At 38.4% G+C, this 126,164-nt stretch overlaps 1 protein-coding gene, 2 non-coding genes and 1 pseudogene across 4 annotated transcripts; all 4 read left to right on the top strand.

Annotated features, from left to right (window-relative positions):
• Positions 1–14,863: 14,863 nt before the first annotated feature.
• Positions 14,864–125,600, top strand: SMURF2 (SMAD specific E3 ubiquitin protein ligase 2). Of its 2 annotated transcripts, none has more exons than XM_061144406.1 (19): positions 14,864–14,968; positions 82,349–82,387; positions 87,880–87,988; positions 91,805–91,938; positions 92,837–92,902; positions 94,587–94,671; positions 97,008–97,091; positions 99,361–99,563; positions 101,838–101,922; positions 105,952–106,110; positions 110,939–111,131; positions 112,377–112,480; positions 114,758–114,872; positions 116,611–116,789; positions 117,617–117,754; positions 120,740–120,860; positions 123,064–123,265; positions 124,609–124,684; positions 125,021–125,600. In XM_061144406.1, the coding sequence occupies exons 1-19, from the start codon at positions 14,917–14,919 to the stop codon at positions 125,118–125,120; spliced, it is 2,244 nt and encodes a 747-aa protein (XP_061000389.1). In that variant the 5' UTR covers positions 14,864–14,916; the 3' UTR covers positions 125,121–125,600. The 2 variants fall into 2 exon arrangements, with proteins under 2 accessions (XP_061000389.1, XP_061000388.1); XM_061144405.1 differs by lacking the exon at positions 14,864–14,968 and adding an exon at positions 73,764–73,794.
• Positions 46,089–52,798, top strand: LOC133057644 (low molecular weight phosphotyrosine protein phosphatase-like; annotated as a pseudogene).
• On the top strand, positions 46,522–46,647 carry LOC133058208 (U6atac minor spliceosomal RNA). The gene has a single exon (XR_009693311.1). It is a non-coding gene; the product is annotated as a U6atac minor spliceosomal RNA (small nuclear RNA).
• LOC133058019 (U6 spliceosomal RNA) lies at positions 103,136–103,242 on the top strand. The gene has a single exon (XR_009693145.1). It is a non-coding gene; the product is annotated as a U6 spliceosomal RNA (small nuclear RNA).
• Positions 125,601–126,164: the final 564 nt, after the last annotated feature.

Raw genomic sequence — 126,164 nt, 5'->3', positions numbered from 1 at the left:
TATGTTTATGCATGAAAACACAAGCTGGGGGATTTCTCTGACAGTCCAGTGGTTAAGACTTCAACTTCCAATGCATGGGGTGCAGGTTCAATCCTTGGTTAGGGAGCTAAGATCCCCCATGCCACACAGACCAAAAAACTAAAACATAAACAACACAAGCAGTATTGTAACAAATTCAAGAGAGACTTAAATATTTTAAAAACACAACTGGGATTGAAATATTAATAGTGATTAAATATAAATATACATAATTTTCTCCTTTGTATTTCTCTGATTTTCCAAATCTTCTGCATTAAACTTGTATAAACTTGCATAAATTTTATAATCAGAAAAATATTATTTAAAATACATAAATTTCTGTAGAATAAGCAATAAAATGAAATATACAGTGGTTATCTTTGACTCATAGATATAATAAGTCATTTTTAGTTCCTCCTTTATAGTTTTTGCCATTTTCCAAATTTTACAATGAGCAATTATTCTTTTCTATAATAAACATTAAAAAAATCAGTCTTCATAGGCTAGATAAACTTTTTTAAGGTTTTCATAATTACTTTTAAGTGAATGTTAAATACACATGGTAAATATCACACTGAACATATTATTTTGTAATTCATTTTCCCTAAATGTATTATGAACACTTCTAATGAACCTGTTAATGCCTTTAAACATTCATCTAAGACATAATTTTTAATGGCTATACATTTTCTTCTTATAGTTTTTACCAGATATTTATTTTCTTTTTCTAATTCAAACTCTTCTTCAATGAACTTTTTTTATTTTTAATCTTTTGGCCACAGGGCTCAGCCTGTGTGATCTTAGTTCCCTGACCAGGGATCAAACCCAATTCCCCTGCATTGGCAGTGTGATCAAATCTTAACCACTGGATCACCAGGGAAGTTCCTTCAATGAACATTCTTATTCAGAAGTCTTTCTGAGATAGCCTTCCAGTTTTTCAGTTCTCTACACACTCCTGAATGAGTGTAGTCCCACCTCTGATTTCTCTCCAGAGCAACAGGGCACTTATCCCCTCCCCAAGTGGGCAGTCCAAACCAGTGCCCGTCCAATTTGAATATGCATTGTGTCACCTGGGCATCTTTTTGAACTGCAGGTTCTGATTCAATATGTCTGGGCTGGCCTTGAGACCCAGCACTGTTTTTCTCATGGTCTTCCCCTGAGGTCCATGCTTTAGTTCTGCAGACCACACTTTCAGGAGCAGGTTCAAAGCCGGTGTATCTTCTGCCAATTCAAATGACTCAAAAAGCCTTCCTCCTGTCTCAAGGTCTGTCTCAGTAGAATTCCAACCCCAGGTCCGCCACACTGGTCATGGTTCCTCCCTGAAAAACTGCGTGGCAGGATGTTAATTCACCTGAACGTGATCTCTTTTATTTTAAGGCAGCTGATATGTCCCTCTGAGTTTTCTTTGTCAGCTTTTCCTTCTGCATGGGACATGGCTTGATGTCCTTCAGAATCTTGTTTCCTTTCTCCCTGGTCCTTTTTACAGTATTGCACTCAGAACTGAAAGTATTACTCATGGTGTGGGCTGATGGGCTGCAGGTAGAGGGCAACCATCGTGACCCTCCCCCCAATAGAATCGTGCTGTGAATTCAGCTAAAGAGCCCATGACCCTGAATGACTCATGCTGAGCCCACTGTCGGCTGAATCCAAGTGACCCCAGGGATCCCTGTTAAGCTCCAGTTTTCTCACTTGAATTTGGCACAGGGCTGTCCTTACCTCAGAGAAAAATGCTGGGATCACAGGAAGGGGGCGGTGTTGAGTCAGGGAATCCCACCACCATTTGGACCAATACAAAGGTGTTGCCAGTATTTGCAAATCACACCGTTGTTGGCTTCATTTAGGAATCTTGCCATGACAATCACCTTTCTTTTTAACTTTTTATTTTATATTGGCATATAGCCAATTAACATTGTTGTGGACAGTCACATTTCTGAAGAAGGAATCTATAGCAATTGATAATAACTGCAACCATTTTTCTTCCCCTGCTCACTTACCCAATGTGGGGTAAAATATTAATATTATTAATATGTAATGTTGCTAAGGGGACTTCCCTGGTGGCTCAGACGGTAAAGAATCTGCCTGCAATGCAGGAGACCTGGGTTACATCCCTGGGTGGGAAAGATCTCCTGGAGAAGGGAATGGCTACCCATTCCAGTTTTTTTGTCTGGAGAATTTCATGGTCAGAGGAGCCTGGTGGGCTACAGTCCATGGGGTTGCAAAGAGTTGGACACGACTGAGCGACTAACACTTTCACTTTCTTTCTTCATGTTACTAACATAGGTAATATGATTTTAATATATGCTCATTGTGGAAAAATCAGAAAAACATCAGAATTAGAGAGGAAAATAAAAGTCCTATATGATGCCATCATCTAGTTGATACACCATTGTTGATGAATGACATTCATGTATGTCAATCTTTCATTTTTTCATTTGTCTACTTTCATCTTACTAAAAACTTAATATTTTAAACTGTTTTCTTACAAGAGTAGTAGATGTTCATTATAGAAAAAGGTGGAAAATATGAATATGTAAAAGAAGAAATAGAAATCCCATTATCTAGAAATGACTTGTTACATTTGGATATATTTCTTTCAAGATATTTAAATCTGCATATATATTTCTGTTAATAAATTTATATAGTAATGCTACATTATAAAGTTTTTTTCACTTGACAGCATGCTAGAAGCATTTCCCCACATAAAGAAATATACATATTAATAATATTTAATATTTATGCATTATATGTGTGCTATGTATCTTTATTTTAAAAACTTATTTTTATAATATTATTTTAATGGCTGGATGTATTCCATAATATTAATGTTGCTGTTATTTAGTCACCAAGTCATATCCAACTCTTTGTGACCCTTTGGACCGTAGTCCACCAGGCTCCTCTGTCCATGGGATTTCCCAGGCAAGAATACTGCATTGGGTAGTCATTCCCTTCTCCAGGGGATCTACCCAACCCAGAGATCGAACCTGAATATCCTGAATTGGCAGGCAAAGTTTTTACCACTAAGCCACCAGGAAAGTCCATGTAATATGAATGTGCCGTAATTTATTTGACTGTGCCTCTATGGTTTGATATTAAGATAGTTTGCAACTTCTTGCTGGGATATAAAGTTTTTATTCTAAACAAAATCTTTCACTAGGTCATGTGTTCTCAACTTCTTGTTAGTGATATTTAACTCAATTTTCTTCAATAAACTTAACTTTATTATAAATATATATTTCAGTATGTTAATATAGTTTACCTATTTAGCATTTTTAATGGACAATATGGCATTCTATTAGTTGCATATATTATAGATTATTTAGCTATAATATTCTCACAAATGGTACGTTCAAAATTCCTATTTCAACAAGAAAATTCACAATAAGCGTTAAACAATAAGTAGATAGCTTTTGTTTTTATTTTCCATGTGTTTTTATATTCATATTCATGAACATTTTCTCTTTCTGTCCTCATTCAGTCATGTCCAATTCTTTGTGACTCTGTAGACTGTAGCCCACAGGCTCCTCTGTCCATGGGATTCTCCAGGCAAGAATACTGGAGTGGGTTGCCATGCCCGTCTCCAGGAGTTCTTCCTGACCCAGGGACTGAACCCGAGTCTCATATCTCCTGCATTGGCAGATGAATTCTTTGCCAATAGGACCACCTGGGAAGCCCAAAAACTGAGATAACTGAAACCAAAAGAATTTCTCCTTTCAGGCTGCTTTACCATGAGGGTAGACAGGTTTCACTTTGGTTTACTCAGAGTTCTTTCTTGTGTCTCCTGCATGATGACGCAGGAGAGGAATTCCCTCTGTGGTCTTGACTGGCTGAATTGCTTTTCATGGCTTCGATTCTATGGAAAACTGTTCTAGAGAATGCTTAGTGAACTGACTCTGTATGGTTTCACAGTGTGAGGATTTACTTTGTAAGAATATTATTTCACCTGTAGTTGAAGAAAGTTGCTAGTTTTGGCAATCCCTCTTTTGTTATGAGAATTCACAGGAGACAAATTACCCTTTCAGAAATGCTGTGGGCCAAGCTTCACGCTGTGTAAGTTCATACCTACAGACTGCAAATTTCTGAATGGGTTCATAAGATGAAACACAATGTACTTGTGCTCCCTGCCTTTCCTTAGAAATTAATTCCAGAAAGTTTTAAATGCCTACATATAATCATAGATTTAAACTGTTAATGATAGTAGTGAATGAATTCAGAAACAAGGCATATCAATATTTTCAAGTGGTTACACCACATATTTTAACAGTTTTGCAAATAAGGAAATTCTGATATTGAAGGGAAACCCTCTTGGTTCCTATAAAGATAATACAAGTCATTCTGAAGACTATTTTTAAAGGCAGGAACTTGAAAACTAAGAATTCAAGTTTGAAAACTAAGAATTCAAATGTTTTGATGAAAGAATGTATAGTTTATATTTATTCTACCAGGATAGTAAAAAATATGACTTTAGTCTTTTTTTGGCTGTGCCATGCAGCATGTGGAATCTTAAGTTCCCCAACCAGGGATTGAACCCTGGCTCCCTGCATTGGAAGCTTGGAATCCTAACCATTGGACTGCCAGGGAAGTCCCTCTAGTCTTTTGATTGCCATATGAAATATCTTTTGGTAGGGGCACAAATTGATTGGGTATCATTTTGTCTTTGGGTTAAAATATTTGGTTTTCAGATGCTCTCCTCGTGTTGTCTTATCCCAGTCTCAATCCATTGACCACAGTGCTACTTTTCCAAGTCTCTGTACTAAATCCATGTTCCACTCCTTGGCATCATCTGCCAGCTCTGGTTAAGAGTCCTTGTCCTCTGGAAGCCTAGGTGATGTTGGCCATGAAATAGTCCAACCTACTGATCACTTCCTGAACTATAAACATGGGTATGGGGCATAATGTTGCACGGAAGTGTTTATAGCATTGATCTTTCTGTGGAATGAGAAAAGAGAATCCTTTTTCAGCTCAGTCCCTAATCAAGAAGTAACTTTTCCTTGAGCTGAGCTACAACTCAATAGGCCTTATATAGCTTCACTTCCCTCTTGGCACTCAGCCCATCCTCCCTGTGAACAAGCCCAAGCCAGCCTGTGGAGGATGAGTGGCCACGTAGAACAAAGGCAAACCATCCCACCTGAGGCCACTTAGAGCCGCCAGTCCCCAGCTTATCTGTTAGCTGACCAGCAGCTGACTAAAGATGCATGAGTGAGTCCAGCTGAGCCAGGAAGCCCAGTCCAAATTGCTGACCCATATAATTGTGAGCTAAATAAATAACTGTGGCTTTACACTCGGAATTATGAGGTGGTTTGTTACACAGCAGAAGTTGAATTGTTCACCCTGCTAGGGAGGTCTGGTTACATCACAGGTTTAATAACTGGCTCAATTTTACGTGACTTTAAGGCAATCTTCAGAGCTATCCTGTTCTTCTCTATCATTCTCAGCTCTACTATAACACTTTAGTGTGGAGGTCTTGGGCACTGTAGTCCAAGACTTGGATCTGAATCCAGTCTCTTGAGGTGTATGACCCTGAGCTAGTCACTTTCCTCTCACTGAACCTTATTTTCTCATCTGTAAAATGTGGAAAGGTTTATCACCCAATAACATCACTTGTCGTTGCCTATCCAGTATCCATTTCTGGTCTCTATATTTCCTTCCCAACAGAACTCTGATTTTGTTCAGTAGTCATACATCCTCTGTAGTATCTTCTGAGTTCTCTAGTAGCCTAGATCAGGAGTGATTCTTGATGATTCTCTACTAATCATGGAAATTCCATTCCCTTGGCCAATGGTTAGTTTAAGTGTGGGCTAGGATAAAATTCTGACCAATGAGAGCCTAGAGGGAAAGATGCTAGCATGCAGGGGCTTCTGGGAAAGATTTCTTCACTCCTAAGAAGCAGACAGAGAAAGAGATGATCTGTCTCTTTTGAAGATTGTTTGGTCTGGACATGAAGCCTGGGGCTGTTGTAGCCATCTTGTGGTCATGGTTACTTGAAGGTAAAACCAAAACCCCGAGGAAGGCAGAAGCATCAGATGGAAAGAACCTGGGTCCTTGAACATATCACTAAACCACTGAAACTCCAATTACCAAGTCAACCCTATCTCAGAACTACTTTTTATAAGAAATAAAAGATCTTCTCTTTTATTTAAGTTTGTTTGAGCTAGGCTTTCTGTTTCTTGCTAACCCAAACCTCCTAAGTGATATATCCTTTAGGGAAGTATCTGACACGTAGTGAGACTTCAGGAACCATAAGTTCTGGTTAGAATTGTACTGGCTCCCTTCCCTCAACCATTAAACGGTTTCAGGTTTCACAGATCTTGGAAAAACACTTTGCAGAATTCTACTGACTCTGACACTGTCCTCTTTGCTTATGGCCTTAGTTCTAGAGCAGGGGTTAGTGCTATGGACAGTGCGCCAAATCTAGCCCACTGCTTGTTTTTGTAAATAAAGTTTTATTACATAGCTACACCCATTCATCCAACGATGCTCTTGCGTTATGACACCAGAGTTGGGTGTTGATAGTTGCAAAGGAGGCTCTATGGCTGGCAAAGCCTGAAATAGTTACTCTCTGGCCCTCTATAGAAAACGTTTGTTGGGCCTGTGTTTTGGAACCAATTCTTTACCTCCTCAACGATTATTCACTTGGGGACCTTATTGCAGTTTTCACCCCAGAGATTTTGCTTCCGTCAGTGTATCAGCTAGGACTCTTGTGAGCAAGTGACTGAACATGTGACCCAAACTACGTGATGGCTTTAGGAATGGCTGGATCCAGGGGCTCAGTGGGATAGTTAAGATCATATTCCACTCTCTCCATTCCTTGGCCCCTCTTCCTCTGTGTTGATTCCAACCTCTAATGACAGTGTCTGCCATTGAGGGCCATAATATGACCCCACAGTGCCTGTCCTTCCTAGCTAATGTTTAGTGAGAAAGGTAAAATCTTTCTCAACATGTTCAGTAAAACTCTGGAGAATCGCTGTGGTTGATTTGACTCAAACATTGAAAGTGCATTTTAGAGAGCAACAGATAATTCTCTTCTTATTCTTTTATTTTACATATTGTTTACTTGTTGACTGTCTTTCTCCGCTAGATTATGAGCTCTAAGAACAGTGCTCAGCAGCTACTATATGCTTAGTACATACCATTTGTAATGAATGAGTGTATTTATGAATATATTTATTTAAAAGTTAGAATTGGGATTATTCTACACAGATAGTCTTGTTTTCTGCTTTTAAAAAATTTACGAATTTACATCAGGAGCATTCCTTTTGTGCCACTAAAGCTGTTTGGATCGGATTCCAAAGGCAATGAGCAGCCATTGAAGGTTTTTAAGCAATGGTTGACATTGACCCATTGGCTTATGAGCCATGTTGATCTCATTCTGGCCCATATTCTCTGCATTACCCATAAAGACTGCATCATACAAATATTTCCACATCTCCTCCCATCCCGCCCTTAGAGAATCATGTTGTAGCTACTACAGTTTTTATGTTGAAGATGATTGGATATGACTCTTTGGTCGAGCCTGCTTGTGTTGCTCAGTTGTCCAAGTAGTTGCAGTTGAGTGATGCGCCCGCTCCCTTTCCCCCGGGGCTGGGGCTGCTACCTCATCCCGAAAAGATGTGTTGCTTCATGATATCAGCTTACAGCAAACCATGCACAGATAACTTTTCAAACATTTCATTGTAATACTTCCACGCTTAAATCACCAAATTGGCTTTGGAAAATATGCAATGCCTTCAAATTACATTCTCTTTTAACTCAGAATTCACAGTATCAAGAGGGCAGTCTGTGTACTTAAGACATTTGAAAATGGGGGCATTAAAAATGGGCTAGATATACATGATTTAAATTAAAAAAAAAAACCACACTATTGTAAAAGCAACAAATGATGAAAAACAGTCACACTGTGTGTCTTTTTACCTGTATTGTATATAATACAATTGGGTGTGGAAGGGACAGAGGTTGTTTTAATTTCCTAGGGCTCTCGTGACAAAGTATCACAAACTGGGTGGCAGAAAACAACAGAAATTTATTTTCCCATGGTTATGAAGGTGAGAAGTCCAAAATTAAGTTGCGGGCAAGGCCATGCTCTCTCTGTCACTCTGGGTAGAATCCTTCCTTGCCTCTTCCTAGCATCTTTTTAAAAGAAAATATTTATTTGGCTGCATTAAGTCTTAGTTGCGGCACACAGGACCTTTTGCATCGGTGCTTGTACTTCCTAGTTGTGGTCCAGGGGCTTAGTAACTCCTTGGTATGTAAGATCTCAATTCCCAGACCAGTGATCAAACTGGCGTCTCCGGCATTGCAAAGTGGATTCTTAACCACTGGACCATCAGGGAAGTCGCTCTTCCTAGCATCTGATGGTGGGGCCAACAATCTTTGACATTCCTTGGCTGGCATCTACACACTCCAGTCTCTGCCTCTGTCACCATATGGCATACTTTTTGTGTGTCTCCGACTTCAAACAGCATTTTCTTTTTCGTTAAGGATACCAGTCATATGGAATTCGAACCCACCCTAATGGCCTCATCTTAAATGAAGAACTTATTTCCAAATAAGATTATATTTACAGGTACCGGGAGTGGAGTTTAGGACTGCAACTTATTTTTTGGAGGGGAGGTCAAAAATTCAATCCATAACTTAGGTCATCTAGTTCATTTCTCTACTAGATGTAGGAATCTGTTATATAAGATCTATCCAATTGCAAGACTTAGGCACAAAGTATGATAGTCAATTTAAGTCAAACCCAAGGAGGTGGAGAAGTGGCAGAAAGAGGGTCCTGACATAAAATTGTCCCATACTCACTAGTGTGAGATAGTTGCTGCTGAACTGACCTAGTTTTAGAGTTGGTGGCAGGGACTTCCCTGGTGGTCTCATGGTTAAGATTCCGTGCTTTCAACGCAGTGGGCTCGAGTTTGATCACGGTCAAACTAAATCATGGTCAGGGAACTAGATCACACATGCCCTCTGGCCAAAAAAAAAAAAGAAAGAAATTGGTTGCAGAGCTGGGTGGGTAGGATAAGGTCCTAAGAGTGCTGCAGGGAAAGTCTGCTGGTGGGCAGACCACAGAGCCCACTGATGGGGAATCCAGCTGACTGGTGGCAAAACTTCTGGAGGTAGATGGGTGGGGTAGTCATCATCCTCTAGATCACCAGTGTTCAATAGAAATATAAAGTGAGTCATGGGAATTCCCTGGTGGTGCAGTGGTTAGGACTCTGAGCTCTTACTGCTGAGGGCCTGGGTTTGATCCCTTGTTGGGGAATCAAGACCATCCCTCAAGCTGGGCAGTGTGGCCTAAATAAATAAATAGATAAAAGTGAGCCACACTTGTAGTTTTAAACTTTTCAGTAGTCATATCAGAAAGAGTAAAAAGAAATGGGGAAATTAAGACCTTATTTTGGGACTTCCCCGGTGGTCCAGTGGTTAAGACTGTGCTTCCAGTGCAGGGGATGTGAGTTTGACTCCTGGTTGGGGAACCAAGATCCCATAGGTTATGCAGCAAAACAAACAAACAAAAAAGACTTTATTTAACTCAATATATCCAAAGTATTATCATTTCAATATGGCATTAATATAAAAAAGGTTAAGATATTTGTTTTTGCCTTCCTTTCCCCCCCCATACTAAGTCCTTTTTAAAAAAGCTTTTGAAACATTTCTTTATTTCTGGCTGTTCTGGTTCTTCATTGCTACATGGGCTTTTCTCTAGTTGTAGAGAGCAACTCTCTAGTTGCTGTGTTTGGGCTTTTCATTGTGGTGGCTTCTCTAGTTGTGGAGCACGGGCTCTAGGCGTGAGCTTCAGTAGTTGTGGCTCCTGGGCTCTGAGCACAGGCTAAATAATTGTGGCACACTGGCTTAACTGCTCCTGGGCATGTGGGATCTTCTGGGATCAGGGATCGAACCCTTGTCTCCTGCATTGGCAAGCAAATTCTTGACCACTGAGCCACCAGGGAAGCCCTCCCCATGCCAAATCTTTCAAATCCAATGTGCATTTTATACTTGCAGGACATCACTAGCCATATGTCAAGAGCAGCATAGCCACATGTATTAGACTGCAGTAGATTCTAGATATGCTGACTCTGCTAGGATCCAAGCCACAGACGGGGTTGCAAGTGAGACTCAGTTCTGGGGAAGAACACGGGCAGGAGCACTGCAGAACCTAAGGGTGTCTAGGGAAGAGTTTAGGACAGCCTGAAGAGGAAACGGTGTTCCAAGTAGAGGCAAAGTGAATGAATGGGAAAGGATCCACTTAAATTTGCTTTACTAAGAGATGGGTTGGTTATTCTGTACAGTGAGATCCTTTGGAAACTAGTTGTAAGAAGTCACACCTGGGCTGGGAGTACCGGCAGGAAATTGGTCAGACAATCACTCTCTTTGTTTCCCTCTTTAGTTATGAAACCTCTTATCTCCACTTCTCTCTGCTTGTCTGTTTTGTTAGTCTCTTTTCTACACACTCATTTCCTCTTTTATTTATTTAATTGAGCCTTAAAGTGGCTTCCTTAGCAGCTACCTCTAGGATTTCTCCACTCAACTCGCCACTTCTAACTCAGTGGCCCTATGGCCCATTTCATGTTCCAAGGAGAGAAAATCTGGCCACTTAGTCACTCACCCACCTTTGGCTCAGTTAGCTGAGGCCAAGCCCACCTAGTGCAACTGGGGCCACCCAGGCTCATCCCTGGTCTAAAGCAGTGGTTTTCAAAGTGGGTTCTCTCCACCAGCAGCCTTAGAAATGTAAACTCATGGGCCCCATCCAACCTGCTGAATCAGTGTCTCTGGGGATGGAGCCTGGGGGTACTGTGTTAGAGAGAGCCAAGGGTGAGGACAGATTCCTTCAGAAGAGGATGTGGTTAAGGACTACCATCTTAGTATACCACCTCAGAGGCCAGAGCTGAGGTGAGGAGCATGGGGCCCAGACCAGGAAAGAGAGAGGTCCTAGATGGGGCCTCAGCTTCTACCATTGGGGACCAGGTCTGCTGGGAGGGGTTGAGGGACGGGGTCACAGAGAACAGCTCAGAATGTGACCTAATCGTAAATCATGTCAGGACAGGACTATATGTGAGTGTTTTTAGTGAACCTTATTTTGAGGACCTGGGACAGGCAGAGGCAGAGAGGAAATGAGTGGAGGTGGCGGGGGGTGGGGAGAATCAGGTTGACAAGGTATATGGTGGCTGTGCTTGGCTGCTTCATCGGTTATAAACTGATTTGGAGGAAGCCAGAACTAAATATTAAATAACTGTTGTTGTTCAGTTGCCCAGTCATGTCTGACTCTTTGCGACTCCATGGACTGCAGCACGCCAGGCCTCTCTCTCTCACCATCTCCTGGAGTTTGCCAAAGTTCATGTCTGTTGCGTTGGTGATGATATCCAGCCATCTCATCCTCTGACGCCCTCTTCTCTTTCTGCCCTCAATCTTTCCCAGCATCAGAAAATTAAATTAATAATATTTAAACAGTGAAGAAAGTTGAATTTTAAAGCAGTGGTCGAAACTGCTGAGTGCTTGATGTTTGCTTTTTCCATGGCACGTAAACTGTATTAAAATTGAAATTTACACTACAAAAATAGCTTCACAGGAGTACCATTATTAACATAACCTTACCTCAGACAGATTTTTTATTACTGGAGACAGCCCTTCTAGGTACAAAATATATTAATGGCTGAAGCAGAAGAAAAATACCAACTACAGATGGTAAGCATTTTCTTGCAAAGTCACATCAAATTTAACATTAGCCTTGGAAAACAGAAACATATTTAAACAAAAGGTTTTAAATATTCTTAGAACCGTGTGTAGATTTTCACCTCTGGTCTAGGATACTATCCTAAAGAGTGCAACTTGAGGTGATTAAAATAAGTTAATGAAAAAAGTTTAGAACTTTTGCTCAAAAACGGTATGCAATGAGTTCTTAAACCATTTTCATTGGAAGGTTCTATTAAGTGGCATTCATGGAAAAAGACATATTTTATTGATATGAAATAGGTGGAGTTAGTATACTTAAGACAGATGCCTAGGACAATGATTTGATAAAAGGTACACAATTCCACTGAGAGCAAATTAGAAGTCACAAGGGAATAAAAAGTCTTTGAAAAGATTTTCTGCAATTCCCGTACCCATTAGAGTCATATGCAGGTATGATTTACATTAGAAGTAGATTTCTATTTTAGGAAGGAAGAAAAGAGTGAATTCCTTAGAGTTATTGTTCCTCCCCTTTTTTCTCAAAAATATGTCTAAAAACACTGCCATGATGAAGCAATGCATGCATGCTCAGTCACTCAGTCGTGTCCAACTCCTTGTGACCCCATGGACTGTAGCCCACCAGCCTCCACTGTCCATGGGATATTCCAGGCAAGAATACTGGAGTGGGTTGCCATTTCCTTCTCCAGGGATGAAGAAATGCTGTGCATCTAAGGCTGAAATAAAATCTAATGAAAGTTTAGCTCTCCTCAATAGTATGGTTTTAAGGTATTCTTATCCGAATCTTTTTTTAAAAAAAAACAAGATTTAAACTTATATGCAAGCAAGCCTAAACAGAATCCTTCTCTGCATATTAAGCATGTATGCATTTTTCCCTGAATTGTCACTTACATATTTGAGTGTGTTGCTTTAAACTTCACAACAGGCAATCTCCACAACTCCTCCATTGTTTTCTGAGGTCGTAACTTCTGTTACCTAATACAAACCTGCAAACTGTGTTAGTAGGTGGTTGGGAACAGTGTGTGCCATTAGAATAAGGCAAATGGTAATGTATACATCCGTTTGCTAAGTTTTATTGCCATTATTCGTCTAGTCCTAAACTGTAATGGTAGCCATTGTTGAAATTGTTTAGTGTATTTTCAGAGCTTGTGTAGCACAAAGAAGAGTTACTTCACATAGTAGGCACTCAGCATTTGTTGAATGAATTTCTAGCACTGCCTCCTGAATTTCTGACTTCCGGAACTTTATATAATTTTTGCATCAGTTTAATTGTAGGACTGTGTCCAGATTGATGAGCTTCCCTGATAGCTCTCAGTCTGTCAAGAATCCGTGTGCAATGCGGTAGACCCCGGTTTGATTCCTGGATCCCTAAGATACGCTGGAGAAGGGATAGGCTACCCACTCCAGTATTCTTGGGCTTCCCTTGTGGCTCAGATGATAAAGAATCCACCTGCAATGCGGGAGACTTGGGTTTGATCCCTGGGTTGGGAAGACGCCCTGGAGAAGGGAACAGCTACCTACTCCAGTATTCTGGCCTGGAGACCTATTCCATGGATTGTATAGTCCATGGGGTTGCAGAGTTGGACAGGACTGAGCGACTTTCACTTCACTTCACTTCATCCAGATTGATGAGAAGTTCTTGTAGGCAACTTGATCTGGAGAATGAAATGACATTATTGATGAATTAAAAGAAACAACTGACACGGGATTAAAATATATCAGATTTTATTAAACATTTAAAATCGCAATAGTAGTAGTCTCAAGCAAAACAGCACAAAAAATCCTCCACGTATACTTTTGCATGCATACATACAATTTTTTATTCTGCTTTTAAACTTTGATTATTTGTAAACTCTTCCATATTATATGATCTTCATAACTGTCACTTAAATGCGGGCATTAAAACCCATTGATGTAATGAAATTCGCCATTAGGCTGTCAGCTCGTCTCCCTTTTGTTATTAACCGAATTTTGCAAGAACATCTTCTGTACTATTATACCAAGAATAAATTCCTGAGTGCAATTACAGGGTCAAAGGGTAAGGTACATTTATTTTTATTTCATTTTCTATTTTTTTCCTTCTGAGATAACAAAACACAGTACTGTATGAAGAGGTTTCATACATTGCTCTCGAAGGCTTATCTTTTTAATTATCCTTTAAAGCATTATCATCCGCCTATCCCAGCGCTACAGTTGAAAAAAGAGCCCAAGCAGGCTGGTAACCTGATCTCGTTCACCAGGTGAGTCCTGGATGGAGGCGGCAACTACGATACCAGGAGCAAAACACCCTTGGGGATTTGCGGGAACCCTCGGTGTGGGAAGAGCGTCTGCTGCCTCACCCTAGCCGAGGCTCAATCCGGACCGCAGCAGGTTCGGTTCTAACCGCCGGCCCCTTCCTCTCAGAGAAGCGCCCTGCACGCGGTGGGCGTCTAATAAAGGCAGCCTGTATTGCGCGGACAAAAGCGCTCCCTTAAGCGGGTTGAACTCCAGGCCCTCCGGGCACCACAGAGCTCGGCGCCGCCACCCAGATCCTTTGCCCGCTCCTTCCTCAAGTTCTGCGTGGGACAGCAGGGCACACCAGCCCGGACCGCCGCGCCCAGGCCGAAGCCAGGCCTGGCGCCTCCGCACCCCCTGGTGCTCCGCGCGCGGCCGCCCAGGCCCCGCCTACGGGCCCCGCCCCGCCGCGTCGGCCCCGCCCCGTCTCCACCCCGCCCCCCGGAGCCGCTGAGTGGCGGCGGCGGCCCCAGGACCGGGTTTCCTCAGACAAGAGGGCGGGTGGAGGAGGAAGCGGCCGAGCCCAGAATCCTGCTCCGGCGCCGCCGAGCACCGCCCGCCTCAACCGCCCGGCCCCGTCGGCTCCTGGGCCTCACCGAGCCGAGAAGAGGGGAAGGCAGAGGCGGCTGCGTGGAGGCGGCGGGGACGCGGGCGGAGGCGGCGCGGCCGGCCGCGGCTGCCGCTTTGTTGTGCGGCCCGGGCCAAGGAAAGAGAAGTGGGAGGAGGGGGGAGTTCGGCGTCCCGCTGCCTCCGCGGCTCATGGCGACGACGCTCGGCACATCCGGGACCCTCCGGCCGTGGCGGCCGCGGCGCCGGCTGCTCGGGCCCCAGCCCCGGCCGCTGTGGTGACTGCGCCGCGCCTCGCCGTCGCCCTCGCCCCGCCCGCCGCCCGCCGGCCCCGGGCCCCGCGCCCCGCGCCCCGCCGCCGCCGCCGCCCCCGCCGCCGGGGACATGTCTAACCCCGGGGGCCGGAGGAACGGGCCCGTCAAGCTGCGCCTGACAGGTGAGGGGGTTGGGCGGGCGGCGGGAGCCAGGCCCGGGCGGCCGCGGGGTGGGCGAGCCGGCGGGGGGTGCCTGTGGCCTTGAGAAGGGCCAGGGTCGCGATCAATGGTGAGTGGGAGGTCGGGGACGTGGGAAGGCCTAGTTCAGGGAGAGTAATTGCAAAACCGCTCTCCCTCGTTGGGAAATTCTTAGAAAAGCCAAGCGTGACTCGGGGGTCTTTTGTTGTTGGGGGGGGGGGGTCCCCCGGTTGGAATTCCGGGCGGATTTGAGGTCCAGAAGCCTTGGCCGACGACTTTCTCCCGGGGCGTCGGGGAGCAGCCCTTGGGCTGCTGCCCAGGTGGGGTCGTGGAGGGGATGAGGAGCTCCTGTGGCGGGGATTATTGAATCCGGCTGCTGACTGCGCGCAGTAAACACTCCTTAAAGATGGAGCGCTTAACGGGAGGGTGTGTGTGTGTGTGTGTGTTCCCCGGTTGTTAACTTGTTCGCCCACTTACGCCCGCGTGCAAAACCTTCCCTCTCGGCTGCCAGGCGCAGCAGCCGGTGCCACACACCTGAAACGCACGACTTTGGAGGGAAGGAGACCGAGGTTGACTTTTCCGGTGTGTCTGCCTGATCCGACGACTCGGGCTCATTGTACCCTGTGTGTTTTGGAAGTGTTTGATTGTAGGGTTAGTATGTTTGGGGTTGTTCCTTGTAGGCCGCAGAACTTGTGTCTCACTTTTAACTCTAGACCTGCTTTAAAAATACACTTTTTTTGAGTCCCTTTCTAAGTTTGTGCTCAGACGGACTTTGAAGCAAAGTTTTTCTCTCTCTTCCCACTCTCCTCCCCTTCCTTTTTCTAAATGGAAAAGAATGTCTGGAGGGGTTGCTGGATAGCAGGCTTTTCTTACAAAGTGTTTATGATCCCCAGTGTGTTAGATCTTTGTTACAGGTACGTTTTTGATATTCTTACTTGGTCGTGTTACCCCATTTTAGGGAAAAATTATTTGGAGTTTGAAACGTGTAAATGAAACCATTGTAGTAATTCTGGCTTCATTATTCTCTATTAATAAATTATGCACGTTGATATTCGGATTGTGATGAGAAAGATGACTTTCCTTAGAGAATCTGTGTGTGTGTGTGTGTGTGTGTGGGTGCGCGTGTAAGAATAAACTGTAATTATGTTTGTCTCCACTAGACTTTGAGATTTATATGGACTAATTTTGTAATTGAATGCTTGTATGTCACATCCCAGTCCACTGGCTGAACTTTCGAGATAAAAACTTGCAGTGAATTAGGTATTCGAGAATTTAGCCTGACTGTATGTTGGCTGTAATTTTTAAAATGTATTACTTTCATGACAGTTTTACTCTATCTAGGGAATATTGCAAAGTATCATTAGCTGAGTGGTTCTTAATGGAAAACCTGGATTGGGGGATGCCTGTCTGCCCTACTTCCCCCCATTCAGTTTCCTTATTTTCTTATGAATCAATGGAAACCTTTATAAGGGATCTTTGTTGTTTTAGTTTATCTACTGCTGTTCCTATCTGGAGTCAGTCCTGTGTCAGTGGTCATGGAAAGAACCTGTGATTCCAGGTGTGCAAAAGGCATCAGAAATAGGCTGGTGGGCTACTTAATTCCTTCTAGGTTATATACACGATGGGAACATGAGGGAGAAAACAGGGCTTTTGACTTTCTGCAGATAAAATGAGTTTGAGGTTTTTCGTGTGATTCAGTAGATCTTAAAATGTTTTATCTGTGGTTTTCTTACTGCATATGATACATTATAAAAATTCATGAGTAAAGTTAGGAGAAAAGATTACACTTATTTTTTGGAGGGATAGGGAATACTGGGTTAAATCTATAGAGTAATTTTGTATTTTTAGATTTTTCTGAGGAATTTTAAATACACTTTGTCCCTTTAATTGTAAAAACAGTTTTAGATACTCTCGGTTTCTTAAAACCATTGGGAATTTGTCTCTGTCATATTTTAAGAGAAGACTATTTAAATATTAAAAACTTCTCTCTCTTCCTTTTGGTTACAAATGGTAGAGTCCCTTCTGTTTTGCCAGGAAGGTTAATAGGTATTTTTTCATTTTTGTCCACTTACAAATTAGATGGTATAGATTTTAACAAATAGATTTTAAGAGCTGGATTCAATTAGCAGCTTTTTAGGACATAAACATTAAAGAGTTAGATGGAAAAGATTGTTTTGACTGACTGGATAAATGACAGGGCTGTGTTTGATGTGCGTCCAGGAATTGGTCTGGAGCTGGTGCCCAAGTTTTCAGTCCATCTTGAGAAGCCAAATAAAATATTTAACCTAGGCCTCATTTTGTTTAAAAAAAAAAAAAAAAACGGTTGATTCTTTGTTAAGACCTTAAGAAATGTTTGGCATACCTTTAGACTAAGTGTTTAACAGTTCATTTAGATCTGGGTTCCATAATAGGGGAAAATTACTTAAAAAAAAATGGGGGGGGGGGAGCAAATCCCATAGTGAATGTTTATTTGGATTACAGTATACTTGAACTGTAACATGATGTAAAATAATTGCTCTTTGCTTCAAGTTAATACCATATTAGTATTTTAACTTTATAGACTGTCTTTGATTCCAGGGTGCTTCCTGAATTGTAGTTATTCAGTTCTGTCCTTCACGTAGAGCTGCTCCTTTACTGAAAGATGTAAACAGCTTTTGCGTGGTGTTTGTCACGGACACACACACACACACACACACCCCTCCCCCCATATATACATTCTCACACGTACACACAAACTGAAGGAAAAAGGAAAAATTGAACCATGAGATCTCTGCACACAACAGATATTAGACTTTTCCACGTGTTATTCCTAAGACTACAGTCAACTAGCAAACTGATATTTGTTGATGCAAAGAAGGCAGTGCTAATTTAATACGAAATTTGAAATTCCTCAGGTCATTGATGGCTAAGATCTGATTTGGTCCATCAAACTACTACTATTTTTTTTATGACACATTAACACTTGATCATTAAAATGGGCTATATAGTAAAGCTATCAATTTCAGCTAGTATTTGTACAGAAAATTAATTATAAAATGTAAGTTTTTATACATTAGACTTATGCATAGGCTTTTCTTATGACGGTTTGGATAGAAGATATTCTTTGAGGTAAAAAATTGAGGGTAATTTTTTATATTATTACTGTTTTGGAAAACCAAAGGCTGGAAAAAGCAGTTTACTATAGTTTCTAATATTTAAAATTCTTAGATATGGAGAAATAACAGGTTACTTCTCCAAAACATTTATTGCAGACCTGTTCGTAATTTAAATGTTTTTGTACACTGTTCCTTGTTATTAATTTATAAAATCCTAAGCAGTAATGTGGTTAACCTTGTCTATAGCTAAAGCAAAATTAACTTTTTTTTTCTTCATTTATTTTTATTAGTTGGAGGCTAATTACTTTACAATATTGTAGTGGTTTTTGTCATACATTGACATGAGTCAGCCGTGGATTTACATGTATTCCCCATCCCGATCCCCCCTCCCACCTCCCTCTCCACCCGATTCCTCTGGGTCTTCCCAGTGCACCAGGCCCGAGCACTTGTCTCATGCATCCAGCTTGGGCTGGTGATCTGTTTAATCCTAGATAATATACATGTTTCGATGCTGTTCTCTCGAAACATCCCACCCTCGCCTTCTCCCACAGAGTCCAAAATTCTGTTATGTACATCTGTGTCTCTTTTTCTGTTTTGCATATAGGGTTATTGTTACCATCTTTCTAAATTCCATATGTATGCATTAGTATACTGTATTGGTCTTTATCTTTCTGGCTTACTTCACATAATGGGCTCCAGTTTCATCAGTCTCATTAGAACTGATTCAATTGAATTCTTTCTAATGGCTGAGTAATATTCCATGGTGTATATGTACCACAGCTTCCTTATCCATTCGTCTGCTGATGGGCATCTAGGTTGCTTCCATGTCCTGGCTATTGTAAACAGTGCTGCGATGAACATTGGGGTGCACGTGTCTCTTTCAGATCTGGTTTCCTCGGTGTGTATGCCCAGAAGTGGGATTGCTGGGTCATATGGCAGTTCTAATTCCAGTTTTTTAAGAAATCTCCACACTGTTCTCCATAGCGGCTGTACTAGTTTGCATTCCCACCAACAGTGTAAGAGGGTTCCCTTTTCTCCACACCCTCTCCAGCAAAATTAACTTTTAAAAAGTCTCATTTCACATATGCTGGTATCTTAGTATTGTCTTATTGCATACTTTGTTGATTCAAAAATTTTAAAAATTACAACTTGATTCCCATAGTTTTCTAAGTGGGAATGTGCCTGTACACCATAATGATTTGTTCAATGGGTGTTAGTAATTTGAATGTCCCCAATTCATTTTTTTTTTCCCCTTGGTGTCTGAGGATGAAGCCAGTGTGACTTAGCTCCTTCCTTTTCTCTTAAGTTTATCTCTTCTAGCCTAACCTTCAGGCAGGGACTGAAACTGCCTTGGTGCTTAATGTAGTTAGGTTTTCATTGGTGACTAAAGTGTGGATGTGTGTGTGTGTGTATTTAAACATGGACTCTGCTTTTTGCTTATTGGTTGAACTGTAACTATCACAACATACCGACATTTATTTAGCATATAATTTAGCATATTTAGTATATGCTAAATAGCATATTAGTTCCATTTTCAAGGTAAATGAAAGTCCATGCTTTAGCCCTGCAAGGTCTTTATTTTAGCCATTTTTGGTATCTTCCAACATTTTGAAGGCTTTCAGAGATGTACTATGCCTTTCTCTTCGAATAGTCTGTCCTTAACAGAACTCAATGTTTTATTTATGATTCTCTGCCAGGTGGCTCAGTGGTAAAGAATCCACCTGCCATGCAGGAGATATGGGTTCGATCCCTGGGTCAGGACAATCCCCTGGAGGAGGGAAATGGCAACCAATTCCAGTATTCTTGCCTGGGAAATCCCATCGACAGAGGATCCTGGCGGGCTACAGTCCATGGAGTTGCAAAAGAGTCAGACATGACTTAGCAATGGAACAGTAACAGCGATCATTATGAATATGTTATTGTGCTGTTGTGATGTGTAGTATGAGGATGTCATCATAGTGTGTGGGGAGAACTGTTTGATTCTGGCTGTATGTTGTTAAACATGTTAAGCATGTTTAACCCTGTTCTTGTAGCTTTTTCTCTTCGCTCTCATTTTTGTTTATTGGTATTTTGTTTGTTCTAAGAATGCTAAACCTTTGAAATATATTGTTGTAATCAGCATTGTTATGTGTTTCTATATAAGGGACATGTATTGAATGCTTATTAAGCGCCACATACCATATTAAGTTTACATCTATTATTACTTTTAATTCTCATACTACAAGAGGTAGGAGAAACTTGGAGAGGTTAAGTACATGTCCGAGCCCAAGTTGTCTGTTACAAACTTCTAAGATCTTGTGTAGAAAATAAAACCGTTTCATTTATTTTGACTTACCCTTGTCCCTCGAAATCCTTGCTCATCTTTTAAGGCTCAACTCAAGGTACCCTTGTCCTTAAATTTCTCCTTGACTGGTGTTGACCTTTCCTCTGTGACTAAGAGTCTTCTTCTAGCATCAGACCTAACTCACAGAAGGCAGTGAGTTGTCTCAAGTGATCTATGCTTAGTGAGTGTTGTTAATGCTGTAAACTCATATGAAGGCAGAATCCTGTTTCAACATGGATTGAGAGCTTTCTGGCATTTTATTTTGAACGAATGCTGGAGACAGAGAAGTAATTCTGTGTATTTTTACATGTGTTCTTTATGGCCATTTCACTGGGTGTGAGTGGCAAGAGATGAGGCTGTAGATAGGACCAACCCATTTTAGGACCTTGTTATATAGAAATTTTGCCAAGAAGTTTGATTTTTTTAATTTTTTACAGTGGTGGGAACCATTGAAGGATTTTAAGCTTCGATACATTCGATGTTTAGAAACTTTAATCTTCAGGCAATATGGATGGACTGGAATGGAAACTGTGAAGACTGATTTTAGGATAACCAGTTAAGAGAATGCTATACAATCACCGTTGTTCATGTTTTTTTTCTTGTTTTAACTTTTATTTCTAAATTTTGTTTCTATAGATAGTTGCTGTAAACATCTTGGTGTAGATAAATTTTTTTAAAGGGTTGTTTTCTTAGAATATTTCCATAGAGTGCTATTGGATTAAAGGGTGTGGATCTTTTTAGGTTCTTGATGAATTTTTTTCCTAAGGCTATTTCCTAAAAGAATTGTGCCTGTTTAGAGCGGCATTGAATAAGTATATCCCTCTTAATATTCTTTTACAAGAATTGGCTCTTGTTTTTTTTAAATGTTTGCTAAGTTCATGACAAAGAGTATTTAACAGTTTCTTGTGAAGTTGAGTATTTTCCTGTCAACTAATTATTTCTCTTTGTTGACTTGGTCTTGTCCTAGATATCGGTTAGGCTCTTTGTGTTTTTCTTGGGTGATCTGCTTGAGAATTAGAAAAGGTATTAATCTGTTGTCATACTTGTTACAGACATTTTCCCTAGTCTGTTATTTGACTTTTAATTTTGATCATTTTTGGAAGAAAAGTGATTTTGAATAAATTTGTTACTTAAGGAATCAAATCTGTCCAACTTTCCCTTTGTTCTTTCTGTCTTTTATACTTATGGAAGCCCTTTTCTTCAAGAGGCTTAGTAAATATTAAGTACGTTTTATTTTAATGTTTTTAAAAATGATTTAGGAAGATATTGCCCCCCCCAAATTGTTATTCAGTCATCTCATCATTGTTTGTTAACCAATTCTTCCTTTCCATAGTGATGTGATTACCTTTTTGTTATGTTAATACGTTAGTTACAATAGGTGAGCTCTTGTTCAGTGCCATACTCTTTTCATTATTATAGCTTATAATTTAGTTTAATATTCTCATTGTACCAGAAAAATATTTTTGCTCTTTTTATTTGCTCTTCCAAGTTAACTCCAATTAAATGGTTAAATTTAAAAACAAATTCATTGATTGTAATTAGAATCCATTAATTTGGGAAAAGGAGGCATTTAAGTGTATTTCATTTTTCCACCTAGAAACTTGCAGTGTTTTTATGTTTATTTGAACTTTTGTTTATATTGCCTAGACTAGCTTAATAGTTTTCTTCCTATGTTTTAATGTAATTCCAGCTAATCTATATTTGTGGCATAGTCATTGTGTTTTCTAACCTTAGTTATTGGTTTGTATTTAGGATTGTAGTCATATCTATCTTTGCTTGATTAGAGTGACTTTGCTGAACACTGAGCCTACTAATATTTCACTAGTGCTAGTTTTCCAGATATCAGTATTTGGCATTAAAAAAAATATTTAATTGGTTGTACCAGGTCTTGGTTGTAACATGTGGTATCTAGTTCCCTGACCAAGGATCAAACACGGACCCCCTGCATTGGGAGCATGGAATCTTAGCCCCTGGACCACTAGGGAAATCCCGAGTATATGGCATTTTTTACAGTTGAGTGTTAACACTAAATTTTTTTTCTTTTCGTTTGGAGTTTTGCACTAATATATAATGAATTGAACAAAGTGAAGAATTTTATATTAGTTATTTTAGAATCACTTCTAAAGGCATTGACTTTTAAAAATTGCATTTGATAAGAATTTAGAAATTTCAGCATGTGTCTTAAGTTTGGCAGTTTGGTCTGGTTTCTTATTAAAAATCCACAGCAGACATAAAACTTAGTTTTAAAATAAATGCTGATTTTAGGTAGGAATTCCTACATCAATGATTGCACAAATCTCATTTCTTTCTTCCCCAAAAGTTTCCTCCTGCCCTTTCACAGCCAGTCTCCTACCATCCCCAGTCCTTGATAGCCGCTGCTTCCCTTTCTGGGGCTGTGGTTTCGCCTCTCCTCCAGTTTTGTGTGAATGGAACCAAACAGTCTGTAGTGTTCTGAGTCAGGCTTCTGTCACTTAGTGTAGTGCTTTTGAGGTCCATCCAAGTTGTGTATCAGTTGTTTGTTCCTTTTATTCCAGAAAAATTTTGCATTGTGCACACATACCCCATTTTATTTCAGTTCAGTCACTCAGTCGTGTCCGACTGTGTGACCCCATGAACCGCAGCACACCAGGCCTCCCTGTCCATCACCATCCCCCGGAATCCCCCCAAACCCATGTCCATCGAGTCGATGATGCCATCCAACCATCTCATCCTCTGTCGTCCCCTTCTCCTCTTGCCCTCAATCTTTCCCAGCATCAGGTTCTTTTCCAGTGAGTCAGCTCTTCGCATCAGGTGGCCAAAGTATTGGAGTTTCAGCTTCAACATCAGTCCTTCCAAAGAACATATGCATTCACAAATATCCAGACATCGGTTTCCAGTTTTTTGCCATCATAAGTAAAGCCATCATAAAGGAAATTTGTGTACACTTCTCTTTCTGATCATGTTTTTATTTCTCTTGGGTAAATATTTAGGATTGTTGGATCATATGGTAGGTATGTATTTAACTTAAACATCAAACTGCTAAACTGTTTTTTAAAGTTGTACCATTTTTGTTTTTCTACCAGAAACGTCTGAGAGTTCCAGTTGCTCCCAACCCTGGCCAGAACTTTAGCACTTGCTGTTGTCAGTCTTTGATTTTAGCCATTCTAATTGATGTGTAGAGATAACTTAAGTATAGTTTTAGTTTTAATTCCTTTACTGACCTACAGTGTTAGGCATCTTTTAATAGATTTATTTGTCATCTGTGTATCTTTGGTGAATATCTTTTCAAATCTTTTGCTCGTAGTTTTAAAATTGGATTGTTTCTTACTGAGTTTTGAGAATTCTTTTTGTATTCTGGATATAGGTTCTTTATCAGATAAGTGTTTTGCAGATATTTTCTCCTAATATGTATGTGGCTTTTTCCTCCCCTTAATAGTGTCTCAAAGAGCAGAAGTTTTGAATTTTGAATAAGCCCTATTCATCAGTTTTTTTCTTTATGGTTTATGCTTTTTATGTTGAATATAAGAAATCTTTTCCTAATCCACAGTTCGAAAGATTTTCTGTGTTTTCTTCTGCTATATTTATATTAGCTCTTACATTTTGGTCTGTTGCTGCTGCTAAGTCGCTTCAGTTGTGTCCAACCCTGTGCGACCCCATAGGCGGCAGCCCACCAGGCTCCCCCGTCCCTGGGATTCTCCAGGCAAGAACACTGGAGTGGGTTGCCATTTCCTTCTCCAATGCATGAAAGTGAAAAGGGAAGGTGAAGTCGCTCAGTCGTGTCCGACTCCTAGCAACCTCATGGACTGCAGCCTACCAGGCTCCTCCGTTCATGGGATTTTCCAGGCAAGAGTACTGGAGTGGGTTGCCATTGCCTTCTCCCTACATTTTGGTCTAGGACCTTCCTAAAGTTCATTTTTTAATTTGCTGTGATAAGTAAGGGTCAAGTTCTTTTTCTTTTTTCTCATGGATAGCCGATTTTCCTCGCACCAGTTGTTAAAATGCTTTTGTTTCCTCCATTGAATTGTCTTGGCACCTTGGCTAAAAATCAGTTGACAACATATATGTTCTCTTCCTGGACTCTGTTCTGTTCCTTTTATCTAGCATTCTTTTCTTTGTAAGTTTATTGTTTATAATTAACACTTTCTTATTACTGTAGCTTTAACATAAGTCTTCTGATTTCACACATTGATTAAACTTTTTGCAAACATCTTGAAAAGAGTTTAATAAGCATAATTGAGTCTTCAATGTAGGATCCCATAATGATTTAGAATCTTGTAATGGTCTGGAGCCATTATTTCATTTATTTAGTCAACAAATACTTGTCAGTTTCTTGACATGTGTCAGACATTAATTTTTTAAATTCTGTAATACCATGAATGGAAGTATTAAGAAATCAGAACAAACCTAGGTTAGGCTCACTGTTTTTCTTTTTAAAATTCTATTATGAATCTTTAAGAAGTTTATTATTTTTGTCTCTTACTGATGAAAGTAAATAACAATAAGCATGACTTAATAAAGTTTGCTATTTACAGCTCCTAGTCCCTTCAAATAATTTTTGGAAAAAGGTGGGATAAAAGATAAATATGTCTAAAATGTGGCAGTAGCAAAGAAAGGATATAATTATAATTGTTTTGTTAAATGTGAGTTGAATTACATTTTTTTAAAACTTATTCTATGAGCATTTTTCTATAAGACAAAAAATTTTTTATTGCAGTATAGTTGATTTGTCATGTTAATTTCTGCTCTACAGCAAAGTGATTCTGTTTTATATATATATATTTGTGTGTGTGTATATATTCTTTTCTCCCCTGTTCTTTTCATTGTGGCTTGTCATATACAGAGTTATGACTGTGTTATACAGTTGGACCTTGTTTATTCATTCAATACATCTGCTAACTCCAACTTCCCACTCCTTCCCTCCCTCAGCCCCCTCCCCCCCTGGCAACTGTGTGCCTGTTTCTGTTTGGTAGATTAGGTTCACTTGTATCATATTTTAGATTCCACAAGTGAGTGATATGGTATTTGTCTTTACTGATAATCTCTAGGTCCATCCATGTGGCTGCAAATGGCATTATTTCATTCTATTTTAATGGCTGAGTTGTAGTCAACTGTATATATGTACCACATCTTCTTTATCCATTCATCTGTTGATAGATATTTAGATTATTTCTGTGTATTGACTACTGTGAAGAGCACTGCTATGAACATTGGAGTGAGTGTGTGTATCTTTTTGGATTAGGGTTGTAACTGGCTGTATGCCCAAGAAAATGGGATTGCTGGATCATACGGTAATTGTATAATTTTATTTATTTATTGGCTGTGCTGAGTTTTTAAAAGACTCAGTAGTTGTGGCACATGGGCTTAGTTGCTCTGTGGCATGCGGGATCTTCCGGGATCAGGGATCAAACCTGTGTCTCCTGCACTGGCAGGCGGATTCTTTAGTGCTGAGGTACCAGGGAAGCCCTCATGTGGTAATTTTATTTTTAGCTTTCTGGGGAAGCTTTGTACTGTTTTCCATAGTGACCGTACCAATTCACATTCCTACAAGTGGCGTAGGAGGATTCTCTCTTCTCCACATCCTCTCCAGCATTTGTTTGTAAAGTTTTTAATGATGACTGTTCTGACTGTTATGAGGGTGGTATCTCATTGTAGTTTTGATTTGCATTTCTCTAATAATTAGCGATGTTAAGCATCTTTTCATGTGCCTCTTGGCCATCTGAATATGGAAGAAAATTTTATTAAAATCTGAGCAGAGTTTTTAATTTGACCACAATGTATTCCTGGAAACTGTCGTAAAGCAGACATTTGCAACATGGACCTATTTACTGTTACTGTTGGAGGCAGTTGGGATGTTGTGCAAAGTATAGAGCTTGGAGCTAGGAAATTTGGGTTCAGATCTTAGTTACGCCACTGATAAACTTTGTATCTTTGAGCAAATCACTTATTCTCTTGGTGCCTATGCTTTTTAGTTATAAATACACGTTTAAAATGACAGTGTTATTTATTTTAGGATCCTGCTAGATAAGAAATAATGTATGTGAAAAATACTATTCAAGCTGTATTCAAGTATTATGTTAATGTATTTTGACATTTTAATGCAAATAGTGTGTTTTATTTTGTTTTTAATTAATTCTTGTTGGAGTATAATTGATTTACAATGTTGTGTTACTTTCTGCTGTGCAGCAGAGTGAGTCATTTATAGGTGTACATATATCCACTCTTCTTAAGATTCTTTTCCCATTTAGGTCATTACAGAGTATCGAGTAGAGTTCCCTGTGTTATACAGCAGGTTCTTACTGTTTATCTATTTTTTATATATAAAAAATATATATATAATTATATTTATATATATATATATAATTGGTTCCATCCACATCATCTTCAATAACTTTTTGCTGATACTTTCAAAAATTGCCTGTAGTTTCATCTCTTGCCAGTAGGTGGAGATATTTCTGCACAGGTAGATATCAACAGAGAGTAAAAGAAACTTGTAAAACTGAAACTCAAAGTTGTAAATAAGAGTTCTTAAAGAGAGTTGGAGAATTAGAAACTATCAAAGGTGATGCTGGCTTCTAGTGAAAATCCTTGCTTTAGGATAAACTTCCTTATATAAACTGTATGTTATTAATACATGTATAGGAAGAATGCGTGCATGTGTGCGAAGTCGCTTCCGCCGTGTTCCACTCTTTGCGACCCCGTGGACTATAGCCCTCCAGGCTCGTCTGTCCTGGATTCCCCAGGCAAGAATACTGGAGTGGGTTGCCATGCCTTCTTCCAGGGGATCTTCTGACCCAGGGATCGAACCTGCGGCTCTTAACACCTCTTTCATTGGCAGGTGGGTTCTTTTCCACTGGCACCACCTGGGAAGCCCCCCAAATTATTTTCGTTATATTAGAATTGCAAACATTGGTAGTTAATTCATTTTTTAATTTTTGTATGATCTTATGTCTTCAGGCTTTAACTTTTTCTTGTGAAGTAGAAAACTTATTGATTGGTTATTCAGAATCATATGAAGTTAATTCTATAAATAAGGTTGAAAGAACTTTTTTAAAAATTGAGTTTTGTAAAGGAAGAATCATGAAAAAGATTTTTTTAAAGTAAAATGGTATTTGATATATTCAAAATACCATGTCTGACACAGTACTTGATACATAGTGTATCTTCGGTAAATATTTGTGAATTCAAGAATGGTGAAATTGAAAAAAAAAATGCTTACATGATTTAAGAGGACTTCATTTGAAACAAATAGTCTCTCTTTGTGATGTTATTACTGAATTAACAGATGTCTGTGCCTTAGTAAATTTTGACAATGTTACGTTATAGAGGACTGAAGTACTCACTTAGGTTAGTATTTGACTTAATGAATAGTAATCTTTTACCATCCTCTGCAAAGTTTACTTCTCTACAAAGTGAAGATCAGTCTGATATTCAATGCAAAAGATTTGTTTTTGCAGTGTCACCTAAGAAATTCACATATGTAACAAGTCTGTCAGTGTTAGGAAGATAATATTTTTTCAGAGCTCTATAGTTTTAACTTGTTTAACTTGTTCTCATTTGTTATCTAATTTAATTGCTATTCAGATCCTGACTATAGATATTCTAAACCAGTGAAAGTGAAATATTTATCTGATGAAATTTTTTTTCTTGAATCTTTCAAAGATAATAGTAATAGATTTTTTTGAGGAAACAATTGGTACAACTTTTTAAGTTCCATAGAGGTAAGGCTGGTTGTACCAAAGGTCTTTCATAATGAAATATGAATCCTTATACATTATAGTTTTTTATTTCCTGTATATGTGTATGTGTGTGTTAGTTGCTTAGTCATGTCCAACTCTCTGAAACCCCATGGACTACATGTGACCTGCCAGGCTCCTCTGTCCACGGGATTCTCCAGGCAAGAATACTGGAGTGGGTTGCCTTTCCTTCTCCAGGGGGTCTTCCTGACCCAGGAATTGAACCTGGGTCTCCTGCATTGCAGGCAGATTCTTTACCATCTGAGCTATAGGGCAGTCCCTTCTATTTCTTAGTTTGAAATTTTTAAAATTTAGGTAGATATGAAAACTTAGGTAGTGAACTACTCTTTTTATTATTTTAAAATAGGTTGGTGATGTTATTTCAAGTTTTTCTGATTTCCAGTTTAGTTATCTTAAATCTTTTTTCTCTAACTAGAGAGAGGACTTGGAATGGTGATGAAATATTTATGTATTCATTCCGTGATCATTTTTGAGAGTCTTACATGCACCTTACTTACCCTTAGGGGTAGGTTTTGGGATTTCAGGAAGAGTTTGGATCCTCATCTTGCTTTCAGGGAATCTGCAGTGTAAACAAGCAGAGACAAGACTTGATGGATGAAGTAACTGAACAGTCAATGCTAGAGTTAATGGTACATGCAGTGAGGGTAAAATAAAAGAATGAAAGCCTGTGGTTATTTTTGAGGGAGTTCAAGGAAGCCTAATTTTTAGATTCTAAAGTTGATTAGTTTTTTTATATTTTCTTCCTTTCTCTTTATAAAAGAAAGGCACATCTCTTGACCATCCCAAATGATATCATCCTGGGTTAAGAGGCTTTCCAGGCCACCTAAGAGACAAGTCGGTATATTGATGAGGTTGTTGAGAAGGCAGTGACTCCAATGAGTGACACCTTTTCACAAGTCATATAGTTTCAACCACTTTAATTTAGGAACTCGATCAAGTTGCTAGTTGGTCATTAAAAAATTTTTTCATAAAAATAAGCTTTCTTAGCACTTGAATTTATAAAAATGAGAAATTGAAATAAAATATTTTCAATAAACATTTATTGATAGACACATGAATGAATTAAAAATAAAACTTCATCCATCTTATGAAATGATGCATTTCTGATTCTTTTCCTCATCTCCTCCCCCGCCTTTTGAATAAGTGTGTGTGTGTTAGTCTCTCAGTTGTGTCCGACTCTTGGTGACCCCATGGATGTAGCCCACCAGGCTACTCTGTCCAAGGGATTCTCCGGGTAAGAATACTGGAGTGGGTTGCCATTTTCTTCTCCAGGGGAACTTCCCGACCCAAGGATCAAACCTGGGTCTTCTGCATTGCAGACAGATTCTTGACTATCTGAGCCACCAGAAATAATTGGTTTGTTCTAATTAGGATGCAGGAAAGGTCTATACATTGTATTTGGTTGCATGTCTAAAGTCCCTTTAAAGTATAGGCCATTGACCCCTGCTCACCTTTCTGTTTTGAATTTGCTTATTATAGAAACCAGGTCTGTTAAATACCTGCATCTGAGAACTCTGTATGATTTGCTTCTAGCCTTGTTTCCCGTCATGCCTGTGTTCCATCATATGCCTGTATTCCACCTTCTGAATTCCTCTTCTTTTCCTGTTCTTCACATTTTCTCATATCTCCCAAATTTTGATGGTACTGTTTCCTGAGACACTATTACAATTACAATATTTTCATCCTAACCTAGTTGCTCTGCCCAGTCTACTAGGCTTTTAAGACAGCTGAAGCATTATCTCCTCTGAGAAGTCATCCCAGACTTTCCCAGTTTGAGTTAGGTGCCCCTCTCTAACAGGTAGGGTCCTAATAGAGACAGATAACATTCTCACAAAAGATGAAGGAGAATGTCCTTAAGAGATTACTTAGAATGAATGGGCAGGATTAAAGGAATCCAACTAGGAATGGTGCAGCACCTTGGGACTAGCAGTGATAGGAAGTTGCATCATCTTTGAGCAAGAAAGGGAAAGGGAGAGAGTAGTCATGGGAACCCAGAGAGACCCTTGCTGTTGCTTCTCATTTACTGAACCCACTTTGAAGGTGAAGGGTAAGCGAGGCCAGTTAATATAGTCCATAAATGTCAGCCTCCTAGGATACTATGTGCTAATTAAAGGATGGAGAATGATCTGAAGGAGCAAATAGAAATACACAGAACACCCTTATATTCCTAGAATACGTTAGCATACTCCATTGCATCATTTATTATATTGACTTAAAATTCATTGGTTGTATTGATGTTTTCCTTATAGCACTGTGAACTCCTCTCTGTAGCTATGAACTAGCTCTTACTTGTATTTGCCTACCCACAGTGCTTATTAGATATTTGTTAAGTTTAAAGAAAGTGATGAATAAAATACATAATTTAAAAGATCTGTTCTACATAGTGGTAATGTGTTGTCGATTCTTAGTTCAGAAGAGTAAGTCTATAATTTTTGCTTTGTTTGGCAGTTTTGATGCTTCTGCAGTAATTGACTTACTCATTTTGATTGAAGAAAGGCCAGGGATTAATTTAGGCCATAATAGATAACTTCTGTATTTAGGATTATAACAGAAGACTGATTTGTCTGAGCTCAGTGGCATGGTAAGTGTATTTATGTACTTTCTTTTGCTATAGGAGAATTATGATGCAGGGAAAGAATCTGTAGAGGCTGTAAGACCATAAAATTATATTGATTTCAGGTAGACTATGCCTTACTTATTATTAGACTTTCTCTGGGTTATTACATAGCTTTTTCAAGTCTCTTAAATGAAAGCTGGTCTCTATATAGAAAGCACACCCTTGTTGCTAGCCAGATTCTTTCCCTCCCCCCAGTTAGTTGAACCAGTTATCATCTGTTTGCTGTAAAGGCTTGTTAGAATTGCTGCATAAAAAATTACTCCAAAACTTAAGGGCCTAAAACAAGCAGTAATTTTTTTCTCTCTCGTGATTTCTGTGGGTTACAAGTTTGGAAAGGGCTCTGTTGGGTGGTGTTGGCGCAGGGTCTGTCATGTATTTTTATTCAGATGGTGGCTGGCTGGGCATTTCTCTCTCTTCAGGTCATCTGCGAGCCTTTCCATGTGGTTTTCAGTGTAACTGCTAACATGACTGGCTCAGGGTACCGGGAGGAATTGTCAGGAAAGAAGGCGGAAAGCTCCATCTTCTTTTCTGACTCAGCCTTAGAAAGTCCTTGTTGCATTTTATTGGCTACAAGCAAGTTACTTACAAGCTCTTCTAGATTCAAGGGGAAAGAGCATTGACTGTATCTCTTGATGAAAAAAGTAGAAGAAAAGAATTTACAGTCATTTAAAAAGTTATTATAGGTGACAGTGGTCGCAACCTCTGCTGCTGCTACTTTTGGTTTTTGGATTGGACTCCATGCTCTTTGGTATCCTCAGTTCAGTTCAGTCGTTCAGTCGTGTCCGACTCTTTGTGACCCCATGAATCGCGGCATGCCAGGCCTCCCTGTCCATCATCAACTCCCGGAGTTTACTCAAACTCATGTCTGTCGAGTCGGTGATGCCATCCAGCCATCTCATCCTCTGTCGTCCCCTTCTCCTCCTGCCCCCAATCCCTCCCAGCATCAGGGTTTTTTCCAATGAGTCAACTCTTCGCATGAGGCGGCCAAAGTATTGGAGTTTCAGCTTCAGCATCAGTCCTTCCAGTGAACACCCAGGACTGATCTTCAGGATGGACTGGTTGAATCTCCTTGCAGTCCAAGGGACTCTCAAGTGTCTTCTCCAACACCACAGTTTGAAAAGCATCAATTTTTCGGCGCTCAGCTTTCTTCACAGTCCAACTCTCACATCCATACATGTCTGCTGGAAAAACCATAGCCTTGACTAGATCTGATACTATTTTCCAGCATTTATAATTGAGTTATGTTCTGCCTTTGAAGTTTCCAGGAATTTTATTACAGAGAACTTAACAAATGGCATAGAAATTTTCAACAATTTCTAAAAGAGCTGATGATAATTTGCTATGGTAATTTGTTATTAATATCCAAAGGTAAAATTTCTATAAAGGATGCAGATACTCAGTGGAAACAGAAGCAGACTGGTGAGAAGTAAGAAGGCAGACACTACTTGAATAAAATAAATTGATGAAAATATGTGAATTAAATTATTTAATTCTCTGGAATGAGTTTTATATTGAAAAAATATTGTAATTCAGGACTAATAATCAAAGAGTTTTAGTGCTCCCTCATCAGGTCTGCATTGTTTTTCTTTAAACCTTTTATAATCAATTCTCCATGGAGGAGTTTCATTTAAAAAAAAAAATGTAAATTGGATTATTTTACTCTACTGCTTAAACATTCCAGTGGTTTTCCATTATGCATTGAATGAAATAGACATTATTTGCACAAGATCCTGTATAATCTGGCCCTGTCTCTCCTTGGCTCATTATGCTTTAGTGACTTTGTGTTTTGATTTCTTGAAAAGACCAATCTCTTTCCCACCTGAAGCAAACCCCCCCCCTTTTTTTTTTAGTAATCTTCTTTCTCTAGTTACTTACGATTTTTTTCTGTCAGTTTATCATTTCAGAGTTCCTAAATACTGTCTAAAGTAATTTCTACCTTCATTATTCTCTATCACAGTATCCTGTTAACTTCAGAGCACTTGCTGTAATTTATTTTCATATTTACTTCTTTTTTGTATTTATTCATATTTAAATATTTATTGTCTTTGTAAAAACGTTAAATTTTAGATTAGTTTTATTTTTTTAAATTTTAGATTAGTTTTAGATTTACAGAAAAAATTGTGAAGATTTTTCACTTTCTATATATTCCCTATCCAGTTTCTTGTATTACTAAGTAATCTTAAGTTAGTATGTTACATTTGTCACAGTTAATCAGTAATGAGACATTATTTGTAACTAAAATCGATATTTTATTTAGATTTCCTCCGGTTTTATCAGTACTGGGTTGGAAGCTTCTGCAGGGCAGAGACTGTGTGTGTTTCATTCAGCTAGAATAATACTAAACACTTAGGAGTTACTCTGTATTTCCTGGAAGACCTACTACCCCAAAGATGTTTTCGAGTTTATAGTCTAACCTCTTTTCCATTTTATGTGAATAACTCGCTCAGGGAAGTCATGTGTGTCTTCTCTAAGTCTATGGCTAGTTGGCAGTACCAAAGTCTCCAGGGTCATCCTAGAAACCACATCTTGTGATGTCTAGTTTGCTATATTTAGATGTGAGTTTACGATCCCCTGGAGAAGGGAAAGGCTGCCCACTTCAGTATTCTGGCCTGGAGAATTCCATGGACTGTATATAGTCCATGGGATCACAAAGAGTCAGACACAATTGAGTGACTTGCACTTACTGTGAAACCAGTGATGCTTAACTTTCAGGATTCTATCCGAGGGCGTGGGAGAGATGCTGGCAGTGAGTTCACATGATCACTTTAAAAAATTGTTTTATTAGTATATATACAGAAAAAGTGCCAAAAATTTTAAGTTTGCAACTTAAGACTTTTCACAAGCCTAACACTCCTATATAAGCAGTGCCCAGATCAAGAAACAGTATTTCCTGTACATTGTCACATATGAAGTTGCGAAGATGTCTTAACCACAAGCAATTAAGATTGCAGTCTCTCTTTACACTGATTTGCCTTCTATCATGCTGCTTTCTCCTTATGTTAGTGGCATTGGAATGGCTGTAGGCAGTTTGGGCATCTGGCTTTGGGGAGACTGACCCGGGGATACACTTAGTTGGGTTTTAGCGGGATATGTTTATGGGTAGTCTCTCAGTCTCTTCATGTATAGTCAAGGTGTTGCTAGCCAAACTAGTACAGGTTAGTGTCTAGGAGTTCTGCACGTTGTGTTAGCTCATCTGACACTGTGACATAAATGTGCAGTCCTGGAGGTGGTGTGGTGACCTGAGTGTATCCCATGGCATCTGGCACCTGAAATACTTAGTTAGTGGAGGAAAAATAGGATTTGATGCCAAAAGGCCAGTTCGTGAAAAATTCTTCTGAATCTTAAATCTTCATATGAAAAAGAATAGTTAATCGTTTCCCCAAGTTTGGCCACAGTCCTAAAAGTTTACATAACATTACCAATAATGGCCCTGTGCTAAAAGAAACTCAGTTTCTAAGTTTTATAACAGCAAAAAAATGTGCTCAGCTATGCTAGAGACAGGATTGAATTATTTTTCTGTTATCTCTATAGAAAATGACATTATAAAACTCATGGGAAAGTGTGGTATTGGCATAAGGATTGACATAATAGGTCCATGGATAGAATTGAGAGTCTATAAATAAACATACGTCTGTGGTTGGAGATCAGACTTGTGGTTGCCAAGGCAGGGTGGGGAGGGATAGGGGTGGACTGTGAGTTTAGGGTTGGTAGGTGCAAACTTTTAACATTTAGCGTGGATGAACAGCAGGGTCCTACTGTATAGCACAGGGAACTACATCCGGTCTTTCTGGATAAACCATAATGGAAAAGAATATTAAAAGAATATATGTGTAACATTGAGTCAGTTTGCCGTACAGCGGAGGTTGGTACAAGAATGCAAGTCAGCTATACTTCAATAAAAAACACATAAACACAAAATGGGAAAAGGACGTGATAGACATTTCTCCAAGAAGATAGACCAGTGAACAATAAGCCTGTGGAGAGTTGCTCAATACTGTGAGTCACTAGAGGAGATGCAAATCACAATGAGATACCATTTCACACCCATTAGGGGGACTGTAATAAAAAGTGGGAAGAGGACAAGCTTTGGCAGGGATTTTCGTACATTGTTGGTGGGAATGTAAAATGGTTGAGCCACTGTGGCAAAATTTTGGCAGTTCCTCAAAAAATTGAACATGGAATTACCATGTGACTCAACAATTCCATTCCTAGCTGTATAACTAAGAAAATTGAAAGCATGTGTTCACACAAAAACTTGTACACAAATGTTCATTGTAACATTATTCGTAATAGGCAAAGTAGTTGGGTGGGAATAAACCAAATGTTCATTAACTGATGAATAGATAAAATGTGGTATATCTATATAATGGAGTATTATTCAGTTCTAAAAGGGAATGAAGCACTGATACATGTGCCACCATGGATGAACCTCAGAGATGATGTGCTGAGTGAAAGAAGCTTAGACACAAAGGGTCACACATTGTATGACTCTAGTTGGAAGATCTGTGAAGGCAGGAAGTGGATGGGTGGTTGCCCGGCGACGGGGGAGGGCAGAATTGGGAGTGGCTTCCCTGGTGTGGGGTTTCCTTCTGGAGTTAGATCGGGGTGGTGGTTGTACAGCATTGGGAACATCGCGCAGTTTAAAATGGTGAATTTTATATTATGTGACAGCTATCTCAAAACAAATTGTAGAAAGTCCCCTGTCACAGGGGAAGAGGCACTCAGTGAGTATGCAGCCAAAAAACTAGGAAAAAGAGATTTTATAGGGTTGTCAGTTAGCAAAAGTATTCTTTTCTGGCTTTTATAATGTTTGATATTTATCAGCTTGTTCAAATTTATGATTTCTCATTCAAAATTGAATACTTTCATACGTAATTTTGTATTCTTACTCTAAAATGGGGCCCCCAAACTGTATGAACTCCAGGCTCCACAAAACCTGGATGATCCTGGGATGTATATTAGCATCAAATAAAAGTGATTCAAGTACTGTGCTGTCTTTTTAAGCATGGGGGATTGAACAAACATTTATTTCTGTTCTTTCCCAAACCCCATTCAGTGATAGTAAATGGGTAAAAATAGCATATACACCTATAAGAGCAAAAAAAAAAAAAACAGAAGAGGAGACGGCAAATAAGTGATGTCAGAAAATCTGGGGGAGAAGGAAGAGGGTTGGAGCAGGTGATTTAGCAGAGAATGTAGAATATAAAGTAGTTGCAGAGGGCATGCCAAATCGTTGCTGTATTCCAGCTACCTTATATCTGAGATCTCATGAAAAGACTCAGGGATTGGAGTCACCAGGTTTCTTTGGGGGGTGCAGATGAGATGTGAGGCTGAAAACGAGAAATGATTTAAAATCTGTCAAAGGTTCTATATTTCTGTACATTATTCCAGGCAACCTGGTGACTGTTCTTCCTCAATCCTCAGAGAAAGTTAAAGACATTTTGTGGAGAAAGTTAACCAGATTGACTCCAAGCGCCAGGGATACCTGGTAGTGTGGAAGATAGGGAGGGGAGAAATGCTCCCCTGAAAATGAGGGGACCGGCAACACTTTTCCCCAGCCTCCCTGTACTGCTCAGCTCCACCAACACTAGCACCCAGTTAAATCTGTTCCCCTTTATGAAGAAGTCTTCTCTGGAAAATATTGGACAGCTCCCGAGAAAGCCCTGATAAATGCTGGTATTCAGTGTCTAATGAAGCAGCTTAGTCTCCCTGCTAGACACCTTCCAGTGAAAGGTACCAGTTGCTTGGTGGGGGAGACGGGCCTCACCACTCCTTAAACTGTCACTTGAACATGGAAAATTAGAGGGGGCACTGACTCTCAATGGCAGTATCAGAACTGAGAAGACAGTTGAGCAGTGCCTTTGGAATTCTGAGGAAAGAGGACTTCTAGCCTAGAACCATTTGCTCATCAAGTATGAAGGCAGAATAAAGCTGCATGATGAGGCATGCCAGATCCCCCCCACGGCCCCCCCCCCCCCCCCCGCCAATTTTTTCTACTTAACCTTTTTTAGGAAGCTACTGAAGGATATGTCCATCAAAATGAGGGAACATACTATTAAAGAGTGATACATGGGTGGTTGTATATGCCCTTGCACACAAAGGGAAAGGCAGAGAGAGAAAGGGAAGTCTTGTACACCTAAAGTCCAGGGAAGAAGACTCTGGAAGCTATCCAGCATTTGTGTATTTTTTCTTGGAAGAGGGTCTGTGTTGGGACTCTTATTTATAAACAAAAGCCAAACTTGCAAAAAAAAAAAAAAAAAAGTTGCCAATGACAGACATTATCAATTTTTTTAGTGTCTGACAGTTTTGCAGGTAAGAGACACGGCACGTTTAAAGAATTTTGAGCTTGATAGTCTTTTGTTAGTCCCATTGATCACTTTTATTTGTCAGATTCTTTTTTCTTTACTTTTGTCAATTACCTTATGGCTTTATTGCTAAAATACTTGCTGATAGAAAACACCCAAGTTTCAGAGCTGGCTGAGAACCAAGCTCTAAAATTACCTTTAACCTGGGATATGTAGACCTTTAAGAAGTTTGTTTAGGTATAAAATAGGCGACAAGGATATTTTGTATAACATGGGGAGTGTAGCCCATATTTTATAATAGCTATAAGTGGAGTTTAACCTTTAAAAATTGTGAATCACTGAACTGTAAACCTGTAACTTACATAACGCTTCCCTGATGATTTAGCTGGTAAAGAATATGCCTGCAGTTCAGGAGATGCAGGATACTTGGGTTCAATCCCTGGGTCAGGAAGAGCCCCTGGAGGAGGAAATCGCACCCTACTCCAGTATTCTTGTCTGGGAAATCCCGTGGATATTGGAGCCTGCCGGGATGCAGTGCAAAGAGTTGGACATGACTGAGCATCTGAGTACAGCAACTATACGGCAATAAAAAAAATGACTAACTTAAAATGAGACATTTCAAATAGTCCTCATCATTATGAAGAATAAAATGATGTACTTTTGTACTTCTCTGTTTGTAAAGGGAAAAACAGAAAAATAGAAATTCTAGAAACATTTTTAAAAGATTAAAGGGTGCATCTCACACACATTTTATATTTTTTTGAGGTGGGGCAGTTGTTGAATGAATGTTTAGGGAGACAACTTGGGTTGTTTAATTTACTGTGTTGAATTTTTTCTGGAATGTAAATCTCCTTTTCTGTCCTGGTTAGTAATATCTTAATGATTGTTTCGGAGTCTTGTATTCTTGTAGTTTGAATTTCAGTTTAAATGCATTTTAGCATTGAAGCCTTAAATAAGTGTAGGGTAGAACATACATTCCTAAGTGTGTGTTAGTCTCTCAGTCGTCTCCGACTCTTTTCGACCCCAGGCAAGAATACTGAAGTGGGTAGCCTATATAGTCTGTGGGGTTACAAATAGTTGGACTTAGCTGAGCAACTAACACATTCCTAAGCTTTTAGTTGATTTTGGAAATAAAACTTAAGGACTAGTGTATCTTTCTGTGACTTCTCTCTTGAGCAACTACTGAATTTTAGGCTATATTTTGTCTCTTACTAGGCTGAAACCCCCTTGGGGGCAGGGACTTACTTTGTATAATCTGCATCAAGCAAAAAAGGAGAAATCTAAGCTTATTTATTAAATAATCAGTCCTCAGTTTAAGTCCATTAGGATGTATTGTTAAGGTTGAGATTATTGTCAGTTTGTAACATTGTTTAAGAAAAACTGATTATAAAATAATACAGAAACATTTTAGAAATTTAGAAAATCACTGTTTAGAAAAATAAATCATTACTCACATTATCTTACATTTTGGAATTATATTGAAACATTTTCTTTTTTTAATAGTATGTGGCCCAGAAATGTGTTTTAGTGGGAATGTTACTTTCTTTTTCCAAAATTAAAAAAAAAAATTATTAAAAAAATTATATTGACATGCAGTCAAGGACTTTCTTTGCCCTTTTTCTCTATTTAAAGGTTTCAAACTTTGCTACACAGTAAGGAGGAGAAAGATGAGTGTTGCCTTGGGGTAGTTCTTTGGCTTGAACCTTGAAGAAGCAAGACTCAGGACGCGGGAGTTCCTTGGTGGTCTGGTGGTGGTGGTGCTCTCCCTGCAGTGGCTGGGTTCCCTGCTCAGTCAGCAGAGATCCTGTAAGCTCTGCTGTGAGGCCAAAATTTGGAGGGGGGGAAAGAAAAAGGCTTAAGATTTGGTCTGATACTGTGATTGATTTTGAGGTGTCTTGAAGAAACAGGTTGTTACTCAGTTTTGTTTTTTTTTTATCTCTTATGCATGATTTTTAGAAGTTGAAAACATTGAGTAAGCTAAATGTATATGTATGGCAAATTGTACAAAAGACTGTACAGGGAAATGATTAATTTCCATCTACTCCCTAAACAGTTTCTTTTTAAAAAAATTGAACTATAGTTGATTTACAGTGTTGTGTTAGTTTCAGGTGTAGAGCAGAGTGATTGAGTTTTATATATTGTGTACATACACACACACACTTTTCCAGATTCTTTCCATTCTAGGTTATTATAAGATACTGACTATAGCTGCTTTTGCTATGCAACAGGTCCTTGTTGCTTATCTGTTTTATATGTAGTAGTGTGTGTCTGTTAATTCCAAACTCCTCATTTATCCTTTTCTCCCCTTTCTCTTCGTTAACCATGAGTTTGTTTTCTGTGTCTGTGAGTCTGTTTCTGTTTTGTTTCTGGCTGTGTTATGTGACTTGTGGAAATCTTAGTTCCCCAAGAAGGGATCAAACGCAGGCCGGGCAGTGAAAGCAGCGAATCTGGACTGCCAGGGAATTCCCTGTCTCTGTTCTGTAAATAAGTTCATTTGAATCATTTACGATTCCACACATACTTGATATATGATATTTGTCTTTCTCTGATTTACTCCACTTAGTATGATCATCAAAAGCTCATCCATGTTGCTGCAAATGAATCTTTCATTCTTCTCTTACAGCTGAGCAGTGTCACGCTGTGTCTGTGTGCCACGTCTTCTGTGTCCAGTCTGCTCTCAGTGGACATTTCGGTGCTTCTGTGTTTCGGTTGTTGTAAATAGTGTTGCTGTGAACATGTTTCTTTTTGAATTAGTTTCTTTTCCTTTCTGGATGTATGCCAGAGTAGGATTGCTGGAATAGATGGTAACTCTTGTTTTCGGTTTTTTAAGGAATCTCCCTGTGTGTGTGCCCAGTTGTGTCCGACTCTTTGTGGCCACATGGGTGGTAGCCTGCCAGGCTCCTCCGCATCCACAGGGTCTACCGTACAGGAATACTGGAGTGGGCTGCCTTGTCCTTCCCCAGGGGCTCTTCCTGATCCAGGGATTGAACCTGTGTGTCCTGGATTGGCAGGTGGATTCCTTACTGCTGAGCCACCAGGGACGCCAGTACAATAGAGTAGGGAGGGGAAGAAAGGGGAGTACCTGAGGTGTGATTGTACAGTGACTTAAATGACAGGCTAAGGAGTCTGGATTTTATCCGATAGGGAGTCGGATAAACAGTTTTAATGTTTACTACATAGTAGTAAACATTTTTAAATAAGGAATTTTAGATTTACAGTAAGTTCCCTACATGCAAATCTTCAAGTTGTGAACTTTCAAAGATACAAACGTGCATTCCCTCAGTGTCAGGTGTGAGTGAAATTGCAGCTTCTCCTCCGTCCCCTGTGGCTGACGGTCCTTCAACTCTGCTCTCTCCCCTTTCCTTTCCCTCCTCCAGTCCGTAACTCTTCTTGCCTGTTCACTCAATGTCAGTCCCTGTATGCCTGCTGTTCCACTCTACTATAGTTTTCAAGGTACTATACTCTAAGATTAAAAATGTTCTATGTTTTTATGTATCATTTGTGTGAAAAGTATTATAAACCTATATACTATATAGCTAGTTGTGTTAGCTGGGTACTTTAGACTTAAGAACAGGCTAACTTTAGACATAAGAATAAATTGGACTTATAAATGCATTCTCAGAACAGAACTTATTTGTATTTAGGAAACTTCCTGTATAGTTAATTCCCCATTTCTTCCAGCCCTCATTCTGAAGCCCTACTTTTTCTTTGAAATCTCTCAACCTATCCTTCCTTTCCCGTTCTTACTCATTCCACTACCATAATCCAGTCCCTATTACGTCAGACTGAGATGGTTGCTGTAGTTAACAAATGGTTGTTCTGCTTTGAGACCTTTGTCCTGCAGCTAATTCTGGATATCACTGTCAGGTTAATCTTACCTAGAGCTTCACTTTGATCAGGTTTTTCTCCTGCTCAGAAACCTTTAGTATCTCCTTTTTGTTGACAGGATAAGATCCAGACTTCTTAGCTTGTCATTCAAGCCGTTCCAATAATTAATCCAGTCTGCCTTTTAAGTCTTAATCTTTTCCCTTGGTTCTAGAGAACTTCTTTAAAACATCTAAAAAAGGTGTTCTTTTTTATCCTCTCATATAGCTTGCCCCTTTCATTTTAAAATTTCACCTTTGTTTCTTCCTCCTGGGTTATCCGTTCTCTAGTGTCATCTCTATTGGTTAAAAACCATACCCAGCCTAGAGTTCAGTTAAAGTTATACCTCCCTTGTAGAGCTTCTTCAAATTAGAAGCTAGTTTGAGTTCTTTCCTCTGGAATCTCAGAACTCTTTGTACTTAAGGCACTTAACGCGTTCTATTGTGCCTGTTTGTGCCTTGCTGGATGATATAACATAGTTACGGTGTTTATTTTCTACACATAGTGCCTTCATTGGAGAAAGAAATGGCAACCCACTCCAGTATTCTTGCCTGGGAAATCCCATGGACAGAGGAGCCTGGCAGGCTATAGTCCGTGGGGGTCGCAAAGAGTTGGACACGACTGAGTGACTAACGCAGTGCCTTCATATACATGTGTGCTTGACGAATACTTGTTCTGTTAATTGAACTCTATTTTAGGACTGTCTTTTGTGCTGGCTACAAATGTTTTGGTGGTTTTGAACTAATTGTTCAGCATCAATTTGATAGTAGTTGTTTTATGTTTCTCAGTCCCGGCTTCCCAACTAGACTATGAAATTCTTCAGGGCAGGAAAGATGTCTAATCTGTACTTCAGAATTCTTCCATAATGCTTTTCATTTTTAAAAATAGTGCTGAGATGCTTTAGTCTAGTGTGACAATTGATTTTTGGACTTAAATCTTTTTTAGTAACTGGAAAAGTTTTAACATGTTTCTCAGAACCCTAAAAATGTATACTTCTGTATGAAATAGAAGCACACATATGGAATTTCATAGCTGTAGGTTAGGTTATATTGTAAGGAAACAAGTTCAAATAGCCCCTCCCTTTTGGGGCTACAAAAGCAGTATGATACCCCTTTCTATAATGAGTATTTTTCTCTGTTCAGATAATCTATAAAGGTTATCTATTTGAAATACTTTTATGAGTACTTTTTTCTGTGTTTGAAATTTCAATTTGAAGGATAGTTTTATGACAGCTCTGTGTTTATAGCTTGTTATAATGTTTCCTTTATAGTTGCCAACTAGTATAGTTAATATTGGAGTAGGAAGTGGCAAGCCACTCTAGTACTCTTACTTGGAAAATCCCATGGACAGAGGAGCCTGGAGGGCTGTAGTCCATGGGGTCACAGAAGAGTTGGACACAACTAAGCGCGCACGCACACACACAGACACACACACACACAGTTAATATGTATTTTTTGAGGGGATGTGTGTATGTGTTTGAGAATTATGTTTATATACTAATGGCAATTGAGTTTAATAATACTGTATATTCTTGAGGCTTTGTTTTGCCTAGTAAAATTTTTCTTAAAATCACAGAAAAATCAGTAGCTTCCATTTTGCAGTATTATGCTAATCACCTTGGAGTTTTGGACATTAGATACATATGTAATATAAAAACAAACACGCTAAGGACCTGTGGCAAAAATATACTTAGATTTTGTGCCTGTCTGGTTTTATAACAAATGTTAAGTTGAATCAAATTGCAGATATTGTCTGCTTTTGAAGTAGAAGTTGGCAGCTTGTGTTCAGTTCAGAGGCTTTTAAACAAGACAGCAGAATGAGAAAGTATTTATTACTTAAATATAATAATTTAGGTTAACTCTTGGCTGTTTTATTTTTAAAAACTGCAACTATGTTTTCTACTTTATAATGCAAATTTGTGAAGTATAAATTATTTAAAAATACGGAAATATCATTGTTTTTCAGTTACACAAGTCTATATGCTCATTGTAAAATTTCAAACAATATAGAAATACATGGAGTAAGAAGTGTAGGTTCCTCCTAGTAGTAGCTAATCTTACTGTCTTCCCAGAAGTAACTACTGTTCATATAGTTCAGTGTATGTATAACTTTTCTAGATTTGCTCTGTGCATTTGGCTTATATACACTCACATAATATATTTTTCTTAATAAAACATGGAAATAGAATCATATTCTACCAAGTGTCCAGTGACTTGCTTTTTTCACTTAATTTGTCTTGAAGGTATTCTTTTTTAACCATAGAATAGATAAAATAGCTTCCCTGGTGGCTCAGATGGTTAAGAACCTGCCTGTAGTGCAGGAGACCTGGGTTCAATCCCTGGATCAGGAAGATCCTCTGTAGAAGGGAACAGCTACCCACTCCAGTATTCTGGCCTGGAGAATTCCATGGACAGAGGAGCCTGGTGGGCTACAGTCCATGGGGTTGCAAAGAGTTGGGCATGACTGAGCAACTAACACTTTTACTTTCAGATAGAATAGATAATCTAAAATACTAGGCAGTAATTAAAAGTAGAGGGCGCTTATTTTCTATTGCTGAATATTTAGGTTGTTTATTTTTAATTGTTACAAATAGTTACCCAGTGAACATTTTTGTGTGTGCATTTTTTTGCAGGGGGCATATCAGGCAGCTTGTGGTATCTTAGTTTCCCAACCAGTGATGGAACCTGGGCTCTTGGCAGTGAAAACCTGGAGTCCTAACCCCTAGACCACTGGGGCATTCCCTTGTGTGTTCATCTTTTGGTTCATGTTTTAGTATTTCAACAGAATATATTCCTGGAATTGCTGAGTTAGGGTAATTGGATTTTGACTGTTGTCAGATACTGCAAAATTGCTTTCCAGAAAGGAGGAATTAATTTACATTCATAGCCATGAATAGTTTAAAAAAAAGAAAAAGTCTGTTTCTTTATACCCTGAAAATTCTGAGTTTTAACAGATCTTTAAAATTTTTGCCAATTCAGTGGGTTAAAAATACTACCATAATGTTTGTTTCAAGTTTAATCTCTTTGATTCATAGTGTGGCAGTCATATTTTCATATTCTTATTTGCCACTTTAACTTCTGTGAATTCCATGTTTATATTGTTTTAACCATTTTTCTATTCTGTCTGAAATTTTTCTACTTGGTTTGTAGAAGTTCTTTATATGTTCTGGATATTAGTTCTCTGTTCTATATTTTTTTCTGTCATTTCTCTTTTGACTTTGTTTTGTGGTAACCTTTGCCATACAAAAGTTTTTAAATAGTAAAATTGTTGTGATGAGATTCAAATTTAATACTACATAAAGATGAAACCTAGCATTATGGAACTGACATAATGAATTATTATACTAGGTTTTAACTTTTTAAGAAAATTTTGATGAATCTTCACTGATTGTAATTTTGTTTCATTTTCTTGCTGTTACTATGTCATAGACTGATTGATTGATTGTCACACTGATTGATAGTGGCTTTGGGATCTTAGATCCCCGACCAGAGACTGAACCCAGGCATGGACTTTAAAAATCATCCTTCTAAGTATAAAATTGCATACAGACCTCCTTTTGTTCCTAATTTTAAATTATAAGGACAGTAATTTAAATATTTGGATTATTTTTAATGATACTGAAATGATCCAGCTTTTAGAGGGCAGTAATTTCTATCTGTATAGCTTTTTTTTTTTTTAAAGTTTTCCCACAGAGTTGATTCCATTTATAATGGATGCATTTTTCTGAGAAAAGAAAGCCTAGAAAACCTATTTCTGTGATAAAACACGAAAAAGAAAGTGAAGTCTCATAGCATTTTGGATTGAAGGCTCTTTTTTAAAAAAATTTGTTTTTTATTGAAGTATAGTTAGTTTACAGTGTTTCTCATGTACATCTTTTCTGTTTTAATGTGCATGTCATTATGCACTTGAACAGAGGTTCTACACATACACAAACATAACTTGTGTCTCTTCAACAGTTTTGACCATTTTTTTGTGAAGGTATGCTGGGGGAAATTCTGTCCTTAAATAAATGGTTAATAACTAATTCTAGTCATGTTTAACCCTTCTCAAAATATGAAATAATTAAAACTAAAAAAGAAACAAATTCATTTTGACCATTTAGATTTTTCCCAAGACTATCTGGAAGGATGACCATTTTTGGTGTTAAACAGACCAAGCTGCAAATCCAGGAGATGCAAGAGATACTGGTTTGATCCCTTCATCGGGAAGATCTGCTGGAGAAGGAAATGGCAACCCACTCCAGTATTCTTAACCTGGAAAATTCCATGGACGGAGGAGTCTGGTGGGCTACAGTCCATGGGGTTGCAGAGTTGGACATGACTGAAAACATACACACACAAAACACACTCACTCTCCCCTTTCTCCCCGCAGTGGCTGACTCTGTACTCCGGTGCAGGGGGCCTGGGTTCCATCCCTGGTCAGGGAACTAGATTCCATGTTCCACAACTAAAATCCAGCATGCATGCTCAGTTGTGTCAGTCATTTCCTACTCTTTGCAGCCCGTGGACTCTAGCTTACTAGGCTCTTCTGTCCTTGGGATTCTCCAGACAGGAATACTGGAGTGGGTTGCCATGCCCTTCTCCAAAGGATCTTCCTGACCAGGGGTGGAATCTACGTCTCTGGCACTGCAGGCAGATTCTTTACCGATGAGCCACCGGGGAAACCCCTAAGGCCCAGCACAGCCAAATAAATAAATAAATATGTTTAAAATAAAGAAAGACCTAGCTGCAGATAATCTGAGAGTTACTTTAGAGTTCACTTTGAAAATTAGTTATACTTCCTTGACAGAAAAGATTTTACATGATACCAGGAATTGGTGAATTTGCAGTTATCTTTTGATCTTGAGACACATTATCCTCATTGCCTGTGGATGGATATTCATTAATTCATTCTACTGCTATTAATTCTATTCACAGTCAAGGCTCTGAATTTGATGTTGTGCCAATATGAATGGATGTAAAGATGAATGAGGCAGTTTCTCCTCTTATGGAGATCAGTTGATAACTGCAGTGGTAAAAAATAATGTAAAACAAATGTTTCATTGGTATATGTTCTGTAAAGGGATATATATCAATTATATCATGGGTAAAATAGTGAAGTAATTGGGTCTGTTTTTGCATTTTCTGTTCTTTACCATCAGTCTGTCTATTAATGCACCAAAACTTATGTCTGTTTATGTGTTAGTGGTTTTAAATGTAGAGTTTTTGTAGTTTGTTTCAGTATCTGGTAGATCTAGGCTTCTCCTTTCCTCCATAGCTTTTCTTCTCCTTGATATTCTTTTGTGATATTTTCACCTATCCTGGGGTACCAATTTTTCCAGAAGATGATTGTTAGTATTTTTATTGGAGTTTCATTAAATTAATAAGTTAACAGATTTGTGAAGTAAGACAGATAGAGAGGGAGGAATATCATACGACATCCCTTTTGCTGCTAAGTCACTTCAGTCCCTTTTAGGTGGAATCTAAAAAATGATATACAAAAGAATTTACAAAACAGATTCATTTATTTGGCAGATGAACTTATGGTTGCAGAGGGGGAAGGGTTAGCTAGGGAGTCTGGGATGGACTTGTACACTCTGCTGTATTTAAAATTTAAGTTTTGTGTTGTATGAAAGGAGAGAAAGTTAGCACTCCCCCTGACAAGGATGGAAGAGGCTCTCGGGCCTGACAGCATGCATACGGTTAAGGCATTGCCACCTACTTCGTGGCATCTAACCACTGTTTTTTAAAGTTTTTTGCCAACTTAAAAAAAAAAATTAAGTTTTTCATATTTGGCCAGTGAAGTGTTTTTATAATGGCTGCTTTAAATCCTTGTCAGAGAATTCTAACATCAGTGTCATCTTGGTGTTGATGTTTTCTGATTTTTTTTTTTCTTGTTTAGTTTGAAATGTTCCTGATGTTTTGTATGACAAGGATTTTTTAAAATTAAAACCTGGATATTTTGGGCAAAAAAAAAAAAAGAACAAGGGATTTAATTAATAAAACTTGATTACACATAATTGTGACCACAGAGTGTTCTTACTGTTTCTACTTTACAAAACTTTATGATTATTTGGCAGGGTGGGAGCTCCTAATATGTACAAGAATTAAGAAATTCTTTACCTGAATCATCTCATTTAATTTTCAAAGTAATTCTGTGAAGTAGGTGGGTACAAATACTGTCATCATATTATCATCAGAAAACACTGATCTCAGAGAGGTGAATTAATTGTCCAAGCGTTCAAAGCTAGCAAGTATGGGGGAGCTTGAATCTGAACAAGATGTGTTTTACTTTCCTGTCTGTGTTGTGTTACACTGTCTTCCTGAATTGTTCAGATCTCTTGACAGAGTGCTCTGGAGGTATTTGAACAGGGCTTTTTTGTTTGTTTGTTTTTGTTTTTCTCCTAAGCAGTTCCTTTTTGTCTCACTTTTCCCTTCAGCTTAAAAAAAAAAAAGGAAGACAGAAGTATTTGTAACTTCCTTTAGAACCAGGTTTTGGGTCAAATAGGCTGTGTTTTGAATTAAGAGAAGTTTGGTTTTTTCCTGCACATCTCTCTTTTCAACAGCTGACTGAGTGTAAGTCGATTGGAGACTCGTTTCATTTATTTGGCAGATGTTCCCCGGGAGGGTTGATGTTAGAAGAGTGTGGGGGCATGGTGAACTATTAACCATGTGGCGTGGGTTACACAGGGTACTTTGGCCATTCTACCTTCAGACATCTGATCTAATGAGGAAATTTGTGATTAATGTGCCAAAACTCAATCGAGTCAAAACTTAGGGAAATTGAAAGTGTTGCCTTTCCCCCCTTTTTAAACACAGGCTTAGGGTGGTTAATAGATGAGAGGCCTATGTTAATAAAGTACAACTTCACTGGTGATCTTCTCTAAACCTTAATTTTATTCTGTAGAATGAGAATAGTATTATTAATCCAGAAAATTTAGTGAACTAATCCATATAAAGTGCTTAGCATAGCAAAAGAGTAAGCACTCTGAATATTACTATTGTGTGAATACTTGTTTACATCCAATAAACATGGTGTTAAAATGAGAAATGAATTCAGAAGTAGAATGTAGGGCCTTATCACATTTCTCTGGTGGTTTTGTTTTTTTTTTTTTGGAGGGCATCGGTTGAATTTTTTTTTTTTTAATTTAAAGAGTAGATCATAGAAGCTTGGGCTCCTCCTCAGTCAAGACCAGTTAATTATCCTTCTGGGTTGTGGAAGGTTGCCCTCCTGCCCTTTTCTCTTTCTTTGAGAATTTAAGTATCCATGTGTACCTCTCATATTAAAAAGTCCTTCTGCAGCCCATATCGTTTATCTCCTGTAGTTTTTCAAGTTCAACTTTTAGAATAAGAGCTGTCCACTCATTTCTGTCCATGTTTCTCACCTTTCATTTATGTGCTAATCCAGTTTTTGCCTAGTACTCTTCCAAAACTTTTTGGTGAAGATAATGGTGCCCTAATTGATAAAATGAATGGAGACTTTTCTGTCTTACCTTTCTTGCCTTCATCACTTAACTAGTAATTTCTTATTTAAGGATATCCTAGAATTGGTTGAGTGCTGGCCTTGGGATGTTTTAAGTTCTCCCCCAAAGCAATGTGTTCTTATCTTTATCAGTTTAGCAGAGGCAAACTCTGGGTAGTTCTTATAGTTTTCTAAAGACAATTTAAAAAACCGATTTGGGCTAAATTTATTTCTACTCTGGCTGGACTGTCACCCATTTTCTCTCTGGTGATGGTTGTCCTAGAGCCTTTAAATATAAATTTTTAGCTCTGACAGTATTAACAGACACTTCTGCACTACCGCTTACACCAACCTGTTACACCAGTTTGGGTGTGGTGATAACTAATTTTTTGTGTCTTGGTAGATTGGTTCTTTGCACGCTTGCAGAGTAACAGGTTTCCTTTCTTCTGTGGCATTTAATTTTAATGATATTGTATATTTTTAGAAATTCCCAGTTGACTGATAATCTCTCAGATGAAGTGATGTTCTACTTGGTGCAGACATGAAGACTCCTCCTAAAACAAAACACTCTTTTAGGATCTTTGCTAATCACTTAGTCTGCATTAACTTTATATTCATCACCTAGAGGCAAAAGCAGGTGATTATTCCCTCCAGTCACCTCAAGTGACTAGTCTTTCCTGTCATTCATTGTCTCCTTTTGTAAAACCTCCCTGTTAACTGAGGTCAGATTTACAGCTAATCTTCATATTATGAGAGCATTTCTGGGTCCAAACTATATATAGTTGAAAGACAGGTTTTAGGTTGGTACAAAAGTAATTGTGGTTTTTGGGCCTTGAATTTTTAATCACTTATAATTAGGCTCAAACACATCTTTATTAGTCAAAATAGGAACCATTACAATCAACACATTTTTGCCAATGAGAAATAAGTTTGTTTATTCTTGTAGCATAAAAATCTGTGTTTCAGGATTTGACAAATTCTTGGAAAGCATTTTTTGCATCCTGCTGGTTATGGAAGCATTTTTCTCTGCAAAAAGTTGTTGAGATGCTTGAAGACATCTGTTACCAACCTCTCTCACCTGGTGAGAGGTCAGGTGAACATGGCAGATGAGGCAGAACTTCTTAGCTCAATTCGTTCAACTTTTGAAGCATTGGTGTGCGATGTGCAGTCGGGTTTTGTTATGGAGAAGAATTGGGCCCTTTCTGTTGACCAGTGCTGGCTGCAGGTGTTGGCAGTTTTCATTGATTTGCTGAGTATACTTCTCTGATGTAATGGTTTCACCACAATTCAGAAAGCTATAGTGGATCAGATGGGCAGCAGACTACCAAACAGTGACCATGACTTTTTTTTTTTTTTTTTGGTGCAAGTTTGGCTTTGGGAAGTGCTTTGGAACTTCTTCTTGGTCTAGCCACTGAGCTGGCCATCGCCGTTGTCATATACAATGCATTTTTTTGTCGTATGTCACAATCTGATTGAGAAATGGTTCACTGTTGTGTAGAATAAGAGAAGACAGCACTTCAGAATGAAGACTTTTTTGATTTCCGGTCAGCTTATGAGACACCCACTTATCAAGCCTTTTCACCTTTCCAGTTTGCTTCAAACACCAAATGACCATAGACTGGTCAACGCTGAGTTCTTTGGCAACTTCTTTCGTAGTTGTAAGAGGATCAGTAAGAGGATCAGTGATGGCTGTCAGTTGATCACTGTCAACTTCTGATGTCTGTCACTGCACTCTTCATCTTCAAGACTGTCTCCTTTGTAAAACTAGTTGAACTGTAACTGGGAAGGGTTAATTTTGACTCCATGCTATGACTTTAATCCTTCTTTTTGCCATTTTTATTATAGTCATACATGAAGGCCTGCCTCAGAGAACCCTGCCCTCTCTGCCTGACCCTTAAACTAAAGTGCCTTTGCTTAGCTCATAGAGAGACATTCTGACCCTGCCCACCTGTGAATGACTGTAAGGAAAAGAAACTAACACATCCTCTTTCTTGAGGCTTGCCATTCTAGTAGATATTTGCAAAACTTAAATGGTCTTTTTATTTTGTTTCCTTACCTCCTCCCCATCTCTGATCCATAAAAGAACCTGACATCCAGGCCCTGACAAGATGGTTATTTTGAGAAGTTAGTCTGCCATCTTCTTGGTCAGCTGCCTTCCTGAATAAAGTAATATTCTTTGCTTCAACACCTCATCTCTTGGATTCATTGGCCTATTGTGCGGCAAGCAGAGTGAGCTTGAACTGGGTAGCAGAACTACCACTGCACTGTATGTTCATTAGCAGTTCCTGGGCCAGTGCATTTTGATATTGCAAGTTGTCTCCACTGCTTTATGACCCGTTTTGAACTTGAATAAGAAATAACTTGAATTTACTTTTTGTCTGACATCATTTCCATAGTCTAAAATAAATATAAAATAGATAGCAAGTAATAAGTCATTAGCAAAAAAAAAAAAAAAAAAAAAGGCAAGAAATGCACATTACTATGAATGTGTAAGTGCGCATGCGCCGCACCGGAAGCATTCCAACGTTATTACTGGGCGCCTCTGCGCGCGGGAAGATGGCTGAGCAGGTGATAAAGTCGGTGCTCTTCGTGTGTCTGGGTAACATCTGTCGATCACCCATCGCAGAAGCGGTTTTCAGGAAACTTGTAACTGATCAAAACATTTCAGATAATTGGGTCATTGACCGTGGCACTGTTTCTGACTGGAACGTGGGCCGGTCACCAGATCCAAGAGCTGTGAGCTGCCTAAGAAATCATGGCATTAACATAGCCCATAAAGCAAGACAGGTTACCAAAGAAGACTTTGCCACTTTTGATTATATACTATGTATGGATGAGAGCAATCTGAGAGATTTGAATAGAAAAAGTAATCAAGTTAAAAACTGCAGAGCGAAAATCGAACTACTCGGGAGCTATGATCCACAAAAAACTTACCATTGAAGATCCCTATTATGGCAACGACGCGGACTTTGAGATCGTCTACCAGCAGTGTGTGAGGTGCTGCAGGGCCTTCCTGGAGAAGGTCCGCTGACCCAGCCATCCTGCCGTGGCCCAGGCTCGTCCCCCCAGGCCGTGTGTCAAGTGTCAACAGTGTCACCTCCCGAGCCAAGGCCGCAGCCCTCCCTTTAGCTGACTTGCTGTTTCTCACCTGACAAAATAATTGTAGATGGAAATCAGTCTTCGTGTTAGGCAAAAGAGTAAATAAAAAATCTTTGATTCAAAATAAAATAAAATGAATGGGTAACATAACCACATGTATTTAAGAATGTATTGTAATATCAAATGGCAAATTTCAGCAGTGCAAAAATGTGTAGTATGTTTGCACCAACCTAATAATTTTCATGTCTCTCAGCTTGACACTTTGTTTAAAGTATGAAATAGCTCCTTCCAGATACCTTTTGTGACTTCTCAGGTCATTCTTCTGAACCTAACTGACAGTTGGGGTTAATGTCTTCATAAGTTTTCTCTCCATTTTCTCCTAAGCCTCAGCTTTTACTTTCTCTGCTTAGTAGCCTAGGTTTCTGGATATGTATTTTTCTTGCCATCAAGTCACCAAATTAATTTCCTATAGATTTTAGGTCAAAACTCTTATCTCAAGCAACCTTCTATGGTAGGTGTTCTAAGCTCTTCCTGTAGATCTCTGAATAGGCTTTCTTTGGTACTGGATAGTTGTTGTTCAGTCATGTCCAACTCTTTGAGACCTCATGGACTGTAGCACATCAGGCTGCCTTGTCCTCCACTATCTCCCAGAGTTGGCTGAATAGTTTATTTATTTGTGATTGTTTTTCCTCGCCTCTGTTCTTGTAATTTTTTTTTTTTCCCCTCCTTTTTTTTTTTTTTTCTTTTTTTGCTTTCAGTCTCATTTGCCTATGTTGTTCTTAAAATTTTTAGTAACCTGCTCTTCATCTCAGACTCACTCTCTCTCTCTTTTTTTTTTTTTCTGGCTGCAGCTTGCAAGATCTTAGTTCCCTGACCTGGGATCAAACCTGGGTCACTGCTGCAAAAGCACCAAGTCTTAACCACTAGACTGCCAGGGAGTTCCCTCGGCTGCTTTTCTGAAAACTGACTTATCTGTCATTCTCTCTAGCCTTTCTTTTTACTGCAGTGTTACTAAAAAAGTCATCTTCAAGATACTGACCCAGAACATCAGTCCCGGTCTCCAAGAATACTTCCCAGGACTTCCCTGGAAATACCATCTCTTTAGAAACTCGTGTCTTACCCTGGTGTGATTGCCCCTTGAATTCCAGTGCAATGATAATTGCTCTAACTGGCCTTAAGGAGTCTTAAATACTCTTTACAATTTATAATCATGTTTTGGGGAGGGATGAAGTAGCCACAGTAGATGAGGAGTTACTTTCTCTTTAGATTTTACCCATAAGTTAACAGCAAAATGTAGTGGAAAGAGTATGGATTTTTGTAGTGAGAAAGAATTGAATTTTAAATCTCCCTTTTCCACTTTGTTGTTTTGAGACCCTGAGTCTCAGTTTCTTCATCAGTAAAATTATATCCACTTCATGCAGTTGTGGGCTTCCGTGGTGGCTCAGAGGTTAAAGCGTCTGCCTCCAATGAGGGAGACCCGGGTTCGATTCCTGGGTCGGGAAGATCCCCTGGAGAAGAAAATGGCAACCCACTCCAGTATTCTTGCCTGAAGAATCCCATGGACAGAGGAGCCTGGTAGGCTAAAGTCCAGAGGGTCACAAAGAGTCGGACACGACTGAGCGACTTCACTTTCACATGCAGTTGTGGTGGGACTAAAAGACAGTTTATGTAAAAGATACCTAGAAGATAGTAAGTATCTACATACATAGCAAAGGGTTTTTTTTCCCCTTTAAGAAATGGGCAGTGGGCCTCAGTTAACTAACCTGTGTGGTTAGTTGCTCAGTCGTGTTCCACTCTTTGCGATCCCATGGACTGTATAGCCTGCCAGACTCCTCCATCCATGGGATTCTCCAGGCAAGAATACTGGAGCGGGTAGCCATTCCCTTCTTCAGGGGATCTTCCCGACCCAGGGATCAAACCCAGGTCTCCTGCATTGCAGGCAGATTCTTTTCTGTCTGAGCCATCAGGGAAGCTCTGTAACTAACCTTACTGTGGTAATTATTTTGCAATATATATGAGTATCAAATCATTGCATTGTACATCTTAAACTCACACAGTGTTATGTGTTAATTATATTTCAGTAAAGCTGGAAAAAACCCCAGATCTCTCAGACCATTAAAGTAGTGACAGTCCAGCGTACCAAGAGGATTACTCATTTAGTTCAGAAATATTTACTGAGTACTTGATATGTATCAGGCAATGTGATAGGAGAATAGGTGTTCAGAAGACATTATCTTTATGTGTAAGGTATCTACAGTGTGGCATTTCAATATATGTTGTTAAGTGCAATGGTAGAAATAAACACAGTACTGTAAGAAGACTAAGGAAAGAAAACCAAACCTGACCAGACTGGTAGAGGCCTAGTTAGGTGCTCAGGATCACTTTCTGCTGGGAAATGTTTTTCAGGATTAGTAGTGTTTAGCCCAGAGGCGGCAATGGCACCCTACTCCAGTACTCTTGCCTGGAAAATCCTGTGGACAGAGGAGCCTGGTGGGCTGCAGTCCATGGGGTCGCTAAGGGTTGGACACTACTGAGGCGACTTAGCAGCAGCAGTGTTTAGCCAGGTGTGTAAGCTGGGATAGAGAAGAGGTTATTCTGTTTTGAAGGAGTATAGTGGTTGAAGGGTACATGTGAGTATAGGAGGTTATGCTGGAGAATATGGTGTTCGGGAATCAAATTTTGAAGTACCATGTGTGGCTAAGGTGTTCTGGCAAGCCACTGAAGAATTTTAAGCAAGTAATGATAGAATCTGAGTTCTGTTTTAGACAGTTTACTGTAGAAAGTGTATGGATGAGGGATAAAGATTAGTTTCTAAACTGCCTTGATGACTGTGTGAATTGGTGGTGGTTGTTCAATTGCTAAGTTGTTTCGACTCTTTGTGACCCCCTGGACTGCAGCACTTCAGGCTTCCCTGTCTTTCACTATCTCTGGGAGTTTATTCAAACTCATGTCCATTGAGTTGGTGATACCATCCAACCATCTTATCCTCTGTTGCCCCCTTCTCCTGCCCTCAATCTTTCCCAGTATCACAGTTAGTTACCTCTTTGCATCTCTTGGCCAAAGTATTAGAGCTTCAACATCAGTCCTTCAATGAATATTCAGAGTTCTTTAGGATTGACTGGTTTGATCTCCTTGCAGTCCAAGGGACTCTCAGGAGTCTTCTTTAGCACCACAATTTGAAAGCATCATTTCTTTGTCACTCAGCCTTCTTTATGGTTCAACTGTCACTTTCCTGCATGACTACTGGAAAAGTAATGGATTGATAGTGCTGTTAAAATTGAAGAGGAAAGGGAGAGATGAATCAGAATTTAATAGTGGGGGGAACCCTAGAAACAGTTACTATGGAGGACAGAGAAGACTATTAGAGACCAAAAATTGAGCATTGAATGAAGAAATTTTACTGCCGAACAGGGAGCCTGATCTAGCACAGAGCCTAGGTATATACATGTTTTGTATTAGATACCTGTTTTGTAAGGAAAGCAGTGTCTCTGAGTGTTGTTGATAGGCTGATGATAAAGGTATTTGTTGGTCAGATAGCACTGGACTGGCCAGAAGTAGTCTGTGTATGTGTCCTGAGTATATATGTATGTGCCTGTCTTGAGATGATAGTGTGTAGCTAGCTGCCAGTGTACAGGGCTTAGTATAGGTGGATTTACAGTGTACCTACAAATGGAGCTAAACATAGTTAAAGTCAGTCTCATTATGCTAAGAGAAAACAACAGTCACTTGGTGTTTGAGTTAAATCAGCAGAAGAATACTATAACAGTTGTTTTTTTAAAAAAAGAACATATCATTCTGTGTTTTGTCCCAATATCTTATGTAGAAAGTGTCTTTATATGTAGTCATCAGTTTGATCTGTGGTTTTGGGGCAAATTTTGTTTCTTAGAATCATCTGCTTCTAGAGTTCTTTTAATGAGGCTCAGTCTAAGGTCACTCAGGTGCATGGAAATCTCCTGGTCTGAATTAGGAGCTTGTTTCAGTTGTGACATACACACCCATGCATCTACTCCTTGAAGTTTGACTGTTGAAGCTGTTGACAGGAGGACCTGAAATGGTCCTTAGCAGAGAGGAAAGGTAGTTTAGACTTTCTGGGTAAGAGACTGGGTAAATCAGGTTAGTCGTTGACAGTATTTGGTGAGATTGCATGTAAGAGTACAGAATAAGTTGAATAAGTTTTTAGTGGAGGTGGATCCCAGTTGTGTTGGGCATATTGTAATGATTACAAATAGGAAGAAAGTCTCTGTCGGCTCTGAGGGAACAATTGCATGGCCATTATTAATAGTGGCAAAACTTTAGGCTAGGGAAAAGGAAAGGTTTCTGAAACTTTGGGGGAGAAGTGGAGTTTGTGGTGAAGAGAGGGGTGTTACAGAGTTTCTGTTTACCTCTTCCAATGAAAGGAATTCCTTGACTATTTGATAGGACGGTAGGGCCCCCTGTTTCACTAAGCAGTGACCCTGCCTCTGCCTACATGTTCAGTGGGAACATTGTACCCTACACAGGGAATACCTTTGTATTTTTAAGGTAAGTTCTTCCACAAACAATATTAAATCAGAGTTGACAAAAGTGGTATCTGTAGGCTCAGAACTGGGCATAACTCAGTTTTGAGTTACTGTAAAAGTCATGTTAGTTCTAAAAGGTCTGGTAGGTCTTCATAGAACCGTTCAACTTCAGCTTCTTCAGCGTTACTGGTTGGGGCATAGGCTTGGTTTACCGTGATATTGAATGGTTTGCCTTGGAAACGAACAGAGATCATTCTGTCATTTTGAGATTGCATTCGGACTCTTTTGTTGACCATGAAGGCTACTCCATTTCTTCTAAGGGATTCCTGCCCACAGTAGTAGATATAATGGTCATCTGAGTTAAATTCACCCATTCCAGTCCATTTTAGTTCGCTGATTCCTAGAATGTCGACGTTCACTCTTGCCATCTCCTGTTTGACCACTTCCAATTTGCCTTGATTCATGGACCTAACATTCCAGATTCCTATGCAATATTGCTCTTTACAGCATCAGACCTTGCTTCTATCACCAGTCTCATCCACAACTGAGTATTATTTTTGCTTTGGCTCCATCCCTTCATTCTTTCTGGAGTTATTTCTCCACTTATCTCCAGTAGCATATTGGGCACCTACTGACCTGGGGAGTTCCTCTTTCAGTGTCCTATCATTTTGCCTTCTCATACTGTTCATGGGGTTCTCAAGGCAAGAATACTGAAGTGGTTTGCCATTCCCTTCTCAAGTGGACCACATTCTGTCAGACCTCTCCACCATGACCCGTCTGTCTTGGGTGGCCCCACACGGCATGGCTTAGTTTCACTGAGTTAGACAAGGCTGTGGTCCATGTGATCAGATTGGCTAGTTTTCTGTGATTATGGTTTCAGTGTGTCGGCCCTCTGATGCCCTCTCGCAACACCTACCGTCTTACTTGGGTTTCTCTTACCTTGGACGTGGGGTATCTCTTTACAGCTGCTCTAGCAAAGCTCTGCCGCTGCTCCTTACCTTGGACGAGGAGTATCTTCTCATGGCCGCCCCTCCTGACCTTGAATGTGGACTAGCTTCTCTCGGCCCTCCTGCGCCCGCACAGCCGCTGCTCCTTGGATGTGGGGTTGCTCCTCTCGGCTGCTGCCCCTGACCTCGGGTGTGGGGTTAGCTACAAGACCTTTTAGAACTAATACCCAAAAAAGATGTCCTTTTCATTATAGGGGACTGAAATGCAAAAGTAGGAAGTCAAGAAACACCTGGAGTAACAGGCAAATTTAGCCTTGGAGTACAGAATGAAGCAGGGCAAAGGCTAGTAGAGTTTTGCCAAGAGAATGCACTGATCATAGCAAATACCCTCTTCCAACAACACAAGAGAAGACTCTACACATGGACATCACCAGATGGTCAACACCGAAATCAGATTGATTATATTCTTTTCAGCCAAAGATGGAGAAGCTCTATTCAGTCAGCAAAAACAAGACCAGGAGCTGACTGTGGCTCAGATCATGAACTCCTTATTGCCAAATTCAGATTTAAATTGAAGAAAGTAGGGAAAACCACTAGACCATTCGGGTATGACCTAAATCAAATCCCTTATGACTATACAGTGGAAGTGAGAAATAGATTTAAGGGACTAGATCTGATAGAGTGCCTGATGAACTATGGATGGAGGTTCGTGACATTGTACAGGAGACAGGAATCAAGACCATCCCCATGGAAAAGAAATGCAAAAAGGCAAAATGGTTGTCTGAGGAGGCCTTACAAATAGCTGTGAAAAGAAGAGAAGAGAAAAAAAGGAGAAAAGGAAAGATATTCCCATTTGAATGCAGAGTTCCAAAGAATAGCCAGGAGAGATAAGAAAGCCTTCCTCAGCGTTCAGTGCAAAGAAATAGAGGAAAACAACGGAATGGGAAAGACTAGAGATCTCTTCAAAAAAATTAGAGATACCGAAGGAACATTCCATGCAAAGATGGGCACAATAAAGGACAGAAATGGTATGGACCTAACAGAAGCAGAAGATATTAAGAAGAGGTGGCAAGAATACACAGAAGAACTGTACAAAAAAGATCTTCACGACCCAGATAATCACGATGGTGTGACCACTCACCTAGAGCCAGACATCCTGGAATGTGAAGTCGAGTGGGCCTTAGAAAGCATCACTACGAACAAAGCTAGTGGAGGTGATGGAATTCCAGCTGAGCTATTTCAAATCCTGAAAGATGATGCTGTGAAAGTGCTGCACTCAATGTGCCAGCAAATTTGGAAAACTCAGCAGTGGCCACAGGACTGGAAAAGGTCAGTTTTCATTCCAATCCCAAAGAAGGGCAATCCCAAAGAATGTTCAAACTACCTCACGATTGCACTCATCTCACACGCTAGTAAAGTAATGCTCAAAATTCTCCAAGCCAGGCTTCAGCAATACGTGAACCATGAACTTCCAGATGTTCAAGCTAGTTTTAGAAAAGGCAGATCTCTGGTTCAGAGATCAAATTGCCAACATCCGCTGGATCATCGAAAAAGCAAGAGAGTTCCAGAAAAACATCTACTTCTGCTTTATTGACTATGCCAAAGCCTTTGATTGTATGGATCACAATAAACTTCGGAAAATTCTGAAGAAGATGGGAATGCCAGACCACCCACCCTGCCTCTTGAGAAACCTGTATGCAGGTCAGGAAGCAACAGTTAGAATTGGACATGGAACAACAGACTGGTTCCAAATAGGAAAAGGAGTATGTCAAGGCTGTATATTGTCATCTTGCTTATTTAACTTATATGCAGAGTACATCATGAGAAACGCTGGGCTGGAAGAAGCACAAGCTGGAATCAAGACTGCTAGGAGAAATATCAATAACCTCAGACATGCAGATGACACCACCCTTATGGCAGAAAGTGAAGAGGAACTAAAAAGCCTCTTGATGAAGGTGAAAGAGGAGAGTGAAAAAGTTGGCTTAAAGTTCAGCATTCATAAAACTAAGATCATGGCATCCGGTCTCATCACTTCATGGCAAATAGATGGGGAAACAGTGGATACAGTGTCAGACTTTATTTTATTGGGCTCCAAAATCACCGCAGATGGTGACTGCAGCCATGAAATTAAAAGACGCTTACTCCTTGGAAGGAAAGTTATGACCAACGTAGGTAGCATATTAAAAAGCAGAGATATTACTTTGCCCACAAAGGTCCGTCTAGGCAAGGCTATGGTTTTTCCAGTGGTCATGTATGGATGTGAGAGTTGGACTGTTGAAGAAAGCTGAGCACCGAACAATTGATGCTTATTAACTGTGGTGTTGGAGAAGACTCTTGAGAGTCCCTTGGACTGCAAGGAGATCCAGCCAGTCCATCCTGAAGGAGATCAGTCCTGGGTGTTCATTGGAAGGACTGATGCTGAAGCTGAAACTCCAATACTTTGGCCACCTCATGCGAAGAGTTGACTCTATGGAAAAGACCTTGATGCTGGGAGGGATTGGAGGCAGGAGGAGAAGGGGACGACAGAGGATGAGATGGCTGGATGGCATCACTGACTCGATGGACATGAGTGAGTAAACTCCTGGAGTTTGTGATGGACAGGGAGGCCTGGCGTGCTGCGATTCATGGGGTCGCAAAGAGTCGGACACAACTAAACTGAACTGAAAAGTCATGTAGTTCCCCATCATCTGACAAGGCAGTATTGTTACATGATTAGGTTTTGAACAGAGTTGAAGAGTGATACACAAAGTGAAGAAAAAATCAACTTCATGAGAGGTAAGAAGTGTTGGATGTTGCTTAGAAGTAACAAGAATCGCGAACATGGAGTTGAGTGGAGAAGGTACCACCAAATACAGAAAGGGAATGTCTCAATAAGCAGTAGTCTTTTGGTGTGGACAGTGCTATTTATTACTTATTATTAAGTAATGGACCTAGAGATGGCCATACTAAGTGAAGTAGGTCAGAGAAAGACAAATATTATACGATATTGCTTATATGTGGTATCTAAAAAATGATGCAAGTGAATTTATTTACAGAGCAGGAATATACTCCCAAATACAGAAAACAAACTTCTGGTTACCAAAGACGGGAAGAAGGGAAGGGATAAATTACGAGTTTGGGATTAATGTATACATATCGAACCCAGGCCTCCCACATTGCAGGTGGATTCTACCAGCTAAGCCACGATGGAAGCCCAAGAATACTGGAGTGGGTAGCCTATCCCTTCTTCAGTGGATCTTCCTAAGCCAGGAATTGAACCAGGGTCTCCTGCATTAAGGTGGATTCTTTACCAACTGAGCTATCAGGGAAGCCCAACATATACACACTACTATATATAAAATAGATAACCAACAAGGACCTACTGTATAGCACAGGGAACTATACCCGATATCTTGTAATAACCTATAATGGAAAATAATCTGAGAAGAATATATACATATAATGTATAACTGAATCTTAAGAGTTTGAACTCTTATTTAAGAGTCAGCATCATCTGTTCTACCTGTGTCAGTAAAATCTTTAGCTCAAGGAGTACAGGTGTCTGATCTAAGGGTGGTTTAAGAGAAGCCAGTGTGTGCAAGAAAGCATGAGTGTCTGCAGCGGCTATAATTTAGCTTTGTGTATACCTTTCATTTGTGATCTCTAAAATACATATGCCTTCTGTCGAACATTTAATTTGACATGCTACTTACATAATAATCCTCAACCTAGTAAATTATCCAGAGCAAAGATTACACTTAGGAAGATATCTTCCTTTTCTAATAGACTAATTGAAATTGACAAATATTGGGAGACTGGAAAGATAATAGAGTTATTGGTAATGGTAGCTCAGATGGTAAAGCGTCCACCTACAATGCGGGAGACCTGGGTTTGATCCCTGGGTCGGGAAGATCCCCTGGAGAAGGAAGTAGCAACCCACTCCAGTATTCATGCCTGGAAAATCCCATGGACCGAGGAGCCTGCGGGGCTACAGTCCATGGGGTCACAAAGAGTCGGACAGGACTGAGCGACTTCTTTCACTTTCACTACTGTTATTCTTTTTGTACTATCAGGAAGAGTAGAAAGGGATTTAGAATAGAGATGAAGGCCCTGTGCCCAGGAAATTGCAGCTCTGTTTTTCAACAGAAAATTCATTTTGTCTAGTAACAGCAGAAAGGATAATAGGGTATTGTTGAGATGCTCAGAGGTATGTCATTACTGTGCATCTTTAATTTGGTTTAACTCCTTTCTCAGTTTTTAAGGGATAGTCACTTTTCTAGCATTTGAATTCTTAATGTATCTAGCAAACCCTCTCCGGCAGTTTTTATCTGTCAGAGGAGGGAATGTTAGATTTTGAGTAACTTGTTTAATTTGAAGGGAACTTGTGGGTCTTTTTCCTTTTCAATCTTTTAGAGTTCTTTGACAGTTTTCTGTTGTAACTCATCTAAGTGATCTATTTGCCAGTCCACTGGCATTCTTCTCACTAATCTGGTTATTTCTGGGGTTTTTTTCCCCCAATTATTTTTATTAGTTGGAGGCTAATTACTTTACAATATTGTAGTGGTCTTTGCCATACACTGACATGGATCAGCCATGGAGTTACATGTGTTCCCCATCCTGAACCCCCCTCCCACCTCCCTCCCCACCCCATCCCTCTGGGTCATCCCAGTGCACCAGCCCCGAGCACTTGTCTCATGTGTCCAACCTGGACTGGTGATCTGTTTCACACTTGATAACATACATGTTTTGATGCTGTTCTCTCAGATCATCCCACCCTCACCTTCTCCCATAGAGTCCAAATGTCTGTTCTATACATCTGTGTCTCTTTTTCTGTCTTGCATACAGGGTTATCGTTACCATCTTTCTATATTTCTGGCTTTAATTCATTAAAAGGCTGAGAACATCTTGTAGTGGTCTATATTAAAGTATTTCCTAAAAGTTTCTAGAATTTCTGATTATGAATAATTTTGCTTGTAATTTTGGATTTTGGTCTGTTGTACTTTGATAAGAAAGGCATCTGGGATGGCCAGAAGCAGTTTTCTGTGTCTTTAGCTTTCTTTAAAATCTGTTCTAATTTGTGATAGTGCATTAGAACCCCAACCTGTGTTTTTCAAACCTTCTGTTAAGGAAACTAGTGTTCTGGATAAGCCTGTGAGGCTCTGGAAAGTCTGGGGTGTGTCGGCGTCTAAAAATACCCTGAACTCCTCTAAACCTTTGGTTCTCAGTGGGCTGGGGTATTCTTTCTGACCAAGAGTTGAAAGTAGCAGCATGACCTATGACCTTCTTTTAAAGAGTGAGATGGATAACTCTGTAATGCAGATTGAGTGATTGTCTGTCCCTCATGTGGATAATCTGCAACAGGGGAGGAGATAGGACTGTGATCGCCAAGGGAGGAAGTTAATTTTGCCCTGATGATAATAAAGAAGTTGTGAGAGAAGGATTGAAGTCTTCATCTGAGGAGTCAGTACATTAGGATTCTGGAAGGTGGGATAAAGGCTGAATTTTGGAGGCAGAAAGCTGGGAACAGAGAAGTTGCCTTTGCTTTAGCATTTGCCAGGGAATCCTTCAAGGAAGTTAATTTTGAGTGTCTGAGGCATTTAGATGTCTTGGTGTACCAGTTTAAAAAGGCATACCATGGCCTTGGGAATAGTCCTTGCTGAAATCTTTAAGTTCTCCAAAGTGACTCCTACTTTATGAACTATCCTTTAGTTATGAACTATCCTTGTAGTTATGCTGTATTATTAGACATGTATATGAACATGGACTAAAATGAATATGCATATACTTGATTCTTTGAATTGACAGTCCTTTAAGTAAATGCCAAGAAGGAGATTCTTTTTCCACCTGGTAGACAAATGTATACAGAATACCTCAGCAGTTGAAAGAAACCCTGTTGTTTAGTGCCTGCAGTCCTTGATTCTGGTCCAAACCATGAGTTTTCTGAGGAATCTCTTCAATAAGACATAGGTGGATTAACAACAGAAAATGTATAGAATAGATGTCCTCTCTTTTTGTCACTCAAGAAAGAGACCAAATTTCCTCTACCCATGAGAAACCAGATGGCTCTGAGCCAGAATAAACAGAACCTTGTGAGATAGGACAGAACAAACTCAGAGCTAGAAATCAGCTGAGCCACCATCAGAAGGTGCCGAAACTCTGCTAAATCCAGGGCTCAGTAGGTTCTTAAGTGTCCATGGTCTGTCAGCTTCACTGGGTGGCTCAATCATTTGATCTCTGTGGGACCTCCAAAGTGTTAAAGAAAGCACAATGACTGTTGGAGACCACAGATTGGGCACTAAATGAACAAGCTTTATTGCCAAGCTTGGACCCTGATCCAGCCCAGAGTCTGTAAGCAGGTCCTCAGGGATGGCTGCGGGGCAGGAGAAACAGGGTAGGTCCTTTAAAGCCAAAAACCATGCATTATCTTTGTTTCACAATAGAAGAGCTGCTGGCTGGTGTTATCTAGGTTTGTTGGTTGGTAAGCACTGGACTAGCTAGAGATAGTCTGTGGTATACATGTGGTATGGAATTATGATGTCTTAACTACCTCTGTTGTATGTAGTATGTCCAAGTTAAGATTATGTCACTCACATGCTGGATTGGCATCAAGTGTGGTTGCCAGGTCAAGGTTTATCAGAGTTTAAGTAGTTGTGTGGATATAGGGGTGTGGGTGTTAGAGAAATCTGGGTATGGTATAGACTTTTAAAGGTGGTCTAGTAGAGAAAAATGTCTGCTTTATTTTTTTCTATAGCATATTAAAAAGCAGAGACATTACTTTGCCAACAGTGGTCCATCTGGTCAAGGCTATTTTTCCAGTGGTCATGTATGGATGTGAGAGTTGGACTGTGAAGAAAGCTGAGTGCCGAGAAATTGATGCTTCTGAAACTCTGGTGTTGGAGAAGACTCTTGAGAGTCCCTTGGACTGCAAGGAGATCCAGCCAGTCCATCCTGAAGGAGATCAGTCCTGGGTGTTCATTGGAAGGACTGATGCTGAAGCTGAAACTCCAATACTTTGGCCACCTCATGCGAAGAGTTGACTCTATGGAAAAGACCTTGATGCTGGGAGGGATGGGGGCAGGAGGAGAAGGGGACGACAGAGGATGAGATGGCTGGATGGCATCACTGACTCGATGGACATGAGTTTGAGTAAACTCCTGGAGTTTGTGATGGACAGGGAGGCCTGGCGTGCTGCGATTCATGGGGTCGCAAAGAGTTGGACACAACTGAGCGACTGAACTGAGGTTGCCAGGTCAAGGTTTATCAGAGTTTAAGTAGTTGTGTGGATATAGGGGTGTGGGTGTTAGAGAAATCTGGGTATGGTATAGACTTTTAAAGGTGATCTAGTAGAGAAAAATGTCTGTTTAACGGGTCTTAATCTGTTCTTAACTCATCTAAAGGTGTTCTAATTATCAGTTGATGTTCAGTAAACCACCCCAAAACTTAGTGTCTTGAAACAACAAGAACTTGCTCAAGAATTTGTAGTTTGTTCAGGACTTGGCAGGGCCAGCTTGTCTGCTCCACTCAGCATCAGCTGGGGTGTCTCAAGGGCTGGGGCCTGTGTTATCTGAAGGTTTATTCAGGAATATTTCTGGCAGTTCAGCTGGCTGTCTGCTGGCTGCTTAGCTGGGACTCTCAACTGAAATTCCCACCAATGGCCTCTTTATATGGCCTGGGTCAGTTCAAAGAGAGCCAAATCGCCTCCCACAGCCCCACTTCCAAGTACCATCACATTGGAGGTTAGGTTTCACTAGACAGATTTTGGAGGGACACAAGCATTCAGTCTGTAACATACCCATTTTTCAACGATATCAAAGTTACATACCCAAAATAACATCTTAATTTCCATAAAAGAACACTTTACTAAAAATAAAACATTATCTAGAACTTTCCAAATGTGGAAATAAAGGTTTATGAACTATAAATAATGAAACAGTATGGCTTTTCATATTTTAGATTTTATTATGGTGTCTGTCACATTTTAGTCACTGAAAGAGATACTCTTGAGGACAGTAAACCTAATAACCTTTTGAAACAAAATTCCTAAATTCTCTGCTCTTATAGGATAAATGATCTAATTATTACACTCTGTAGGTAAAAGTGCTTATGCACCCGGATTTTTCCAGTGGCCCAGTGAGCTTTCAGGGAATGAGTTTCTTAGCTTTGTCTTTAGTATGGTGGAGTATACGTGTAGGTCTCAGTGGAGAACGTGCTTTTTGGAATGACTGTTCATAGAAAAGAATTTGTTAGGTGTAATCTAGAGGTGGTTGGCTTGTTTGTTTTTGAAACAAACCTGTATTGGTACATACCTGTATATGTATGTCTTTCATGTGATAATTTAATTATTCCTAAATGTTTTTCTTTTGTGTTTAAATCTAGATTCAAATTTTGTCTGTTTTGTAGATATCATGTGGTCTTTTTTTTTTATGACAAGGTGAAATTATTTTCAGGTAGGTTTCTAAAACAGATTCTTTATGTTAAATGTAATTTGAATGAAAAAGCCTGTGCTCTTTAAAAAACTAGGATGAATGTGTGAAATAAACTAGGTGAAAGTTCCAAAGTGTACTTGAAAAACATGGATGTGTAAGGACCCTATTGTTACTATTTTAATGTGTTTCTTAACCTAGAATTCTCTGAAAGAGGAACGTGGATGAGCTTCTGAGTTTCCCTAAACCCTTTTGTGTGTGTGTAAGGACACGTTTTCATCAGATTTTCAAAGTGGCCCTTTACTCTGTGTGTGTGTGTGTGTGTGTGTGTGTGTGTGGTGTAAGGACACGTTTTTGTGTGTGCGTGTGGTGTAAAGACACATTTTCATCAGATATTCAAAGTGTCCCTTTACCATCATCATCTCATCCCCTGGGAAGTTAAGAACATTACTCTGTTGCTGTGGTTTTCAAAATGTGGTACAGAAACCAGAAGCAGCAGCATCACCTGGGTATTTCGTCCTGGCAGCTCCCTCCAGACCTAATAAATTAGCAACTCTAAAAGTGCCCCCTCTTTGTATTTCAGTGAGCACTCCACATGGTGTGATGCTAAAATTTGAGAACCATGACTTTAAGGTGATAGAATAGAAATACTCTAACAAATACAATTTCTACATATGTTGGTGTGTGTGTGTGTGAGTCGTTAGTTGTGTCTGACTCTGTGCATAGTTGGTACTAATCTATGTGATCTACACTGATGTTAATTTGCTGATGATTTCAGAATAGAGACATCAGTTGAATACAAAATTCTACAAGCCTGTTCACATGTTCTTGTCTGCATAGCAGTTTTATTTAACACAAATCTTGTTTTGTTGATATTTAGGATTGGAACTAATATTTGAAAACATTTTTATTTATAAAATGTTAATGACTCCTAGATTTAACATATTTTTACTTTTGCTTAAATGCCTTTTGGTCTTTAAGAGTGTTTTGGTTAGCACTGTAGATTACTTTTATTCTAATGAAGATATTTTGGTTGCAGCTAACAGGAAAACAACCCACTCAGACCAACTTAAGCAAAAAGAGACATTATGGGAGTGCAGTTTTCACATCTGAGGGGAAAGTGCAGCCCAGCTTTAGGTGAGACAGGATCCAGGAAATGGAAAGCCTCGGATAGCTGTTTTCGGTGACCCCCTCTGGCCATTTAGAACTCTTCTAAGTGCTATGCTTCCTTCTTTGCAGGGGCCTTGATTCCCAGTGCTTGTTGCATAGCAGAGAGGATCTAACTGGGTCATTGAGGATCTGGTGGCTACTCATCATCCAATCAGCTGTGGTCAGGATCACACGTTACAAATACAGCCACTGATATTTTTCTTCTCTGGCTCATGCTGTAGCTATAGATTACATTTTATTGAGGTAGTATAGTTTAATGGCATTTTGATATGCTGTTAAGATTAAAGTAGGACTATCTAAAAAAAAAATAAAGTAGGACTCTCTGACTTGCATTTTAGTTAGTAGTAAGTTGTATTCTTTTTCTCTGCAGTAACTTTCTCTAAAAAACAAGCCATCCCAAATTAGTGAATATTATATTAATAGATATTACAGTACAGATATAATTATAGATAATTATAGACAATTATAGACATAAAGTTGTTTAGTAGAACCATGTCATTATAATCTTGACTTAGTTTTGCATGTGTTTGGATGGATTGTGGGAACATTCTTTCAAATTATAATCAAACTGTGTACACATAGGACAATATATATTTAGCTTATGCTCTTTCCTTTAGATATTACAGATTTATAAAAAGATATTGGTAGGTTTCAGATGCTTTATTTTACATACATACTTACTGGTGTTTGAAGAAGGTATTTTGTGTAAACACGTATCAGTAGATTTTGTGAACTTTCATTGTCAATAATATTTCTTCTGCTGCCAGTGTTGATAAGGATTTGGCATTATGCCTTTCATTTAAACTCTACATAGAAAGTTTAAATGATCATTTGAATAGAACTTGGACAGACTGAGGTGTAAATGGCAGTATACCTCTATACAAAGAATCTAAGAAATGCATTAGTCCTTTGCATTGGAAATTTTACTGAGTAATACTTAATAGTTTTTGGGCTTGCAGTGAAATAAGAGGGAGGAGCAGTGGAAAAAGGAAGGCTTTTGTTTACTGTGAGACAATGCAGTGAATTAGACATAGAACAGGAGTGTAAACATGACAAATCTAGGCAGATTCCATTGGAACAGTGAGTTATATTATGACTCAATTCTGAGTCCTCTTGTGGAGCTTCAGAATTTCTAAAATGTCGATATTTTTAGTAGTTACTGAATGTACTCTGTGCATGGTTTTCTAGACTCCGGGCATGCAATGGAGATCAAAATTAAGTCCTTGACCTCAAGGAGTTAATGGTCTGGTAGGGAACCCTGGAACTATTTCGAAAGCATGAAGTTATAAAGAAGTATTTTCTTATTGTAACTACAGTACTTTTTGTAATTGCAGTCTTCTTTCCTATTTATGCTGGTGGCCTGTGTTTACAAATGGAGCCTGTTTGGGAAACTAAATATCTTTGGCACTTTTGCTCCATCAGAGAATATCCTCAGGTAATTGAGTGACTGTACTTTTTAGAGCCTGGAAGAATGCAGAAGACCTGGGAACTCATCCTTATTTGCACTGTTGTAGAAATAGGTTAATAAATTTGGATGACTTCATGTTCTCATATGCCTTTTTATTGTGTATGAGAGAGAGAGCTCAGTGAAATGTGTTATTGGGAAAGGGCTCCAGTAGGTAGTTGAGCCCTCTGGTAAAAGAGAGTGCTTACAAATAGTTAAGGAAGCCACCCTGATTTAAACGAAACAATTTTTTTGAACAAAAATTAGGCTAAAGGAAGTAGTGAGTTTTGTTTTATTGTTTACCTTTTAGTTTGCTCATCCTTATACCTCATCAGTGCTTTTTGGAGGATTTTCATTGATTCAGCAAATATTTGAGTACATATCGTATGTAATAAACTGTAGGAGAGATAAAAATAAGCCAGATTTTGTCTTCAAGAAACTTACAGCTTAATGGGACATAAAAGGAAGGGTAAGACATCATGTGAGTATGTTTAATGCAAACACAATGAGAAGGGACATACAAAACAGAGCCAGAACTGGAAGTGCACAGGAAGAGAGAGATCAAAATCAGATTGTGAGAAAGGAGGAGAAATCATAAGAGTTTTCACATGGAGTTGAAATGTGATGAATGGGTAAAATTTTGAGGGTCAGTAGTTAGAATAGGGACTTCCTTGGCAGTGGTTTAGACTTGCACTTCCAAGGTGGGGGGTGTGGGTTTGATCTCTCGTCAGAGAACTAAGCTCCCACATGCCAGCTGGTATGGCCAAAAAATAAAAGAATTCCCAGGAGTTAGAATAACAGCACTTGGGATGGGAGAGTATTTTGAATAAAGGCAAAGGCACAAGAATCCTGGGCTTCTTTGAGGGGACAAAGAGAATGGTATTTTCCGTGGAGGGGTTAATGAGAGAGAAAGAAAGGATTCTTGACAGCCTCCAAATGAGGAGTCTGTAGAAGAGGATGGAACCTGGGTCCAGAATACCTATGCTCAGTTACTACTGGAAAAACCATAGCTTTGACTAGATGGACCTTTGTCGGCAAAGTAATGTCTCAGCTTTTTAATATGCTGTCTACGTTGGTCATAAGTTTTCTTCTAAGGAGCAAGCATTTTTTTTTTAATTTCATGGCTGCAGTCACCATCTGCGGTGATTTTGGAGCCCCCCCAAAATAAAGTCTGTCACTGTTTCCACTGTTTCCCCATCTATTTGCCATGAAGTGATGGGACTGGATGCCATGATCTTAGTTTTCTGAATGTTGAGTTTTAAGCCAACTTTTTCACTCTCCTCTTTCACCTTCATCAAGAGGCTCTTTGATTGGTATTAGTGCTCTTCAAGAGAGGTGCTACTTCTTGTGGCTGTATGAGGATGCAGCAAGAAGGTGGCTGCCTGCAAAACAAGAAGGGGCTCCTCACCAGACACGGAATCTGCCTGTGCCTTGATCTTGGACTTGCCAGCCTCAGAACTGTGAGAAATAAATGTTGTTTAAGCCACCCAGTCTGCAGCACGTATTACAGCAGCCTGAACTAAGACAGAATTCTCATAAGATTGTGAGAAGACCCCTTTCTTGCTGTTTAAGATGCTTGCAACCTGGGGGATTAACTTTATTAGAAATTTTAGAGTAGAAAAAGTAATAATAGCTAATATTTTTTGAGCACTTGGTACTCTTCCAGGTGTTTATGTGTTTGAATTTATTTAATCTTTAAAACAATACTAAAAAGTAGCTCCTAGTATCTTCACTGTAACAGATGAGATATCTGAGGTAAACCGGCTTTAAGTAGTTGTTCAGGGTTACAAGTTAATAAGTGACAGCACCAGGTTCAAACCCAGGCATTCTGACTCACAGTGTTTAACCTTAAGTAATGTTTTTATCTTAACACTATAGTATGGTATCTCTGCGCATCTCTAGAGAAAGAGGGTAAAGGAGACACATTTGGGAGTGGCCAGAAAGTAACTCAACTTTTCCCCTACTGGAAGAATAATGTTCAGGCTTCACTGCAACTATATACTTGAATTTTATACTAAGGCTTCCTTCTCTTGGCATTTTGATGAAGAAAGTAAATTACTGTGTGGTGAAGTTTAGATACAGTAGACCTGTCTCTTGAGCAGCTATCAGTTATGAAATGGATCTGTTTGAATGAAGGTGTCCAGTCAAGAAGGTGCAGTGACTGTCTCCAATAGCACTAGCCTGATAGTATTCAGTCTGCAGACTGCATCGGAGGTCCTTAAGTCTTAGTGAATTTACCGTCCTTATGAATGAAGGATAGTACTTCTATGTATTTTCATCCCTAAAGTGGAGAAAAGAATTCAAGGATGTCTGCTTAAGACATCAGAAATACTTTCAGAGAGTTTCTTTCTTTCTTTTTTTTTTTTTTTTTAATATTTATTCATTTATTTGGCTGCACCAGGTCTTAGTTGCAGCATGTGGGATCTAGTTCCCTGACCAGGGATCAAACCTGGGCCCCCTGCATTGGGAGCTCAGAGTCTTAACCACTGGGCCAGCAGGGAAGTCCCCGGAGAGTTTCTTATAGTAACAGCATCTACAGCATTCCTGCTACACCCCAAGTATGCTTTACATTTATTTCATACTGAATGTTGCTTGGCTTTAGCAGAACCTTTATTTTTTTTTTAATGCCAAAACTTGATAATTGTGTTTGTAATAGAAGTTTTATTTTAAAATTGCCTCCAGTCTTTTTAAGGTAATTAAAGTTGTTTGATGTGAGTGAACTAGATGGGTCATTTTCAATTGGTTAACTTAAGAACCACTTTTGCCTTTGAAATACTTAAATGTTGACACTTTATTTTTTTTTCCTTTAAGTAAGAATATTTACATCATTTTGGTAGAACCTGTATCTTTAATACATCATCTGTATACTAATTAAATTAGTTACCCATCAGATACTAAAAAACGTTAAGCTAAACTTAGAGACCCAGTTTGTTTTGTAACGTGCATGAAATGAATTGCCTGAAATTCCTTGACTAAATGGCACGGTAGCAAGACATTTAGTTAAAAGGGGATCTGATTGTAGAGGTAAACTATAGTCTATTGAAAAAAATTGCTCATCTTTTGGAATAGGTCCTTTTGCAGTCTGGGTTTCTGTTAACCATTTTGTGAACCTGTATCACCAGTAATTGCTTCAGCATGTTCAGTTCAGTTCAGTTGCTCAGTCGTGTCCGACTCTGCAACCCCATGGGCTGTGGCACGCCAGGCCTCCCTATCCATCACCAACTCCCAGAGTTTACTCACACTCATGTCCATTGGGAGAAGGCAGTGGCAGCCCACTCCAGTGTTCTTGCCTGGATAGTCCCATGGACGGAGGAGCTGCCGTCTGTGGGGTCGCACAGAGTCGGACACGAGTGAAGCAACTTAGCAGCAACAGCAGCAGCAGCATGTCCATCGAGTCGGTGATGCCATGCAACCATCTCATCCTCTGTCGTCCCCTTCTCCCTTCCTCAATCTTTCCCAGCATCAGGGTCTTTTCAAATGAGTCAATTCTTCGCATCAGGTGGCCAAAGTATTGGAGTTTCAGCTTCAGCATCAGTTCTTCCAACGGATATTCAGGACTGATTTCCTTTAGGATGGACTGGTTTGGATCCCCTTGCAGTCCAAGGGACTCTCAGAGTCTTCTCCAACACCACAGTTCAAAAGTATCAATTTTTCAGCGTTCACCTTTCTTTATAGTCCCAACTCTCACATCCATACATGACTACTGGAAAAACCATAGCTTTGACTAGACTATGGTCATAACTTTTCTTCCAAGGAGCAAGCGTCTTTTAATTTCATGGCAGCAGTCACCATCTGCAGTGATTTTGGAGCCCCCAAAAATAGTCTCTTCATTGTTTCCATTGTTTCCTCATTTATTTGCCATGAAGCGATGGGACCAGATGCCATGATTTTTAAGCCAGCTTTTTCACTCTCCTCTTTCCCTTTCATCAAGAGGCTCTTTAGTTCTTCACTTTCTGCCATAAGAGTGGTATCATCTGCATATCTGAGGTTATTGATATTTCTCCCTGCAATCTTGATTCCAGCTTGTGCTTCATCCAGTCCGGCATTTCACATGATGTACTCTGCATATAAGTTAAATAAGCAGAGTGACAGTATATAGCCTTGACGTACTCCTTTCCCGATTTGGAACGAATCTGTTGTTCCATGTCAGTTCTACTGTTGCTTCCTGATCTGCATACAGATTTCTCAAGAGGCAGGTCAGGTGGTTGGTATTCCCATCTCTTTAAGAATTTTCCACATTAAGTTCCTTTAAAAAGGAAGAGCTAACCTGACAGACTGTGTTTAGCTGTATGTATGATGATTAAGAGTTTGGATTCTGTGATTATTATCGACTATTTGTATTGTTATCTTCACTCTAGCATTTACAGTGTAATCTTTGGCAAGTCCTTTATGCCTAAACTTCAGTTTCTTCATCTCTAAAATGTAGTAGGGACTTCCCTGGCGATCCAGTGGTTAAGACTGTGCACTTGCACTGTGGAGGGCATATGTTCAAGTCCCTAGTGGGGGAACTAAGATCCCACATGCCATACTGTGTGGCCAAAAAAAAAAAGAAAAATGTAGGTAATACTGTTACTTAACTTCCTATGATTGGTTTATACTTGCACATAGTAAATATTCAATAAATGTTATCCAATCTTTTTGTATTCTTTACTAAAGTTCCTTTTCATTTTATGAATAAATGGAGTTTTATTCTTAATAGCATATTAAAATATTTTCTTGTCAATAAATATTTACATAATTTTAATGGTTATATTTCAGCATACTGTTTGTCACCCTTAATAAATATCAATATTTTGTTATTGTGCATATATGGTTGTATTTGATATTTCTGCTAAGTATAGCCTTTTGTAATAATGCTTTTTTTGGGATAATAATGCTGTTGAATATGAATCTTTATGTAGGGCTCCTGTTTCAAGCAAAAAACTGAAGCACATAGGTATAAAAATTATATTGTATACAAGTTTTCAATAGAACTTAAATTTTGTGCTCAGGAGTTGAAGTAGAGGTTGTTTTCTTGGAGCAGAAAGATCTAAATTTCTGTCATGAGCCAGTGATCAGGAAGGGTGCATATTGTAGACATCTTTAAAGCACTAGGCCATCCTGTTGGAATGTGTATAGGAGTGCTGTCCTCAACTTCAGTTTTGTTTTGCAATGTTAATATAAATTCAGAGAAAATGCAAAAGTAATCTGTCTGTTGAAAAATAGTTTGTACAGCTTGAACAAACAGTGCTATATTATAAAATCTGTTTTTGTGGGGCAAAGGAAAATGGGATGTCTGAGTGGTTTTTTTTCTTTCTCTCAAACAGCCTCATTCCAATCAGCAGTGTAATTGGAATGCAACTCCAGTCTGGAGGAGGAAGGGGAATTCTTGGCAAGAAGATGCTGAGCAGTTGGGAGTTTAATTCAGGTTTAGTATAGGCAGCCGTGCATTATGAGCACAGCTCAGTCAGAGCAGCAATGGTATTCTGTTTCTACAGCTGGGAGTTGTACTCTGGTATTATTAGATGGTGTGTTACATATAGATAACTTTTCCAACCAGAAAAAGGAATTATCAACTTAAATGGTAATATTTATTGCATCTGCACTTCTGCACATGGTTTCCTCCAATCACTGCCTCAAATAAAATATACTAAAGAAGATTTTTGTGAAATTTAAAAATATTTCTTGAGAAAACAGCAACAAAGAAAGGCATTTATGGCATGATATTTGAATTGTACCTGACCAACAAGCTCTGAGCGCAGAGGACTGTGTCTTATTTATCTTTGTATCTGCAGAATCTGTCGTCGCACTTGGCACCAAGCAGCTGTTCAGGAAATGTGGATGAAGGAGTGTTCCCTTCTCATTGAACATCTCAAGATGGTCACATCTACTTGTATGTGAAGTACAGGAGGAGTTACCAGTGTACCAGCAAGGCTGGTCTTAGCTTATTTTGATTATCTCCTCTATTTCAAACCCACCTATCTGCTGAAGAGTAGAATAGCTAGAACAGGTTTTAGGTTTTGGGAGTATAGACTTAGGAGTGAGAAATGCTTGGAAGCAATTTGAGAAGGGTAGTAGCATGATTATATTAGTCTAGTAAAATTAATCTAGTATAAATCTACAGGCTGTGTGAGACTTGGTCACTAATGGAATCCGAAATGATGGTACTGTGCTGGTGTAATGCTGTAGTTCACATTACTCAAAATTGACATAGGGCTGTTAAAGATCTGAAGTCCTGTATAATGTTTCAGTACAGAAATTAGGGGAAGTTCATTGAGTTATATTCTTAAGAATTATGTACTTTTCTTTGTAAATTATTTCAAGAGAAAACTTACTAAACATTGAAAATTTTTAAATATTGATATCTGTCTAGGGGTAAGTCTATACTCTTTAGCCTTTGTTCTGGCCCTCACACCCCCTTACAAGATTTTTCTCCTGCTAGTCCCTTCCTGTAATTTCTCAATTCCTGTGTTTCTCAACATTATTTTTACCTCTCTCCTGTAATAATCATTTATGAAACAAAAATGGAAGTTCTTCCTCAGTGCTACCCTTCCCTAGTGCCACAATTCCTAGTCTTGGTTCAACTTTCTATAGTTGCTGTTACAAAAAGTGACAGATTGACAGATATAAATTTGTGCAAATATAAATGTAAAATTATACTACAAATATAAAAACACATTGTAATATTATACATATATTTCTCAGGAGATTCTGATGCATACCTCCTTAGTTGAGAATTTGTTACAGTGACAAATAGGAGTTTGTCCTAGTGAAATTCATTACCTCACTGAGCATTTACTGAGCTCTTATGTTTGGTACCGAGGATGAAAAGAGCAGTGGGCTATGGTTCTAGGACCCAGGGTACATTAAAGAAAAGGAACAGTAAAGACTCCAAGGGCTAAAATGGGATTTGTGTGAATAAATACCAGAATCTCAAATGGTGGTTGAAAATTTCATTTGAAGATTTACAAGTGCACTCTTTTGCTACTAGGATGTAAATAATTAAAAGATTGTCTGGAGCTGTTGAAATGTAGTGTTAAAGTTGGCACTCTGACCAGACTTGATATTTCTTTGTTTTAAATTAATCTTGTTTCTCTTGTGTTATTTTCCTTAGTCTCAGAGTTGCTAAAATTTCTCTTTATAAACTTTGAACCTGACTTTAAAGTTCTTTTTTCTTTTGATTTTTTCAGTTACTCTTTAAAACTTAGTCATATATTAGCAACATCATACTTGTGGTTAAAAGAAAATATGTCAAATATGATCTGATGAGTATCTTTTAAATAGCGGGAAATGATAATAACATTGTATAAGCCAAAACTATGATTACTTGCAGACTGGTAATCTATCACATAGTATAAAAAGTCCCTCTTTCAATGAAATTATTTTAGATTATTTTGGAGTTTGTTTTTACTCATGTAGCATTTTACCAAGTGCCCATCGAATGTCTGGCACAGTGTTTGCTTGGTGCGGGGGTGTAAAGAAATGATGCAGACATGATTTATGCTGAATGGAGTTTACCAGCTCTGGTTACAAGCAACATTCTAAACTTAAAAACATAGTAACGTGCGACAAGTGCTTGGGATAAGTATGGGCTTCTGTGAAAATACAAGTGGGCAAAAGGTTGAGAGAAACATGTTCTGAAAAGCTTCCTTCCCTTTTGAGACCTAAATATGGGTAGTTGAAGGAGCCTAGGGCAGATGTTTCGGGCAGAGAGAATGGCACATGAAGGCTGTGGGTGAGAGAATATATTTTAGAATGTGAAGGTTTAGTGTGGCTGGATCTTGGACTTGGATACTTGAAGAAGAGGGGTAGTGATGGAAGACGAGGTCAGAGAGGTAAGCAGGAGCCAGGGTCTGATGGGCTTGTAAGCCAAATAGGTTTTGGGCTTGAAGACCTTGGCAGTATTCTAAGGATGGAAGTCAATAGAGGAGACAAGAGATACAAGGTTCCTGAGAAAGTGGGAGGGTTGGGTATGTGATCCAGAGCACCAGTGGAAGGACTGTTTTGAGGAGTGTTTTACACATGTTTTGGAACGTTATAGGAAGAGAAATGGATGGAAGGAATCAAATAATAATTTTAGAAAGATCATTTTAGGTCTGGTGTGGAGACCTGATTGGAGGCAGTTGAGGCTTAAGGCAGGGGACTGATTGGGAGGCTGTTGTAATGACTTAAACAGTAGCTGATGGTGGTCTGCATAGGTGCGATGGCAATGGAAATAGGGAGAAGTGGACGGATGAAGGATGTTTAGAGGCAGAGTTGACTGGAAATGTTCATTGCCAGGAGGTGGGGAGCGGGTAGTGTAGTGAAGGTTGCTGCGGAGGTTTCTGACTGGGTGGAAGGCAAAGATATTTACTGAAAGAAAGTTAACTGGAGAAGGAGTTTGAGGGGAAGGGGGATAGTGACTTTTATTTGAGGGTGTATTTAGTGTGCCTGTGTGGACCTGGAGTTCAAGAGAGAGCTGAGGGTTGGGTTATAGATTGAGGTGTCATCAAAATGGTAAAGACCAGGGAGAATGTATGAAAAATGGCTCTTCAAATTTATTTTTCAAGACAGGAGGAGCTTTGTCAAACTGTCATAACTATGAACTTTCTCCCCAGAAGAGTACACATGGATATAACAATTTTTATTTTCCTCGTCCACTCTGGTTAATTTCAGGATATTGAATATAGTCCCCTGTGCTATACAGTAGTACCTTGTTGTTTATCTCTTTGAATCCCAAACTCCTAATTTATCCCTCCCCTAACCCTTTGCTGCTTTGGTAACCGTAAGTTTGTTCTCTATGTCTGTGAATCTGTTTCTGTTTTGTAAATAAGTTCATTTGTATCATATCTTAGATTTCACATATAAGTGATAGCATATAGTATTTGTCTTTCTGTTTCTGATTTACTTCACTTAAAGTATGGTAATCTCTACGTCCACCCGTGTAGTTGCAAATAGCAGTTTTTCTTTTTTTATGACTGAGTAGTGTTCCTGTGTATATGTGTGTGTATGTGTGTATCACATCTTTTTAATCCATTTATCTGTTGATGGACATTCATGTTGCTTCCTTGTCTTGGCTATTGTAAGTAGTGCTGCTATGAACATTGGGGTACACGTATCTTTTGGAATTAACATTCTCTCCAGATATATGCCGAGTAGTGGGATCACTGAATCATGTGGCAACACTGTGTTTTGAGGAGCCTCCATATTGTTTTCCATAGTGGCTGCACCAACTTCATCCCCACCGACAGTGTAGGAGGGTTCCGTTTTCTCCACACCCTCACTAGCATTTATTATTTGTCGGCTCTTTAATGATGGCCATTCTGACTGGGGTGAGGTGATAACCTCATTGTATTTTGGATTTTCATTTCTCTAATATTAGTGTTGAGCCTCTTTCCACGTGTCTGTTGGCCATCTGTATATCTTATTTGGAGTAGTATTACTACTCCTTTAGTAGTAGTTGAGATCTTTTGCCCATTTTTTGACTGAGTTTTTTTGTTTTGTTTGTTTTTCTTACTGAGTTTTATGAGCTGTTTGTATATTTTGGAAATTAAGCCCTTGTTGGTTGCATTGTTTGCAAATGTTTTCTCCTATTCTGTAGGTTGTTTTTTTGTTTATGATTTCCTTTGCAGTGTAAAAGCTTATAAATTTGATTAGTCCCGTTTGTTTATTTTTGCTTTATTTCTGTTGTCTTGGAGACTGACCCAAGAAACCATTGATATGATTTATGTCAGAGAATGCTTTGCCTGTATTCTCTTCTGGTAGTTTTATGGTGTCATGTCTTATATTTAAATCTTTAAGCCAGTTTAAGACTTTCTGTGTGTATGGTGTGAGAGACTGTTCTAACTTCATTGATTTACATGTGGCTGTCCAGTTTTTCCAGTACCACTTGTTGAAGAGACTGTCTTTTCTCCATTGTGTATTCTTGCCTTGTCATGGATTAATTGACTATGGGTTTGCAGGTCTGTTTCTGGGCTCTGTTCTGTTCCACTGACCCATATGTATTTGTGGCAGTTCTGTACTGTTTTGATCACTGTAACTTTGTAATATTATCCGAGGTTTGGGAAAGTTATGCCTCCTCCTTTGTTCTTTCTCCTTAGGATTGCGTTGGCAATTCTGGGTCTTTTATGGTTTCATAAAAATTTTAGGTTTATTTGTTCTGGTTCTGGGGAAAATGACGTGGGTAATTTGATAGGGATAACATTCAATCTGTAGATGGCCTTGAGTAGTATGGCCATTTTAGCAGTGTTCTTCGAATCCAAGAGCGTGGGATACCTTTCCATTTCTTTGCTGTTTGTTTTTCTTTTTGTCTGTGCTGAGTCTTCATTGCTACACGTGGGCTTCGCTCGATAGAGCGAGCGGGGCTACTGTCCAGCTGGAGCAGGCGGGGGCCACTTTCTTGGTGCGGTGCTCAGGCTTCTCATGCGTCGGCTTCTCTGTTGCAGAGCACAGGCTGTAGCGCTTCAGTGGTTGCGGCTCGTGGGCTCTAGAGCATGGGCTCAGTAGTTGTGGTACACAGGCTTAGTTGCTCCACTGCATGTGGTCTGGGACCAGGGATTGAACCAGTGTCCCTGCATTGCAAGGTGGATTCTTCACCACTGAACCACCAGGGAAGCCGCTTTCCATTTCTTAGAGTCCTCTTCAGTTTCCTTTATGAATGTTTTATAGTGCTCAGCATATAAGTCTTTTACCTCCTTGGTGAGGTTTATTCCTATGGTGTTTTTTTTTTAGATGCAATTTCAGAAGAGATTTTTTTTTCCCTTGTTCTTTCTCATATTTCACTGTTAGTGTAAAGAAATGTGACAGATTTCTGCACGATAATCTTGTATTCTGATATCTTGCTGAATTTAAGAGTACTAGTGATTTTTATGTGTGTCTTTAGTGTTTTCTAATGTATAGTAGTATCACGTCATCTGCATCAATGCTGGTTGAATAGAAGTGAGAGCGGACATCCTTGTCTTGTTCCAGATTTTGGCAGGAGGTCTTTCTGCTTTTCAGTGTTGAATGTTATGTTGGCTGTGGGTTTGTCATAAATAGCTTTTATTATGTTGAGATATGTTTTCTCTGTAGTTTTTGTCATGAATGGATAGTGAATTTTATCAAATGTTTTTTCTGCACCCATTGAGATGATAATGTGGCTTTTTTGGGGTCTTTCATTGATGTGATGTATCACGTTGATTGATTTTCATATGTTGGACCATCCTTGTGACTGTGGGATGAATCTAGCTTGATTGTGGTATGTGATCTTCTTTATGTGTTGTTGGATTCAGTTTGCTAATATTTTGTTGAGCATGTAACAGTTTACATATAATTCCAAGGTTTATAGGATGGACATCTGTGCTTCTTAGGTTACAGAGTAAAAGAGGACCTGAGTAAGGTACATCTCTGAAGAACCTCAACTTTTATGGATGGAGCAAAGGAGAGAGATCTGGCAAAGAAGACTTAGAATAAATTTTATACTTGGGTTGTTTATGGTACATATACACAATGGAGTATTACTCAGCCATAAAAAGGAATGCATTTGACTCAGTTCTGATGAGGTGGATGAACCTAGAGCCTATTATACAGAGTGAAGTAAGTCAGAAAGAAAAAGATAAATATTGTATGTTAATGCATAGAAGTGGAATCTAGAAAGATGGTACTGATGAACCTGTCTGCAGGGCAGCAGTGAGACACAGACGTAGAGGACAGACTTGTGGACACAGGTGGGGAAGGAGAGGGTGGGGCAGATTGAGAGAGTAGCATTGAGGCATGCACACTACCGTTTGTAAAATTAGACGGCCAGTGGGAATTTGCTGTATGATGCAGGGAGCTCAAACCCGAGGCTCTGTGACAACCTGGAGGGGTGGAATGGGTTGGGAGGTGAGAGGGAGACTCAAGAGGGAGGGGACATATGCATACCTATGGCGGATTCATGTTGGTATCTGGCAGAAGCCAACACAATATTGTAAGGCAGTTATCCTCCAATTAAAAATAACTTAATTTTAAAAAATTACACTTGATGTAAATTTTATGTTGGGTGTTAAGCAGAAACCAAAAGTAGAGAGGGGTTCCAGAAGAGGGACTAGTCAGTAGTGGCAAATGCCCCTCAGGGGCAAGTGCAATAAAGAATGAAAAGCGTCGATTGGATGGATTTAGTAATTAGGTCCCCAGTGCTTTGGAGAAGCAGTGTAGAGGCAGTGGTGAGAGGAGAAGCCAAACTACAGTTAACTGAGGCATTAGTGGGGTGGTAAAGAAGTGAAGTCCCAAAGTGTACACAGTGTTTTAAAGTAGTTCCGTTCTGGAAGAAAAGAGGTAAGATGGTGGCTGGAGTGGAGAGGCATGGGCAAGACTTGAGTATGTGTAAATACGGACAGGGCCATCACTAGAGGAAATGGGGGACAAGTTCTTGAGAAAGTGATGGGTTGGGTATGAAATCCATAGCACAATCGGAAGGATGCCGTTAGGAGAGTGAACATTGTAAGCAGAAGGAAGGAAAAAAGAACGAGTGTTAAAACAGTGTGTTTGTAGGCTTGGTGACAAGAAGCTGGAGAACTTCCCGTGTATTTTTTTCTCTGAAGTAGGATGTGCAGTTATTTATGTTTTGAATCATAGAAGGGTGGTTTTAAAATTACCAATACCTTGTCAATACTGCAGGTTATGATGTGGATTTATATATGTGTTGTATGGCTTCCCTGGTGGCTCAGTGGTAGGGAATCTGCCTGCCAATGCAGGAGACGTGTGTTCAGTCCCTGGGTAGGGAAGAGCCCCTGGAGAAGGAAATAGCAACCCACTGCAGTATTCTAACAGAGAAGGCAATGGCACCCCACTCCAGTACTCTTAGAATCCCTGGAGCATCCCAGGGACGGGGAGCCTGGTGGGCTGCCGTCTGTGGGGTCGCACAGGGTCGGACACGACTAAAGCGACTTAGCAGCAGCCAGTATTCTAATTTGAGAAATCCCACGGATAGAGGAGCCTAGCAGGCTACAGTTCATGGCATCGCAAAACAGGTGGATACGACTTAGGGACTAAACAGCAACCTGTGTTGTATATGTATATATCCTGAGAATTCTGTTCAGTTTATGTGATGATAACACAAGTTGAGGGAGGTTTTTTTTTTTTTTTTTAATGTTTTATCAGATCAGATTCCAAGTTCTCTGACAATAGCACCCCTGTTCTTGGTTTTCTTGTTTTAAAAAAGTTTTTTTTTTTTTTTTTGATGATGCCACAAGGCATAGTGGATCTTAGTTCCCCAACCAGGGCTTGCATGCACAGCGCCTGCAGTGGAAGTGCAGAGTCTTCATCGATGGACCCCAGGGAAGTCCCTCGGGAGGTGTTCTCCTCAATCAGCTTTCTGATTTGGTATTCTGAATTATAGTCTTGGTTTTCATGATTGAGTTTTTATGTTCCTAAACTGTTTCTAACACAGGGCCTAAGAGACTCTGACTAGTAAATCAGTTTCTTGTGCTCACTTAATAAATTTTATTCATTTATCAGTGGCATCTGTCTTCAAGATTATTTTTATTTGCACTTTTAACAGTGGTTCATTTATTTAGACTTGTTCCCAAGGTTTGTTTAGTGAAATTTTACACACTAAACTTCCAATAAGTGCAACTAATTGAACAGACCATTTAAACTGTCAGTAGAAGTGGGTAGAAATTAGTCACACATTACTTTCATAGATATCTTATAAATTAAAATATAAATATATGGACATTGGTGGTTTCCCTTCACTTGTAACAAGTTTGAATTACAGAAGTTCAATGATTGCATAGGCAGAAGTTTTTAAATTGACATGTAATTCATGTACTGTAAAATTTATCCCTCTAAAGCATGTGCAGTCCAGTGATTTTAGAATTGATTTATTCACAAGGCTGTGCAGCCATCACCGTGTAAGTAATCATTTAATGCAGGGTAATCCAGAGAATGTGGATTTGGGATATCTGTCTTAATATATTAACTTTTAGTTTTTGGAAGACATAGTCAATCTTTCTTGTCATTTAGCCAGTGTTTCTGTGGAGTTTAGATGGAGAGAAATAACGATGTTATTTTTTTTTTTAATGTCATCTATATCATTTAAGCTTTATTTTACTTATGATCCTCTTCAATATAAAATTATTTTACCCTTAAAATATATGTATATTAATCCTAGTTTATCTATTTCCTCCTCAGAACTATTTTTTTCCCTTGCTATGAAGCTACTCTGAGACTAGATCTTGATGGAAGATAGGAATTGATTTTTTGTTAGAATACCAGATTTATAAACTTTCTTGCCCTCACCTGTTACTGGTAATCATTGCTGAAGTTGCAGCCACTGGTTCAGCTGTCTTTTGCTAAGCTTTAAGCAAAGATTGTGATCGTATTTCATACCTTGCTATAAATAGTGTTTAATTATTATTCACTAGTATTTCACAGTGTTTCAAAATGTTTGACAGTGCAGCCTCACCATTTTAATTCTTCCCATGTATTTTTTGTTTTTTTTTTTACAGTACTCTGTGCAAAAAACTTGGTGAAAAAGGATTTTTTCCGTAAGTAAATTAACTTTAAATCTTGCATATTGTATGTACATTTTTTTGCAAAGCATTTTCAGAATTGTCTGGTTTAGGGATTTCTCTGTTCAGAAATATACTTATCGTTTTATGAATTCTTTGAGCCTTTCGGCGTCACATTTCTTAAAGAGGATTTTGTGCTCCGTAGCCCCTTTCCCTTTATCCACTGAGGCCCCCAGCATATTTGTGTGAAATGTGTGTGTGTGTAAAATATACTGAAGGTGTGCATACTACTAGATTTCTAGAAGAGATCTGAGATGATTTTGTAAACACTTTCCCCCTAACATTTTGTAGAAATTTTACCCATGCCTTCAGGAGTTATTGGAAGGCAGTGAAGTCACTCAGCCTGCTTGGAATTTCCAGAGTGTAGGAAAGAAATCCCTGCCTCATTTGATCATAGAAGCTCATAATGTCTCAGATGCCAAAAGAGACATTTACTTACTGTATTTGCAGTGTCTTTGCCAATCAGTTGTGATATTTTTTTGTGGCTTTATTTAGGATTAAGTTTTGTGAGGGAGGATTGGGAAGTGCCCCTCACACATATTTAAAATCTTTACCCTATAATATTAGACTTCACATTAGCTTTAAATTTTTGAGTAAAAATGATATAATTTTTTTGTTAAAAAAAAAAAAAAAGTCTAAGCCAGCAAAATTTGATAGACAAAATATTTGAAGTTAGAAATAGAGAAGTTCATTAGATTTTTAAAGTTCAGGTCCTACCAGCCAGCAAAAACTGGCTATATGCTAATTAATATGTAACTTTAATTTTAATTTTCAAGGTTTGATTAAAAGTAATAAGCTCTTGATCTATTTTAAATCATATTTAATTCATTCCACTTAAATTTTTAATTACTTCATTCTTCCTAGAGGAGCACCTTAAAGTTTATAAAATAACATTAACTATGTAAATTATGGTATGCTTAATATGGTAAAGCAATTAAACAGGATAATTTGGGACATAGTGAAGTGGTTTCCAATTTATGTACCATATTCCTCTTACCCTGCAGCATGTCACAGGAGGAGAGGCCAGTGACCTCTCTCCTCGCTGCCCCCAGTCAGTGTTACCTTCACAGTGGCTACTGAACTATCCGCCTCTTCCCTGTAGCCAATAATCTAAACTAATGTGTACTCCTTTTACCTTCCTTAAGGTTGATCCAAGGTAGGATTTATCCTAGTGGGACTTCAGAGTGGCCAATAGGATTGGATAGGCAGGTGACAAGGAGAAGAGGGAGTGAAAGTGAGCTGTCATCTACCCACCCCCACTTACAGGACAACTGCTCTGGTTTTATTTTTTATTTTTTTCATTTATTTTTATTAGTTGGAGGCTAATTACAATATTTTAGTGGTTTTTGCCATACATTGACATGAATCAGCCATGGATTTGCATGTGTTCCCCATCCCGATCCCTCCTCCCGCCTCCCTTCCAATGCTCTGGTTTTAAAGACAAAATCTTCAGTTTTATCTCCATGCCTTCCTTCCCAAATTCTTTTCCTTCCTCTGGAGTCCCAAGACACCTTCTTCAATAAAGCATCAGATATCTTTGTCTCAGTCTTCCTAGGAAATCTAGAGGAATCTTACTCTAATTCTTTGTAAGCCCCTGAGAGCCTGTTATTACCAATTACATTATCTTTATCTGTCCATAAGTTGTATGTGAAAAAAAGAAGGAAAGAAGGAAATCTTTCCCCTTTTTATTGGTGTAAGCAATAAAAATTGATTAACAATCCTTGAGTTGTGAGGATGCTTCAGGGATAAGAAAACTAGAGGAAACTTGTGATTATCTTTGAAACCCAGGATGGAGAAAACACTTGATGGCCTGGTGGGGAAAATAGGAAACCCATTCGTGAGGCTTTCAGAAGAGACTCAGCTGGGGATGGAACACCCCAGATTCACGCTGGCACAGTCCTCCCTCTGTGACAGATATATTTATTTTTGATATGTTTATATGTTGAGGGTTGCCCATATCAATTTCAAAGAAAGAGTTGAATAATAGTTCTAAATCTCTCAATTAAATTTGAGTGAGATTGTGTTTTTATTGATCAGAATGCTGTTATCATTGATACTGCAATATAGTTCTTTTTGCTTGTAGATCAATTTAAGTAATGTTGAATGAAAAATGTAAATTTTAATATGAAGCATGACTATAGGCTGATATTATATATATTTAACTTTAGGAAAAAATGCACAGACATGTGTTGTCTTTGGTAATTTGTATAATTTGAGATAATACTACCTTTGCTTTGAGACAATCTACCTTTTCTGAGAAAAGTTTTGCTAACTCATCTTTTGGAACTATTTTAAGGCTTACTGGCTTTAAAAAATATTACACCCCTGCTTCCTCTCAAATTTTGGCAGAAAAAAATTTCAAACACATAGGAACATGTAAAGAATTTTACAGTGAATATCCATCATCTACATTTTGTCATTAACTTCATCACATATCTATCCATTTATCCATTGTGTTTCTTTAATAGTATCTGTTGTTATTGTTTTTTTTTTTTTCCTCTTTTTTTATTGGAAGATAATTGCTTCAATATTGTTTTGGCCTCTACATATATACAATGGAATATTAAAGTCACTCAGTCATGTCCAACTCTTTGTGACCCCATGGACACACCTGTCCTCTGTCCATGGAATTCTCCAGGCAAGAGTACTGGAGTGGGTTAGCCATTCACTTCACCAGGGGATGGAATATTACTCAGCTATAAAAAAGAACATATTCATTTTGTTTTTAAAAGAATGTTTTTATTAGTGTCAAGTTCTTTTTGTCTTTTATGCAACATTTAAATAAAATCTTTGTGTGTAAGATACTTTGTTAAGGTGCTGTGTAGGCCAAATTGAAGTCACTGAGCTCCAGCACATTTGGTTGAATGTTTTTTCCTCCCCCCACCCCAGTCAAAGAAAAAGCGTTATTTTCTCTGCTAAGTAACTCACTTTTAAGTGGAAAATTTTGTCTCATTATTTGCAGCTTGTTAAGTGTATTACTGTAGTGAGGAAGTTCCTGAGTTTTAGCTATTTTATATGACTCAGAAATGATGGGGAGAATTGAGAAGTTTTTAAAAAATATAGAAAATAGACACTTTATATTTACCACTAGAGGTCTCACTAACTTGTGAAAACTTTATCTTCTGACTGCATTAGGGGAACTTGACTCTCACATTAAATTCTTGTAGGATAAAATAATCAGGTAAGTTGAAACCCAGGTATTTTTTTGTTAGAGAAAAGAGCTTGTACTTTGTATTATATAACAGAAGGGAACATAGGAAGGTGAGATTCAGACTTTCATACTTAAATAAGGATCTAGAAGCCACACCTAGTGACTTATGTGTGGAAAAGTTGTGTTTCTCAGTCTTGACTCTTTAACTAGTTAAGCACCATCTAAAGGGAAAGCTAGAAATGTGATTTTTTTTGGTTTTGTTTTTACTTAGAGACATACACTTATATGTTTATTTGTTTAGATGGTAGAATCAAAAGAACCAGATAAAATGGATTATAAAAATTAATACTACTGCAAGTAGAGGGGAAAGTATTCTTCCATTAGATGCATTTACAAATGGTTAGGATTTATTGAAGTACTAATATGAATAGTGCTAAACTGCAAGAAATACATAGTTACACAGATTGATACCCTCACTTGCCAAGGTTTTTCTTGAATACTTAATACTCTTAAATATTTGTCTTCTCTTATTTGAAGTTGCTATATCACAGAATCAGAATTGGGGAACTGGCTGGATGATTTCTGTCTGGCCTTGAATGTTGGCAGATTAGTATCTTGACTTAAAAAATTAGCATAGTTATCAAGGTACAAAGTTTCTGCAATTATCAACACTTACCAGTATTTCCTTTTAGTATTTTCAGCTGTCTCTGGGAAATGTATGCTATCCCAATATATCTAACACCTGAATTGTTGTTTTGGTCCACCTTCTTCCCCTGAATTTTAAAATTCTACTCATCCTACTGTGTGAAAGTTAGAACAGCTTCTCTGTACCTTTAATCTTTCCTTCTCTGGATACCACTAGTAGACAGATGCGACAGTATTTTTATAGCAATGCTCAAAAATCTGAAACGGCTCCCTGTTCTCCACTTAAGTCATTCCAAGCCTTTATTTTCTGACTTTTACGCCTTTCTTACTAATCAGTCTGATCTCTCCAACAGTATTTACTTTTCACACTTAGCACAAAGGCTTTTATTAGATTGCTCAAAGCCCTTCGAGTATTGTTACACCCTGCTTGGTGCTCCTTCTGTTTGTTCTTTAGAAAGTGAAGTCACTCAGTCATGTCCGACTTCTTGTGACCCCATGGACTGTAGCCCAGCAGGCTCCTCCGTCCATGGGATTTTCCAGGCCAGAATGTTGGAATGGGTAGCCATTTCCTTCTCCAGGGAATCTTCCTGACCCAGGGGTTGAACCCGGGTCTCCCACATTGTAGGCAGACGCTTTACTGTTTCAGCCACCAGGGAATCCATTTGTTTTTTAAACCACAGAGAAGTCCCGTCCCCTCAAAAAGCAGGGGTAGGTGGGGAGCCTTTCTCTACTGTTCAGACTCAGATTGTTCTGCTTTTCTGAGCTCTTGTACTCATTGTTGAACCAGGTAGCAAATGAGAGGTATGATACAATGTAATGATTAAGAGCATAAAGTTAAGAATCAGACTGTGTGTGCCTGGGTTTAAGAGTCTACAGTTCAGACCCTGGCTCTCTACCTACTACTGTGTGACCTTAGGCTAGTTAATTAAGCCCTTTGTGCCTTAGTTTCCTCATCAGTAAAGTAGAGACAGTAGTATTATTCACTCCATAGAGTAATTTTGAGGATTAAGAGGTTTAATATACATAAAGCATTTAGAATAGTGCCTGGTATAGTATTATAAGTGTTTTCTTTATAATCAGTATGGTCAAAAACTTGCTTATCTTGGGGTTTTTATAATGCATGGTGTTTTAATATTCTCACTTAGATAGGAAGCTCTTTTAAGGCAGGGTGTTAAATTTTTTGTTTCAGTTTCTCATCACTCATGGTAGTTATTCAGTAAAAAACTTTATGGCTAATTTGATTTCTTGGTAGCCTGTGTTCCCGTGTGAAAACTTCAGTAGGCTCTTTCTTTTACTGAACTACTAAGGGAGACCTTGGGAAAGCTCTGAGAGAGCCAGGTATGTTTTAAGCATTCACCCCTCAGGGGTTAAAGGGCTGGTAAAGATGAACGATGACTTCTACATTGTAAGATAATCTCTAGACTTTGGTAGTTTAAGTGAGAGTTTTTGAGACCGGAGCAAGAAAAAAAAATGTAGGTTTTGATACTTAATGTAGAATTAGCTTTAATCTTAGTTTTAAAATGGACCACTTTTCATTTGTAGCTTAATGTTAAACTTTTTATGAAGAATGGAATAAGTCTTTTGTTTTGTAGCAAATGTTAGTCTTTATATAATTAATCTTCTTGTCAAAATATTCTTTAAACCCTCCCTTTTTTCCCCCTACCCCCCACAGGGCTTCCTGATCCATTTGCTAAGGTGGTGGTTGATGGATCTGGGCAATGTCATTCTACAGATACTGTGAAGAATACACTCGATCCAAAATGGAATCAGCATTATGACCTGTAGGTTTAAATGGTTTATTTGAAATAAAAACATAGACTCAATATTATTTGATATAGTCTTTGAAAAGAATCACTGAATATGATCTGAGTTTGATCATGGTGTAATTTGGTTGTCACAGGGGGATGCAAAACCTTGTGTGAAAATGAGGGGTCCTTAATAAGCCTATGAAGAACAAAACGTATACACAGTAAAGTGCAGCCCCCCCGCCCCCCCCCCCCCCTTCAGTCACATAAAGTATTAATTCACTTTAGGTCAGTTTGTTTAGTCACCAAGTCATGTCCGACTCTTTGCAGCCCCATGGACTGCAGCATGCCAGGCTTCCCTGTCCCTCCCATCTCCTGAAGTTTGTCCAAGTTCATATCCATTACATTGGCAGTGCCATCCAATCATCTCATCTTCTGTCATCCTCTTCTCCTTCTGCCTTCAATCTTTCCCAGCATCAGGATCTTTTCCAGTGAGTTGGCTGTTTGTATCAGGTGCCCAAAGTATTGGAGCTTCAGCTTCAGCATCACTTCTTCCTAGTATTCAGGGTTGATTTCCTTTAAGATTGACTGGTTTGATCTGGTTAGGTCAGTTATAAATATAAAATCAGAAATCATCAATGGAGTATACACATAGGCATTCTGTTTCTTGTATGTATGATTTTTTCTAAAATTTATTTTAATTAATTTAATTTAATAAAAGCATATGTACCGTTTTTAAAAAGGCAAATGATACTTTAGGGCTTTTAATGGGAAAATTCTCATTCCTGATTCTAATTCTCAAGATAACTGTTTTCAATAACTTTGGCCATTGTAGAATTACCTGCTTCTAGGTATCATGCTTATTTATAGCATTTAATGTAAATATATATTTATCTAATATTAGGTATTATTTTTAGTTTTTCTACCATATAAGATCATTTAGCTTTTACAGCTGATCTCTCATCCCATTCCTACAGCATCTATATGCCCCTTTCCTTCTCCCAGCCCTCCTATATATAGTTATTTGAACCTTTTTGTTTAAATCATATTGTTCTTTGTTTATGCTATTATGATCATGTAAAATATTCATGACCGAGTCATGTGGTGTGCAATGATTATAATTTCTTTCTGGACACCTTTTTATTTTTATGAAATTAATAGCTGTCTAACCTTACCATTTGTTTAGTGTTCCATCTATCTCATTGAGGACTTCACAAACTCTCCTACAGTATATTTGAAATATAGTGCTCAATATTTACTGTGATTTTAATCTGGATACTTAGAGTCTTCAGTTATGGGAAACTTTTCTGTTTATTTAATGATCTATATGTGATTCCCTCTCCTCCATTGTATTTCTCTCTTTTTCTTTTTCTGGAACTCCTGTTATTTGGATGGTACCTCTCCTGAATTGATTATCATTTAGTTGTCCTTTTTCTCCCATATTAAAAAAAAAGTCACAATAAAAAAATTTTTGTTCTAGTAAAAAATTAAAACCCACATCAAAATATTTGGGCTATTTTTCCCAGCATTCCTGTTTAATGTAATTTCTGCTATCCAGTTTTTAATTTCCAATATCATTTTGCTTTTTCACTGTTTTTTTTTTTCATAACTTTTATTTTCTGGAAGCAATATTTTCTTTAATGAGAGACGTTTTATAATTGTAGTTTTTTTCTGTTGTGTAACCTCTCTCTGCTCAGGTTTCCTTTTTTTTGTTTTCTGTTAGTCTGATTTGGGCTTCTGTCTTTTTATATTCAAGGAGAGGCACTTAAATGTTGATTGGAAACTCTCTGCCCATGGGTAGTGCTGACCTGCTTAGTAGGGGAGTCAGGAGTAACTGTGACATTTTTTGCACAGAATTCTTCCTTCTCCTTCCTGGGGGCTGTATTCTTGATCTGAAAGACATAACGATGCTAGGAGATCTCTGCATTCACTAGATTAACCCCTCCTCTGAATACCCTGTTTTTATTATAGAATTTCACCTCCTCCCTCAGCTGTGCCTAGTGTCTCTGAGTGCTGCTGTGGTTGAGGATTAACTGGGTTAGGGAACGGATTCAGGAGGTCTTTCCATCCTTTTATTGATTTACTTTTTTAAATTGACTTGTTGATTTACACTCTCCATTCCTTTTAAGCACTTTTCGCTACTCCTTCTGTTTCAACCTTGTCATCACCATTGGAGTATATTAGGCTTACAGTTTGGGAATATGTCAGGGCTTGGTGACAACAATAGTCTTGTTTTCAGGGAGTCTGAGAGAGAGACAGTCATTCAAGGATACAGGCTGACAGAAGCTTTCCTGTTTTCCATATATGTTCCCAAGGTCTCTCTGGGCTTTGATACCCAGCCTCCCAACAGGATGCTTAAGCCAGTGGAGGGGTAGGCTTTAAGGCCTCAAGGAACTGGTATTTTAGCATACCTGTATAGCAGGCTTGCCAACTGGGAAACTGACTTTAGTGTGATTTTTTGTTGTTGTTGTTTAATGTTTGGTTTGGGGTGATTTATCTGGTTAATACTTGATTCTGATTCTAGAATTTTTACACATCATGGAGATACATAGTTACCGAATAAGCTCTGTTTAGGTTTATTTGAAAATTGATTGAATGCGTACTGAATGATATTTTAGTCCAGATTTTTTCATTTGCAAGCCACAGAAATGAAATTCAAATTGGCTTCATTTTTGAAAAGTGTTGGCTTGTATAATGAAACATATACACACTACTGTATATAAAATAGATCCTCAGCAGGGACCTGTTGTGCAGCACAGTAGGCGCTGTAATAACCTATATGGGGAAAGAATGTGAAAAAGAATGAGTATGTGTATAACTGATTCACTTCGATGTACATCTGAAACCAACACAGCATTGTAAATATACTCCAGTATAAAATAAAAAATGTGAAAGTATTAGCTTGCTTAATTAAAAGTGTAAGGAGGGTAGGCATGCTTTAACACAGCTGAATCCAAGGCCTCACGTGTGCCTTTTATGTTACTCCTTTAAAAGATTTAGTCCTTACTTAAGTGGTATAGGTTTTTTTTTTTTATGTACCAGATGAATTTTTATGATATTACTGCTTTACTGAATGACACTTTAAGGTCAAGGTTGCTGGACCAAAAATTTGACCTCTTAGAGTCATTGAAATTTAGGGTTCTACTGATATAATTATTTTATTGTATTTTCGCATGGGATGACACCATGTTAACAATTGGCTGTGGTAGAGCTTCTCCACACTTCCAGGTGTATGCACAGACAAGTGTAGTAACGCTTTTCCCTGCTCTGCTTGTCTGCAGGCAGTGAAGTGAAATCTGCAAGAGTCCTGCTCGCTCAAGGCCTGCATACAGGAAAGAAGCAGGGGAAAAGCGTTACAATCAGCTTTTGTTCTACAGCATTTTAAAACATAACAGGTATGTCAGATTTTTGGTCTGTCAGCCTTGACAATGCCCCTTGAAAATGAACTGAGTGTTCGCTGAGGTAATAGGTCATGTCATTGAAATATATTTAAAATGTGACTGTGATAAAAGTTCTTCTAAGATTTTTGTTTTTGGAAAGAAATAGTCATAAACTCTATAGAATTCTGTGACACTAGCTACTAAAATATTTTGTTTTATTAACAAAAATTGTTACTCAATCTGAAAGTGGCAAATGTGTTAATATATTAAAAATTCTTTTTAGACTTTACTTTTGAGCTTTTTTTAAAAAAAAATTCAGTCCTGTGGATAGATTGAATTCAAACATATTTTGCGCTATCTAGCCATATTCTAAACATTTGTGACTTTGGACTACAACAAAAAGGAAAGAAAACTTTTATATTAACTATTCATAGTTGCCAAGTTACTCATGCAGTCCTTTTGGTTTTTTTAGGTATATTGGAAAGTCTGATTCAGTAACGATCAGTGTATGGAATCACAAGAAGATCCATAAAAAACAAGGTGCTGGATTTCTTGGTTGTGTTCGTCTTCTTTCCAATGCCATCAACCGCCTCAAAGACACTGGTTGTAAGTAGATAACAAGTGCTCTTAAAAATTCAAATATATAAATTTAAGTATATATATGTATATGTATATTTTGATGGGGGAGGCAGGGGTCCGAAACCTAACTTCCCCTGTATATTTGAAACATTGATAAAAATTCCTGGTCTAAATTTATTTTGTTGACTTTTTCAAAACAAATGAAACATGTTAAGAATTCAGTTACGAGCGCCATAATCAAAGGAAAACCAGCATGCAGTGGTTGACGTTGTTCCTTACTGTAACTGGTCAGGCCAGTGTCATGTCTGTTTTTACAGATGAGACAGGAGAGAAGTAGTGAGTTGCTTCTAAGTGATTAGTACCAGAACTGACTCAAACCCTTTTGTTAGTTTATAGTTGCCCTCTTATTAATATTTATGTTGTGTGTTGGGGCAGGGGGTTATTTAAAATGGTTAGATAAAAATAATGAAAACAACTAACATTTTTGGACACTTATGTGCCAGCTACTGTGCTGAGAGTTTTACATAACTGTCTGATTTAATCCTTAATATGTGGTAAGGACTATAATTATACATGAAAAAAATAAAGCTTAGGGATAAATTGCTTAAGAACCAAACTATTAAGTGGCAAGCTAAGATTTAGACTAAAGTGTTTTGAAATTTTTGGAGGAAAAAAATAACTGCTTGTTGGCACCATGTATTATGGTTTTTGAAATCTGAGTTTGTCAAAGCTTTTATTGAGACATTATATTAATATTATGTGTGCAGTTAAATTTTTGAACATTTGTTTCATCATTAAACCTTAAAGATTCTTGAAATGCCTGGTCCAATTTCCAATGGATTGTAGAAATTTCCTATCACTCTATGGATGTTAGAATCTCTGATACCAACTTATTTTTTTTCCTTTTGTTGTTGATTTGAAATAGATCAGAGGTTGGATCTTTGCAAACTTGGGCCAAATGACAATGATACAGTTAGAGGACAGATAGTAGGTAAGTGTGGAACTGAAAATTATATGAATTTTGGTTTAATTTAAGCTGACCTAAACTCTAAGTCTGACACAACTAAGCAACTTAGCACTGCAGACTCTAAATACCTTTTAAATCAAAGTACAATAACTGTAGCTTTTGTAGCTTCATTGTACTGGCATGAATTAAATAAGTCATGTAAAATTATTTGAATACTGGGTCCAGAGTCCAGGCCAACTTAATTTTTTAAAAAAGGAACAAAATATAAATAATGTAAAAAATAGGCTCCTGATGTGAAGAACTATTGATCCTTTAGGCAGGAATTTTTTTAAAGTATACAAATACAGTAAAAGTTTGAGATAAATCAAGATCTTCTCAAACTAGTTTTTGAGTAAGAAAAGCCAGTTTTATACTTTATGGTTTTAAAATAATCTTTACTAACTGAAAAAAAATAGGATGAGGAATAGCAGTATAGCACTGCTTGGAGAAAGGGAAAATTGTTCCCTTACTCGTAGGCGCTTACTGGACTAGTGGGGTTATCTTGAATTGACCCCATTATATAAAATTTCCTGAGACTTTTCTTAAGAATTGATAGATCGAGATTGATCAAGATACCTAGAATGGTGTAGGACACTGAGATGGGCTCCTTTGAAGCTTCTTAAAAAAGAAACATGCAATTGAAATCTTACCATCTGATTATAGAGCAGAATTTAGAATAAAATGATTGCATTATATGTGAGACTTCCCATGCAGTCCAGTGGTTAAGATTCCGTGCTTCAAACGCAGGGGCATAGGTTCAATTCCTGGTTGGGAAACTAAGATCCCACATGCTGTATGGCACGGCCAAAATATATTTTTTAAAAAAAATTGCATTTTATGAACCTGTTAGAGAGGTTTTAGTTACAGAAAGTACTTGAAAGGCTTAAATTTAGGAGGCAATGAATTAGGTTCATGGTTAGGGAGTTGCCAGAGTAGCATCATAACAAAAGCCCTATTGTGGGTATCAGGGAAGTATCTAAACTACAGCATTATTCATAACTCCTGTCATTCTTAGATTGAAAAGGAAGTTAAAAACTAAAAAATGTGGAATACACAAGTATACCTTTCATGTGTTATGTTTCAAGTGCACTTATGGACTTTACTCTTGCCCGGAGACTCCAGTGGACGGAGGAGTCTGGTGGGCTGCAGTCCATAGGGTTGCTAAGAGTCAGAGATGACTGAGCAATTTCACTTTCATGCATTGGAGAAGGAAATGGCAACCCACTCCTGTGTTCTTGCCTGAAGAATCCCAGGGATAGGGGAGCCTGGTGGGCTGCCGTCTATGGGGTCGCACAGAGTCGGACACGACTGAAGCGACTTAGCAACAGCAGCAGCATGGACTGTGTTGCCCCCTTAAGATAGGAAGAAAAGGAGTTAGACTCTCCTCCATGAACATGATAAAAGGTAGAAAACCTTAAAGGGAAAAATCTCATGGACAAAGAAGTTGCAGAATTTAGTAGAAACTAAAGAGTGCGATTCATGGGGTCGCAAAGAGTCGGACACGACTGAGCAACTGAACTGAAAGAGTTCATTCTTAACTATTAAAATAAAAAAAAAAAAACTATTAAAATAAGCTAATAAGCCAGATACCTTTTAAAAAGCAGTATTGTAAATTGCAGTAATTCTTTCTAGTTCTGTGACTCTTAGTGATGTTTTTGTTGTTTAATAGTAAGCCTTCAGTCCAGAGACCGAATAGGCACAGGAGGACAAGTGGTGGACTGCAGTCGTTTGTTTGATAATGATTTACCAGATGGGTAAGCTAAATTCATTGATAATATCCTTAAAATAATGAGCAATAAGTTGGTGTTTATACTTTAGAAATTTGCTGATCAATTCCAGAGTCCTGGTTTTCCTTGTACTTAGAAAATTAGTGAGGAATCTTATCACAACAGGTTAATAAGATAAGATATGAATTAATTATGAACGAAATTAGGTATGTTACATTTGTTTTACTTAAGAGTTTTGACTGGGAAAAAATCAAATTGCTTGACAGATATAGATCTCTTGTAAATATATATTCAAAACAAAAGCTTTTTTGTTTGATTAAATTATACAAAACATGGCATATACATACTGAATCTGAGACATTGCTCTATTTAAAGGGATGGGATACAGAATTTGTATAATGGTAATTACAATAACATAGTAACATTTATTGAGCCTACAAGTGTTAGTTAGCACTTTATATCATTTATCATTACATGATATACATAATATTTCTCATAGCATGTGATTCTGGAGTTAGACCATTAGGGTTTCAATCCTTACCCTTCTGTTTACTAGCTTTATAAGTTTAATCCATTTATTTGGCTTTTGTAAACTTTGGTTTATATTTATCAAAGAGGATAATGATGGTAGTGCACGTGCCTTAAATACTTGTGAGGATGAAAGGAAATCATTGATGTAGCACAACGTCTTACATATAGCAAGTGCTTAATAAATAATTAGCTACTGTTACTACTGCCATTACTCCTGCTGCCACCCTCATGCATTTTACGGGCGTAAGAAACTGAGACTCAAGAGAAGTTACGTATTTTGCCAAAGGCCACATAAAAATGGCAGAACTGGAACACAGTTTTGAGGGAGAAGTTTAGGATGAAATAACTAATCAATATTGAGAGATTACAAAAGTGTAAGGCTAATTATTCTAAATTTGTTCTACATCATTGTACTGTAATTGTAATCACAGTTGGGGGGGGAGCCTGCAAGTGTCTCTTTATTTTCTATTTTTTTGCCAGTGGCTTGGTGGAATATTAACACTACTGTAGTTACTTACCCAATTTTTTTGTTATATTAATTAATAAGATTGAAGAAGAAGTGAAATTTTTGCTTTTAAAAAATTTAATTTGATAAATAGCACATGTTGATGAAGTTGTGGAGAGAAAGGAACACTTGTATGGCATAGATGGGAGTGTAAATTGGTGCAGCCATTATAGAAAATGGTATTGAGGTTCCTCAGAAAGTTAAAAATGGAATTGCCATGTGATCCAGCTATTCCACTTTTGGGTATCTATCCTAAGAAAACGAAAATACTAATTCAAATAGGTATATACATCCCTTTGTTCATTGCAGCACTATTTATTGTAGATGAGATATGGAAGCAGCCTAAGTATGTCCATTAATAGAGACATAGATAAAGAAGATGTAGTGTATACACATACACACACAAAATAGAATATTGCTGAGCCATAAGAAAGGAATGAGATCTTGTCATTTCTAACAACACAGGTGGATCTAGAGAGTATTAAGTGGAATAAGTCAGGCAGAGAAAGACAAATACCATCTGATTTCACCTATATGGGGAAACTGAAAAACAACGTAAACAAACAAATGAAACAGACTCATAGACACAAAGAACAAACTCTGTATTGCTTTGCCAGGGCAGAGAGAGGTAGGGAAATGGATGAAATAGGTGAAGAGGATTGGGAGGTACAAACTTTCAGTCATAAGTAAGTCATGGGGATGTAAGTACAGCATGAGGAATATAGTCCATGTTGTAATAACTTTGGTTACAGATGGTTAGTAGACTTATCTTAGTGATCATTGTGTATGGAGATGTCAAGCCACTATGTTGAATGCCTGAAACTAATATAATGTTGTATGTCAGCTATACTTAAAATTTTTTTAAAAATTCATAACTTTTGATAGAAAATAAGAGAAAATAAAAATATGAAGATTAAAAAATTAGTTTGGGTAGCCTAAATACTTTGGAAAGATTTTTATATGCATTTCTAGTTACATTTAATTTTTTAAAATTACATGTCATTTTTATTTTTAGTATGGACTTTTTCCCCCCTCCCACTAAATTCTGGAGAATTAGTATAATTATTAATAATTGAGCATTGTTTACATCATTGAAAAATTCTCAGTTTGGCTGATGGAAAATAGTCACTCCTCAGAATAAATATTTTAAAAGCTTCAGAATTCCAGAAGACATGTTGTGGTTGTAAAATAAGTCGAAACAATTCCTATATTCTGTGTATTGTTTTTTCAATTTGTCATTGCTGATTCATAACAACAAATGTCTTTTGGCTTGCACCAAAATCACTCCATGTCTGGCTACCTATATCTCTCGATATTTTTATTTAAGCTGGGAAGAAAGGCGAACTGCCTCTGGAAGAATCCAGTACCTAAACCACATAACAAGAACTACGCAATGGGAACGCCCAACACGGTGAGAACATATGAGTCTCTTTCCAGAGTCTATGCTATTCACCCTCCTGAAGTCACCCTCTGTTTATATGTCAGCTTTACCAGATTTCTTTTCTTGGTGTAAACTGCTCTAGATCAGTAGATCTTATAGCAGATGCCTTTATTATTTTTAATAAAGAGTGCTTAGCAGGTTATCCTGTTATTGTAGCTCCATGACCTGTGATGGTATTGAGTAAATATTTATTAAATGAGCTAAATGAATACCTTGAGAAGTCATCTTACTCCTGCGACTCTTAAATTTTTTGAGTCCATTATTGAATGGCTGTAACAAAATATGTGTACAGGGATCACCGTTTATTCAGTCATGTCAAGGGATGATTATATGTGTCCAGTAAGGTCTGTGATCAAGAGAAGAACCAGATGGCTTGAGACCATCTGGAGAGGCCCTTGACTTAGAGTAGGAGGTAAGGGAATGGTAGAACTTGGAAAGTTCTGAAGGAGGAGAATCTCTGAACTAAAAATCCTAAAGAATATGAAGATTTAGCCAAGTAAGGGGGAACAGGATGAAAAGTGTTCAGGACACTGGTGACAGCTATCATTGAATTTACTAAATTGTTGTATGCTAGGCTCTGTGCTATAACAATGAATAATGCAGAAAGGCCTTCCTGGAGCTTAATGTGTGAAGACAGGGGGATACAAGGTAGTTTTTGGAAGCTTCAAGGAAAGCTCTTTAAGTAACTGCAAATGAATAGGATAAATGGCTGGATTTCATTTTTTACTTTTCAAAATAAGGAAGTTTATTTGCCACCTGTACTTACTCAGTGCTTGCTTTGCTCCCCCTACTGTTTTTTTTCTCCCTGAACAGGAATGACCCCAGACATAGAACATCAAATGCTTCTCATTAGCTATACCTATACCTACTTTCATTTATTGGGATTAAATTGCTTAACTCATTGAGTCACTAAGTCTCTATTACACTGGGATTCTTGGATGAAAGCCTAGCTTACGTTGCCATTTTAAAAAATGCTTATTTGAGAGTTTATTTCTAGTATTAACCTGCCAAGGATTATATTGAAGTCAGAAGAACCTATTTTTATCACATCTCAGTGTAAATAAATGTGTGCTTGTGTCAGTGTTTTAGTGAAGTCCCTTTCCTCCTCATTTAACTGATAAAATTGACTTTAATTTTCACATGTATAAAGTTGATTGTACATGTTAGTTTAAAAATTAACTCTTGATTATCCTCTTAGTTTGGTTGACCTAGAAGAGACTGGAAGCTCTTTGAAGTGACAAACTATCTTCCTTCCTTTATTCATTCAGTATTTATTGAACTACTTCTCTTAAATATATGCTGAGTACTGTTCTAGGTACGGGAATATGTGTAGTGGGTAACTAGGCAGACTCTGTTCTCTCAATAAATATTCTAGTGGGAGAAGACGGGCAGAAACAGGGTTGCAAATGAGGAAAATAGCAGAATTAACTGCTCTGCTGAGGAAGTAAGGTGATGTACTATCAAATGCCTGGGTGAGTAGATCTGAAGGTCAGGAATGACTTCTTAGAGGCAGCATTTAAGCTTAAGCTGTGATTTGAATGACAAAAAAGAGTCTGGCCTAGAGAAAATAGGAGAAAAACTCATCCTAAATAGGAGGAAGGGCTACTCTGGCACTGAAGGTAGAACAGCCATGCAAGCTTGAGGAGGAGGAAGAGGGTTAGTGTGGCAGAGGCAGCATGGGAGAAGGGTGGAAATGCAAGTCTGAGGTGGCCTGTAGCTGAGCCAAGTAGGGCTTTGTGTGCTCGTACACACATCTGCAGATATATGTGGATTTCATATAAAGTGTAATTAAGATCAATAAGGGCTTCCCTTGTAGCTCAGATGGTGAAGAATCTGCCTGCAGTTCAGGAGACCTGGGTTCGATTCCTGGGTCAGGAAGAGCCCCTGGAGGAAGAAATCGCAACCCACTCCGGTATTCTTGCCTGGAGAATCCCAAGGACAGAGAAGCTTGGTGGGCTACAGTACATGGGGTCGCAACGAGTGGGACAAGACTGAGTGACTGAACCACCACCACCAAAGTGATTTTAACCCGTAATTGATAATCTGCTTATTACCTGGGTTTCTTTCGTGCTTTGTGACTTCTGGTTTGCTTTTATTTAGAGTTTCTTGAAGTCATCATGTTTGTATTAATCATTCCATTTTCTTGGAATGTAGTGTACTGTAGTACACATTGTCTATAAAACTCTACTTCTGATATCTGAGTTGAGTAAGGTTTTTTTTCCTTGTTACTTTTTGATAGACCGGCATCTGAATATTCTAGTCCCGGCAGACCTCTTAGCTGCTTTGTTGATGAGAATACTCCAATTAGTGGAACAAATGGTGCAACGTGTGGACAGTCTTCAGATCCCAGACTGGCAGAGAGAAGAGTCAGGTCACAACGACATAGAAATTACATGAGCAGGACACATTTACATACTCCTCCAGACCTACCAGAAGGCTATGGTATGACAACTACCAGAGGAAAAATAAAGTGTGTTTTATTGACTTAAGCTTGCTAAGAAAGCCAGCAAATCAGCTTTTAAAGTAGTCATTAATCTGGGTTTAGGAATTCTGCATGAAAATAAAAGTAAATGTAAAACTCCCCAACTCTGATAAGTCTCTGAAGTGATAGAAGACTAACAACAGTTTGACTTTGGGCTCGTCATTTAACCTCAGCCCTTTGCTCCATTGCAGTGGAATGAGATGAACAGTACCTCTCCTTTCACAAAGGTATTGTGAGGCGCACATGAAACAGCATGAGACTGTTTTGTACACAGGCACTGTCAAAAGTGAGATGCTAGTGTTCTTGATAATGGCAGTCTGAAATCAGAACTGTAATGTAATTTTCTAGACTTATATATTTAGAAATAATTTAAATAGCATATTTGTGATGGTATTTATATATTATATTTGTACTGTCTATAGTTTGGGGTTATCTGAGTGATTGGGTTATTATAAATGATTTAGTCACTTCTATGTTTGTGTAAACATATAATCTTATGTAGTTTCCTAAATTTTAGAATTCCATGTGAAAGAGGACCTGAGTCTTCTTGTAGCTGAGGACAGAACTTCCTAAATAAATCGCATCTTGTGAACTCTTGTAGTATGAACTCAACTGTACTCTCTTGTTAAAAACTTAACCAAATTACTCACACCCTTGCCCTTTTCACAGCCTCTAGATAAGCTCTCATGGGCTGGTCATGACACCTAGTGACCAACATTGGGAATTGCCTGATCTAACTTACTTTTACTCTAGAATATTTCTAAAACTTAAATGCATCATTCTGACTTTATTAAATACTTTAACTCTTTAATAAAAAAAAATTTTTTTTCCCCATTAATTGTGTGAGGCCATACAGGTTAACTTAAAGCACAGTGATTAGAGCTTGGAACTTGGAAAATAGGCAGACCTGGGTTTAAATCCTGTCTTTGCCACATGTTATTAATAGTTGTTTGACTTTGGGGACATTATTTAACCTCTCTGAGCCTCTGGTTTTATCTTATATAAAAAGGGGGAAATATTAGTACCAACCCTGTAGGTTTGTTGTAAGAAATAAATGAAATTTCATGAGAAATTAAAATTAGTAAAATTTAGCAGTCATTATTAATGTTCAGACATTACAATCTAGTATTGCCTGCCATTCCTCTTTGAGATTATAAGGCAAGCGGCTTGGAGTGGGGGTAGTCATACTTTATACTTGTGTGATTTCAATTAAAAAATTTTTTTGTACAACTGAAACATAGGAGTAAAAAGTGAGTTCCAAGGCTGAAATTATTGCAGCTGTCATGCAGAGCCAGTTTTAAACATTTTTGCATTTATAATTTTAAAAGTTTAACATTTAAATTGATTTTCATTACAAGTTTGTGAACAAATGTATACTAATAAGTATTAGCAATAGTTTTATTGTTTCATATATTGGAATTTTTCATTAGATTTTTTTTTTAAGTAGTTCTGTTGCTGGAAAGCATAAATAAATAAAAGACTGAAAACCACCATTGAAGAAACCCCATTAGAGAAACCCTTGCACAGATTCCTTCTCTTTTCTGGCTTCCTCACTCTCTTCCCAAGGGCTTTGACTTAATTTTACCTGTGACTTCTTTCTCTCTAGTAGGCACACTTGCCTTTAGTCTTTCTCTTTCTAACTTGATTATTTTTCAGTTGTTGCCTATTTTTGACTATAGGGTATCTCTCTCGTATTCCATTGTTTTTGCTTCTGTTGGAGTCCAAGTGTAGACTTGAGAATACACTTCTCTCAGGGAAAGAAAAAAATACAAGTTTTGATATAAAATTAGGCATTATTTAAAAAGCATTCCCAGCCTGTTAACTCTCTGAAAGTTTCTACAAATCCCCTGAGAATCTCCTCAGAGTCTGCTGGCCTCTTCCCCTGAGCCCTTCTGTTCCCCTTAGTCTCTACATTTAAGACAAATAAAAGATAATTTCATGTTTGTTTCATTTAATTGTTGGTACTATAACAGTCTTGTTTTCTATTTTCCATTGCAACATGTTTAATATTTGGGCCATGTTTTAGATAGCTGGCCTGTGACCCTCAGCATCATTTATAAGATTGTTTCCAGGAAGAAATGTGTTCTGAGTTCAGAACAAGTAAGGCAATTCCTTTGTAATAAAATGGATTGGTAATTTGGAAATTTTACCTATTCATGTCCTAGTGTTTATAGCTGTCTTTGATTTGGATATTCTGAGTATGTCTTTATCATTAGTGTTTCTTAATTTTACAGAACAGAGGACAACGCAACAAGGGCAGGTGTATTTCTTACATACTCAGACTGGCGTGAGCACGTGGCATGATCCAAGAGTGCCTAGGTAAGAACATATTCTGAATACCCTTCATACCACTGAATATCCATTTCACTGAGGATTTATTTGATTATTTGATCTTTAACTCCTTAAAATAGTAAAAGTTTGGCTCTTTCAGATCATTTTTTCAGTTTGACATTTGGTTGAAAGTTCTTACTTCTCTGCAGGCCTATCCCAGTGCCCTACCCCCCCAACCAGTCCCTGGTTCCTTTCCTCCTCCCCCTTGAAAAAACCAAGGCAGAAACATGAGTCTTTTAAGAGTTTGAAAAATGACCTGGGGAAAACATGGAAACCTTACAAAAACATTTTTCTTAAGGGTAGTAAATTGATATTTTTATTTCTGGTTAGTTTTTTTTTTTAAGGTTTGTTTATTTTAGCTTTATATAAGTATAATCAATCTTCAGGTTTTAAAGTAGAAGCAAAATAACCCAATTAAAAGAAATTAAATTTATTTTAAATGCCATATTTGTATATTTGAACTGCAGGCATTGTTGAATGCATTTACCAACCAAAATGTCAGCTATCTTTTAACTTCAAGAAGGTGACATGATACAAAATCAATTTAGTAGTTTAACGTAATTTCTAGTACATTTTAGTATCAAATAATGCATTTTAAGGCACTAGCTATTTGAATTATTTTCTAATGAACAGATGGAGAGTGCCAAGCAGTCTAGTTGAAGCTGCAAAAAAAAAGACTGAGTTCTAAGTGAGTTTCTAAATCAACTTTGTAAGCTGCACATAGACCTTTGTAAGATGAGGATATTTTATATATTAAATAGAACATTCTTCTCTGAAAAAAAAGAAGTCCCATGGAGAGTCAGATCTTTTTCTGCATAAAGTTTGTACTCAGAGCTCTGTCAAGAGTCATGTTTTTGAATGAAAAACAGATGTGATTAGCTGATTTTGGATGGCTTTGATACTCTATTTATTTATAAATAAAGCTATTATAATGAAAATGTTTTGCTTTCTTTTTTTTTTTTTTTGCCTTGCTTTGCGGCTTGTGGGATCTTAGTTTCCCTACCAGGGATTGATCCTGTGCCCCAACAGTGAAAACTGCCTAAGCAGCCAGGGAGTTCGCAAAGTGTTTTACTTTGTGATAGAGCTTAATTAGAATCTTTTGAGAGTGGCAGCCAAGGAAATGTGTTATCATTGATGATTGTGTCAAGGTGGCCATTTCTCTGTGTTCATGACATAAGCTGTTGATTTAAAAAAAAAAATAGTGCTCGCTTCGGCAGCACATATACTAAAATTGGAACAATACAGAGAAGATTAGCATGGCCCCTGCGCAAGGATGACACGCAAATTCGTGAAGCGTTCCATATTTTTAAAAAAAGAAGGAAGAAAAAAAAAAATAGTGGAGAGGAAATTTTTGTTTTATTAATAAGCTCACTGAAAAAAATCCAAGTGCCTAATTTTTAGAAATAAGAGTTTTGTTACATAAGTAAGTTGTGAAAAGAAGTGCTTTGGGTTCTGTTTATCAAGTTGAAGGTCAATATTGAACTTTTCTATAAAATTAAAGTCTTTGTAAGGAAATGTTTAGAAGAAAAATGATTCTTAAAAAAACTAAATAATTTACAGTAGTGTGAAAGTTGATCTTGAGTTGCCTGTTGAAAGAGTAGTATGTTAAGCCGGCATCAGAAGTTGGATTTGAGAGAGATTTTGGCACCACAGTTGACAATATGTTCTTATTCCTAAGGAAACAGTCAGGTTTTCATTAATGAGTAAGGGGTTTCTATAAGGATTTAAGAATATTTCATACTGAGTACTGAATAATAACTTTAAGAAATAATGCTCTGGATTATGTGTTTCTTTTCTTTAGTCTTTATGCTCCAAAGTGTTATCTTAAAATATATATCTTTTGTTTGGGGAGTTCCTTTAATAAATAAGTCTTTTGTATGGAGGATCTTTTATCGAAGCAGACTACAAATATTTGGTTTCTATTAAAATATTATTACTAGTCAAAGACATTATAAAATAGTGTAACTCAGACACTTTTAAGACTAGCTTTATTTAAAGATACCCAGTAAACTTAGATTTACCTGAGAAGTCCCATTTCAGAATGTTTTGTATTTCCCTTTAAAATAATGATTAATGATGCTTTGTTATTCACTCTGTGGCATACCAACTATGTAGTCTTGATTCCATACCATCTTCCTTTAATCACGTCTCAGTTCCACATAGTGTGTTTACAGTTTACCGCTGCTTACCAATTCTTTAGAGTTCTCCCATGTATGACTGTAAATCTATAAAATTCTGAATAAAATGATACAAGGTCAAATGCTGCATTATAGCAAAAGAATTATTCATTCTTTGAAGTAATTGCCTTTCATTTCTAAAAGTTCCATTAAAAACTTATCTGTTCATTCTTAATCTCTGAGTGATAGTTTGTTTCTGTAATTGTTCCCTTTTATTATTTTTTTCTAACATTGCATATCATAGCTATTCTTTTTGATCTCTGATAGTACTTGGGGATCTAATTCCGTGGTTTTGTTTCTGCTGACTCTCAGTCACCATGAATTCCTTTCTGAAGTGTTTGGTGATCTTTGATTGTGAGTTTGATTTTAATTGGTTGGAGTTCTGTGACCCTAAAGTGAGAATTGAGGAATTTTTCCTGGAATCACTTCATCTTGCCTTTGAGTTCTCAGTGGGGAAGTTCCAGATTTCCTTTTCCAACCTTGCTGCTGGCCTGAGGCTGAGTTTACCAGTTAATCACTGCTCTCTGGCAGCCCCCCACTCTACCTGTCTGCCTCTCATGTACCAGCTCCAGCTCAATTCACTTAAAAAAAAAAATTTGAGGAGGATTCTTGGAACTTTTCCCCTTGCCTCTTTTGAAGATTAGCAGTGTCTCAAAATAGTTTCTTCTTGCCAATATTTAGTTGTTCTGAAGCAGAAAAATCTCAGGCTTCTGTAAGGACAAGTCAGAAATCATTGTACAAATCTATGGGTACCCATCATTATATTTGCACTATGGCCAAGAAGAGGAAAACTTTTTTCTAGTTTAACTTTTAAAACATAATTTTGATGAGATTTGTCATTATAATTATTGGCTACAGTTCAAATTTATATTAGATATGCTGCTTTTATTTCATTCTTTAAGGTCCTATAAATCTTGGTCCTGTATAACAGAATGTATGACATAATAACAGGCTTCCCAGGTGCTCAGTGGTGAAGAATCCACCTGCCAGTGAAGAAATGCAGGAGACATGGTTCAGTCCCTGGGTCGGGAAGGTCCCCTGGAGGAGGAAATGGCAACCCACTCCAGTATTCTTGCCTGGATAATCCCATGGACAGAGGAGCCCAGTGGGCTGCAGTCCATGGGGTCACACAGAGTCAGACAAGACTGAGTGAGCATGCATATGATATAAGAACAGGGGTCTTTGCTCCATTAAAAATCTTTTGCTTTTTTTTCACGTAGCAGTAAATCTTTGAACATTCTTCCTAAGGTGTCTTAAACTGATTCTCCATTCACTAGCTTTATAGCTTTTAGAATTCAAAATGGAGCAGTTATCCTTTAAAATGTATGCTGTAGTTATTTTCAGGATCATAATTTTAATAACATGTCCAGTTTTGCTTTACTGAAGAGCTTAAAATTAATCATGGAATGAACATTTACACAGATTTTATGGCATGGTAAAGAAAGAAATAATTGAAGGGAAATTTTAGAAAACATTTAATTCCTTATATCACTGACATTTGGAAAACAATGTTTTTTCAGACAAGTATTGAAGTACAGTTTATGTTGGCAAATGTTGTGATTGCTTTTCTATTAACTTAAAACCTGAATTACATTAAAACCCAGGAATGAACTCACTAAAAATGTAGGCTGTGTGATAAGTTTCTGAGCCATTTATGGATTGGGTTTTGAATAAGCAAGTTTGTTAAACCATTGGGAATTAAAGATTCCAGCTCAACGTCTCAAGTTTCTGAAACAATACATTTTCTCAGACTTCATGGAATTGTTCTGTGTCATTTACACTTGCTTGGCTCAGCAGGCCCAGCAGTGAGGTATTTTTTATTTTATATTTGTTTTTGCAGGGATCTTAGCAACATCAATTGTGAAGAGCTTGGTCCGTTGCCGCCTGGATGGGAGATCCGGAATACAGCAACAGGCAGAGTTTATTTCGTTGACCATAACAACAGAACAACACAGTTTACAGATCCTCGGCTCTCCGCTAACTTGCATTTAGTTTTAAAGTAAGTTTTTAAAATAATACATGTTAAAATATGAATCTCAACAAAAGAAGACTGATAGATGCTTTTTGTAATAAATGTGATAGAATGGCTTCTCTCTTCAGTTACAAATTACTTCTGTTGAACATAATTTTATGGGTATACCAAATGTTACTCTGATGTTTGGATATTTTAATCCCAACTGTGCTTAAGTAGGAACCTGTCCTGAAATGTTAGGAAAAGGGTGTGTGTCAGAGGTTTGTCCCAGCACACCTGCAGAGACAGGCTGCTTTGTGGGGTAGGTGGAGTCCTTCTCCCCTCCACCACCCCCGTCCCCCTCCACCCCCCAAGTGCCCTAGAACTAGCTCTAGGAGAGTTGAATCCATCCCAGAGGACTTTCTGCTGTCAATTTTGTCCTCCAACTTGAATCCTTTTTTCCCCATTTGCAGGACTGAAACAGTCTCTTTCACAAGTCTTTGTGAATAGGCTTGATGTATCCTTTTTTTTTTTTTTTTATTAAAATATAGTTGATTTATAATATGTGTTAGTTTCAGGTGTATAGCAAAGTGACCCAGTTTTATGTATATATTTTTTCCAGATTATTTTCTGCTATAGGTTATTATAAGATACTGAATATAGTTCCTTGAGTTCTGCAGTAGCTCCTTGTTGCTTATCTTTTATGTATAGCAGTTTATATTTGTTTTTCTGTCTGACTTGCTACACTTAGTATGATATTCTCAAGGTCCATCCATGTTGCTGCACATAGCAGTATTTCATTCTTTTTTATGACTGAGTAGTATTTCATTGTGTGTGAGTGAGAGTGTGTGTACTTGGCTTGCTTCCATGTCTTGGCTCTTGTAAATGGTGCTGCTATATACATACATTGGGGTACATGTGTCTTCTTGAATTAGTTTTCATATTTTCCAGATACATGCCCAGGAGTAGGATTGCTAGATCATATGGTAGCTCCATTTTTAGTTTTTTCAAGACCCTCCATACTGTTTTCCATAGTGGCTACACCAGTTTACATTCCCACCAACAGTGTAGGAGGGTTCCCCTTTCTTCCCACACTCTCCAGCATTTATTATTTGTAGACTTTTTTGATGAACTATTTTAAAATTGGCTTTCTTGAAATTTAATTGACACACAGTAAGTCGTACATACTTCCTGTGTACAGTTTGTTTTGACACATTATGTACTGTGAGACCCTCACCTTAATGGAGATAGTGAACATATCCACCGCCCCGAGAGTTTCCTCCTGCCTCTCTAAGCCTCTTGGTGGTCCCCCCTCCCACCCCTTCCCTAGTTTCCTGAGGCTGCCGTAACAAAATACCACACACTAGGTGGTTTAAAACAATATAAGTTCATTCTCTGACAGTTCTGGAGACTGGAGTTCAGAGCCAGGCTGACCCAGGGTTGGTTCCTTCTGGAATCTCGCAAGGAGGATCAGTTCCATGCCCTTCTCCTAGATGCTGTTGGTGCCCGGAAACCTTGCTGTTCCTTGACTTGTGGGAACATTATTCCAGTCTGTTCCTTGTCATCACATGGCCTTCTACAGTCTGGTCTACCCACAAAACATCTGCCACCAAGTGTGGGAGTTTTTTCCTCAAACATTCCAGTTCTCCCCATCTACGGACTTGAATTCAGTCTAATGCCACCCACAGTTAGCATCAGGCCTCACAGGTGAAGGGCTCAGTTTCAACAAGGCCTCCCATATTTCTTGCCAGCTGGCTATAAGTCAAGGCGTCCTCATGACTCTCGGGTTCAACAGTTTGCTAGAATGGCTCACAGAATTCAGGGAAATTATTTCCTTACTATCAGCAGTTGTTTGTAAAGGGTGTAACTTGGGAACAGCCAAATGGAAGAAAGGCATAGGACACGGTCGGGGCTGGGGACTACATGGAGCTTCGGTGTATTCTTCTGCAAGGTGCTTCATCCTCTGGGTATCTGCAGTGTGTTCATCAACCCAGCTTTCGGAACACCAGTGTTCAGGGGTTTTTATGGAGATGTTATCACATAGGAGTGATTGATCATTAACTCAGTCTCCAGTTCCTCTCCCCCCTCCCCAGAGGCTGGGGAGATGGCGCTGAAAGTTCTAGGCATCTCATCAAGCCGTGGTCTCTCCTGCAACCAGGCCCCATCCTGCAACTACATAACAGTCACCTCACTGAAACAAAAATGCTCCAAAACCCAGGAAATTCTAAGGGACTTAGGAGCTTCTGTGTCTTGTACCAGGGACAAAGACCAAATATTGGAACAGAGTACACTTTTCTTGTCACCTCTGCCACTCAGGAAATTTCAGGCATTTTAGGAGTTCTGTGTCAGTAACTGGGGACAAAGACCAAAGTGTATTTCTTACTATCAGCTTCTCCCCTATATTCTGGATCCAAATTTACCTCTCCGTATAAGAACACCAATCTGTTGGGTTTAGGGCCACCCTCATCTAGTGTGACATTTAACTTGAGTGTCTGCAAAGACCCCGTGTCCAAGTAAGGTCACAGTCAGAGGGGCCTTCAGCTCATTTACTTAGACACAGTTCAGTCCACACCGCATTTTCAGCCAACCACCCATTTGCTTTCTATCACTATACATTGCAGTTTTTAGAGTTCTGGATAAGTGCATTCATACAGTATGTACTCCCTTTTGTTTGCTTTCTTTTACCCAGCGTAATTATTTGAGATTCATCTCTGTTGTTGCCTGTATAGTTAATTTCTTTTCATTCCATTGTGTGGCTAGACCTCAATTTATGAATCTGTTTACCTGCTGATGAATATTTGGATTGTTTCAGTTTGGGGCTGTGACTAAACTGTTATGAACATTTATGTTAAGTCTTTCTGTGGACATACGCTCTCACTTCTCTTCGATAAATAAACACCTAGGCTGCATCATATGACAGATTAGTGTTTAACTTTTGAAGAGACTGCCAGATTGTTTTTCGAAGTGATTGTGCCATTTGACATTCCCACTGGCAGTGTGTGAGAGTTGTGGTTGCTCTTGCTAACACTTGGTATGGTTAATCTTAATTTTAGACATTATAATAGATGTGTAGTTGGTATCTCATTAAGTTTTTTTAATTAATTTTTTTAATTGAAGGATAATTGCTTTACAGAATTCTCATTAAGTTTTAATTTGCTTTTCTGTAGTGACTAGTGATGTTGAGCATCTTTTCATGGGCTTATTTCCATCTGTATATCTTCTTTGGTGAAATTTTTTGCCTCCTTTTTTTAAAAAAAAGAGTTTTTTTGTTTTGAGTTTTGAGAATTCTTTAGATGCTTGAAATACAAGTTTTATGTCAGCTATAAGCTTTAGAAAGATTTTCTCCTAGACCATGACTTGTCTTTACATTTTTTTAACGGTGTCTTTTGAAGAATGTAAAGGTTCTTTGAATTTAAGTGATGTTCATTTTATCCATTTGTTTTTCTATGGATTGTGCTTTGGCACCTACGACTTTTGGCTTTAGGTTTTACATTGAAGTCTCTGATCCACTTTGAATTAAAGTTTTGTATCTTTAACTTCATATACCCAAGTTCTTTTTTTGGGATAGGATTAATACCGTTGTTTAAAGAGTATTTTTAATATATTCTGTTTTGACTTATACATGTGTATGTATACAAAAAACACCTTTATTACAGTGCTTATGAGAATAAATGGTGATTTGTCATTTTCATCAAAGCTGCATTTTTTTTGATAGTTATGTGTTCTAGGTATAAATTTGGGCCTTTACCTATTGAATCATTATATGTAGAGTAAGTTTGGGTCATTTGTTAGAGAACTGAAAGTTATTTTTATTTTCTCATAGCTACCATTGTCCTTTTCTCTTAGGTTAGAAGATTTTACTCTTGTCTGTTGTGTGTGAAATTAGATTCCAACTGAATCATTCAGCATTTGCATAGACATTAACAGTGAATTACCTGACTTCTTATTTCCTGACAGTTTACTGAAATTAACTCATTCATTATATCATAAGATTCTTTAAACAATTCTTAGATGCAGCTTACAGTATTTTTGTCAGGAGAATAAATATATCTCTAGGCAATGTGCCTTCTAAAAATTATGTTTCTGCTGTACGTGGGAGATTATTTTTGTGTATTTGTGGTAAACTATATATGCAGTTAGAAGTCACTTTAGCATAAGAGACAATGTAAATGTACTTAATGCCAGTGACTATAATACTCAGAAATGGTTGAAACAGTAAATTTTATGTGATGTATATTTTACCAGAGTAAAAATAAAAGTAAGGACCTCCTTAGTGGTCCAGTGGTTAAGATTTCATGCTTCCACTGCAGGGGACACAGGTTCGATCCCTGGTTAAGGAACTAAGGTCCTGCATGTCACGCTGCATGGCCCAAAAAAAAGGAAAGAAAAGAAAAATAGTCACTTTATAAAGCATTTAAACTTGTTTGTAAAGTGCTCCTTTCTCTGTGACTTCCCTCATTCCTGTGGTCTAGACTGTAGCGTGCATAGGAGAAGGGGTCCTGCCAAACTGCCAGTTCCAGCTGTTTGTCTCTTTCTGAGAGACAGACTGTAGATAACAGGCACAGGGTTTGGCATATGCCTGAATTTTGCCGTGAGAGCTGGTAAACTTGAGTGGAGGAAAATGGAAACAGTACTTGAGAAAGTTGCTCTCAGCAGCTGTATAAAGGTCTTTGGATAAAACTCTTGATTGTCCACTTCCATAAATTCTAAGAAATAAACTTTGGAGCCAGTTTATTGTTGTCAAAAATGTCAAGCTAAGACTAAAACAAGGCCTCGAAATAATATAGATAGACTTGGTTTAGCATGCAATGCTATTTTAAATGTATAATTGCAATCTTTTAAAAAAAATTCTTTACTCATATTTATTTCCTTTTAGTCGGCAGAACCAGTTGAAAGACCAGCAACAGCAGGTGGTGTCGTTGTGCCCTGATGACACAGAGTGTCTGACAGTCCCACGGTACAAGCGAGACCTAGTTCAGAAACTAAAGATTCTGCGGCAGGAACTTTCCCAGCAACAGCCTCAGGCTGGCCATTGCCGCATTGAGGTTTCCAGGGAAGAGATTTTTGAGGTAAACTTGCAAGTCTGATTTTAAAATAGAGAAAATTTAAATTTCTGTGATTAACTTGTTTTCCAAGTATATATTGGAGGTACTCATAATCTCTTTAAGGGCTTCCCTGGTAGCTCAGACGGTAAAGAATCCGCCTGCAATGTGGGAGACCTGGGTTTGATCCCTGGGTTGGGAAGATCCCCTGGAGAAGGGAGTGGTTACCAGTATTCTTGCTTAGAGAATTCCATGGACAGAGGAGCCTTGCAGGCTACAGTCCATGGGGTCGCAAAGAGTCAGACACGAGTGAGCGACTTTCACTTTAATCTCTTTAAAATGGGAGAATTTTCATTAATTTCTCTTTTTACTTGTGGGGAGTAAAGGCAGTAGTATTGGAGAGATTTAATACATAAGATAAACATTTGAATGGGATGAAGTGTAAGAGGTTCTGATGGGTGCAGCTTGGTCCCTGCATTGCAGATACTCATTTGTTCATGAATTTTAAAAGACCACAGATATTATCCATCCCTTATTTTCTAATTCTTCCAAAAGGTAAGGGACTCTTAAATCAAAAAATCGTTTTGTCCAATTACTGTTGGACTGCTTCCTTAATTTATTGAAAATCTTCCTTTCTGGTATGTCCTTTTATCTCTGGATTTTATAGCTCTAATGGCAGCTTCAATGTTCTTACATAGTAAGTGGCAGAGGTCCCAGGCAGGGCTTTCCCACTTATTAGAGGGTTCCAGGGCAAGAGATGTTTGGGGTCTTCATAATCCTTCTCCCAAAGGATGAACTTTTTTCTCTCAGAACAGTTCTGAACAGTTCTGACCTTGTTTGTACTCAGTCATTTGTAATTTTAAAATAATGTAAAGTTGTCAGTTTTGTGAGGATCACATTAACAATTACTTACGTTCTTTGAAACTTTGTTTCTTACCTTTCTGCTGGAATCTGTCGCCTGGATTAGGTCAACTAACTTAAAAATGTGGTACTTCTGTCAGATTGTGTTTTTTAATATGAGTGGTATCATTGCTATAGTTCATAGGACTTAAGTACAGAGTCTTGCATTTAGTAGGCTTTTAATTGATTTCAGTAGTATTAAACTCTGTTTTAAGCTCCATGAGGTTCCAAACACTTGGAGTTGATCCATTGATTTGATTGTTGAACACATTCCACTTTATTTAAATAAACATGTAGGTGGAATAGGAAGGAGAGTTTAAATAGCAGGTTAAAAACACCTACTAATAATAGTATACTAAACATTTTTTTCAGGAATCATATCGACAAGTCATGAAAATGAGACCAAAAGATCTCTGGAAGCGATTAATGATAAAATTTCGTGGAGAAGAAGGCCTTGACTACGGAGGGGTTGCCAGGTAAAGACATACTCGTCAGTAAATGACATATAGATCCTTATATTTGCAGATTAGATACTCTCTGTGGTGTAACCTTCTCATTGGTATTTATTTTCTAACATCATGTTACCTAATGTTTGCAGTATGGAGGATACCCTAGTAGATGCATTCATAATGAGGTTATTTAGTATGGCACTGCTGCCAGTAAAGTATTTTGAACTTGCTAGTGGATCATGTCGTCCAGTGAGACTTTCTCTGAAAACTAGCTGCAACCCTGTGTGGACTGTTGGTAGGGCCTACAGGCCTGATATTTTCTCCGTTTCTCTCCTTCAGTACGTGCTGTTCCCTCTGCTTTACATTGTCAGGAATAATCTTGAGATTTTAATGACGTGTATTCTAAACTGAATACTGTTTCCCTTTGCTTCCATTGCCATGCTTTTTAACCTTGTTAAAGGAATGTTTGTGTCGGGAAGTATGTGTGTATATCATAAATCCTCCATAGAATATTTCAGTACATTGAATATGATGTTTCTGCTGCATTCATACATCAAGTATTTTTTTTCCAGGTGTGGGAATTCACTATATATAAATGCAGCAGAAACATTATAGCTTCTTTGTTAAAACATTTTAAGGACCATCATGATAATTCTGTCTCCCCTAATCTAAATCCAGCCTAAATTAAATTTGTGTTTCTACCAGGTCCCATAATTGCTATTTGGCATTACTTGTTTTCACCTGTAAACTTTTTCTGTGACCTTTTTACTTGCAAATGGATAGCTTCTTTAGTTTGGATTTTTAGAATTGATCACTGTGCATGCATGCTCAGTCGTGTCCAGCTCTTTGCAACCCCATGGCCTGTAGCCCGCCAGGCTCCTCTGTCCATGGGGATTTCCCAGGCAAGAATACTGGAGTGGGTTGCCATTTCCTTCTCCAGAGGATCCTCCCGACCCAGGGACTGAACCTGAGTCTCCTGCTTGGCAGGCAGATTCTTTACCACTGAACCACCAGGGAAGCCTTTAAAAAACACATATATGCATAAAAAATATACAAGACATATTAGGTGGGAAGGTTGCCTATTGGAGATCTCACTTTATCTTTTTAATCTCTAGACTTTTCAAGTATTAAGCATAATGATTTGATTTAGATGCCATCAAGTGATAAAACTTTGAAATGTTTTCCTCTAACTATTTTAATAGTGTTTCACTGCATTTCTTAAAATTATATTATTCCTCTGTTTAATCCATAATATCAGAACATATCATTTACATGCCTTTCCTAGCTGAGGAATGACAGGCTTTGAGACTCGGACGTCACCTTAAGTTCTAGACTAGTGATTTTATTTCTGTCTCACCAAGACAAAAAGTGGTCTTTTATACTTTGAAAAATGTAAATGATTTAATAAGTTTAAGGTGATAGAACTGTTTATTATAGGTTTTAAAAACACTGATGTATGCTTGAAACCAAGAAGTGGGATGAAACATCCCCAGAAAGTGCTGGCCTGCCCTTTTATTCCCACTTATACCAAAGGCCTTGGTAGTTTCTCACCACTTACATGTTTATCATGGTTATTGTAGGGTTTACACAAAGCAGATAGTGGAAATGGATAATGAAATTTTCTTACTAAAACCATACCAACAATAATACATGAATTAGTTATATATGAATGTTATATATTGTATAAACTAGTATAAAACTGCCATGATTGGAGACGATCAGGGTGGTATGGATGGGACCACTTGGAGGTTTTGAAATAAAACCATATTCTTCCCTTCATTTTATATTTATTATGGATCACAAATTTGTTTAGCAATTAAAAGTAACAGACCACTGGGCTGCAGCATCTAATGGTACTTCTGGATATTATTATTATGTTCGCTGATGTTAAAATGTCACAAAATTACTCAAAATTGAGTGAGACAGGAGTTCAATATAATAAAACAAGGGTTTTCATTTACTTTGGGTCTTGGTAGATGATTCTTCTTCTTCTTTTTAATTTAATTTTTATTTTTAATTGGAGGATAATTGCTTTACCATGCTGTGTTGGTTTCTGCCATACGTCAACAGAAATCAGCCATAGGTGTTCTGTCTCCTCTTGAACCTCCCTCCCACCCCTCTAGGTGGTCACGGGGCATGGGGTTGAGCTCCATGCGTTGGTATACCTTTTTAAAGTGATATTACATAACTAGTTAGTGCTTTATTTTGTTTTATTAAAAACCTTTGCTAACATTAATTAATAGCATATCTTAGTAAAAGTATATTTATTAACAAAAAATTCCTTTGGCATATCTTGTTTTTTAGGGAGTGGTTATATCTCTTGTCACATGAAATGCTGAATCCTTATTATGGCCTCTTCCAGTATTCAAGAGATGATATCTATACATTGCAGATCAATCCTGATTCTGCAGTTAATCCGGTATGATTGGTGGTTATAATGATATGAACTAACTTATGACCTACAATGTTTTTTCATCTTTAAGTGTCAGTGTAGTTTATGACATAGGTTTGCTGTCCTTGTTCAAGTCACATCCTTGGACTTGGCAAGTCCTCTTTTAAAAAGTTTTCTTAAGTAAATGATTATGAGTGTGTGCAACAGTTGGGCCCAGGGAGGTTTACTGCATCACTGTTTATAGTAGCCCCAACTGGAAATAACATTGCTGTCCATAAGAGGGGTTGATTAAATTATGACATGAAGCAGAACGACATGGTTAAGAGCTTAGACTCTGGAATTAGACATGAGAACATATCCTGGTCCCATTACTAACTAGCTTTGTGACTTTCATTGACTTAAGCCTCAATGATAAAATATAATTTGAACCTGAGAGAAGGGTTGTGACTGTTAAATGTGACTCTGCACAATGCTATATGTTATTAACCCTATTACATATTATTAAGTACTCAACAAGAGTTAGCAGCTGTTACTCAGTTGTTGGTTTTATAGTATTTCTATTATCTTCCCACACAAGGGTATATTATAGAGCCCCTAAAATGATGTTGTGGGATAATGGATAATGATATGTAAAGATAGTATTTGTAATAGGTTTAAAAAAGTTAACAAAATAGAACGATGCAACTTTGGTAAACATATGTATATGTGAGAACATTGAAAAGATCCACAGTGTAATACTTAACAGTGGTTATCTCTTAGTGTTAAGACTATGGGCTTTTATTCCTGGTCTGTATTTTCTAAATAGTAGTGAACAGGTACTACTTTTTTAAAAGAAAAGTGCTATTTGTAAGATAAAAGGGAGGCTTATAGGTGAGCTTAGAGATTGTTAAAGAAGTAAAAGAAGTTTAAAATACAAATATCCAACAGTAATAAAACAATATATCATGGAAGACCAAATCTGTCTAAACATGGTAGGCATGGTAGGTTCCTTGCTAGGTGTTCTTCATAAAGGGGAGATTTTTAGGTGAAAATTCTGCTTGACCAGCTCATTACTGTCACCGTAGCAATGATAGCTCACGTTTGTTAAGCATTTACCATATGCCAGGTCCAGCGCCTTGGGCTTCATCACCTCATGTTACTACCCACAGAGACCCTTTTTAGATGCTATTATTACCCTTATTTTTCCAGATAATGGAAAAGTATCTCTACAGAGGTTAAGTAGTTTGCCCAAGTGTACATAGCTAGTAACTGGTAAAATCAGGACTCTAGTCCAAGTTAGACATGAAGTCTGTGCTCTTAAATCTGTGATGTTTTGAAGTTCAGTTTCTGGTTAGGTCAAGAGAACAGGGAGGTAGAGAATTGAACGCTTTTTTCCTGTGACAGAGCCATCACTATGAGGAGCTCAGCAGGAGATGGGAGGAGAGAGAACAGGATCTGCAGCAGATTTAGTGAGGCTGCAGAGGGACTAGACTTAATTTCTGAGGATAAATTTTACAGAGTGACTGCCCTTTCTTTGTGAGAGGCATTGACTCTGCTTCAATATTTTGTAGCAAAGTATAGTATCTTAAGTGTGCCCTATAGAAACTTTCCCTAGTGAGTATTGAGCCTTGATATGATAGCCTATCCACTTAAATAGTTATAAATTGGAGTATAAGTTGATACTTATTATTTAAAAAATTACTGTTGCTTACATATTTAATTTTTATTAAAAATTCCCTGGATAGTACCTACCTGGAATATTTACATAAAGTCTTTTCAATTTCAGGAACATTTATCATACTTCCACTTTGTTGGACGAATAATGGGGATGGCTGTGTTCCATGGACACTACATTGACGGTGGTTTCACGTTGCCATTCTATAAACAGTTGCTTGGGAAGTCCATTACTTTGGATGACATGGAGCTAGTTGACCCAGATCTTCATAACAGTTTAGTGTGGATACTGTATGTATTGAGTCTTGTTCATTAGAATCTGAGCTCTTAAAAGATACATGTTTCAAAATGGATATACTTTTTTTGAAATATAAAACATGATGCACGGAAAATATTAAGGGTGATCATCTGAGTGATGGGACCATATGAGACTTTTCCTCTTTCTGCTGCTTTTGTGTATTTTTAAAATTCCTAAACTGTAGCAAAAGTGTTATTACTTTAAAAGGGGAAAATGTAGTATACTCTGTTCTTAAAAGCACTTAATGATTTCTTCAACATGATGCATGTTCTGTTTCCATTTTTCATATGTGAGAATAAGGTATTTCTGCTGAAATGATGATGCTGAAACCATACTTTAAAAAGGGTATTTGTAAGAGTCAGCTCTGTTTGTTAGGAGGTCATTCGTTTGTGAAGATACACTGGCCATGCTTGTTTTTACCAGGTTTTTACCAAGTACAAGTTTTTACCAAGTAGCTTTCTCAGTGGGGCTCCTCAGGTGTTTGGTCACTTGGATTACCGAGATTCTGCTAGAACTTCTTACCTGAAAGCCAAACAGAACTGAGGTTTCGCTGTGTAAAACCCAGCTTTCCAGGGCTTCCTCATTACTCAATAAAATGTTCCCAGGGTTTATGAAGGTTAAAGCTCTTTTAACTTTTCTGCCCCCCAACTGGTAGGAACGGTGGCATGAGAACTAGTAAAAAGAACATAGGGTCAGATGTTCCTCTGTTTGTCATGTCGTAAAACTACCTTAGTTTTATTTGTCTCACCAGTTAATACATCTCCGAGATCTGAATTTTAGATTTTCTAGTCAGGTGTCTTTCCCTTTCTTTCCTTTCTAGTGAGAATGATATCACAGGTGTTTTGGACCACACCTTCTGTGTCGAACATAATGCCTATGGTGAAATCATTCAGCATGAACTTAAACCAAATGGCAAGAGTATCCCTGTTACTGAAGAAAATAAAAAAGAATATGTCAGGTAAACACTTGTATCTTTTTAAGCCTGAGACTTGTTTTAATGTTCTAGAATGGTGGTAAGGAAAAACATTGATGCTTAGGTAGTGTTACTTACTGCCACAGAATAGGCCTCTGCAGAATTAAGTGGCTTAAAAACCACCACCATTTTATTATTTCTCATGTTCCCGTGGGTCAGTTATTTGGATCGAGGATAACAGGGGCAGCACACTGCTTCTCCGCATGGTGTCAGCTGGGACGGAAATGTTAAGACGAGCTCTTCACTCACATGTCTGATGTTTCACCCAGGGTGGCTTGGCTGGCTGGGCGCTGGCTGGAGTGGACGCTGGGTCACCATCTGGCTCCTGGTTCGCACTGTTGGCTGGCTCCTCACTTATCCCACGTGGTGTCAGAGGCCTTTCTCTGCAGCACAGTAGCCAGACCTCTTATCGGGTGGCTGGCTTCCCAGAGCACAGGAGGAGGAGTTGTGGGATCTTTTAAAGGCCTAAGCCTGGAACTGGCCAACATCCCCTCTGCTGTATTCTTTTGGTTAAAGCAAGTCACATGCCAGCCCAGGTTCAGTTGAAAGCGGGGCTGTACAAAGGCACGAGCTCCGGGAAACACGTTTGGCGCGCCGCGCGCAGTGCAGCCCCCACAGCTAGATGTGCAGAAGCACTTCCGCGCTGTGTTACTAGGACTTAACCCTGTTTATAAACGAAGATGTTGTGGGTTTATATAAGAAATACGTGTTTTCAATAGAAATATAATTTATGGAAATAGAAATATATTGATATATATTAAATATAAATTAGTGTAAATGTTAAAGAAATACAGATATATATGAGGTGCTACTATATTTCTTATAAAAAAATCAAGAAAATGTTCAAGTTTTGTAAAATCACCTGTTGATTGAGGAATCTAGAAGTATTAAGTGAGATCATTTGGCTCATGGTATGTGAAGTTTTTCTAAGCATTAAACTGTGATAATCAAATTTAGGAGTTTGAACTTCACCATAAGAACACAGAAGCATGCTTGCTGTACTTTTTGCACAGACTATGTCCTCAGGTCTTACTGGCTGAAATGTTTCAGTTCATGGAGGAGGCCCATCAGTCTCACAGCCTGTGAACCCTGGTAGAGCTTTGTTGGAAAACAATTTGAGAACAGCTGCCAAAATGAAAATGCATATGCAGCTCCATTCTTAGGAATCTGTTGTTTGGAAACACATTTGTAATTAAAGAAATATAAGGCTGTTTAAATATTGCTTGTAAAAAAAACCTGAAAACTGCAAAATGTTTGTAGAAGAGAATGATGAGATACATTAAACAGAATATTGTGTGACAGTTTAAAAAGATTCTGCATAAGCTGTCACTTAAAAAGCATATCTTGGAACAAAGTCTGTATTGTTTTATTCTCATACAGATGATGTTCAGGAAGACCACTTACCCAATAAGATGTTGCCTAGGGTGAGAGAGTGGAAGTGATAGGCCTGGAAGTAGAGAGGAAAGAGGGTAAAAGAGTGGACTTTCAGGTTTTACTCTGTCTCCACATTTAATGTTTGATTTTTTAACTATGATTTTTCTTTTAATAACATATTACATTTGTAACTTAATGAGGGACTTCCCCATGATCCAGTGGTTAGAACTCCTCACTTCTACAGCAGGGGGCATGGGTTTGAAGTTTGATCTCTGGTCGGGGAACTAAGATTACACATGTCAAGCAGTGTGACCCCACCCCCCCAAAATACACACACACACACACACACACACACACACATAACAATTAAAAAATAAAATAATAAGGATGAGCAGGAATTCCCTGAAGTTCAGTAGTGGGTCACTTCCAGGATCTGGGTAGACTGCTCATTTTCTAGGATTCAGCCATGTTTACAGGCACAATAACTATTCCTTGGGACTTCCCAGGTGGCTCAGTGGCAGACACTCTACCTGCAGCGCAGGAGACGTGGGTTCAGTCTCTGGGTCAGGAAGATCCCCTGGAGAAGGAAGCATGGGGAATTTCATGCACAGAGGGACCTGGCAGGCTGCAGTCCAGGGGTGGCAAGAGTCTGACACGACGACCACCAATCATCCCTTACAGATGCAGTTTTGAAATTACACAGAAAAACTTGTCACAGGTGTGCAGTTTTGATGTGCCCTTAAACAAAGAAAAATGAGGTCCCCCAAGGGATACAGTTAATATTAAGTAACTTACTTCTTAGAGAATTATTTCTTACAAGTTTGGGAAAGGAAATCCTGACAGATTGGGAGTAGGAGTAGTTCTGAGGTTTGTGAGAGAAATTTTCCTGGGAAGATAGATTTAAAAAAAAAGGGCAATTCATGTAGAAAGTGTAAGTCCAAACAAAGCTGTAAGTAGAGCTACACAGGAGATGTAGTTTCGTGTACTTTTTGTTGCTCAAATTACATCTTTCAGGGCTTTTAAAGCCTATAGGGAAAAACGGGTAGTCAAAAAGTGCTTGCTAGTGGCTTTTACTGTTTCTTCTCATTTTGGATATGGGGATTCTCTTTACCTCCCCTTCCCCTGTATACAACCCACAAAATATAAAGACAACACCCAACACATTCAGATTGTATTTTTAAGTGAAATCAGAAGAAGTTATTTTTGGTTGAATGGGCTCTTTTTTCTGGTTATTGGCATGCATGCTAGAAGCTGAGAAAATCGTTTCATTTAGATTTTAACTTCAGACCCATCTGCTCTCCAGCCAACTTCCAGTTTAATAGGAGTTTTTCCGAAGTGAAGAGTTGCTGTAGCGATGCTGCTTTTGTTAGTGGAAGGTTACTGCTTTTTAATTTATACTGCTTATAATTTATACTGAACTGCCTCACTGCTAAGGAGCCATCTACCTTCAGTAATCTGAGATTCTTTTAGATTTTAGACTAAATTCTTAACGCTAGACACTTGTAAAGGGCAGTGTTGCTAATGTACTAACGATTCATAGTAATTACCAAATCTGAATATATTTGATCATACAAAACCCCTGCCCAATGTTTCCAGGCTTTACGTGAACTGGAGATTTTTACGAGGCATTGAGGCGCAATTCCTGGCCCTGCAGAAAGGATTTAATGAAGTAATTCCACAGCATCTGCTGAAGACATTTGATGAGAAGGAGTTAGAGGTCAGTGTATGAATGTCATGACATCATCTAGTATAACAAAGCAAGGTTGAGAAGTTTCTGTTACTTAGTTTTTTTAGAGGAGTTGTATTTCTGGTGCTTTTGAATTTTTTCTGTGTGCTGCTGTGAGAATTCTAATTCATAGGAAAAGCCTTTCATGTTTTGGAAATTCTACAAGTAGTCTCTCTTGTATTGTGACTATCCTTTATTCTTCCATATTTTCCATTCTTCTTTTAACAGGTTTTGTGTATTTTGTGTATATTCTTCCAGTGTTATTTCCTATTCTTTAATTAAATGGCTATTGATTTAGTTAAGTGAAACTTTATCAATTGGTCTCCACCATATTGCAGTTTATTTGGAATAAAAACCTAGACCCAATTGGATTTACGTTAAGCTTTACAAGAAAGCACTTGATAGACAAAAACCTACAGGAAACATTTAGGATCATCTAAACCCGCCTGCAATGCAAGAGACCTAGGTTCGATCCCTGGGTTGGGAAGATCCCCTGGAGAAGGGAAAGGCTACCCACTCCAGTATTCTGGCCTGGAGAATTCCAGGGACTACAGTCCATGGAGTTGCAAAGAATTGGAAGTGACTGAGCGACTTTCCATGACTGTCAAAACATCTTCAGTCTCCTTGGAAACTTTTGTTACTAATACAGACTTTAATAACCAGTTAACCATTTTTTAATTTTAAAGCTAGTCCTTAAAGCACCTTAAGTTTGGTTTTATAATTAAGACCTTTAACAAATACATCTATCTGAGTTACTACTGAACTACTTTGAAAAGTAATGAGATTTTATTCTACCTGAGGTTGCAAAATTTAATTAGTGCCTAGGAATAGCATAAATATTAGAAGTCTATACATAATTTAAAACATGATTTTATTAACTTCAGTGTCCTTTCTAACTAAATCTGTTAACAGATCGGTTAGACAAACCTAAAAAGATTGGTTTGACTGAATACCATCCCCATTCTTTTTGTGATTGAATTATTCAATAGTGAAATGACCAGAAGGAAGTAGGAGGAGGAATAAAACACAGCAGGAATGACAGTAAAGTTGAAATACGATGCATTTTTTCTGTTCGTATAATAAATAAGGAATTTGGCCTTAAAGGTACCACTCCTCTGAAGAAAGGAATTTTGAGAGGTATCTTCAGTATTATAAGTACTTCTGTAATTCTATTTGGATAACCACTTACCTGTTCATATAGCTGTGATTCAGGATTTTTCAGAACCCTGTAGAAGCTTTGTTGCAGATTTTATTCAATAATGTTAGGGTTTGTTGTATAATTTCTACTGCTAATGAAATTAACTTTTCATAAGAAATATATATATATATATATATATATATATATATATATAGTTTAGTGTTATACTGGGTTAGTATAATTAATTATAAACTATGGGATTTGCAGGTTGCATTATGTTCTGTACTACACACTGTCCTAAGTCAGTGTTATACACAGGTCAGTAAGATGACTCTGTCTGGATCCTAAGGAGGTGTGCGTATTAATAGTATCAAAGTGATTTTGATATATCATTTATACTGAGCCTGCATCAGAATGCCAAGCAGAGCTCTGTAACAGCACATTCATAAATTTTGTACTTTGGTCCAACTTTAAGCAGATTGTACCACTTATTCAACACAATTTCTTGACTGCCCATGCACTATTGGTTGCTTTCACAGGATGTAATGAAACAGATACTACTGCCTTATTACCGCAGAGGAAACTGTGGCCAAGGGAAGTGAGCTGAACTGCCCAGAATTCCAAAGCTAATAAATGTTGAAATTGGAATAGTAGATTCAGGTCTTAAGGAAGGCATATGTAAACTGTATTTCCTCTGAATCTAGTTTCTGATCATTATCATTTTTTTTAGAATTCTACTGTGAGATTATGGAACTTCTCATCTTGTCATGTCCATCACTGTGGTTCTCACATTCTGGGTAGGGAACCTGCAGTGTGTAGGTACTCATGGAGCTTTTAAAAAATACAGACCCTAATTCACCCCAGATTCACAGAATTAAAATATGAGCATAGGACCTAGTGTGTATATTTTGAAAAACTTTCCAGATGGTTCTGACGTCTACCCTCGATTAAGGACACCATTTGAAAGCCAACGTTGCAAATCTGAAGTTCCATTTTGAGGAATTTTTGGCCGACTTGGGTTTCTATTGGCTCATTATTTGTGCAATATTTTAACAGCTTATTATTTGTGGACTTGGAAAGATCGATGTTAATGACTGGAAGGTCAACACCCGGTTAAAACACTGTACTCCAGACAGCAATGTTGTCAAGTGGTTCTGGAAGGCTGTGGAGTTCTTTGATGAAGAACGACGAGCACGGTTGCTTCAGTTTGTGACCGGCTCATCACGAGTGCCTCTGCAGGGCTTCAAGGCTTTACAAGGTAAGAGAGAGGGAGGCACAGACAGTCTGGCATCTCGTCGTCGGGGGCAGGGGGTTAGTATTTGCTATATGCAGATGGTGTACAAACGTGCTTATAAACAGGTTCTCTTTTCACTCTAGTTCTTACCTGTAACTCTCGTGTCTTGATACCTTCTTCTCCTTCCTCTCCTTGTTCCCTCCCAAGAGCCTCTCCTGCTGGGTTCTCTGTGGTTGTAGTGAGTGCCGCATGTCGGAGACGTGTGTGCTGGTGCTCTGCCTTTTCTGGACACCTTGCTTTAAAAGGCTGTTGCCCGTTCCTCTAGGGGAAGTCTGTCTGCTTCTGTGTTCACATCTCAGCCTGGCAAACATTTACCCACTTGGGAGGCCTCTCCCCTCTACTTTTTTAAGCTTTTAATAGAGGCAGCGTGAGCTGTGGAAGCCATTTGTCTGGTCAGAGCACTTTTAGTTAATGCATGGCATCAGACCATCTCACAGCCATATTCCATTTTTAAGAACTGTTTTCCATGGAAGAGCTGTTCAGTTGGGGGATGAGTTGGGATATTGCTAGTGATCGTGGTGCTTCACTGGGTGGCAGTGTTCCTTTACTTCTGAAGCTCTTCATTTTTAAAACTGCTGCTGCTGGTGACTGAGGGTCTAGGAAGCAAGGCTGGTACATGACTCCACAGCGCTGCATACAGTCTCCGTGTCAGAATTCCGTGGGGGAAAACAGACTCGAGTCGTGCTTGCATTGCCTATGTGGAGAACTCATTATCAGCAGACTGCTCAGATGCATGAAGTGAAGTTGTATTTCTGCAGACTCGTTACTCTCTAGACTGTGATCTTTTGCTCTCTGCGAAGTCTGAGGAGTGAAACCTAAATCTGCATTAGGTTGTCATCTTTTTGAATATGTGCTGGACCTTGGATTTGCCCCTTTGGGACAGTGATTGTCCATAGAAGATAGAAGTTGGCAAAAGGTTTCAATCCTGAACTTTTCCTTAAATCGAAAGGCTAGCAGATCAAGGAATCAGCCTTGTTATCCAAGGTCAGTTCCAGCTTTTAAAAACCCAGCTTCTTTTCCTGGGCCTTCTGGCAGCTGTGTGGAGTCACCAGTCCTCCCTTAGCCCTAGACCCTGTGGTTTATGTACCATTTTTTTTTTTTTTTTAAATCTGTGATTTCTCTTTATTTATTTATTTAATTTTTTATTAGTTGGAGGCTAATTACTTCACATCATTTCAGTGGGTTTTGTCACACATTGATATGAATCAGCCATAGAGTTACAAGCATATGTACCATTTTTATTCTGAGATTTTGAAGACTGATAAGTGTGCCTGCAGTGATCTGACCCACATTGGCTCCCTCTGCAGGTGCCGCAGGTCCACGGCTTTTCACCATACACCAGATCGATGCTTGCACTAACAACCTGCCCAAAGCCCACACTTGGTGAGTTACTTCAGTAGCTTTTTCCCCTCATGCCAGGTATGTAGGTGTTAGTTTCAAACAGATTTGACATTTTATTTGTTGTTCTTTCTACTGAATGGAGCCTTAAGAGTTGCTTATTATTCCTTTTAAATGGATTAAGATTATACAAAAATGGATAGGGAAAATCCCTTTGGGGGCTTTTCAAGTAAATCTCAACTTGAGAGAAATATAACCTCTTTCTTGTAGTTTTCTGTGTGACACAAGAGGGATATGGCTGTATTAGTTTAGTGTAAACTAATGTACACTTGCCAGGTCAGTTGCCTTGTTTTGAATGAACTGTGATTTGCTTATTTACAGCTTCAATCGAATAGACATTCCGCCCTATGAAAGCTATGAAAAGTTATATGAAAAGCTGCTAACAGCCATAGAAGAAACGTGTGGATTTGCTGTGGAATGACAACTTCAAGGATTTACCCAGGACTCTATTTATAGCCTGACGGACAGACAGCCTCCTTTCAGCAGAGTTTCAAGGAATGCTGAAATACAGGAAAATGCCCCCCAACCCCCCCTTTAAAAAATTTTAGGACACTGTGAGGGGAAAGGACAATTTTGAAATTCCTTTTCAAGGAAAAAAAGAGGTCTTTATGCTTTGCCATGAGGCCACATTCAGCTGCTATTTAAAATTAGTATCTTGAACCTAAAGAATGCTGACTTTTCCTACATTTCCAGAGTTAGGCAGTATTCTACACTTAAAGACTACTACTATTTTTATAAAAGGTAATCTATTCAAATCACTTCACAGATTTCAAGTCTATCAAATATCAAGACAACTTCAGCAGTCGGTACAAGTCACATTTCATTTTGAAAACATGATTTTGAACAGCTCCTGTACTTGCTCTTTGTAAAAAATAAAATAAAATAAAATTATTTTGAATTATTCTACCTTTGTAAACAATTGGCTACAAAAGAATCTTAAAAAAAAATTAAGCCATTTACAAGTTTAATTGCCTTTTTCTATAGCAAAGCATTATATTTTAGAAGCATTATATGTTTCAACCTAGCCTGAGTTTTTTTTATATTTTTCAAGCATGAATTCTCTGGAATACAGCTATATAATTTTGGTTGTCAAGTTCCTAATGCAACCATTTAGTCTGAACTTAGTAGCTTATTTGCTACAATAAAATGATGCATTCAGGGGCTCCCTGTTCTTTAAGAGACTTTAAAACAGAAACCTTAATTTTTTTATCTTGAATGAATACAATCAGGTATTTTGGATTTACTTTGCCTCTTAAATGGAAATACTGCATTTTTATAGCTACTCAGATCACGTGGATGAGATGGGATTTTCATTCTGTTACTGGGTCAGCTTATCTTTGAGATATATATATATACTATTTCTGTAAACCAAAGTCTCCTATGACAAGTGCACCTAATTCATATTATATTTTAATTATGGTAAGTTTCTATCAAGTAAATCATCCTGAATCTCTGTTTAGCTGCT

Source organism: Dama dama, chromosome 5, assembly GCF_033118175.1.
Source record: "Dama dama isolate Ldn47 chromosome 5, ASM3311817v1, whole genome shotgun sequence".
Lineage (NCBI taxonomy): Eukaryota > Metazoa > Chordata > Mammalia > Artiodactyla > Cervidae > Dama > Dama dama.
Note: the sequence above shows the minus strand (reverse complement) of the source record. Positions and strands in the feature narration are given on the sequence as shown.

Bases quoted from the DNA above. Each gene is read 5' to 3' on its own strand.
- SMURF2 (XM_061144406.1), top strand. From the start codon at position 14,917: ATGTCTAACCCCGGGGGCCGGAGGAACGGGCCCGTCAAGCTGCGCCTG. The intron at 92,903-94,586 runs GTAAGTGTGGAA...GTTGTTTAATAG, and splicing joins AGTTAGAGGACAGATAGTAG to TAAGCCTTCAGTCCAGAGAC. The intron at 101,923-105,951 runs GTAAGAACATAT...TTGTTTTTGCAG, and splicing joins CATGATCCAAGAGTGCCTAG to GGATCTTAGCAACATCAATT.